A 144,179-nucleotide genomic window follows, 5' to 3' on the forward strand; every position below is an offset into this window, starting at 1 on the left:
CATGAGGGTGGAAGGAGAAGAAAGCATGGAAGGGGAAGAGGATGGTAGAATGGGAGGGATAAGGAGAACTTGAGGGAATGGGATAGTCGAGATGAAGGAAGAACAGAGATGAGAGCAAGGAAAGAGATATCTTGACTGAGGGAATCATTATAGGGTTAGCAAGAAATGTCTAAGAGACATTCCCAGGAATCCACAAGGATGATCCCAGCTAAGACCCTAAGCAATAGAGGAGAGGAAGCCCGATCTTGACTTGCCCTGTAGTCAGACTGATGAATATCTTAAATATCACCATAGAACCTTCATCCAGCAACTGATGGAAACACAGGCAGAGACCCACATAGGAGGATTGTTCAGAGCTCTCAAAATCAGTTGAAGAGTGGGAGGAGTGAGAATATGAGCACAGGGGTCAAGACCATGATGGGGACACCCAATGAAACAGTTTGCCTGAGCTAATGGGAGCTCACTAACTCCAGCCGGACTAGGAAGGAACAAGCATAGGACCAAACTAGTCCTTCTGAATATGGTTGATAGTTGCATGGCAGTGGCACCAGGATTTATCCATACTGCATGTACTGGCTTTTTGAGAACCTACTTTCTTTTAATGGATACCTTGCTCGCCTAGATATAGTAGGGAGGGCCTTGGACTTTCCCCAAAGCAATGTGCCTTATCCTTTCTGAGGATTGAATGGGGGTGTGGTGGAAGGGTTTGTGGAGAGAATGAGTGGAGGGGAGAGAGTGTGAACTTGGATTAGTATGTATAATGAAAAAAATAAAAAATGTAATGTAAAGTAAGAAATATAGGTTAATGGATAGTCATATATAATAGTCATGTTTATAGTCATGTTAGTTATGTTTTCTAGATATGCAGAGATATATGTTAGTTAGATAGGTATTTAAATCTTTCAGACACCTTCAGAATATGGCATTTAAAATGTTTTAAGAAGTTAGGACTTTTCATGACAGTGAGACATATCTACTCCTGGCAGCAGCAGTCTACTTCAAGAGGAGGATGGACATCTAGAGGCTCCTTATATAGTTTGGTAGCCATTTGGGCAAGAAACACCTCTTGCCTGGGGACTGCTTGATGTTATGCTGTGTGAAATGGGCATTAAGGAATCATAGAAAAATGATTGCTGAAGTTGCCTAAAGAAGATGAAACAGTTTTTTGGGATTTCTGCTTCTTGAAAAAGTCTGTCAGACATTCTGTAGGACACAGAAAAAAGTGACTGCCTATATGGGCTTAACTGTCTTTGGAATTTCTTGCTTCATGAAAAAGGGAGTCAAATACTATGGGCCTGTAGGCTGAAGATGGATGTCCCAATGCTACAGAAGAACTTTGGGTGACTATCCAGGTAGAGAGATGTCTCTGTCAATTATAGAGTTTTGGAAGTTGCTTACAATGAACTTCTTTTTATTAGGTAATATTATATCGTTCTAGAGTCTTTGGTGGAGTTGAAGAATAGATAGTTATAGTTTTCCTTAGTTACGATAAAAGATAAAGTAGATATAAATATTGTAACTAACTCTTGCTTGATAACTGTTTATATGTAATTTTACTATATTAAAGTTAAAATTTTCCTTTTTATTTAAACAGAAAAGGGGAAATGGTGTGGGAAGTCCTTCTTAATATGTGTTGCTTTTATTGCTTAATGAATAAAGAAACTGCATTGACCTGTGATAGGACAGAGTAGAGCTAGGCAGGAAAAACTAAACTGAATGGTGGGAGAAAGAAGGCAGAATAAAAAAGATGCCATGTAGCCACCAGAGGGAAAAGATGTAAGCTGCAAGCTGGAACCTTGCTGGTAGGCCACATGCCTCATGGTAAATTATAAAATAATGGAAATTGGTTAATTCTAGATATAAGAGCTAGCTAGCAATATGCTTAAGCTATTGACCAAACAGCATTGCAAATAATATAGTTTCTGAGTGATTATTTCAAGCTTCTGGGTAGCCAGGAATGAACAAAAAGCTTCCAACAACAGACCTTTGCATTTGAGATGTCTCTGTAGGTCAAATGAAACAGAAGCCACTTTCTTGTCACCTCTTCAGAGTTAGCTATCAGGCTTCATTTCATTCCTCGGACCTAACCTGCTCTCTTCTCTTTCCAAATGTCTTTCATCATTATGACAGAAAATGTTTAACGCAGACCGACTCTTAGCCTTTGGGCCAGTGTTCCATTATTTTCCTGGGTAGATTATTTTTATACATTCTATATAGAGATGTCAATGACAGAGTAAAGAACAATCTCATCTTGAGTCCAGGCTTAGTGAACCAATGCCTTTACTGGGACTGCAAGAGCATGGATGATTCAGGCAGCTGCATCAACAAGTGTCTCACTACAGCATGGGGGATGATTCCTGAGAGTTCCATTACTGTAATCCCTTGCACAACTTGCAAGCACCTGCCCTATGGAGTCTCCTCCCCTTAGCAATTGCTTACAGCTTATATATTATCAGAAAGGGGCTTCCTGAGTCTTTTAAGCTTCATGAACTTTGTGAAACTCATAAATTTCTTAGGAATTTCACGAATCTCTCCCTCTCTCCACTAGGGATGGTTCAACCCAAAGGAAGCAGCTATAGGACAGCAGCCACAGAGATATCAACCACTTTGCAAGGCTTAAACTACCCAAGTCCTGAGGATAGCAGTGGCTGTGCCCACAAATATGAAAAGACCAATCAGCCAGGTTCTTGAAACAACTGCTCAAGACACTTCATTAGTGTGAGACTTTTGCTGACAGATTATATTTAGAATCTACACAGTTGCAGTCTTGACAATACCAAATTGGGATGGTCTCTATCTAAAATATCCATGATACTATTGCATAAACAAATTATTTTTCTAAAATTCAGTATCTTTCTTTCTTAGCCAAAGGGAAAAAATGAAAATGTTTCTTTCAATGTGACAACTCTTGAGCACTTCATCAACCCATGTTTTCATTCCAGCTGTTGCTATAGCAACCAAATCAACAAGCTGTCATCAGCAGTTTTAGTGGTCATTTTGGTCTATTGGCAAGCCCGGAATTTCAAAGAAATTAATATTACTGGAAAGAGATTGATCAGTGGGCAATCAATACTCCCTTCTTTAGACCATGAGACATTTTTTTTTCTAAAAGTATCTTCTGCACAGCTCTTCAAAGGGTCCCCAGCAACCAGTTGAACACCATAGCTTTGGAACAGTTCTCTATTTTTCTTTGGTGTACCATTCTTGCTTCCTGGGGGTCACTTCTAGTGTGAACTGTCTTCATAAAAATCCTTTTTAGAGGGTTGGTGGGGTCAGGGGAGGCAAAGGAAGGTAACCATTTTTTCAAGATACTTTTTTCAGTCCTGGAGCCTCTGTGACCAAGGACACATGCCTCCCTTTGTTTGCTTGTCTTACATCCCAACTGCAGTTTCCCCTCCTTTCTCTCGTCTTTATGTTTAATTGATGCTTAGCATAACAAACTGTTTATCTCTATTTCAGATCATTTTCTGTGTCTTCCTTCTACTTCAGTATATCTCAGCAACTGAAAGAGGATGGAGGCAGAGGTTCGGTGCCATGTTTCTAAACCTTCCTGTATATTCAAATGAGTATTCTCTACCTTTGGCTAGAACTTCACAGACAAGAGCTGGGGAAACGCCCAACCCCTACCACCCTGTGGTGCTAACCTCCTCATGTTCTTAGGCATTTGGCCCTATCTAAATGCCCCCAGTTACTCTAATGTATGCCACCAATTGAGAACCATAACATAAGCATCAATATATGGAAACTATTTAAGCAGCTATTTGTGCTACCTCAAATAAAATACACTTTAAAAAATTGATACTCTCAAAATGAGGAGAAAGGAAAATGAGAGTTGACTCATTTGGCACAGAGACATTTTGGAGAGTCAGTGAGTGTAGCTCAGGATGGCTAAGACAGAATCAAAGTGAAAATTACAGCAATCTATTTCTTTATTGATTTGATACCTTTAATGACTTAAGCATTATAGGGGGTCAAGAGTATGAAAAGAAGACTAGAAAAGAGTTCCTGCTCTCAATAACAAACTGTAATAACACCAGAACTTCGGATGAGGAATAAAACAATAGGGACTCTACTTTTTATTTTTGAATTGTTCATCTAAACCTGTTGATGAGGAAATTCTCTCCTTTTCTCCTTTTTAGAAATTCTGGCAGATCTGGAACTCTATATTTATTTATTTAATTTGGTGTCTTTTATTTACTTAAAATAGTCAAGATAGACATTTTAGAAAATTCCGAAAACAAGAAAATAAAAACTACTCTCAGAATTATTTTGCATTTTGGTGACTTCTTTCTTTTGTACTTCTTTGTGAATATAAGTTTGCAAATACATTTATTTATTCTTCTTTATTAATAATTAATATTTTTTATTAAAAATAATTAATTAATCTTACATCCTACTAAAGCCTTCCCTCTCTCCTTTCTTCCCACTATCTGCCTCCTCCTCCCCTCTATGTACCCCTCCTTCTAATCGTCCAGAAAGGGGCAGGCTGCCCATGGACTTCAGTAAAGTATGGCATATCTAGCTGCCATAAGACTCAGCACTTCCCTCTGTATTCAGGCTGAGTAAGGCAATCCAGCATGAGGAATAAGTTCCCAAGAACCAATCAAAGCATCAGAGATAGCCCGTGTTCCCATTGCCTGGGGTCCCACATATAGACCTAGCTATACAACTGTCACATATATACAGAGGGCCTAGGTCAGTCCTAAGTAGGCTCCCTGGTTGTTGGATCAGACTCTGTGAGACCCCATGAGCCAGGACAGTGATTTCTGTAGGTTTTCCTACAATGTTCCTGATCCCTCCTGTTTCCTAAAATCCCTCCTAGACATAAACTTCTTGTGTACTATATTTTCACTTATGATACAACACACCAGCTTAATTCCTTCAAGGATTTGTCCAAAGTGTGTGGTTTCTTCAGCAATAGGATTTTACCTTCAAGTTCTGTTAAGACGACAAAGGGCAACAGCAATAACCTATATTTTGGGGATAGTCTTTTGTATTCCCAGGACCAACAATTCAAAAGGAGGTTCCTTGTGTCTGGTATTGGGGTTTTGTTAAATAGAATACAGCTCTTGAAGTATCAAATTTATACCTCTGTGATATAAATTTGAAATTATTTACATATGTTGACATACACTTATGTAGATATTCAATGTGATTTTAGTTAGATATTAAAATGTTGCCTTACGGTTTTTTCAAACATCCTAGTGTTATTAATCCCTCACCCCTTCCTCTCTGTCCATAGTCTATATCCACTCTTCTTAGTTAAATCTCCCTTACTTTTCCCATTTCCCCCGGTGTCCTGCTATTCCTCTCTCTAGAGTTCCTTCTCACCACCTGATCCCCCTTTTCTTTCCTGTAGTTACTCCAAGTTATAGATTCCCATCTAAAGATTAAGAGCCAGGACCACAAATAATACAGAATATGTGTTATTCATCTCTTTGCATCTAGGTTATCTCATTCATTATAATATGCTTTAGTTCTATTCATTTCCCTGCAAAATTCATGATTTCATATTTCAATAGTTGAAATATATATACATATATACACATATATGTATATATATATATATATATTTAATTATCCTTTCATCAGTTGAAGGGCTGTTAGGTTGTTTTGATTACTAGCCATTATGAATAGAGCAGCAGTGAACATGGCTGAGCAAGTGTCTGTGGAATATGATGTTGAGTCCTTTGCATGGGCCATACAATAGGCCTACATTTAGATTTCTGAGAATTGTCCATACTGGTTTACAGGACTGCTTCAGCTTGTGTCTGATGCTTCCTAAGTTTGTTAAGCATCTGATGATCACCCTCAACTCCCAATTTTCTTGCCTCCATTTCTCAAGTTCTGGGATTATAGACATGCATTAGCATGCCTAATTGTATGAAATATTGGAGATCTAATTTATAGCTTTGTGTATGCTAATTAAGCATGCTACCAATTGAGGTAAACTCCACTCCTCTATTATTTATAGGCTTTCTCTATATCTAGACAGATCTTGAGTCTGAAATCTTCCCAAGTGCTGGAATCGTACGTGTAAGCCACCAAAGTCAGCTACCCATTCTTCTTAAACAGAAAAATAATCCTATAGTTTAAGTCACAAAGCACAGTACAACTGTAGTAATTTAAATGACTAATAAGTACTGAGGAATAATAAAATCCATGATTTTCACTAATCCTCCAATTTCCGTCCTCCTTGTATTAGTTTTGATTTGTTTCTGCTTAGGATAAAACCTGGGGCTGTGGTATGCTGTTTGAGTGTCCCACCACCAAATAACTATTCTAATCCGAGCAGTACATTTTAAAACAGATTTAGAAACCTCAAAAGAGATATGAATTCTTAACAGGTTCTTTACATTCCTCATTTAGTTTCTAAAGGTCCCATAAATCCATGCATATGAATGTCACTGTAGGAACAGAAATTCTAGTATTATTTATTAATCCCTGGAGTCAAGAAGGGTGAGCTCTTCAAAATGATGATCTCATTTAAAATTAATTTATACAGGACTTAATGAACTGTGACATTATAGTTTGCAATTAATGGGTTTACCTAGTAAAGAACACCACACTGATATGAAGTATGAAAGGTCAGCTGAAGTGTTATAATTATTTGAATAGGTTATGAATCTTATGTTAGTTAGTGTCTATTATTTTGATGGACTTTGGCTGGAGATAAGAGCAAGAAGCTGTGTCTTACTGAACAATTTTAAATCATTTACCATATATGTGAGTTCATGATGAATCACACTACCAAAATGCACATAACATCTAGACTCTTGGTTTGGCTTATCAAAACCTTTAATGTTCACCCAAAAAGAAGAAATAACAAACATATGCTCAAAAAGATTTATTTTTAATTACTTAAGTGTGTCTTAATCTCTTAATGGAATTATAATGAAGATACAAAAGAACGACAAAGGTAAGACTTCCACTCTCAAGAAAAATAAAAATCAGTTGGCAATACTGCACAAAACAGCAAGACTAAAGGCTATCTACTGAGTAGCACTATACCAGTCAATACAAAGTAAATCCACATAGGAACAACCACCAGTGACTGTATGAGGCATAAGGTAGAGGATGATGAGGAAATACAACTTGGGAGGTGGGAAAATCATCAACTTGTATTCCAGGTCCCCAAATTCAGGGCTTACTTGTAGGCCTTGTGTGATTAAGTTTGACCTCTGTTGCATTTGGTTTATTCAACTCTAAGGGAGAAGATGAGCTCTAGATGGTAGTCAATGTCTTCCAGTTATAACAAGACAAGACCGTAAGTACGACTCCAAAGAACTTGAGTAGGTGAGGACATAACACACAGGAGGAAAGAAAAGCACAAGCCACAGGGTTTGGGAAAAAAAAAATCCGTGTGCATGGCCAGCTAAATTGTGAGTAAACAAGAAGCTTGAACAAGGCTGTGTGTCTGTTCTAAAAATTGAGTGGGCAGAAAAGTTGGAAATGGGTGGAACACAGTAGAGGCGCTCACAAGCAGCCAAAATGGAAAACAAGTTACTGTAATTTCTCACTCCATGTTCTCTGCGTGTTTGTGAAATTTTATAACAACCCCTTCCCAAAGCCTTCCTGCTGCACAGAATGAGACTACTGTGGGTGTGGAAGGCCCTTCCTTAGAAACGCACAAGCAGGCCCCTTTTGTGGGCCAGAAAACCAAGAGCTGTTGCTGAAAAGATGGTGGTCAATCCAAGCAGCTTTAGCAGGCCTGGCACAGAAGGCAAGTGTCTCTCCAGGAAGGTGCTGGTAATGGGTCGTGCAGGGACATCCTAGGTTCAGAGAACATTTGTGTGAGTACAATATTGAACATGTCATTCCAGAAATTATGTCTTCCAGATTTATTTTAGAGTAACTCACTCATTCCAACCTCTGGTATAAAACACAAGAGTCCCTTGTGGTTCACCCCCTCTTCTTCACCTGGCCCTTTATGTGACTTTGCTAGTCTTTCTGCAACCCAAGGCTGAGATGGCTCCACCTCTCATATTTTCTCTCAGGGTATCCTCTGGCAGAATCATACTTTGGGGTTATTCTCTGTCTTCCCATCTGAAAGCCCTTGCATTCTCAGACCACAAGGTCCTTGCAAATCTTAAATGTTTCTTGAGAGAGGATGGATGAATTTCCCTTTCAGCCCACCAACCTATTTCTAGCAGAAGTACTCGGACAGTAATTTTAGAGTGTCAAGGCTATCCTCTATGGCTTTAAGCTTAATAGGATAGAGGAATAACCTATGACCTTATGGATACACATTCTCTAAACTCTGTGCATCCTTCCCGCAAGTCAGAAAAAAAATCTATGGTTTTATTACAAAAAAAAATGTAATTGAAGTGAGTTTAAATGTGCTTCATTTTGTTCCACTCCTTCACGACAGGGTAAAGATAATAAACTTTCCCTGCCTCTTCTTTTTCTACCTTATTTTCCTATTTCTTTTTGAGAATCATTAAATGAGACCATTCAATAGACAATGAAGCTCTTATGATTGAGTTCTTATTTTGAGTTTTCTTTGTTTCTTCTTATCCTCTTTCTTTTGTTTCTTGTCTTGTTAGAGATCTAACACAGGATCTTACACATGCTAAGCAACCATTTTGCCATTGCAAAATGCCCTATCCCCACTCAATTTTAAGTATGTCTAGAGTTCTCTAGAAAATATTTCCTTATGATAAAAATCATTTTTTCTTATTAATTTGCAAGATATATAGCACTGTAAATTTATCAAAGTTAATATAAGCCTGTAATTCATGTGATTTACTTAGATAGCCATACATAGAATCATTAACAAAAGGAATCTGCATATATACAATTATGTTCATGGGAACAATCATTCTTAGAGTAAATTTGTGAAATACAGCTTACCACAGACTCTGGTTCTGGCTGCCAGATTTCATCTTCTGGAATCTTCCCAATGGCATGTAGAATCTGAAATGAAAGATTACCTTGACAAATAGCAAAACAGATACTATCTTTCTTTTATTCTTTAAGAAAGAATGAAGTGAATGCCTCTTGGGATATCCATCTAAAATGTCAAGGTAAAGGACAGAGAAATCTACTTGACCTTTAGAAAGATCCCTAAAAATCTTTTATTTATGGCACAAAAGGCCTCAACCATTAGTTTCACCATAAATTTTAGTGTATGTGAACATACCTTAGTGGGAATGAGACTAGAAGACTTGCCAGAAAAAGAATAATGTGAATTTTGATTCCTTGTGGAAATATTTTTTGATTCTATAACATCAGGTCTAGATGATCATTTTTATTTAAAATTTAAAAAAAAAATGTGTCTGTATGTGTACTTATTGAGTGGCTGATAAGGAGGACTGACTGAGAAGCCAAGGACAATGGCATTGGGTTTTGATTCTACTGCATGTACTGGCTTTGTGGGAACCTAGTCTGTTTGGATGCTCACCTTACTAGACCTGGATGGAGGGGGAAGGACCTTGGACTTCCCACAGGGCAGGGAACCCTGATTGCTCTTTAGATTGGAGGGGGAATAAGGGGAGGGGGAGGGAAATAGGAGGAGGTGAAAATTTGTAATAATAATAATAATAAAAGCATCAGGTGCTTGGAGGAAGCTTTAGAGATCAAAGGAGGCCATCAGATCCCCTAGAACTGAATGTGGGTGCTGGGAACCAAGCCTCTGCAAGAGCAATGAGTGCTCTTAACTGTGAGCCCCCTTTCCAAACCCTCTATTTTTAAAGATCTGTTGTATTTGTAGTTATATGCATGTGTGTGTCTGATGTGCAGATGTCCTCTGGCTCTGAAGATGGCATTGTTTCCCCTGCAAATGAAGCTATAGGCAGTTGTGAGACTCCTGATGTGGGCGCTGGAAACCAAACTCAGGTTCTCTCAAAGAGTAGGAAGCTCTCTTAACTGCTGGACCATCAGTTAGCATCTCTTAAGTACAACTGAATTCTGACCTTCAGTTCAATAAAATATTAGATATTTTCATTATTTTGTTTGATTAACCTGTTCTTTTTCCTTAAAACTGCTATTATAATGGTTTCCCAGGTCTATAGCTGGGGACTATAGTTTGTGTGGGGATACTGCCAAGCTCTCAGGTATTTTTGAGCTGTTTATCAAGCTTTTGTGCATCTCAAGCCCATGATCCTGGGCCCTACCTCTCTGGCAGCTCTCTCCCCAGCCTCCACAGCCCCCTCCATGTAGCCGCTCCAGTGTGTGGCCGTCTCAGTGCCTGCAAAGAAAATCCTGCCCACTGGCTGACGTAGAACCCTGGGAACAAAAACAAAGCAGTAAATGTCATTTCATAAATCCAGAAATGAGTTCTCTCATAAGGACCCAGGCCAGTTCATTTCTTAGATTATAAACTTCTAAGAAGACACTGGCAATGTGGAATAATGTTCTGTGGGGACCTCAGATATTCTATTATCTCTGTCATGGACAAAATGAAACAAAAGTTGAAGTTCACACACTCCGGTTCCAAGAGACTACAGGAAAAGGATCTGACATTAATATGGACAAAATAAGTATTTGATTATCTTTATGAAGTGAGGGACTGATTACGCCAAACATGTATGGTTACCTTTATATGAGGAAGGTGTCACATACTTCTGATTTCTTACCTAGTTATTCTACCATTAAACTTGACAGTTTCTTTTAACCAAGCTTTGACCTCTTCTTTTTAATAATTACTTGTTTTGTTTTATTTCTGTACGATACAGGATGTATCCCAAGGCTTCATATATGCAAGGTATGTGTTCCACTACTGAACCTCATCCCCAGACCTTATCTATGTCTTAAAGGGATAGTCTAATGATTTTAAAGATGGTTTACAATAATGAAACTGAAGAAATAAATAAGTCTTATGATTAATGATAATTAACTCATATTTGCTACATTTCAGAATAATTACATCAAACTTTAAGTTAAAAATTGTTGGGCACCAGCTCTTCAAAGTTCATTACTCCCCACCAAACCCCTAGTACACATTATCATACACATTTCCATAGGAGAATGTGGAGGCAGACTGTGGTAGACCCTGTAATGCGCCACCAGGAATGAAGGACTTGTTAGTTGGTGGAAGTCCTTCCAGAAGATGGTATTCTCATGCGGGCACTCATTGAAGGTGGCTATTTCCAGTGGAGAAAACTACATCATGACTCCTTCCAGCACCAGTGACTGACAGAAATAAGCTTTTAAAAATGCAAGCCCCAGACTGAGGTAGGGGCTGTTGGGCCAAGTGCGCGGACTGCCGTCCACACCATCCCCTCCCCTCCAAAGCCATGGCTTCCAAACTCCTGCGCGCGGTTATCCTCGGGCCGCCAGGCTGGGGTAAAGGCACCGTATGCCAGAGGATCGCCCAGAACTTTGGCCTCCAGCATCTCTCCAGCGGCCACTTCTTGCGGGAGAACCTCAAGGCCAGCACGGAAGTTGGCGACACAGCAAAACAGTACCTAGAAAAAGGTCTTTTGGTTCCAGATCATGTGATCACACGCCTCATGGTGTCAGAATTGGAGACCCGGAGCACCGAACACTGGCTGTTAGACGGGTTCCCGAGGACATTAGTACAGGCAGAAGCCTTGGACAGAATCTGTGATGTGGACCTAGTGATTAGTCTGAATATCCCTTTTGAGACACTTAAAGATCGTCTGAGCCGAAGATGGATTCACCCTTCTAGCGGGAGAGTCTATAACTTGGACTTCAACCCTCCACAAGTGCTGGGGGTTGATGATATCACTGGTGAGCCACTTGTTCAACAAGAAGATGATAAACCCGAAGCAGTTGCTGCCAAACTACGACGGTACAAGGATGCAGCAAAACCCGTCATCGAACTGTACAAGAGCCTCGGCGTGCTCCACCAGTTCTCCGGGACGGAGACGAACAAAATATGGCCCTACGTTTACACACTTTTCTCAAACAAGATTGCACCTATTCAGTCCAAAGAAGCAAACTGAGCCTGCCCTTGGAAGTGGTCGTTCACTCAATAATGCGTGTAGTCCTGGTGCCCTGGCCAAATTAGAAGCTAGCTGAGATAGCTTGCAGCATCTTCTCTAGTTTAAGTGAATGAAGTAATGAGGAAAACTAGTGGGTAGAAAGCATCCATGAAGAAACCCTCCTCCTGCCTTCGAAAAGAACGCAGAGCTCTCCAGGGGCAGAAGCCCAGACTGGATTTCCACCAGTGTGGAGCCCATACTCTAGATGGGTTGCAGTCATGTGCTGCTATCGAAATCTTCTTGCACGTGATGGTGGTGGAATCTCTGATTTCGTGCCACCTTCCACAGGCTACTGAACCACAGCACTGCCAGCCTGAGAACTTGGAGAGCTGTGGTCCTGGCTTGTCCTCCGCCATACCCTCCTTGATGATAATTGAATTGATGCTAATTGCGCGCTCAGCCACTGCTTCTCCACGGTGACTGTTCCACCCTCTGATCTCAGACATCCTAGTTTCTGCTGACGTGTCCTGTCTCATCTGCTCGCTCTCCTCATAAGCTGTTCGGTAACACGATAGTCTCTGCCTTTATCCCTCTAACCTCCTTTCTCTACAGACTGAGAACCAGGGGAACTGAGCCAGGCAGAGAGCTCACTTTGTGAAACGGCTGCTCTGACTGTCTTGAACCCACTCTGTACCTTCTGTTGTTTAAAAACGATTCCCTAAAGTTTTTGGGACTTCTCAAAGAAAAAAAAAACAAGGGAAATGTTCACTTAAGGAAATGTGGGATGATCGTCTCTTCTGCATAGAAGTAGTGATCATGTGGAAATCACTGGACTAATGAGATGGTTTCGGCTTCTTTATTCAAAGCAAGGTGAATATTGAACGTGCTGCTAAATATTAATGCTGACAATGTTTTTTGTGAGTGATCCAAGCAGATGGCAAGAAGTTGGTAAAGGGAGCGAGCCTGTGGGCTTAGAGCATCTTGCACTAGCTGTACATTGCACCTGCTTTACCGCTGTGGGGATGCAGAATCTTTGTTTTCTTCCTATTCCAAAGATGCAGTCTATAGGTGGCCACAAAGTTCAGAAATAAAGATGCTAATATTTTGTCAATCATCATGTCAATAAAACTTTTGTTAAAAGACTTCCCTGGTGTCCAGACTTGTTGGCCACCTTGTATAATTCTTACTCTTCTCTGGGAAGAGAGGTGACATTTCTTCTTGCTGCCTTAAGGTGCCCTGCACCCGTCTGTCCCCCAGGGAGTGTCCTTTCTTATTGTGGGGGCAGGGTGTGGGGTGGGCGTAGCACTTTAGTGGTGTTGACACATTACATTTGGAAGGTGTCTGTGGATCTGCGGTCTGTTCTGTGTGGTGATGAGAGTCTGTCTTCCTTACTGTACTGCCTGGACTCTGTGGCTCCTCTCAGTGTCCTCCCCTGTGCATGTTCTTCAGCTGCCTTAAAGGCAATGCAGAGCAGCATCCCTCCGCATGCTCTCAGTGGAGACGCCTGGCTCAGGCCTGTGACCACGTGGGCACTGTCATGTTGATGCCGACTACTTTGGAAGCTTGCATTTGGATGTCACTTGGTAGGGGTCAGGAGAGACATAAAAGTCCAGGGGAGGCAGGTCAGGCATGGGAAACTGCTGTGTAGAGGAGGATCAACCTGAGATTATTTCCACAAATCAAGGGAAGTAGAAACTTAAAGGAATTTGGGGTAACTCGGGGGGGGGCGCGGAAATAACTTCCAACTTATTTCTTCACCTCTTTTAAAGATTGAGGTGTGACCAGGTCGCTGCCTGCACACTCTGTTTTTCCATCTTTTTCTGTTTGCATTTCAAGCTCAGTAGTCTATGGTAGCTAGGCACAGGGGTCAGGAGTGTCTGTCTGCTGCTGGTGAGACCAGGAAGAGGCAAAAATGTCTTTTCCAAGGTCTTTGCTGATTTTCACGTTCATTGGCTAAAAAAAGGACATCTGGTTTTCCGCACCAGTTCTTTTTTTAAAATGACTTTGTCAAAAGAGCGTTAATGCTGAAAATACCTTGACAGGTAGAATGAAAGAAGCATCTTGTCCTTCCCTTCCATGCCTGCCTGTCCCTCAGATGGAAGCCAAGAGTCTGGGTGGTTTCTGAGATTCCACACTGACCTTAATTCACAGGCTCCATCCAGTTCTTTGTTTAGTTTGCCTCCCACCACCCTTTTGCTTTTTCCGCTAGTATTATGACAAAAAGGTGCCACGAAGGAGGCCTTCTGAGTGGATTGTGTACTCTCAGGACCACCATAAACATCTTGATGACTCTTCCCAGCATCCCATGAGGTAGACACAATCAATCCTTCCTATGAACAAGGAGTCCAGTTTAGGAAGTCTTGCCCAGGCTCTTGATACAAGTGAACAGTACAGCTATGACCCACTCCCAGGTTTTCCTGCTTCAGAAACCACAGGCTTTTATTGGATGTTAGCTGTCTGTCTCGCCCTAAGCAACCCCCCCCCCCGCCCCAGTTCTGCTTGTGGGCTCAGGAAGAGTGGGACATCATTGGAGTGGCTTAGGCAAAGGAACTTGCCAGAAGAGTCCTCTAATTACAAGACTGGGTTTGGACCCAGGCTGACTGGCCTCAATTCAGGTATCAGAAGCCATGCATTCCATATGAAGAAAACCTGCCATCTGTTAAAACCTTACATGCTATTCCTTATTTTTGGTGTGGTAAACTGCACAGTTCTTGGCAGAATAAATGTCATCACCTGTGCCTGGGCACGTCATGGTTTGGCCATTCTGTATGTAGTTGAGTGTGAAGGAGACAGGCTATGCTATTGGCCCAGATAGCATTCATACAGACTGTATCTCTAGTGACAGAAAACAGGAAGCACAAGTGTCTTGCAATAAAAGATCCTTGTTTCGAACTTTTGAAAGGGTCATTCATTACCTCTCTGGGATTGGAGAGAAGGAAGGAAAATTTTGTCTTTGTGGAAACTGCAAGTGATGTTAGGGCTCAAGGCTTTTCTAGTTTTATGAGAATTTGTACTACTGAATTGTTTTTGAGGTGGACAGATCTCTGGGGGAATATGTTGCGCTATGATGGCATTTCACTGTGATCTCCCAAAGTTCAAGGTAATCTTCTAACCCAGTGCCACCTGTCTTCGGTTCAGTGGCCTGTGAAAAATGGCTTGTGTTTTCCAGGAGCCGACAGGCCTGTTTTTCTTTAGTGTGACAGTTGGTGTTCCTGACTCTGGCATATATACTTAATTCAGAATATCTGAACGTGTTCTGTATATGCTATCCTAACTTCATTGTATTAATTGGCTTTTTTGTTGTTGTTATCTCTCTTGAAGATCGATTTGTATTCAATTTGATAGAAATAAACGTTTTTCTGCTTGATGCAATCAGTTCAAAAAAAAAAATGCAAGCCCCAAACTTCAACATGAGACCACTTGGAAGAACCATTCTACTTCCAGAATGCTTCCAGAATGCTTCATGGGGTCAGCTGGCACCTTTGTTGAAATTGCATCATCACCTAGCTTGCCCTTCCAGCTACTCTTGCTTCCTTCCTCTCCCTTTCCCTAGTTTCAGTCCTAAGGACACAGTGGAATATCTATCCTGTTTACTGCTTGCTTCAGGGTCTGCTTCCTAGAATGCAACCAACAACAAAGGTGAAGTGCTTTTCTCTAGTTTACAGACAGCAAATGGCAGAGGTAGTATTCGAAGCCAAGTGATCTAACAACTCTAACACAGTCTTGCTACATGTCATCTCTGTACTTCATTCTATTTTCTTTCTAATCTTTTCAAGAACTCCATAACAGCCTACAGTTAACATCTCACATTGCGTAGAAAACAACAGGCTCAGAGCAATGTGCAGTGACTCAGCAAGAGCCACAGTGCTAGAAAACTGCAGATGCAGCATTTGAAATATGTCGAGCAGCTGCCAACATCTCTATTTTTATCATCTCTGTGTTACCTAATATATTACCATCACAGTTTCCATAGTGCCAGCATTCTAAGCAAAGAGATGGAAAGATCACAAGCACGTAACCCATAAAAATGAAAGTCCATTATCACGCTTACAAACACACCTTACAAGGAGTACCATTTACAGCCATTTTCATTCCATCTCAGGCTTCCATGATCAAAAAAGGTTCTTAACTGTTAAGCCATTTCTAAATCCTTGATTCTTGTCATTCTGTCCTCAGTATCACCTATAGCCCTGTCACACCTAGCTTTGCCCAAGGCCTCGTAAGCACTTGCAGGATTCCAAACAATGATTGCTTCCATACTATTTGGCCTAGACTGCATTCCCCAGGAGGCTTCTTCTGCCCCCTACAGCCTGACACAAAGCCATTGCCCTTCACTAGCTAAGGTGAGACTGCAGAATTCCACAAGTCCCCAGAATATTTTATAGCCCTTAATGAAAACACTGGCACTAGTACTTTAGTACTTCCATTTCTAATGTTCTGTCCTTCCTCTGTTTCCTACCATTGCCTTCAACACTGTCAACTCCTCAGAAAGGAGGTACTGATATTAACATTTTTAGAAACGATCAGGAAATGGTTAGCACTTATCCAGTACACACCGAATGAAACAATTATTTGTACTTAGTTTGTATCCAGCATATCTGAAAAGTAACCTAATGACTCAGAAGTTTATTGGACAGTATCAATATCCTTTAGCCCTCAAATTTTCTCTGGATTCTATTTTTGCCTCTATAGGCAGATAAGGAACATGATCTCCAGAATCATTAATCATCTTCTGCTAAACAAATTTGGATCCTTCTTCCACACTGGTTCTCATGGAGAGCTGGATCAGTTGCCTTTACCCACTAACACTCTGTGCTATACTCTCTCAATGTCCTTTCATTATTTCTCCCGATTTAGTTTTGCGTTGCTAGGAGAACTGGAGTAATGACCCTTAGTTTACACCTTGTTATCATCATCAAATGCATTGAACTCAACACCAGTGACTCATACTTGGATGCACAATGCTCTGACTTCTAAAAACCTGTAAACTACGCCGGGCGGTGGTGGCGCAAGCCTTTAATCCCAGCACTCGGGAGGCAGAGGCAGGCAGATCTCTGTGAGTTCGAGGCTAGCCTGGTCTACAAAGGGAGTTCCAGGACAGGCTCCAAAGCTACAGAGAAACCCTGTCTCGAAAAACCAAAATAAATGAATAAATAAATAAATAATAAAAAAAAGAAAAAAGAAAAAAAAAACCTGTGAACTTTGAATGGGAGAGTCATATCATATGTTATAATCAGGATAAAGTTTCTAAAGAATAACTCAGATAAGAATTACATTATCTTGTGTTTCTCATCCACGTGCTAAGGAAAATCAAATCCAACAACAATAAATGACTAAATAGTTGATTGTTAGGAACAGAGTAGGAACCCAAGCCCTTTCCTCCCTGGTCTAGAATTGATTCTAAGTTTACAGTGCCATGCCCACATTGACACAGAACGGTGCTTGGGGAAGTTTATTGAGTTCCAGTACAGTAGGACACAGTACTGTCAGTCTTAACGAACCCTCTGGCTATTTAAAGTGCTTCTTGTGTGTCAACTTTCTCTGGTTATATTGGTTGAGTTTGCTTCTTTAGCAGAATGAAGAATGGAAACAACAAACATGGTGCAGCACTGTGACTTCCTTTATGAGACACATGAGCATCAAAGGAAGTTGGGAATATTCTTTCTCTCTGGTATTGACAAAAACTAGCAAGAAACATGGTAACACTTATTTGGAGCTTGGTTTCAATTGCAGGGTTTTCAGTCACAGCTCAGTTCATTTTTATTTATTAAACATGGCTTGTTTGAATGTGTGCCAGCCCTGTATGAGTTGGTGCAGTGATGGGGCAGTACCTTCCATACTGGGTCATGATGCCGGGAGGGAAGTAGGTTGTGTAGCAACCTCCGGAGTACTGCTCTTCACACCAGTTCTTCTCTTCATAATGGACTGGCTGTAAGGAAGAGGGACAAAAGCTTGAAAGAGAGGCAGAGGATGGTATCTTGTCTATTGTGTATCCAGTACATGCTTATAGACTTCATTGTACAGAACAAATTGCACCTGTCTCTTAGAATCTGAAAGACACTGCTTCCAAGCCTCTCTGCTCCCTCAAGCCCTTTGTAGAAAGTAGTGCAGTGTTTGCATGTAATACGTGCAACCCTCCTGTATGTTTTAATTCATCTCTAGATTAGTTATAGTACACACTGCAATATAAATGCCATGCAAATACTTATCACACTGAAACTTCAGGGTATGGGCAGTTTTTCAAATGTTTTTCAGAACCTGTACATACAGAAGGCTATCTGCATTTCTGAAATGTGGCCATATTATCCTGATGCTTCTAAAGACAGGTCTTTGGGCAGGTAAATGTTTTGAATAATAAACTTGTGATAACTTCAGATTTTACAAAGTTTTCTCATTTGTCACATACCTGTCTTAATTTAATTATGCTCTGAGACAAAGTTTTCTCATGTGGTATAAGCTTATCTAAGAGTCTTGATTCTCCTCTCCTGCCTCTACCTTCCAAGTATTGGGATTATGGAAATACACCACTATTCCTGAACATGGGTATCTTAAGTTCTTGCTCATAATAATTATCGGTTTCCAGTTTCACTTTCTTTTTAACTATCAGAAAGCTTTAGTGTTCAATGGTTTTGAAAAAGTTTTAAAATGATATAGTTTACAAGGATGGCTGACCAAGAAAAACAACCAGAAGTGTTTATCTATGAAAGACACGATGTTTTGGTAGCAGCAAGCTTTGCTGAAGGTAGAATAATCTTCATAGTATGTGCTCACTATGGCAGGATGGTTGAACCTGTAAAACAACCACTGGTCTGGAAAATGTGTTTTAGCCATTAAGAGGCTGTATTTTAGCCGAGAGTTTTGCAAAATCCAAACTCCTTATAAAAATAGAGCACAGACCTAGCATGCAACACCCTAGGTTCAATTCTACCTGGGGATGGGGGGGGAGCCAACAATGAATAACCTAGACAGAAAGTTTATTATTAAGCATATTTTTGAAAACAGAACATTGATATAACAAAATATTTAAAACTAGACTTTGAAAGCTTTCTTTTTTAAAATGCAATCATTTAGTTGACTTTGCATAGTCATTTAAGGCGCCCTATTTACAAAGTGTGAGGGCCCGCCTAAGTAGCGAAAGGCCCTAAGCCCCTTTCAGTGTTATCACTATCATTATGCTTTCTTTTGACATCTGAGGGCAGCAGTTGCTTTCTGAGCATCTTTCTCTGGCTCCTTGCAGCCAATCAGAAGAAAGGTTGGGCATTTTCTTTCATTTCCCCTTTCTCCAAGGAATTTCTTTCTCTGACACAACAAACATCAAAGTCACACTGAAGCAGGTGATTTTCTTTGTATAAAAACACACACAAGGACAAAAGCGACATCTTTTCAACATTAGAAATTGATCAATATCCTTTTTAGAAGACACTTTATCAAATTAAAATTATCATTTTTAGAAAATATAAAAACAGCTTCTTATCTCATGAAGCAATCATTCAATGATTTCATACAGTGCCGGAGAATTTGATTCACAAACTGCTGTCACTCAAATGTCTGCTCTGGGAACAGCTCTGACTTTAGGGACAAAAGAAGCACTACCTAAGCCCAGAGTATGCCCCAGGTTCCTTGCCTCATTATATGCACAGACAGGACTAGTTCACACTTTATGTACATTAAACCTATATGTACAGACTCTTCTGTGATTCTTGGGAAAAGATGAGCTGTAGGGTTCAACTGACACAAACCTGTCTCTGAAAATGCTTTCGGAGCAAAAAACAAAAACAAAAACAAAAAACAAAAACAAAAACAAACAAACAAAAAAAAAAAACAACCCACAGGCTTCTCCCCATTGGAAAAAGGCTGGGAAACCTTACCTGCAGAGCTTCTTGGGAGTTCAGAACTTTTGCATATAGCTCGCAAAGTTTCTTCAGTCTGTACAAGAGAAAAAAAATAATATTTTAATGATGAAAGTAAAGGTTAAGTTACTGAGACAAAGAAAAAGTCAGAGGCATTCCCTGTATCAAAGTCTCTGAGTGCTAGCTTTTCCACTTTGGCATTTCATGTTAACTAATTACCGTTTTCTTTTGTTTGAGATACTACACTGCTACGTAACCCAGGCTTGCTTGGCATTCTCAGTCTTCCTGCACTGACCTCTTATGAGATATGATTACAGGAAAGTGTGACCATACCCAACTTCATTTTAATTTTTGAAAACGAAGAATTTAGCATATTTCTAATATCTTAAAACCAATAGGGAGACTATTGCTAAATCTTTAAGAAAGAAACTAAAGTGAATCTCTGGGTATATCAACTTGGAAAGGTGAGTCTCAGGTTCCTCCCCTGACTTCTCGACTTGGAAAGGAAAGTAGCAGCAATCTGCATTTTACAAGCCTTCCAAGTGAATCTCAAATTTGAAAACCACCAGTATAAGGTTTCTAGTCCAATAATGGTTTCTAATAAATAAATTCTTAGCAAATTCTAGCTTCTAGGTCTAGTGATAGAGTTGGAAGTAAGCCAGCAATTACAATTAACCAATTAAGATAAATCAACTAGTTTATCAATTAACATAAATCTAGCTAATGATATATTTCTTTAAATAAATATAGCTGTTTCAATACTGTTTTTGCAGACTAGTAATACTATAAAGGGGATCTTAAGCATGACTTAGAGTTTTAAAAGTAGTATTATCATAAACTGGAGAGTGGGTTCAGGAGTTAAGAGAGTTGCTGCTCTTCCAGAGGACTTGAGTTCAATACTCAGCATTCATGTAGTAGCTCACAGCAGGTTGCAACCCCTGTCCCAGGGCATCCAGCACATTCTTCTAGTATCATCAGGCACCAGGCATAGAGCAATATGGTGCACACACATACATGCAGGCAAAACACTCATACACATAAAACTAAATCTCTTTTTAAAATGTAAACTTGTTTTAAATCTAGGAACTCTTTCTACAAGCAGATGACCAAAAACTCTTACTTTCTTCTGCACCTCTCTTTCTCTGAAATAGCTTGGCATGGACAGAGGAATGATGACAGAGTAAAGTATACAGGTGACATTAGAAATGGAATGAAATCTATAAGGAGGCTTTGAATTCAGAAAGGTGGGCATTTTAAACCCTTGGAGAAAAGACTGATAATTCCAAAATATGACTGCCAAGGAAAGAAATGAAATTGAACCTTCACTTCTTTTTAAAAAGTTATATTTTATTTATTATTTGAGAAGTTTTTACATATGCAATATATTTTGATCATTTCTCTCTCCAATCTTCCCCTTAACTCCGTCTATATCTATTCCCTATCCCCTCCTTTTTTAATGACTCACCAAGTCCAATTTGTGCTAGCTATCTATTCATGGATGTGGGCTCAGCCACCAGACCATGGTCAGTTTACTAGAGTCTACATCCTTAAAGAAAACAGGGCTTTTCTCCCCTAGAAGCCATCAATAACTCTTTGGTTATTAATAAGTACTCATTAGTACCTCGACGCTCCATGATACTAACTCTTACTTCAAAATGTACTTCAGAAAAAGAAAAGATTTTCAGATAGAGTCCAGAGATGGGCACAGTGTTGCATGCCTGTGATTTCAGCACTTGAGAAATGGAGGCAGGAAGCCTGGGATTTAAAGGCAAGCCTGGGCCAAGTAGTGAGTCAGAGGGCAATCTGACTAGGCAGCAAGTCACCTAACTCCTCTTTCATTATTAGCCCCAAAGTGGTGGAAAAATGGATAATTAAAAATACATATCTTGGAGGGCTGGAGAAATAAATCAGTGGTTAAGAGTGTGTATTGTTCATTGGAGGATCCATGTTCAGTTCCCAGAATCTACACTGGGCAGTTCATAGTTGCCCAAAACTTCAATTCTAGAGGTATCCAACACCTCTGGCCTTCAAGGGAACCTTCACTCACATGTACACACACACACACATACACACATATACATGCTCGCGTGCCCGCAGCTCATGCCCACACACACATACACATGTTACATAGACATACACACATGCACCTACCTACATGACACACATGTTTAGAAAATAAAATCTAAACAAAAGATAAAGCAAAAACAGTATTTTGGAATAGAATTTTTATGTGTATGACAGATCTTAAACTGTTAAAATGAATAACCTTGACCACATAAAAAGATACAGCTGTTACAGTATATGATGACTCAGTTCTGAACATGATCAAAAAGACAAATTGGGAAAAGACTTTTTCAAGGCATTGAAGATTAAGTAGTGAGTCAATCAGATAACACTTTCTAACTTTCATGTATCTTATATTCCATTGAGAATATTTTAAAATCTATGGCCCAGTCAGACTTCCACAGCTCTGGCCATGCATCAAGGTAGCACTGATTATGGAGAACAAGCTGATGCAGACTGAAAGAATGCACTGTAAAGTCTTTTAGGATTTGGGTCATTAAATATGTTACCAGTTCTAGTGCTGATATATATATATATATATATATATATATATATATATATATATATTCCAGTGGTGAATGAAAAATTTCCCGAAGACATAACCTCCAGAGAAATTAGTCTCTGTACCTGTAATCTGCAATTGCTATACATCACTTATGTAGTGCTGCCTAACCTAGCAATTTGTCTACCTCTCTCCTCCATAAGTAAATGTTCAGCACTTCCATTATGTCCTTTTTTATACTGTTCATTGTTCTTAGCATAAATGTCTTTGTACAATAACTTGATAAGTAGTAATTTGAATATTTGGTTCTTAAGTAATAAGCATTGTGGCTTATACTACCCTTGTCAGTAGCATAGCAGATACATCACATTAGCAATGCACATATTATGGGGTATTTTGTAAGTTAAAAAGTGAATAAACACTGAAAGACAACTAAATTGTCAAAAATGAAAGAAGAAAGGAGGGAGACAAGAAGGCAGAGGAAAGAAAGGCAACTTACTTGAAAAGCCACACTCCCTAATTAGTGTGTGTTCTTGCTCTAAAAAAATTATTTTCTTTCAACTTAAAAAATAAGATGGGCGATGGTGGCGCATGCCTTTAATCCCAGCACTCGGGAGGCAGAGGCAGGCAGATCTCTGTGAGTTCGAGGCCAGCCTGGTCTACAAGAGTTAGTTCCAGGACAGGCTCCAAAACCACAGAGAAACCCTGTCTCGAAAAACCAAAAATAAATAAATAAATAAATTAAGTAAGGAAATAAGGAAGAAGAGCAGAAGGGAGGAAGAGAAGGAAGGAAGGCAGACAGAAGAGATGGAGCAGGGCAAATGAGGGAGGAAAGGAAGGAAGCTGGCAGGGATGAGGGAAGGAAGCAGAGAGAGAAAAGGAAGAAAGGAGGAGGACATGAGGGTGGGGAAGGAAGGAAGAAGAGAGGGAAGAAAGAGGAGAGGTAAGGAAGAAAGAAAGAAGGAAAGAACATTTTGTTACCTTTCTTCTTTGGTAAGGCGTGTCAATTTTCTAGCTTTGTGAGCCAGGATAAATCTGAAAACAAACAAGAAAAAGTAGATGATTTAATACTTTCTTTCATCTTAGCTTCATTTCTATAGCTACACACACTCTGTGCAGCATGTAGAAGAAACCATTTATATACTAACAATGTTCATAGTGTCCCTGTTTTTATATTGCATTCCTGACAGTGAGGAGCACTTTCTGGTTTGGGAGATCAATGTACCAAAAGTAAATGACTGGACATGATTTCTGCCTAGGGAAATATGGTGACTGAGCCACTGCCCTCCAGCAAGCTGGTGACCAAGAGGAGAGGACTTGGACTTCAAATGCTCACTTAAGGCTGTGTCTGAGGTCTCCAGTCCTTTGCCCTCTTGCCCTTTGGTTCTGTCTGTACCACTCAGATTTTTGGATGCTGTCACATTTTCAACTCAACAACTGCTTTCTGCTTAACAACTTGTTTTGCCCTTCCTGTTCTCGCCTTGGCCTTCTGTTGGTCATCTCAATTTTCACTCTAGGTAAATATGTCTTTATATCCACTACTGACCCCCAAACACTCTTCAGCTGTGCCAGTCTTCCCTGGCAAGATGAAGATAGGGCTGGCCTTCACTTCTTTGTAGTGGGACTCAGAAAAAGCTCACTCTCATAAGTAACATTTTCTGTGAGTTAGAGTGGTCATTACCCAAACTCATGTTGAAATTATAATGACATTGAGAGGTGGGAGGGACTTTCAGAATATTACATTGTTAGAAATTCAAAGGACTAATATGCTTTTCATGACAGTGGATTACTTCTTAGGAGAGTGGGCTATTTTAGAAAGCAAGCTTGGCTTCTCTGCTTGCTTCTTTGAATCCACTCTTGCCATGTGATTTTGCAACAAATGTTTATCCCTCCCACTTTTCTGCCATGTATGGAGTAGCATAAGGCCCTCATCAGAAGCCTAGTGCATATTGATTCCATGCGCTTGCACTTCCAAACTGTGAGCTACAGCTTCATCAGTTGGCCAGTCTTAAGAACTCTGCTGCAGCAACAGACAACATAGTAAACAACATGGATGCCCACAAACTATTTAGTAAAACACTCCTCCTAGTAATACACTGAAGTAAGATCAGTCTATCATGTAAAGATGTCCCCCAAGTATATCTACTAATACATTAAATATGAGGTAGAAAATTGATATAAAAAATTTAAATGTTATTGGTATTTGACATCTAGGTATTTATTAATTAAAAAGAAGGAATAAAATACTTCTAACACTGGATTCGGAGATTAGTACTATCAAGTAAAAAATTCTTTTAACAAAGCTTTGTATTCCTTAATCAACAGTATTCTATGCTTTGCCAATAGCAAATACAACTACAATACTATAATTGTGCCTTACCCTATTATAGCAGCATAACTGCCATCTGGTTTGGTATCATCCAATGTGTATGCGATTGGAGCTTCCTCTCCTTCAATAATCATGGTTCCACAGAAATCTTAGAAAACAGTGAAGTGAATGAACATGTTCATTACCATATCATTTCATCCACAACAAATGCAATTAAACATACAGTTTTCAACTTGAGAAATTTGGAGGCCAAACATAACACATTATACTCTAAGTATATGAAAACAAATTAAACTGATGTCAAGGAGATGGCTAGGTAATCAAGGTCTTATGAAAAAAGTGAGTAGGTCCAGACATTGTAGCACAGCTGGTACAGTGCCTGCCCAGCTTGCACAAGACCTTGGATTTGTTCTCTAGCAGTGAACAAACAGGGTGTGGTGGTACATACCTGTGATCCCCACACCTGGAGGTAGAGGCAGGGACCTCAGCTATATAGTGATTTTGATACCAACTATGTAAAACACTGTCTTGAACAAAATCAAAGTGGTAAATGGAAATGGAAATACAAGAGACTACATGTTCCTATTTCATGAGGAGTTGCTCCTCTTCCAACTTTTCTTTTAGGGTGGGGTCTCACTATATTGTTCAAGCCAGTCATGAACTCCCGGTCTCATGTGACCTTCCTACCTCAGCCTCTTGAATAGCTAGGACTACAGACGGTCCTACTGTGTCAGGACACTTAATAACTTAATGCCAGTTGAAGCAGCCTTCAACTTTTAGAACACAGGGTAGAGAGGACATGGGAAACTAAAATGAACCCAGAGTCCCATTTTAAACCTGACCTCTAAAGACTCTTTTCCTTTCAAGAATAGCAATGTGGGTAAGAATTTTAATTTATTCCGAATAAAGTAATCTCATCATCACTGTATGGAACAAAATACAGTTGGACCTCTGTATCTGTGAGTTCTGTAACAGTCAATTCAAACTTACTATCAAAAAAATTTAAGGACAGGCTTGGTGGCACATATCTTTAATCCAAGCATGTTCTAGACAGAGACAGGAGAATTTCTGTGCATTCCAGACTAGTTAGCTGGTCTACATAGTGAATTCTAAGACAGCCAGGGTTACATAAAGTGATCCTGTCTCAAAGAACCAAAAACATTTTTAATTAAATCTATACTAACTGAATATATCAACATTTTCTTGCTATAATTCCCTATGTATAGTGTTTATATTGCACAGTGTTTATACTATTTATACATATACATATATTATATTACATACGCACATATATAGTATAAACATATATATTGTATAATTGCTATTAGATGGCAACATGTATTAAGTTTTTAAATAGAAATTATTTAGAGTATATTGGAGAATATATGATAGGGAGGTGGTGAGGATCTGGAAGGAGGAGTGAAAGAATATGATCAAAATACGGTGTATTTAAAAATAACTAAACACTAACTAATTACATCAAACAAACAAAAAACCTAAACTAGTCTTTATTCCTTGTCCTAAATTCTATCAACTTGCCCATAGCCAGCTACCTAAAATTTATGGCCTGGGTCTCAGAAGGAAGAAACTCAGCTCCATTATGCTGTTGTTATTGAATTCAAAGGGCAAAAGGACAGAGCTCTTTGAGGTAAGTCCTTTGAAAAGGGTAGAATACTTGCTCAGTAGATATTCCAATACCTACTGAGCAATGAACAGGACTAGCTGCTGGGAGGGGAGTTAAGAGACTGAAGCATGGCTGGGTAAGGCTATCAATTGTCTGTCCCTCCTTATCTAGGAGATTTTACTTCAAGAACTGGTGTGGAAAGTTCTTCTGTATATGTGTTGCTTTTATTGGTTAATGAACAAAGCTCTTTTGGTCAATGGCTTAACAGAGTAAAGCCAGGTGAGAAATCCAAACAGAGATGAAGAGAGAGACTAAGAGGAGACAGGGAGAAACCATATAGCTACCATAGGAGACAGGCACCTTCACCAGAGTCTGCCAAAACTTTGCCGGTAGACTACGACCTCATGGTGATGTATAGATTATGGGATGGTTTAGTTTAGGTTATAAGTGCTAGCTAGAAATATGCTTAAGCTATTGGCCAAACAGTATTGCAAATAATATAGTTTCTGTGTGATTATTTCGAGTCTGAGCAGCCGGGAACGAATGAATAGCCTCCAACTACAAAGAACCCCCAGGAGAACCAAAATCCTTGAGTGTACAAGTCTCTTACATAAGGTGGGAACCTAAACACATTCTCTTATACACTGAAAGTAATTTTGAGATTGCTAAAAATACCTAATAGGATATAAATGCCACATAAATTTTTATACTAAATGACTGAGAAACTAACAAGAACAAAAGGCCTACACATATTCAAGACAGGTATAATTCTCTTCTGAATTTTGTTCATCTGAAGCTGGCTAGATGTGGTGAGCAGAACCCATGGATACAGAGGGCTGACTGTGCACAGGAAATGCTATCCAGACACCAAATTGTGACACTATTCTCAATTGTTTCGAACACAGTCTGATGTCTACAGTCTTCTTCCCATTCTAGTCCACCCTAGCCTTATTTTATCCTCAGCAGCAGGGGTTGCTCTTCTTTCCTAGTCTTCACTCGGTAGATAAGTAGGCATGATCAGAGAACAAAAAGAAATGATTGTATATGTTGTTCAAAGCAGCAGATACTAGCTGCATGTGGTGATTCACTTAAAGCAATAAAATGCCAAAAAATTGTTTTTAGTGTCACTAACCACATTTCAGGTGGTTGGTACCCACATGTATCTAGTGGTGTGAGTGTTAGACGTGATACACCAGGAGTGTTTCAAACAATGCACAATGCAGTCCTTTTGTGAGCATTCCCATTCACTGTCCTACCTGGTGTAGTAGCATAAATATACATGGATGAAGAAATGGATTTTATTTCCTTTAGTAGGAGCTTGACACTAAGAAAACATGGCCTAAAAAATTTCACAATTGCCACTTTTTGGGTGTGTGAAGTTAGGGATAAAACAAAGAGTCTTGCATGTGCTGTGCAATCATTCAATTATTGAGCTACATCTCCATTTATGAATCCATGTTTTATAAATTCATGCTTTTGGTATCTTAGAAAATAAAGTCACATGTTTTCACGGAGATTTGGAGAGGATTAAATAAACTTGAAAGCAAATTATTGAAAGAATTGGTCAGATTCCAAGGAAAAATAATTTCTGAGTTTGTGTCAATATATTTTATTTGCAAGAATTGTTCATAGAAACTGCAGTAGCCAGAGATAGTGGCACACACCTATAATACCAGCACTCAGAAGGTTGAGACCGCAGGATCAAGAATTTTCTGTCCAGAATTCTAATAAAAATAGTTATATCCAAATATGTATCTTGATACAAAGTTTCTTGGGCCTTCTCTGCTATGTCTTTATGTCCAGAATGTACTTACCCTTTTGCCTCCAGAAAGGCTCTTTATAATAAACTATGCACTTAATGACTGAACCCAAAGGCACACGAGTGATCAGCTGATTTCTTAGCATCGGCAGGGGAGGACTATAGTGAATCTTCATGCCAAGAATAGGTGGAATGGCACTAATCACATATTTAGCCTGAAAGAAAAGTAAACATGGTTAAACACCATTGGCCTGCTACAGAAGTTTTTTTTTTAATCCTCTCTCTCTCTTTATGTTTCTACCCTTGCTCCCTTTTCATCCCTTAACAGTGAAGCCAGAAAGACCTTGTTAAAAACTAAAGCAGCCTTTAATACTCCCTAGATCTAAACCTTCCATGCCTCCCTGGTTGCCTCTCCATTCCACTTCTTCTTAGTCCCTGCCTTCATTTTGCTTGCATTTTGATCACCTTGCATTACTTGGTCAGTCCAGACATGCTTCGAATTTAGGCCCTGGTCCTGACTGTTGTTCCATCCATCTGTAGTTCTTTTCCCACAGAGTCATCTCCTTCAGCTCTGAGTTTACCTATGTTGCCTTTGCTAACAACCTTATTTAAAGTAACATCATCCCAGTCATCCTTACGGGATGCCTTCTTCTTTTCCCATTTGATTTGTCTGCTACACTGTAAAGATTTACCACTTGTATTAGTTTAATAAAATGCTGTTTTGTCAGTAGCCAGGCAGGAAGTATAGGTTGGCTGACCAGACAAGGAGAATTCTGGGAGAGGAAAGGCACAGTCTGCAACCACCAGCCAGATGTAGAGAAAGCAAGATGAGAATGCCTTACTGAGAAAAGGTATCAAGCCATGTGACTCAACATAGACAAGAATTGTGGATTAATTTAAGATGTATGAGCTATTTAATAAGAAACCTGAGTTAATAGGCCAAGCAGTTTATAATTAATATAAGCCTCTGTGTGTTTCTTTGGAACTGAACAGCCGTGAGACTGAGCAAGACAGAAACTTTCATCTACATTTTTCCACACTACTTATCACTATTTGATACACTTTAGATTTCAATATATTTGGCTATATCTTTAGTCTTTTGCTAAAGTGTAAAACCTCATGAAGTGAGAAAATTCCAAACTCTTAGAATAATGCCAGGCCCATAAGCCATCCTTGATACTTATCAAATATTTCCTTTGATTTTTTAATTACGCAAGGGTCAATTAAAGTGAATACATTTTTAATCTTCTCTCCTCTCAAATAGTTTCATTCCTTTTGTTTTCTTTCAGGCAGATGTAGCTCTGGCCAATCAACTCTAAGAAGTCTGGGCTATCCTTGACCTCATATATGCTTCAGTTACCCATGGGATTCTGATCGCTTTCCCTTACTTTGAGAGTCTTACTTACCTCATATATTTCATGGTTTAAGGTTTTCACAACAACATTTTCCCCATTCTGATCAATGTGAACCACAGGCCTCTCAAGCTTCACTCGGTTCCCAAGGAGCTCCATTATCCGCTCACTCACTTGACCGGACCCACCAACAAATTTTCTTTCCTGGAAAGAAGAAACCTGGACTAAGGGTGGATGGTCAACATAAGAGCTGACATAAACAGCTAAGTGGCTGTTTCCCCTGGCTATTCCTTCTCTAATGTATATGAAATTTCATAGTATTATTGGGAATAATTTCCTATACATTGTTGTCAGATTTACTTTTACTTACATTTTGTTGTTATTTGGATTTTTAACTAGAGGCTACTGTCATTTGACAAAATTATAGGCTTGGCTTATTAATTCACCCTAAAGCTATATTACTGTGGATTCCAGTGCTCCAAACTGAGCTGAACATTCTCAGAATAAACCTGGTTTCCCTTTTGCCTGGTTAACACATTGCTCTGGGACCCTTCTATATTCTTTGGCTGGTCTATTTGGTCTAGTGAAACTCTACCTACATATTGACCATCATTTTCCTGAGTATTACTAGTACTTGTCCTGTGACTCAGAATCAGACACACCCCATTTCTGCCGTTCCTACACTACACCTCCAGCACTAAGTCATTTTCCTTCTATTTTGGGTGGGCCCACCTTATCTAGGGTCATATGTCTGCTGCTCCATTGGCCACCAATGTCATTTCATCTTGCTGAATCTACCTGTCTGTAGACCCATATTTCATGCAAGGTATTTGCAGTCAGGCTCTCTGGCCATGCTTAATTTCCAAGGCAGCTGCAATCCTGCCAAACAAGCTTGCCACCTAACAAAGGCTCCTTCTCTTTTGTTAAAATGTAGATCGCCTGGGGAGAGGTGTTGAATCCAAGCTGCTGACTTAAATTGCAGGTGATTCAGTAGTCCCATGTCCCCCAGAAAGAGATTATTAATGAGTTTCCACCTTGGTTTAGCCGGGGAATAAAAGGTGTTTGAATAAAAAACGCCGGTAGATCTTCAGGAATGGATGAAGCCTGAGATGCCCTTCCCATATTGCTGTGTGAACTGTGTCTCATTATTTGTATGGGTTGAGTTAGGGAAAAATAGTTTCTATGTTGGGGCCATGGACCTGGACACCTGTCTTCAGCCCTGTTTCCAAACATTCATGAGTTTCTGAATACTATACCTGGCTATGCACACAGTTTACCTGACTGCCTCCTCATCCTCAAGTTTTAGAGCAGCTAATTCAAAAAGCATTATACTATTATTAGTAGTAATTGTGTGTGTGTGTGTATGTGTGTGTGCATGATGTGTATATATGAGTGCAAGTGTGATGGTCAGAGAGCAATTTTATGGAGCCAGTTTTATCCTTTCTACCTACTCTTACTTGAGTTCTTGGGGTTGAACTTAGCTGTTAAACTTTTATAGCAAGCTCTTTTACTTGCTGAAGAGCTTCATTATTCATTGATTAACTTTTAAAAGACTTTTTCAAATAGGTCTACAAAGAAGGTGAAAAGAGGAGGAGGATAAAGAGAGGACAGGAGGTAAAGAAGACAGGAAGGAAAGGAGTAAGACAACCAAGCAGATTAAAAACTTAAATCCATTTTATACTCTGCCTAACAGGGGACCTTTCACAATGCTCAGAAAACAGGCACTGAATAAATGAAGAATGAATCCTCACATGTGGCGTCACTTTTCAAGACATTCACCTCTTCCTTCCTTCATTTTTTTTCTCTTTATTTCTTTTTCTTTCTTAGTACTGAGGAAGGATCCAGAGCCTGTTGCATTCCAGGGAAGTGTTCTATTAAGAACTACAGCCCACACCTTGGCATGTTCTTTAAATTTAAGTGCATTTCTGTGTTTTCCTGTTTGAAATTTCTGAGGAGCCTCTTAAAATGGCCACGTGGATACCTGACAAAAGATGGTTCCTTCTGAAAGCTACTTGAAGCTACCATGGTAAATAAAGCATGACAAATTACAAGCCTGTCTCATTCATCAGCATCTAGTGACTGCAGAATGACACCCATTTCTGTAGTAGTGAGTTTGTGTGGGTACAGTACCTGCCCTCCATTGGTTGTTGAGATGATTCTGGTTGTGCCTCCACACTGCTTTACGTACCACAGGAACCACAAAGCAGAGACCTCATGGGTCTCTGCAGTGACACACAGGTTCACAAAGAGAGTAGCAAGTTGCTTTGCCGATCTGTTCAGAAAGAAACAAGAGTATGGTTCGCAAATGCAGAACAGAGCCTTCTGAAAGGTTTAGAATAGCCAAGCTTCTTGTTTCCTTGGCTATGTTTACCACAATTTAACAAACTTCTGGAATTCAATATCATAAAACATGAAAACATGGACTTGGAAATGTGGAATTTACGCCCCCTAAAACAAAACACCTTTTTCAGAATTGACTTTGGCGTCATAGCCTGTGGCATCAGTCGCCCCTACACACTCACTAGTCTTCCTGAAATTCTTTTGGTAAAAGGCACTCCCTTTCACTAAGTGGTTAAAGCCAAGACTCTCAAAATAAACTTGAATCTCTGTCTCTATCTCTCTCCTCCCATAAATCCAAAGTGTATTTATGTGCACCACATATGTCCAGTTGCCCCACAGGCCAGAAAAGGGTCTTGGGTCTCTTGAAGGTAGAGTTTCAGGTGGCTGTGAGCCACTTGATGCAGGTGCTAGGAAGTGAACCCAAGTCATCTATAAGAGCTATCTCTATAACTGTTTATCTATTGTTTCTTACTTAAAAACCTATGATAAAATTTAATTTATAGGGATATGGCTTGCCCATTTTGTGTGAAGATTTGGGTTCTCTCTCCCATGAAGACAAATATTCTTTCTGGGCAAAGACTAATGATGGTTAATTGAAGCTTTAGGTGGAGGAGAAAAACTGCATTTCCCGGTGTCAAGCAAATCCATTCTTAATCTTTTGTTTGATTTACTCTGGAAGTTTCAGCAAGAAAAAAAAATGAACTTTACAGCATTTAAGGGATGAAAGTCAAGAAGTCTAGAGTAATAATGTTTTGTAATTTTGCCTTCTTTACTTTAAAAAAGATAAACATTTTATTAATTTCATTACATAAAATATACACACATTAGATGAGCTTTGATTCATAATTCATAAGATAAAAATATGAGGCAATGAGTACTTTCCATATTTCTGCCATCCAAAAGAAATTACAAGTCTAATTTTGATGTGTTCTTTTTCTACATATAGTTTTTTCTAAAACATAATTGCATACCTAAGATCCCAATGAAAATACACTTTGTTCTTCTGAACAACATTTTATAAATTATGACTAAGGAAATGACCAGCACTAGTCTTTGAATGTATGTTTGTCATTTTTTATTGTTTTTATTGAGCTATACATTTTTCTCTGCTCCCCTCCATTCCTTTCCCCTCCCCTTCAACCTTATAGTCTCCATGCTCCCAATTTACTTAGGAGATCCTCTCTTTTTCTACTTCCTATTTAGATTAGATCCATGTTATGTTTCTCTTAGGGTACTTATTGTTGTCTAGGTTCTCTGGGATTATGAATTGTAGGCTGATTTTCTTTGTTTTATGTCTAAAAGCCACTTATGGGTGAGTAGATATGATATTTGTCTTTCTGGGTCTGGGTTACCTCACTCATAATGATGTTCTCTACTTTGAATAAGAATAGGATAATTGTTTTAGGCGCTGTTACCTTTAAAGTCAGCAAATGATGTCATGTACATCTTGTTTAGTAATAATTAGAAAATGCCTCAATTCTTCTTTAAATAAATATCTCAACATTCTTTCTGTGAGTTGGTCACCAAAGGTATTCACTAACTGGAGGCTGAGGTCAAGGCTGTTGTAAGAATCTCAGGTCTCTATGAACTTAGAGAAACATAACTGATTCCATTGTGAAGGTGCCTGAAAGTTCTTTGAGGACAAAAGATCAACTAGAATTTATTAAAAACATTCCATAACAGAAGTTCCAGAACAGATATAGATTATCTTATTGGAAATCTACAAACTTTATAAATAAGCATAATTCTACTACAGCAAAAATATGTTCTATTATAAATTATGTTCTCATATGAAGTTTTAAATGCCATAGAAAAGTGTTCTTAAATGATACAATAACCATAAATTTTGTAGCACAAATGATCATTTCAGAATGGATTGCTTTACAAAATATGTGCCTAATAATAATAATAATAATAATAATAATAATAATAATAATGAAAGCTTTGAGGCAGTCAAAATATCCAACCAAACAGTAATAGGTAAATGCATTGTACCATTCACTATTCACTAAATATATTGCAGTGAATGTCCTTTGTTTTTTATAATGCATATTATAATTTTATTTTCAGAGTTGGGATTGTATATCTCACCATTAATAATCTATGAAAGCACACTTTTCTTTTTCATTTTTAAAATTACTACACTACTTGGCCAATAGCTTAGGCTTCTTATTAACTAACTCTTACATGTTAAATTAACCCATTCCTATTATTTTGTATTTAATCACAAGGCTTGTGGTTTACAGGTAAAGTTCCCAGAAAGCCCACTCTTCTATGTGTTTAATATTATTTTTTAAACAACTAAGTACTCTTCTACAACATGATTTTAAAACTTTCCAGTTTATCCCATCTTTTGGATACCCTTTATTTCATCTAATCAGTCTTCGATTATTAGAGCTTAAGATCCTCCCTAAGGAGTGGATGGACAGTAGGGTGGGGGGAGCAGAAGAAGGGGAGGGAGAGGGATTGGTATGTAAAATTTTGTATTGTATTGTATTATAAAAGGTGTTTCAAATGCTTGTGCTCTCTACACTAGACCACCAGTGAGGAATACAAAACTATCCCTATGTCAACAACCTCGGGAGACTGTTAAATCACCGGACTTTAAAATGGTCTAAGAAAAAAAAATGGCTGATTCTGGTTTGTTCTGAGGACTTCATAGGGGAAATAGCAGCTTGGTGGTACAAAGCTACATTGAAGAAGTAAAATATACCTATATTTAGAGGAAGACTTTGTTTCAGGATCTTTCAACTATTTACTTACTCAGTGGTATTGTTTTCGACATAAAGCAGACACTTGATTGCCTCCTGCCTGTTAAATGGCATACCTAAATAAACTCCAAGGATTTTCACAATAAATGCTTTTGCCCAATGGGAAATCTTACTTAGTCCAGCAGATCTTATCTAGCAACTCTTTCATTGACATGTAGTCCCACTCTTCTGCAAGGGGTGCCTTCCAAGGAGCATCACTGGGAATCTACATTGAGATGCATTAAAAAAGAAAGAAAGTCAATTTTCCATTCAACTAACTATTTGTACAACATTAAAGGATCTAACTCAAAGAAGAAAAAATTGAAAATTTAATTTTCCAAGTGCCTTTATAGTTTCTCAAATAGCATAAATCTCTCTGTCTGTGTAACTCTTCTGTCACAAATCTATAGCACTCAATTTACAGTAACTTTCCTTTAGAATTAAGATATTTATCTTATAAAATATATCTACAATAAAATTTATTACACCATGCACAGCAATATATTAGCAACAACAAAACAATGTTTATAACAATGTATTGTAATAAACTATGTGAATGTTGTGTCTCTGAAGTTTTCTATTTAATATTTTCCAACTGCAGTTGGCCATAGATAATTACAGTCATGGAAACTGAAGCTACAGGTAAGGGGAATTAAGTTAATAGCTTACAAATATCATTCACAAATTCAACTCTTTAACTTGGATGAAAGAATTGCAGCTAACCATCTGGAAATCAGAATTTTCAGTTAAAGCTTCCATGTGTTTATTTGGGAGCTGCAAGTTTGGGTGTGATGGATAATCAAAGAACTGTCTATGTCCTGGGGGATTTTCTAAATCCCAGAAAGTCTTCAGGCTTCATACTTCTCAACTTGCCCAATAAGTGTATACAAATAGCAGTATTTTTGATAGCTCATTCTTTTAAACATTAGAAACAAATTAGTTCATTTATTTTACTGATGTGTATTGATTGTTAGTATGTGCTGGGCACTATGTTATGCATGAGGGATGACCAATACTTTGTACCTTCTTTCTTCTGAAGAATAATGAAAAATACATATGCAGCTTTAGGAAGTGTTACCTCATCACCCATCTCGTCCATTGTCCTCCAGAGGTTGTTATGATCTAGGTAGGCAATTGGATTCCATACTGCTGGGAATGGGCCTCTGAAGGGGTATGATTTTCCCTGTGAGATACAAAAATTTAGAAGAAAACATTTAAAACAGTGTAAATCTTGTTAAATTTGCTAAGTTGGCATTTTTGAAAATTATTTATTTTTATTTTATGGGCATTGATGTTTTGTTATGGGTGTCAGGTTCCCTGGAATGGAATTACAGACAGCTGTGAGTTGCCAAGTGGCTGGGAATTGAACATGGGTCCTCTGGAAGAGCAGTCAGTGCTCTTAACCACTGACTCATCTCTCCAGCCCTAAGTTGGCAATATTTAAGAGCAAATAATGTTGCCAATGCTCATATCTTTTGGCACCTGTATCCATAGAATTCTGTTCAGCTTTTTGGCAGAGACATCTCCAGAAAAATCTTCTTTCAAACTAATAAGTTTGGTGGTGTGTTAAGCTGAGTGAAGAGGATTGCCTCTGAATTGGGACCCTTGCCTATAAAATCTAAATGCCAGTAGAGAACAGCTACCAAAAGGCATCTGTGTTGTCAATAATATTTGTAAATATCTTAGAATCAGGGGCCAGTGTGTACACAGAGAACCAGAGAATTACAATTATAAACACAATGCAAGTTAGAAGGGGTGAGAAACCACAGGTGTACAGTTATGAGAAGGAAGAACCACAAAACAGAACCCGGCTCGCTCTTCCAGGGAGTCTGAAGTCTAGATGCATAGGAGTTTTCAGAGATCAAGGAAATTGAAGCAGAGAAATAAAACAACCCCAAGACTTCCATGAAAGCACTTTGACTCTAGCTAGCTCTCCCCACTAGGAAAACACTTTGACATAGAGATATAAGAGCAGAGCCCCATAAAATACTGACAATAAGACAACATACAGATCATGCCTCGGAGGCCTAACCTGCCGGTGGCAGCTAAAGGATACACACAAACCCACTTTCTGTCTATTTAAAAACCTAGGTCAAAAGACAGGTTGTGCAACACTACAGCATCTTACAACTGAATCAGAATAAGCTTCCCAGTAACTCTCAATCATTCAGCAATGGTGCATCTTGTATTGTTTTTCTAACCAGAGCAACTGAGAAGCAAAATGGGACGAGGTTTCATGCTAATTCTTGTATTAATTCTGTGATCATCTTGGTCTCTTTTTCCTCCATAGACCATAAGAGTCAGAAAGAGGAAAGAGTTCTCAACAAGAAGCAGACAGAGAAAGAAAGGGTAGCTCACATGAGAAGGACACAGACATGGCCAAAACCGTCAGAATCGGCCAGTCACTTTGAAAAGAGACATGATTCAAATTCAAAGGCAGTGCATTAGTAGAATTCCCTCTTCTCCAAAGTCTAGTTCTTTATTCTTAAGTTCCAGGGAGCACAAGATAATTATTTCAGAAAGGGAGACCCCCAGTCTTACTTTTGAGTTTGGCCTGGAAAAGAGGGAAGGACAAGTTCTACACCAAAGCAGAGTCAACTGACAAAGCATGACCTTCAGTTAGGACTTCACCCCACAAATGCAGTCTGCTCCTCCTACACTCATCTTCCAGCCTGGACACCTTGTGAGATAGGTACTTCTCTGCAGCCCTTTTCTCCTTTCTCCAAGGATAACACCTTTGCATAAATTGTTGCTGATGGAAGTGAAACATAGTGGTGCTGGTAGGTCTCTTACAAGATTCTGTTTGACACAATGTAGCTCAGAGGTTCCGGTAAAATATAAGCCAAGATAAGGTATGTGGCTTCCCTAACCACAAGATATTAATCAGCAAGGTGATAATGGTGGAGGCCAAGTGCCAAAGTGATTCTAGTCAAGGACCTTCTTATGAGTGAGTAGTAACAATCTGGATGAACAAATTGGCAAACAAGCAACATACCAAGAACACCATGCTGAAGAATACACATGCATTTCTTATGCATGAATTTGCTCAGTCCTCAGGGCCTTACATCTAAGCATATAATGATTTAGTTCAGCTGTATTCATAAAAGCAAGTATGCTTTTAGAAGATGAGGGAAAGTTTCTTATAAACACAGGAAAGAGCTATTGTTGGATGACTCATTAAAAAAATCTCAAAGTTTTAAGCTTCAAGGAATAATCAAGAGAGGAAGGAAATGGAAGTTTATAAGACCACACAACCAAAGGCACTGCAAGAGATTTGGAGCTCAGGTTTGGCTATGGTACAAACAATCCTGCAATTGTAACTGTTTTGAGCATTGTCCAAGACAGCCTGTCCTTCTGAAGAAATCATGAAAAGACATCAGAGTAACCCCAGCTCACAAAGCGCCAAGTTCCAAAGTCTAATTCTGGATAGCATTTTTGTTTTGTCCTCAAAATAGCCCTGTGATGTAGCATGGTCATTTTTTTTTAAAGTATCGTGGGTTAAAAAGATAGAGAACAAATAATGACTGCTTTGAAATATTACAAATCTCAGGTGAAAGCTACTGGACTTTCCATTTACTCTACAGTAGCTGCGTAGGTCAAAACTGTGTACATGTGTGTACTCATGTGTACCAATGTGCATGTGCATATGTGGAAAGAGAATGGGGACTATCTGGCAATTGTCAGGAAATAATCATTAGCCTATATATAGACTGTTGACTAATACCAAAATCTCTATGATCAAAAAAAGTTAAATGAGTTTTCCAAAATAAGCACTATAACGCATGGGTTCCATCAGAGGGATTAAGGTATTTGGGAGCAAGGTACATTTTCCTCTGGGCTCCCCAAACAGAACAGTGAAGTAGACTTATAGACAAATAGATGGTAGAAGTCCACAACAGCCCCAAGCTCTTTGAAAGATACTTCAGGGAATGTGGAAAACTGTGAGGAGGTAAGGAAGGTTGGATAGCAAATATTATTAACTATGCTTGGTTTAAGTGTCACACACAGTTAAGCACATATGCATACACACACACTATTGTAAAAATTCTAGATGACAAGGAAGTTATGACACTTAGATATTTATGGTGCACAGTATTACTCTGCAGTAGAATACTTGCCTATTATATACTGGGTTTGATCCCTAAAATTACAAGATGCAAAATTAAAACAAAATAATCATTTATGGCTTTCATCAAGCAAAAATTTATCATGATTATAAATACTTCAACATGTTTATTTCACCCATTTATTCATTTATACATTTGATGGTTGAAGTATAGGTATCTAAGCAATTACTTTCTTGCTAGTTTTTAGCCTATTTTATATCCTAAACATGTTGTACCATTTCTTAAACCTTGTCAACCATATTTTTCTTGATAAATAGATTATATTTCATTATGTATGGAGACTAACCATAGTCAAACTGAGCTTAAAGGATCCTGCAGGGTTTCTGAAATGAACAGGGTAGAATTAGCTCTCCATTTTCCAACCATACATCCATATGATGGAATTTGTTTTATATATTCCATCCCGAACAACATGTTTCAATGAATTAAATGTTAATGAAGGTACAATAACCCAGCTATTTTCCATGGAGCTGGATGCAAACAAGTTATGTAAAAATGTAAATACATGCTATCCACTCATATTTTTCATTTTAAAAAATTCTTAACTTTTTCTCATACAATATAATTTGTGCCTATTATATTTCTTCCTCCAATTTTCTAGATCCTCTCAACCTCCCTAACTGCCCAACTTTATTCTCTCTTTCCCTCTCTATCAATAAAATTCCCCAAGCCAAAAACTGAAAAATGAACAACAACAAAAAGCTCACAAAAAGGGGGAAAATTACGTAACCAAACCCACTCAGAAATTTGAGGGCCTGCCCTGGAGTGTGGTTGATATTCCCACACAGATTTTCTTCCTTTGCAAGCAGATGTTAATTGGATACAGCTTCTTGGTTAGGGGTGAGACCCTGTGTTCACTCTCTTCTCCTAGTACTAGAATCCCATTTGCTTGAACCTGTGCAGGTCTTGTGTGTGTTGTCACCGTGTCCTTGTATGCACATGTGTCAGTCCTGTTATATCTGGAAGACCCCGCTTCCTTTGTGTCACCCATGACCTCCAGATCTTACATCTTTCTTCATACTCACCTTGAGGTGACAGGTTTGGTTAAAAACATCCCATTTAGGTCTGAGTGCTACAAAGTCTCTCACCCTCTACACACTGTTGAGTTCTAGGCCTCTGTGCTACTTACAACCTTCTGCAAAAAACTTCTCTTAAGAAGGCTGAGTGAGGCTTTGATGTATGCATATAGCAATATGTCATTAGGAGTCATTTTCTTGTTATTTTTCTTTCGCAGAATAATAGTAGTAGGCTTTCCCCTAAGGCACATGACCTATATAGTATCAGGTTCTTGGCCACTTTAGCAGGGTCATGTATGGGCTGCATCTCATGGAGTAGGCCTGAGTATAATTTTAGAAAGTACCTTGTTACTTCCCTATTTCTGTTACTATTATACCAGTATATCTTACATGCTGGTCATTGTTATAGGTCTCAGGGTTTGTAGCTGGGTGATACTAATGACAATTTTCTTACCCTGGTAGTGTGCACAGTACACAACAGCACCATAAGTCCTATTCAATAGTGGTGAAGCTTCTGGCTGGGTGCCAGATCAATATCTCCACATTGGATGACAAAAATCAGCGATATCTTCAGCACCAGAGTTTGGAAAGTAGCCAGTTGCTTTGTCAATAGTCTGTGATGTTTTGGGGATCCATGAAACCCCTTTGGCCAATGACTGATCAAGATGTAACCTATTCCTATCATTATGTAACCCATATAAATATGTATGTATTTTATATATACATAAAACGTACATAAATATATGTATAAACAAACAGTTTGTAATAGAGTTATTGTGGTGACTTTAAGTGGATTAACAAATAGAGAATTCTGTTTCGATTTCTAATATAGCAGCTATAGAGCCAGAAAAGCAAAAGCCAGTTGAGACTCTCGATAGTTTTAAAAAATACAAAAGTATGATATAATTTGGAATAGAACCTCATGACAAGAGATAAAAGATGGCTTTTAAGAAGATAACAGAGCAGATTCAAAGTGGCTCTGAAATGTGATAGTCCTATGATTAAAGTGAGTTCTATGATTAAAGGAAAATGGGTAAAGATTTGCAAACTTCAATTCTCTCTCTTTTTTAAAGATTTATTTATTTTTTTATGTCTATTTATATGCATAGCCATAGAAGCGGACTTACAGATAATTATAAACCACCATGAGGGTATCCTCTGCAAGAATAGCAAATGCTCTTAACTGCTGAGGTATCTCTCCAGGCTCAGTTAATTTTATTGTATTGTGTATGCATATACATGTATGTATGTATGTATGCAGTGGGACTGGAAGTGGAACTGCAAACCACAGGCACACTAGGCAGGTGTTGTACATGGAGCTATTGCAAACTCTTGTTCTCTTAACTTGAGGATCAGAATTACAATCTGTCTCTCACCTGTGTGTGGCAGGAAGCACTGAAGGTTATACACAGCACAAAGGATATGTACATACTAAATGACAGTGGCTGAGAGTTGTGTAGCATGATAAACTGTCATCTAAGTTATCTTATAAAACCATTACAGGTTTTTTTTAGGCTTGTTTATTTTATGCATATGAATGCTCTATTTGCATGTATGACTTTATGTCAGAAGAGGGCATCAGATTCCACTAGAGGTGGTTGTGAGCGGCCATGTGGTTGCTAGGAATGGAACTCAGGACCTTTGGAAGAGTAGCACATGCTTCTAACTGTTGAGTCATCTCTCCAGCCTACCATTCCATGTTTTAAAAGTAATCTTCTTTGGGTTAATTCTGAGAGTCTGAATTCTGGGCATGAAGGATCAGATCAAATTTTATGGCAAACTTTGTGAAAGGAAGAAAAGAATTTGATATTCATATGGCTTTATTTTGGAGCCTGTAAAGATTTGCCAGGCACTGAAAAACCATCTGAACTCTGCCTTCTGGAGCCTCTCCTTTAGAGAAGCAGATTTGTTTGGTGACACTAGAGTCAGTATCAAGGACCTAAGGGTCCTTCCCCATTTCCCTATCTTTGTTCTAGAGGGCCAGGCCTCATATTTCTATCAACTTTCCATTGCCTTCTTGTTGTCAATTCTAATGTCAGTCACTACCAGCAGGAGTAAGTGTCTTCATTCTTCTTAGATCAGTCTCCTAAAGGATGGACAAAATGTCACCTCAAATGTTCATGGAAACCTTGCCTTCTTGGCCATGGAAGCCTAGGTTAGTTATTTGTCTTTCTATGGTATGGCCACGTTTATACATATCAATTAGGCTATTCTTAGGACATACCCATTTAAAGGATCAAGCTTTCTTTCCTTTTGATCTATAGTTTCAGTGTGAGAGAAGAGAAACATAATCTTTCCCATGGGGTAAGACCTGCAAACTGTACTTGAAAAAATATTTTTCTTCCTCTGTTGACATGCTGGCTTTGCTGACTGAATTCATATTTATTAACACCCAACCAGACATTGAGATTCTCTTTTGATAGCATCAACACATAGAGTAGATGTGGTTTTTAAAATCTGCCATCAGCATCCCAGCATATAAAAAGACTGACATTGCTTAAGTAGGGAAAGGTGGGAAAGACAGAGCTGCAAAAAGCAGGTCAAGTACTATAGAAATAATAGTGATAACCATGACAACAGCTAACACGGGACTTCACCCAAGTTTTGTGCACTTCACAATGACTCTAGGAGACAGGCACAATATTGACCATTAGATATAGCAAAACAGAGCCAGAGAGATATGAAACAATTATTTGGTGAAGTTCTCATGACTAAGTAGCAGCAAGATTTTAATTAATGTATTCAAAGGCCAATGCCTTTGATCATGAACTTCTCCACATTTTAACTATTTAGTACAACTTGACAGGTATGAGTTAATAGTTTTGACTAAATTTTTTAGTTTAATTTTTTTTTTTTCTGCGCCACAGCAACGTTTATTGAGAACGGGGAGGGGATCAGTCCTTCTTGGCCGCCACCTTCCTCATGGCGGCCAGCACGTTGCTCAGCTCCTCCCGCTTCCTCTTGGCGCGTATGTGCGTGCCCACCCGCTTCTTGATGAACTTGAGCGCGCTTGTCCTTGGACACCTTGAGCAACTCCATGGCGCGCTGCTCGTAGGGCGCGAAGCCGCACACCTCCCGGATCATGTCCCGCACGAACTTGGTGTGCTTTGTGAGGCGCCCGCGCCGCTGGCCGGCTGTGCCTCGGCTGGCTTATGTTCTTCGTCACCTTGTGGCCGTTGTTGAGGCCCACGGCCATGGGGTAGCGCAGGGCCATGGCTGCTCCTCTCCGATGGCGGCCGCGACAGGAAGGTTTAGTTTAATTTTTATATCAACTCAGCAAATAACAGTATATAAATAGGGTGTTCCATTTTGGAAATCAGTTCCAAGGATGGGCTTAGTAATTCGTCCAAGGTTGTATAGTTTATATGTGGTAGGATCAGAATGTAACCTGTGATTTATGCGTTCTTTCTCTATGTCAGTGCTGAGGATAGAACCCAGGTCCTGGAGCATGCCAAGTAAACCTCTACTATTGAGCTACATCTCCAGTCCTCAAACTCATTTTGAAAGTTTTCATGGTGCATGACTTACATATTGATAAATTGCTTATAAGAGTAATAGAGTGTAGGAGTCTGATCGTGAGCAACATCTCAGGTGATTTATAGATCTCTGAAGGAATTTAATCCAGGAATCACTTCATATTCTTACAATCCAGGCAGGAGTTAATGATCAGCTCAATGACTGGCCAGATCATTTCTATGGCTGTTTTTCCTCTTTCAGCAAAATTCCAGTCCAGCTCATGCTCAAATGGTTGCCACACCAACTTCATTTGCCCAACAAGAACGCCCAATGTTCCTGGCAGTGTTGTAGGTGCTGGATAATCAGCAGACAAAAATCCCTTCTCTTTCACAAGTTTCTATTCTAGTAGGTGTTCAGGAAATAAATGAACCAAAAGAACAATAAGAAAACCATTCCCACCAGCAATGGATGAGAGTGCCCCTTTCTCCACAACCTCTCCAGCAGAGGCTATCATTGGTGTTTTTGATTTTAGCCATTCTGACCGGTGTAAGATGGTATCTTAATGTTGTCTTGATTTGCATTTCCCTGATTGCTAAGGAAGTTGAGCATGATCTTAAGTGACTTTTGGCCATTTGAACTTCTTCTGTTGAAAAGTCTCTGTTCAGCTCAGTGCCCCATTTTATAATTGGATTGATTAACCTTTTACGGTCTAATTTCTTGAGTTCTTTGTATATTTTGGATATCAGACCTTTGTCAGTTGCGGGGTTGGTGAAGATCTTCTCCCAGTCAGTGGGTTGCCTTTCTGTCTTAGTGACAGTGTCCTTTGCTTTACAGAAGCTTCTCAGTCTCAGGAGGTCCCATTTATTCAATGATGTCCTTAGTGTTTGTGCTGCTGGGGTTATACGTAGGAAGTGTTCTCCTGTGCCCATGTGTTGTAGAGTACTTCCCACTTTCTCTTCTATCAGGTTCAGTGTGTTTGGACTGATATTGAGGTCTTTAATCCATTTGGACTTGAGTTTTGTGCATGGTGATATATATGGATCTATTTTCATTCTTCTACAGATTGACTTCCAGTTTTGCCAGCACAATTTGTTGAAGATGCTCTCTTTTTTCCATTGTATACTTTTAGCTCCTTTATCGAAAATCAGGTGTTCATAATCCTGAATTTTGATGTTTTTGCTTTGTTGAGGGGTACAGTTCTATGTTAGTTATTATTAACAGAAGAGATCCATCCCTCCAGGTATATGTGCTAAAGAAAATGTACAGTTGAATACCTTCTAGGTGTTTGTTTCTATTAGCGTAAGAGTGACACAATATATATTAGTGGAATGAGATAAACAACACTCATATGGAATACAGATTGGTGTGGAATTAATCTCACTATCAGGATCAATACAAGAGCAGTGACGAGGAGCAATGATGTAATTTGTGTGAGTCAGGTAATATGCCTTAATTTAGACCAGAGTTGCACATCATTTATGGATTAGTGCTTGCGCCAAATACAAGCTAAGTTATCGGTGGTCAGGTCCTATTGTAATTCAGCTCCTCTAACTAGACACGTGGAAAATGAATATCTAAACAGGGTGTTAAGCAGGCACTTGCTGTTCAGTGATTGCTAATAAACTTGACAGATTCTGAAAAAAAAAAAAAAAAAGAAAACCATGTAGTGGATTAGAAAGGAAAACACTACGAAGTCAACAAGAGTAAGGAGGACAAACAGGAAGTGCTGGCAGCTTGGGGTTGGGTGCAATTTTCAATAAGGTGGTGAGAGAAGATGTCCCTGAGGAATGTTGAGATGGGAGAATTATGTGACTGCAGTGAGGCAGAGTGCTCCAGTCAGCACAGATTCTGAGACGAAAGGACGGATGGAGTAAAGTACAGGGCACAGAAAGAAGCTAGCCCAGCTCTTCTTTTTTCCTCCAACAGAAATGTTCCCGTGCTGTAACAAATCCAAGTTTGTTGAAAAACTGATTTTCAAGGTGGCCAGAAGATGGTGAATGTCAAAAAAAAAAAAAAAAAAAAAAGTGGCTGCCTTTGCACTTGGACAGGCACCTTCCCTGATCTTAGTGGCACATTTTGACGGCATCTTTCAGCCAATATTCTTTACCTTCTCATATCCAGTGGGAGATGCAAACAACATGCCAGGCCTAGATCTTAAGATTCAGTTTCATGAAGAGGTCTCCAAAATTTATCTTGCCAAAACCAGTGTTTGCCCAGAATATTCATTTGGGTCCCTACCATACTTGTTCATGCCATTTTGATATTGTTGTCTGGATGCTGACTCTCTTCTGTCTCCAGACACTTAAGGAAAGAAATGCTCCCAAAAGAGTTCAATATATTCAGCTGAACATTGATAAACATTGAAGACAGGGATGGAAGGATCAGGTAGGTAGAAGATGAGTGTAATTCTTCAGAAGAGGAATCTTTCAGCATCTAAGTCAGCAGAATGACTTTTGTAAACAAAATCACAATTTCTCAGGGAGTATGACTCAGTGGAAAAACTCTTGCCTACCCTGTGAGAGTTCTTGAATATGACCTTCACCATCATTCCCCAAATTTACTTTTTTTTCTGAAAAAAATTTTAAAGCAGAAGGCTGAAAATTGTAACTACTTCTCAAAGGAACTTCTCATGTGCCATTTTTGCCTTCGGTATCTGTTTTGAATACACCTGCTGAGGAAGGCAAGGCAAGTCGGAGTTCCACAGGAAGAAGTCTTAAATTAGACTGCAGACTTCAGAGAATAAGATTGTGTTCCCAAGGGATACCCTGAATCCTTTGATGCTTGAATCAGACACTTCCAGTCCTATCACGTAGCAAACTACCAAGACAGACTGCCAATACTGAGAGGCTGTTTCAAAGCAGAATAATGGTCACAGATACAAACCACTTTCCTGTGCCACTTTTTCACTCTTTTTCATTTGTAAAGACTTAAATGTTTACTTGATCAAATGGCATAGGCATAAAATATTTTAATAAATATCATCTCTTTGTTTAGATCATGTAGTTTTTTAGAATCCCCAATATATAAAGCAACACACACCATTTTAACAACTTTGCGGAGTAATCTAGCCCTGGACAATGTGCTTTTCAACAATAGAGACAGCAAATTAACAGTGTTAAACTGTTCAGGTGAAAAGAGTGGCTAAAAACCAAAACAAAACAAAACCGACTACACAATCAAAATATCAAAGACAGTAAGAAATTTGAAACCTTAGAGAAATGACCCTTACCCTTTTCAGGGACAAGGCCATGGAATCTCTTTAGGACACTGAACACACACACACACACACACACACACACACACACACACACACGAGAGTGAGAGAGGAAGAGATATTATTCTGCATCTAATACTAAGGGAAAGGTGCTTGAAGCTCATTTGTGGTCTACTAAGCCCCACTTTTGACCCCTTTTAATTGAGATCATATTCATAACTGTGAGCTAGAGGTATAAATGTCAGAGAGTGGTTGTGAAGAACACATGAAATCCCAGGATCTAGCCTCAGAACTTCTGCAAATAAGAAAAGTCATAAAGAACCAGAAATCACTAGGTAGTAGTGGTGCATGCCATTAATACCAGCACTCGTGGGGGGGCAGAGTCAGGCAAACCTCTGTGAATTGGAGGCCAGCCTGGTCTACAGAGTGAGTTTCAGGACAGCCGGGGTAACAAAAAGAAAGCTAGTCTCTAAAATCAAAACAAAGCATAAATGAAATGAGACAAACAAACAAGTAGAACCCAGGCAAAATCAATCAATGGTGACTGAGGTCAGCACAGTGGCTATGCTAGGACCAAGATGAAGAGTCTGAAGAAGTATGAAGAGGTTTCTGGGGAATGCCAACACTCTGTTTCCAGTTCTGCATGCTATATTCTTGGGGTTTGAACATTAATGTACTATTTCTTCTTGTGTAAAGTTAAAAGAGTATTAATGACAAACTGTTAAACAAGCATGACACAACATTCTGTAGATATAGAGATGAAATAGGACATAGCACCAAGCTCAAGGAGCTTTGAAGTCTAGGGAGAAGGGCAGTTTATATAAACAGAATTGTGATGCTGTATTTGGTCTGGTTTCATAGCTTCATCTTCACTTCTAACTCCAAAACCAGGTAACAGAGAAAGCAAAGTTCTTACTAAATGAAGTTTGGCCTGGAAATATTGGAGTTTACTTCTCAAGAGTTCAGTCATGGCTACTTTAATGAACACTTCCAGGGCGTCCCTCATTCCTGAAACTTCCAGGAGTGCTTCTGGTAGGAAATCCTGCTCCTTAGCTCCCTGCAGAGATTTTCCCCAGCTGCAGAAAACCATTTTGCAAGCAATGTTGCATCCTCTGGGCAGCTCACTTCCAGTGGCTGGGGAATGTGAAGGTACAAAGGCATTGCGCTTTGGGATAACTCAGGAAAGTTCTGCAGCCTCATCCCATCCTCAGACTTCCTTGCGTGGTCAGCTGAGATCTGCATTGTAGTCACATAAGAAGTCTGACTTCTTCTTTCACTCATTCTGCTACTTCTGCTTCTTCCTCCTCTTCATAGCTGTTGCTCCCCAGAGCCCTCCCTAACAAGACTCCTATACTTGAACTTGATTCTTCTTCTCTTCACCTGCCATTTATCGGTATTGGGACAGCAGGAAGTAACAATGCCTTCAGAATCTCCATCCCATGGGTCTGGGATAGCTCAGACCACATTAGACACTTTGGGAACCAGGCCTATTGGAACTTCATTTTAATTGTCTAGGAGACTTTCTGCAGAGGTACAAACCAAGATGATGATTCACTTTTATGAGTTAGAGGATTCCTTCTAGGAAGTTTGATGCCTGAAAATAAGATCTATATGTCAAAGTATGCACTGATCACAGAAAAAAAAGTGTCTGGGTGGCACCCACAGGAGCTTTGCTGCTATGAACATTTATTATTAGTATGGAAATTGTGTTGATTTAAGGGATATTAAGAAATAAGAAAATTTGGGACAATAAGAAAAGCCCAGGACAGGTCCTGATTAAAAGATCATGCTGAAGATTCGCAGAGAAATTATGCTGGATAAACCTGGAAATGCTATTGTGCCTGAGATGAAAAGGATATCTCAGACCTATCTGCCTATGTGAAAGAATTATTTTCAGGAGGATGTCTAAAAAGTTCACTATTTGCGACTGATGTTCATGCTTTAAAAATATCACTGTTTCAAAAGAGCAGTCAAAGCAAGAAAAAAGTGGAATGAGAAGCAAAGTTTGTGCTATCATACTATAAAAAACGCTCATGGCAATCAAGCTATAAATAGAAAAGATTTCTTCTTCTCAGAGTTGGGGAGATTTTAGTGCAGGGTCAATCAAACCTGTGTTGAGACAGCAGTTATGGCAGAAATGTGTGGTTGAATAGAATCAAACACATCATGGCTATAGGGGGAGCAAAATAAATGAAGAGGAACTGGGATCCAGCTATAACCTTCAAATGCCCACTCAAATGTCGGAAAGACCTCTTGCTACACGCCATCTATTAAGGCCTCTCCTACTGTGCAGTTTCAATACAAAATTTATATATTAAAGGCTTCATTTCCTTAGAAGCACTGTTTAGGGATTGTGTTTTTGAAAGTTATTGGATCATGAAAGCTCTCATTTCATCAATGAGTCAATTCACTGATAAATTTGCACTTTGATGACCTTGCTTGGGTTGAAGAGAAACTTAGAAAGTGGGGCTGGATAGAAGAAGTAGTTCACTGGGACAGGAGATAGATGAGTAAATATTGTGTCTAGCTTTGTTCTCTTGAAGTATTTCTGCTTTCAGGCCACCATGTTTAAAACACTTTACTGTGGCACATGCTCTCTGTGATGATATTCTACCTTATCTTGTATGGTAATACCTACAGACCTTTATTATTATTTTCAACTGTCTCACAATTTTCTTCTTTAAGCTTCTATGAATTTTGCTCAGAAAGTCTGTCATTATACTCTAATATTTATTTGATCAGTATCTTTTGGAACCGGTAAAATTTATGTTTAAATTTAGACAACATTCCAAATGCAATTCTTATGTGCTATTCCAACTTAGAAATTATTTAGTGATATTACCTCATATAATGACCTTGAATTCCAAGGTAGGTCACAGGGTGTAAATAACTTCTGCAGACTTTCACGATCTTTCAGCAGTAGCCATCATATGATATAAAAAAGCAGGCTAGTCTAAGAATAATTTCAAAGTGATCATCTTCAAAATTATTGAATGACTTCTGTCCACATCCTTTCTTTGCAGGCATGTGCTGGTTAGTTTTATGTCAACTAGACACAAGTTAGAGTCATCTGAAAGGAAGGAACCTCAATAGAGAAAATGCCTCCATAAAATCCGACTGTGAGGCATTTTCTTAATTAGTGATTCATGCAGGAGGGCTCAGCCCATTGTGGGTGGTGTCACCATGGGCTAGAGGTCCCAAGTTCTATAAAAAAAAAAAAGCAGGCTTAGCAAGCCATGATGCATGCACAAGTCAGTAAAGAACACCCCTCCATGGCCTCTGCACCAGCTCCTGCCTCCAGGTTCTTGCCCTGTTCATATTCCTGTCCTGACTTCTTCAGTGATGGAGTGGAAGTAGAAGTGTAAGCCAAATAAACCCTTGCCTCCCCAACTTGCTTTGTCCATGGTGTTTCATCACAGCAATTAGTCAATAATTCCCACTAACACAGGTACAGACATCAATTTGTACAGCTTCAGAGAAGGAGAACAGAGAGGGATCCCCAGACTCCTTCCATTACCAGTGAATGAGAGGAAATAAGAAAACCAATTGTAATGATGCAAACTTTTTAACCATGCTGAATTTCACATGTATAAGAAACTCAAAGGTTCAATCCCCATTGAAATATAAGGCATTCATATTTCAGTGGCTTATTGTTTAAATGCCTTCATGAAGAAAGAGGAAAAGCTCTTTGAAGGAAAGATTATATATTCCTATTCTATATATGTCCAAAGGAAAGAACAGAATGGTGGCTGGTAGGACTCATCACCCATGAAAAAGATATATGTAAACATGTACATGTACTCAACAGATACAGAAGCATAGAGAATTTACTGGCACCTATAGGAACTGCCATAAAATTTTGCTTTGGAAACAAAAGTCAGCCAGGTGTAGTGGCACACGCCTGTAATTCCAGCACTTATGAGGAAGAGGCAGACAGAGTTCTGTGAGTTCAAGGCCAGCTTGATCTACATAGAGAATTTCAATATAACCAGAACTACATACACACAGAAACCCTATCTCAGAAAGAAGAAAGAAAATGAGAATCAGATTGCATTACTTCTATCCTTCAAACCTTTGAGAGGCTTCCTACACCACGCACCATACAGGCCAAATTTTTAAGTAGTGTAGTCAACTCTCTATGTATACAAGTTCCAGATCTGTATGGAGGGTGTCAATCAATCACAGATGTGAGCATTTTTAAATCACATCTGTACTGAATTATGAATAAGGTTTTCTTTCTTGTCATAATTCAGTATAAGTATTTGTATACTATTTCCACTGATAAAGTATTCTATATCATCTAGAGATTGTTTAAAGCATATAAGAGGATGTGGGTACATTATATACAATCCGTTTTAGGGACTTGGGCATCAGTGGATTATGATATTCATATAGGAAGATCATTCTATAATTGATTCCCTGCATATGTCAAAGGTCAACAATATACTTTCATTATGTGACTTTAGTGGTTAACACAATGTAAATATCCTATAAGTAGTTTAATTGTACTATTGTATTGAGTATTATAAGTATTCTAGTATCAACCGCCATGGGTCATCATGATAAGTGTAATTACCTACTCACTGGGTCCTCCATCATCCAGGTGTGACAACTCTCAGACCTCACATCAAAGTGCTAGAACCTGTGCATACCGTGCCTAACAACTCTGTTCTGGCAAAGATTCGAAGCTTGACATTGTCAATGAAATATTTATACCATGCAAATCCTACAGATGACAGCAAGATTTTTTTGTTTTGTTTTGTTTTGCTTTGCTTGAGAATGGTTTAAAAGCAAGCAATTGTTTCTTTTTCTCAACTCTTTCTTAACTTCTCTTCTCTGAGTACACAGGCTTCTTACCCTCCCCAAACATTTGTCACATGCCAGCTTCCAGGCTTTGAATTTGTCATTCATCCCCTCTGGCTGGAATATTTTAGTCCAGGCAACCACATTTTCTTCTTTTGCCTCTTTGAGGTTTGTTTGAAATGTTAACAACTTGGTGATGTTCTCTCTGCATTCCCTACTGAGCATCACATTCCCCTCCCCCATTCTCTTCAGTCTCTGCTGCCTTCTAACTCATATAGAATGACTGGGTGTGCATGAGTGCACACATATATATGCTAAACTTTTACACATTTTATCACTATATGTTACTCTTGATATTGTATTATCTTATGCATGTTTATAGGCATTTATAACATCTGGTTGAAAATGCAGATCTTTATTAGAAATCATTAATTGTTGTTGCCACGGGAAAATAATGAAATTAAAGCCAAAGTCTTTTGCATAATTCAGCAACTTCATGCATAACTGAATTTTAACTCCAAAATACACTTGAAAAATCAACTCAAAGGCTCATTAGAGTTAAGAGTTATCAAATTAAGTGGCAACTTTTAAAAAACTCTTTAGACAAATGTGAGTTTTGGTATATCTACATTAAATTATGAATGTTCATATTTTATACCATTTTTCATTCTACATTTAAGCTTTTTCTTTCTAAAGTGCTAAGATTAGAATTCAGAGTCTTGAATATGCTAGGCACATCACCACTACATGCATATTTTAATGCCTTCTAATAATTTTTATGTATTTTATTGATTATTTGCATGCCTTTACTTGTTAACAGAAAAATTCCATGAGGATAGAGGTTTGACACATTTTGTTCATCTGTGTATTTGCAATTTATTTATAACTTAAATGTCCAGGAAGAAGATAGCATTCATTTGTGAGATTTGGAGGGGAACTGTAGCCTAAATGTTAAACTAAACAACCTATATAGTTCCTTGACATCTTGTAGATTTTTTGTGACTTGAATATTGCAGCTGTCTCCAAAGAGCAATGCCAAATCAAGATCTGCCTAAACATGCTCTGAAAGGAACAAGATTACAGAAAGATAGAGACACATTCTTTCTACTATTTGTGCAAGAATCAATTATTTATACCCTACTAAGTATCATGTTCCGGTGAAAATTCTGGAGGTATAGCAATGGATGAAATAATAATGATAATATTTGCATGAAATATATAATAAAATATACATAAGGACAAATATATAAAAAACCTTAACAACACGTTTGCCTAAATACAACCTGCATAGTGATAACATCAGTTGACACGTCAAAATGTATGGAGGAAATCTCAGAATGTCTCATTCCTAGATGAAGAGCTACAGACAATCAATGGTTGCTAAAAGAGGGAGGAACATTCTTTCCAGGAACAAGATCTGATAACTTATCCAATTCCAAGTGGTCATCTCTAAAGATAAGTACATAGGAAGACCATTAAAGGTGTTCAGAATGTTCTATTTCTGTATTCACATGTGTACACACACAACAACAACAATTAAAGAAAAGAGCCTGAAGGAGTGGGAGGCATGGGAAGAGTTTGAGGGAGAGAATGTGATGGAAGTTATACAAATACAGTAGTCTTGTGTAAAACTCTTAAAAACTAATAATGAAATAAATGTTTAAACATGTAAAGGGTGGTTAAGTTTATTGGGTAAAGGCACTTGCTTACTAGGCCTGGTGACCTAAGTTTGATTCCTGGGGCCAATGATGGATAGAAAGAACTGACTTCAACAACAACCTCTTATCTCCACATACATACTGTGGCATATATATATATATATATATATATATATATATATATATCCCCCTCTAGACAAATATAAATTAATATTTTCCTTTTAAAAAAGAGAGAAATATTTATGTGGAAACACACATATATTTAAAATTTGGTTCTTGCCTACTGGAACTTGTACAAAGAGAGAGAAGATGAGAGACAAGTATGTGTATTTATGTAGGTGTGTATATATATGTGTGTGTGTACACACATATATTTATATGTATATACACACGTGTATACATTTATATGTATGTATATACACACATATATTTATCTTCAGATTTTTTCTGTTTTTAGTCTTATCTCCTTTCTAATTTATATGCATGTTCCATGTGCTTGCAGTGCCCATAGAAACCAGAAGAAGGAGAGAGATCTTTTGAAACTAGAAATACAGGTAGTTATGACCCAGAACCTAACCAAGTCCTCTGCAAGTGTTGAGAACACTATTAATAATGGAGCCATCTTTCCTGGTCCCTATTTCAAGTTTTTAAAAATACCACTTAATGACAAAACAATAAAGCAGAAAGGACATGTTAGTCAGCTTTTTGTCACTGTGGCAAACACCAGAAACTGTTTGGAGGTGGAAAGATGGTTTTGGCTCACAGTTTAAGAGGTTTTAGTCCATGGCTGACTCCATTGCTTCTTGGCCTGTGGTGAGGCAGAGCATCATTATAAAAGAAAACTGTTCATCCTCTGTTGTCCAAGAAGTGGGGGTGGTATTGCAAAGTTTATCTTTCTATAGTACACCCCTAGAGAATTGCTTCCTTCCCCTAGACTCCACCTCCTAAGTTTTCCACTACCTGCCAAAATAGTATCAATTTGGTGTCAAGCCTTCAACACCTGAACCTGTAGTGGAACTTTATATATAATATATATTCTCAAGGGATAACTTGAAGATAGAAAATACAAGCTAAGCTAGAAGAGGATCCTCCTTAGGATCACCAGGAAAGTATTTCCAAGTAGAGGAAGTAACAAGTGCATTGGGGTAATCCATTTCTGCTTAGAGAAATAACTCCACAATTAACTGGCTTTACAACCTCAATTTAATTATTTCTCCCAGTTTCTATGTGGGTTAACTGGGCACAACTGTCTGGTTGTTGCTCATGAAGCTGTGTCAGATAGTGGTGTGGCTAGAGTCTTTTGAAGGCTGGCTCAACTTGGGCATACAGGATAATGTCATTTCTGACTCTAGTACCATGATAGGGAAAACTCAAAGGCTGTATTCAACTGGAACAGATAATTAGGATGCCTACCTGAAGCCTCCCTAGCTTGGCACCTTCAGACTATTTGGATTTTTCTCATGATCTACATAACTCCAAGCTCTAAGAGTGAATATTCTGGAGAGAAGTGGAATCTTCCACTTTCCTAAGGCTTGTGCCCAAATTGAAACAGTATGACTTTTGTCAGGACCTTCTAGCAGTAACAGAGTCCTCCCAGATTCAAAGTGAAGGAGACATAGGACTGTCATATCCTCATCCATAGGACCAAGTCTGGACAGCTTCCTTTACTCAGCTTCAGAGTTCAAAATCCAGGAGATGGGAATATACCGGCACACAAGGAGGCAGAGTGAAGCTGGGCGTGGTGTTGCACACCTTAATCTCAACACATGTAGGATGAGTCAAGAGATGATAAATCTGGGACCACTATGGGCTACATATCCAATGAAATGCCATCCTGGGTTATTTAGTAAAACTCTGTGTTTAAAATGAACAAAAAAAAATGGCCAAAGAATTGGATCAGCATTTAAGAGCACGTGCTGATCTCACAAAGGACCAAAGTTTGGTTTTCAGCATCAACATTGTATGACTCACAACTGTCTAGAACTCCAGCTCTGGTGGATCCAACACTCTTTTCTGGTTTTCATGAGCATGTGCATGCACATATACACATGTACACACCTGCACACACATAATTAAAGATAAATATTAATCTTGTGCTGGGTGTGGTGGTGTATGTCCTTAACCCATCGTTGACAAAAATCTATGAGTTTGAGGCCAGCCTGGTTTAGATAGTGAATTCCAGGAAATTCTGTCTCAAAAATCCAAAATGAATATACAAATAAACATTAATCTTTCAAAACTGAGTGAATAATAGAATAAAATATAAGGCCACAACTTAACTACAATGACAGGCTAGAAGCAGTAGTCCATGCCTGCAATCCCAGATTAAAGCAAGAGGATTATGAATTTGGAGGTCAGACTGCACAACCCTACAAAATCCTGTTTAAAGCTAATAGCAAGAGTGGCTACAATGGAGCATAGACAACAAGTTGATAGGAACACACACAACGTTTAGGCACTTTAAAGTTATGATAAATATTGAATTTAATCATTTTATTCTTTTTTAACTTGTTTTTCCTCCAGAGCTCCATAAAAAAACTTTAGTCCAGCCTGGATACATAGATAAGATGTCCACAGGACTCTAGATAAAAGGCCTGAAACTAAGCAGGGAAAAATACATGGTCCCCAAAATAGAAGCAGCATAGCTACCCTGACCTTAGATGGACCTACATCCTACCTATTCCAAAGGCTCAATGCCATTCAGTATCACAGTGGCACTCTTCAACAGCCCAAAACATTGACTTCACATAGGTCTCTCTTAAATATATGCTTTTATCAAGTCCCTTCTGATGAAGAACAATATATGTAAAACGATCCTTCCTCTAACCTCTAGCTGTGTGTTTATACTATGCAATAGAAACACAAATGTATACCTATCGACTCCTAGGTTTATCTCATCTGACACAGAGTACCAGCAGTCTCAATGGAATGAGCAGCTTTCATATTAAGTTCCTGGATTAGGAATGGAGTGTGGTGGCTCAATATTGTGTTAGTGTGGTTTGTTGTCACTATAATAAAATACCTGAGGGTATTTTACGAATAAAAAGAATTTGGTTTATCATATGGTTTTGAATAGTCAGGAATATTGTGCTAACATTTTCTCATTTCTGCTGAGCCACCTGCCACCACCCCTGAAATGACAATGTCATATGACAGATGGAGTCATGGCAAGAGTGCATGGAAGAAGGTAAAACCACAGGGAGAGAAAGGAAGGCAAAGAGAGTAGGAAAGGAGCCAGTTTTGGTCCAATATTATAACTATCAGTGTGTGTGTGTGTGTGTATGCACGTGCACGCACCCACCCACACACAAGACCACAATGGCAGGTCTGTGGAGGTCAATTTGCAGGAGCAGATTTACTCCTACCTTGTTTGTTGTGGAGAGGGAACTCACACGGTTAGGCTTGGCATTACTTGCTGAGCAAACTCTCTGGCCCCAGTGTTGCTCTTTTAGAGCAACCAGTATTCAAAGAGAACTAAGCAGGTTCCCATGAGAACTACTGTAATTGCTTCAAAAAGAAGCTTTCCCATAGCTTAATGATAAGTTTCGTACTAGGCATAATCCCTTAAAGGTTCCACCATCTCTTGACATCACACAACTGGAGACTAAGTCTCTAATACATGAAGCCTTAGGGGACAAAGGCCCTGAGCTCAGTAATATCCTGGTTGAATCCCCATTCTAACACTTACCTAAGCTTGGATATCTGAACTAGATCACATAAATGTTTTGTGCCTCAACACCCTCATTGGAAAGGATGGTTGATAATAACCATCAGACCTTTAAATATTAGTGATGTAAGGCATATGTAATGCTTACAATGTGCATTACAAATAGTAAAACCTCAAAATACATCAGTTATCGTGTGTATTAAATTCAATTTTGAACTGAATCTTTACCAACTGTTAAGTACACATTTCTTTTTACCCAGTTGCCTATATTACAGGTGGCTAGGAATTGTGCTTTTTTCTAGTTTGCACACGGCAAGGTGTCCTGAACATCTTCCCTTAACATTTGGCAACTTCAAAAAGGAGGAAGCAGTGAATGTCAGCAGTACACACATCTATATCTCTGTGCAGCAGTTTCACCCAGGACTGTGCAAGCAACATGCATGCTGTGGGAGAAAGTGACAAGAGCCCCACCTTCTCTAAAACTCGCTGCTTATTGGCCTTCTCCCAAGCCATATTTAAGACAATCAGCATGGATAGCACTTTGGGCCTGTTATGTTTTCTCCTGAGTTGGTCACAGTCAGGAACAAACTATCACACACATTAAGAAATTGGCCCTATGTGAAAGCTATTTATGCTCACAATAAAGGTTTTCTCTTCAATTTCTTGAGTCCTTCAAGGTTTGGGGAACCAGTCAATACCTTCATTTACAGCTGTCTTTCTGGTTACTTCACTTTCATTAAGTTTCAACTTACTTACATGCACCAAAGTCATAGGGACATGCCATAATCTATACATACAGGTGCGTATTCTCAAAGCGAATGGATGCTAATCTGCCCTTAGGAAGCAACAGGAATACAAGGAATTTCATTTTGATTTACTTCCGAGATCATTGTGATGCCAGATGTTTGCAGCTGCAGCATAAGTAAAGTTAATTTGTGATGTAATATAAGACCTATGTTGTAAAAACTAAGATTTATAGTGATGCTTTAATTTTTAAAGACGGATTAAGAATGCTTTCAAAAAATACATGGGCCGGGCAGTCGCAGTGCAGGCCTTTAGTCCCATCACTTGGGAGGCAGAGGCAGGCGGATCTCTGTGAGTTCGAGGCCAGCCTGGTCTACAAGAGCTAGTTCCGGGACAGGCCCCAAAGCTACAGAGAAACCATGTCTTGAAAAAAATAAAAAAAAGTGGATTACACTAAACCCTTAAGGCATCAGTTTTTCTAAGTCGGTAGCCACTAGACACATGATGAGCATGTGCTGTGTGATTAATTCAAATAGTACATATTATAAACTGACTAAACACTGGTTTTACAAAGGTTGTTACAAAATAGAAGGCAAAATGTAGCATTAATAATGATTTATAGTGATTACATTAAAAGGTTGAGATTATAAATAGATATATTTTAGATATATTGGATGCAATATGATGTATTATTATGTTAATACCTAGTGTAATAACAATCAGTGAAAAAGAGACCATGAGTTTGATGGAGAGTAGGGATGACTTATGGGAGGGTTTGAAGGAAGTAAAGGGAAGGGAGAAATGTTGTAACTGTATATCAAAAATTAAAAAAAAAAACATAAAAATTGTATGTGTACTGGTGTTTTGCCTTAATTTATTTCTTTCTACCACACTCTTGCCTGGTGTTGACAGACAATAGAAGAATGATTCAGATCCCATGGAAAGAGAGTTACAGATAGCTGTGAGCCACCATGTAGGGGCTGAAAATCGAACCTGGGTCCTCTGGAAGAGCAACCAGTGCTCTTAACCACTAAACCACTTCTCCAGCCCCATGTAAGATGTATTATTAAAATCTATTTGATATTGTTATATTTGATCTGTTATTGTGACTTCTAAGAAACTTATTTAGATTGGACAAGACAGTTTTGAGCTATTTGAAAGAAGATTTCAAATTATATATATATATATATATATATATATATATATATATATATATATGACATAAAGAAAGTGAAATGAATGTGTTTCAGTACCCTGAACTCAGTTCCATAAGAATAAGAATATTGACAACGACTGGCCCTGGTAACCTCAGGAAAGGTTTGCAACTTAGCTAATCATAACCAAATTCTATTCTAATCTAAAGAAATTAGAGCAAAATGGAAAGAAATTTAGAAGTTAAGCACAACCAGAAAGGGGCATTTTGTTTATTTTCTATGATTACTTTAGCCTGGGCATGTGAGTTTGCCTGCAGCCAAATGCTGATCTAGCTCTTAGCTCAAGAAACAGAGGAAGGAAGACTAAATTTAAAGCGTCAGCTCCCAGTTCAGCGTCCAAGAAGCTTACAAAAATATTTTTAAGGCCTGTTTTACTTCCAAAAGGAATTTGAAAATCTTGGTTCTACCTGGTGTCTTATACTTGATGTCAAGAATGAGTAAAGTGTGTTTTCCAGGCTGGATAGATGACTCAGAAGTTAAGATAACACACTGCTCTCGCAGAGCAGTTTAGTTTTCAACACCTTAAATAGGCAGCTGACAACCACTGGTAACTCTGGAGGTTTTGATGCCCTCTTCTGGAGTCTATGGACATCTGCATTCACACGCATGTGCACACACATGCACACACATTTAGAAAATAAATATTTTAAAAGTGAATTTTCCAAAAAAAAAAAAAAAAACCCAAGTTGTCCTACATTTTAAAATGTTCATAAAATCTTCAGGGTATCACAGTAGCTTTGGTTGTGACAGTATTACTTAGTGTTTTCTCTCAAAATGCATTCTCTTTAAAACCTAGTAGTATTACATCTTTTCAGATGGAAAAATAATGGCACAAAAGTGCAAATAGCATATCAAGGTGACACAGAAGTTCATTTGTGGTAATTAATGATGGTGACAATGTCAAGGGGAGCAAACACATGAGAGAGAGAGAGAGAGAGAGAGAGAGAGAGAGAGAGAGAGAGAGAGAGAGAGAGAGAGAGAGAATCTGTAGTATAAGAGCCTTTGGGATTCTGTTTTTAAGCAGATGCTTTGGAATCTAGACTATAAGCACTAAGTCTGGTTAGAAGTAGGTTGGTTATTGTTAATGTCTATGTAACCCAGGAGGCTACTGCTTAGACAGTAGAGAGGCACAAAGCTCTGCTGGGAACAGCAGACCAATTTCTTTTCACAAGTCTTGAGCTCACTAATGCCTGTGTGTCTAATATATTTTTAAAAATAAACATGACAGGAGGTTTTGTTAAAAATGAGAGATACAAAAAGAAAGGAACATATCCTCTCATAAAACAAAATTTATGTTTGAAAAACACTGTACAATTCAGAGTATGGCACTGTAGGCCTCTTTACAAGTCTCCACAAAATAGAAATATGGGTAAGGGAATAGATAGATGATTGCTGTATCAAGATAGACAAATGGGTGATTGAGGGAGAGAAATGAAACATAAAATGAAGAAAGGAAGAAGGCAGGAAAGAAAGGACATAATTAACTTGAGAATTAAATTCTATTTAAAGTTACATTTAAGGTTACAACCTTAAATGACATACAAGCCTTTGAACTTAAAGGAAGAGACAAAAACTGAACTAAACCAAAGGAAGGGATGAGTCTAAATACATATTTTGTAATTGCCACAGAAGGATTAAGTAAAAAGATCATGAAATTCATGGAGAGACTTCAGTGTTTGTTTTTATGAAGTACAAGTTCAGCATTGGTGTACATGGGTATCCTCCCATGAAAGATTAAAGGCATTTTTCTCCTCACCTTCCTGCTTTTCTGACTGTTAACCACACAATTTTTAAACAATATTAAGGTTTTTAATGCCAGTTATGTTCTGGGTTACAATAGTCAATTATTGTCTTTCTTCATATTTAAGTTTATTGGATGTATTAACACCAATCTCACCACAGTTCAGCTTTTCCTGGAGCCAATTCTGAATTATAAATTGGTAATATTTTGTTTTTTCCCTTATTTTATTTTTTTTAAAAAGCAAGCAAGCAATGTTTTTTTCATTAAGCACACCAATTCCAGTTTTCATTCTCTCCTCTCTTCCCATTCCATTCACTTATCACCTCACCCCCAACCAATCCTCAGAGAGGGTAAGGCGTATCGCTTTGGGGAAGGTTCAAGGCCCTCCCTACTATATCTAGGCTGAGCAAGGGATCCATCCAAAGAGGATGGGTTCCCAAAAAGCCAGTACATACAGTAGGGACAAATCCTGGTCCCACTGCCAGTGGCCCCTCAGTCTGCCCCAGTTATACAACTGTCACCCACATTTAGAGGGTCTAATTTGGTTCTATGCTTGTTCCTTCCCTGTCTGGCTGCAGTTGATGAGCTCCCATTAGCTCAGATAAACTGTTTCTGTGGTTGAACCCATCATGGTCTTGACCTCTTTGCTTATATTCTCCCTCTTCTCACTCTTGAACTGGATTTTGGGAGCTCAGCCCAGTGCTCCACTGCAGGTCTCTGCCTCTGTTTCCATCAGTTGCAGGATGAAGGTTCTATGGTGACATTTAATACATTCATCAATCTGACTACAGGGCAAGACCAGTTCAGGTGCCCTCTCCTCCATTGCTTAGGGTCTTAATTGGTGTCATTCTTGTGGATTCCTGGGAATTTCTCTAGTGCCAGGTTTCTTGGTAGCTCCATAATGGCTCCCTCAATCAAAATATCTCTTTCCTTCCTCCATCTCGATTATCCTGTTCCTTCAAGTTCTCTGGCCCCTTTCCCTTCTCCCCTCCTCTTTCCCTTTCGTCCTTCCTTCTTTGCCCATCACAATTGGTGATATTTTGAAATAGAGCACTGCCAATCGGTACTGTCACTTTTCAGACCTCCTTTAGACAACCATAAGGTTGAGATTTCATGGCTACAGCTTCTCTGTATCTCAAGGCAGACATCCTAGTCGCCCGAATCTTATCTTTCCACCCCTCTTCCATGATGTTTCTTGAGCTGTACGTAGAAGAACTGTGCTGTAGATATGTCAACTGGGCCCAGGCTCCCCCCAGCTAGCTAATCTCTGCATTTTGACCAGTTTGAGGTTTCTGCAGTGGTCTTCACCTGTTGCAAAAAGTAACTTCTTTGATGAGCTAAACGCATTTGTGGGCATAAGAATTAGTGCTTAGAATGCACTTAGAAATTATAGTGGTTTAGAAACATGGCGGTAGTAGGACCTCTGCTAAGTCCATGGGGTCAGCAGCCAAGAATAATGACTACGTTTACAGTATTAGTCATTCTTTCCCTATAGACAAGGCCTTAAATTCAATTAGACAGCTGTTGCTTACCTTCAGAATGTAAGTGTCAATATTGTACTTTTTGGGCTATTTTGCCATTCTGGTCATTGTTGTGGTTCATAGACATTGCAGCTAGATAGGACTATTAATTGCTTTTCTCCTTTGGCATCTTGCATAACAGCGTAATTTTCATTTGTTAGATGCAATTATCATTTGGATACTTTATTTCTCAGTATTTTCTACTCCAATACCAAGAGACAATTGAGGGAGTTCACTGAAATGGAATTATTGCAGAGGGAGACCTTGCTGTTTTTATGTGATTTTCATGGACCAGGTTTTCTTTCCTTTTTCTTTTTTAAAAAGTTTCTCGAGATAGGGTTTCTGTGTGTAGCCCTGGCTGTCATGAAACTCACTCTGTAGACCAGGCTGGCCTCAAACTCACCGGTATCCACCTGCTTCTGCCTCCCGAGTGCTGGGATTAAAGGCAGGAGTACCACCACCTGGTGCACCGGTTAGTGGATTTCAGAGTTGTCAACAAGACTAAGGAGTGGTGCCAAGTGTTCCCTCTTCCCAGTTTGTTTAGGCAACAGCAGTTCTAACAGTAACAAATAGATAATCCAATACTGAGATGTCTCTTCAGTCACATGCTTCTACAGAACTGAGACTGACCATAACAACACAAAAAGGACTTAGACAATAAACTTCGCTTCTGGCCACAGGCAAGCAGGTCAAGACCGAAATGCCTTTTTTGCCGAGTTTCTTTCTATAATGGAAGGCTAGAAATAAGTATCACTATGAAGCTTTCAGTGTTAAGTCACATTACACCTTTGCATTAACCAATCACTTGTTAGATGAGCCTTAAGTCCTAAGGTGGTTCCATGTGTACTTAAATTTAGTTTCAATTCTCATATATATATATATATATATATATATATATATATATATATATATATAAGCTTCTCAAACAGAAATTTCCTTTACTGATAGCTTCAGAATTGTCTCCAAAATCTTCAAAGTAGGAATTCAGAAGAACAATAACCAAAGAACAAAACAATCACCTATTTATGCACTTGAAAACACATACACAATGATAGAGGAGGGGGCAAAAACCCAAAATACAGCAGTTTTTATAAAAAGTGTTCTATTATATTTTTTCTTTTAAAAGGGAAATGATCATATCCAAGCCATCTAGATAGCTATCTTCTAAATGATACCATAAGAAAGTAACACCAGAATATAATTGGATTCCTAAAAATAATTGCTAAAAACTAATGGCTGCATCACTAACTTTATTAATTTTTGTTAGCATATATTAATTGTACAAATAATGGGTTTCATTATGGCATACTGTATGTAAAAACATGTTGTAAATTATATAAATTTGAGCCAAAGTGATCAATTTTCTCACTGATAATTAGATATCTTAACTTTGGTATTTTTTCTTTCATCACAAAGCTTTCTTTGGCAAATCACATTTTGACAACATAAAACTGATCTATGGTAACACTAAAAGAATGCCGATCCTTAGCTACACACAGTTTAGAGGGAATGGATCTAGATGTTATATATATAGGCTTGTTCATTACACCAGGGGTTATGGGTCCCTGTTATGGAGGCAGCAAGAACATAAACAATCTGACATTAAGACTCATGCAAGAAATTAAAAACAAACAAAGAAAACATTTCTGTGACAAGATAACTAGGAGGATCTGATGACACAGCAAACAACATACTACTGTATCCACCTTAGGGTTCCAGTTAAGAAATGCATTAAAGTCCACAGAAAAAAATCAGGGAAAAATATTATATATTTCCATAAACTTCAGTTTGTGCTCAGAGGCAATAATTATTAAAGTAGGAAACAGAGGCCAATACTCAAACTGCCAAAGTTGCCTTTCCTAAGAGAAGAGATGGGGTTCTGAACCACTGGTTGGCATGTAGGAGGAGATCAAGTGCTGGTAAGAATCTCAGAAATAGACAAGCCAATCAAAAATTTTTATGGGTTAAAAATATGAAAAGTGTCACCTGGCCAAGGACAAGAATGATGCAAAATAGGGAAGAAGTTTTAGTTTGGGACCAATGACTTCGTTATTTTCTTAGCATGAAGTCCTTCACTGGACATAGCCACTGAGAGCCCAGTGTGCCACATCATCCACATTGCAGACTTCCAGTGTCATTGTTGGCTTACAAGTTTTGCTTACACTAGTGAGAATTAATTAGAGATAAAGTTGTTATACCAAGCATATATTTATGCATATGCATGTGACTTTATAAAATTCACAGATATTTCCCATTTCCTCCAGCAGAGGTCAGACAGTAGCAGTCCTGGACTGAAAATCGAGGAAGCCATGGAATATTTGAGAGAGATTTTATTTTCAAGAAAAGATAATGGAGGATTTATTTGTAAAATGTTTTGCTCTACTCATGTTGTCCAACTATTTCCTACAGCAGGCATGCCTTACTTGTGCAATAACAAAAAACAGCAACAATCACTTTAAATTTTATAAAGAGTACATTGGCATATATATTCACCCTGTATTAAGTCACGGACACTGCTTCATTATTTATATTTTCTTAACTGAACACAGGTTAAAAAAAAAAACACAGGTTAATAGAATTGTTTAAGAAGGAAGCACATTTGGCATCCACTGTAAAATAAAATGATTTAAGGGCTACATCATGTCCATTGTTGATAACTGGAAGCACTCTTTCTTAACAAGAAAGAATCTTACATCTGTTAAGATTGCCAGAATGAAACAAAGCCTCCTAGACACAGCTCTGAGGCAGGAGCACCTGGAAAGTGCAAAGAGAACAGCCAGTGTGCGCTGTGATCGTCTCCTTTGTCTGCAGAAAACTAGCAGATCTTGGTGCTGCAGTGACTCAGTTTCTGCAAGTCATGTAGACAGAATAAGGAAGACATTTTTTTAAATGGTCAATTTGACAACACATTTAAAAATCAAAGAAGCTAACACAGGACGTTTACTGAGGACAGCCTTGGTAAGCAAGTCACACTATCACCATGCCACCTTTCCGTGACTCATATTGAAAAAAAGAAAAGGCTTAGAAAACAAGGTCTTTTGAAGGGTAATCATTTTATACTCCATTATGCCAAATCAAATAGCTGCTTCATATCTATATTACTAAATGATTTATAATGTCTGGTCTGCTACTTATGCTTCTTAATCATATCACACAAATGTAAGGCCATTAAATTGTTATACAAATCAAAACTGTTAGTAGTTTCTTTATTTTGTTGTTTTGATTTAACTTTGGATGGTCATGGGGACGAAAGCTAGGGCCTTCTCATACAAGCTTAGCTAGTGCTCTTGCACCTAGGGCTTCATAAATGCTTAGCATGTTCCCACAAACCTAGACTCTCATACACGTTAAGCATATGCTTACAAACATACTATCATACATGCTTAGCATATGCTCTACTTCAAGCTACTCTCTTAGCTCCTCTTTCTTCCATTTTTTTTTCTGAGGGAGTGATCTTTTCCTGTGGCAATAAGTTTCTATGACTTCCTTCCACCTCTGGGAGCAACTGAAGAAAAGAGAAATGAAATTTAAAAAAACTCTACCAGAGCAGTTGGAGTGGATCACAGTTTTAATCTCAACACTCTAGAGGTAGAAATAGACAGGCTTTGAGACCAGGTCAAGGCTTGGCTACATAATTAAACCATCTTAAATAAAAAGACTATAAATAAAACCTTCTAGTTGTTCTTCGGTGGTGGGACTCCACAGCGATGCCTAGAATAGATGGCTCTTTTTGCTTAGCCTAAATTATCAATGGCTTTGGGAATAAACTGAGGATTATGGGAAAATGGGGGAATAGGAAGGTGTGAGACAGAAAGAGTCCTGAAGGGAGAACCGGAATCCACAAAAAGGTGTGGTCAGTGAGAAATCCTCAGAGACTCTTTTGTCTGCTAGAGTTTCTGTTTTTCAAAAGTGGTCCATTCCTCAAACCCTCAGCAATGTGTGCTACACAGATTCTCTGATGAACTCAAGGAAATTAATAGATGAGGTAAATGTTGACCCTGACTGGCACAGAAAATAAGAAGAAGAGACCTGTAGGCCATGAGAGGTGAATAAGTATAGTTTTGGAGGAGGAGACAACGAGTTACAAACAATCCTAGGAAAGAAAGAGAAACACCACAACATATTCAGGTAAATCTTGGGAGGGGAGTCAATGGAGAGTCCATGACATAGGTAGACTTTGATTAACAAGCCACTTTTACATCAATTTCCAGAGAAGAATAACTTTAACTGACATGTAGGATACAATGGCAAACATATCAAAATATTTGAGGAGTCATATTACAAACAATATTTGTAATAGAAAGTCTAGGGAAACATTTGAAAATTATAAACAGATTTTTACATAACATGCTAGTGCCACAGGTATTTAAATAGAGATACTTAATAAGCAAATCATAAATATTTTTCTATTGAATTTGTAATATAGTTTACTAAATGGAAGTATGCTTTTGTCAACAGCTTTCCTAACTAGATTTAGAATTGCCACCCAATTTATCTTTGATCATAATGAATGTATTCTGAGGAGGGGCTGAAAACCTTCCATGTCTGTCTTAGACTTACCTTTACATGGTGGATCAGACGCTCAACTTCATTCACTTTATAGGTCTCCAATCCGAGCTCCTTGGCCAATCGTAGGATACGATTCTGGGTTGGTCCAACATAAGATCCTCCAAGGTCCACATATTTAACATATTTATTCTATTGTTTCATGAGAAAAAAAACCAAAGATGACTGTTTGAAATAACATTTCTAAAATAAACATTTCTGAAACAAGCAATTAACATGGAACAAGTTATAGATCCGTTTGAGCTGCATCTGTGGAAAACTGAGTTGTGTTCTCAACTCTTCTTTGCCTTATTCACATGACTTAATTATTAAATCAATCTTTAATTTAAAAGAAAATTGACCACTGAAAAGGCAAGGCATGTCAGAACCCATCAATCACAATACAGCCCAATATCTCCCATTACACCTCAGTCAAACTGGAAACTTATGAGTCAGTGACATCAGTAGTGGCATGACTTGTCTGTGTTAATTTAATCGTTTGCTGTCTAGTCCCTGCTCCCCCAAAGGAGTCATTTGTCACCATAAAAAGAATATTATTCTCTATGGACAAATAAAACATACTATAGATACACACAATGGAACACTATCCACATTTTACAAAGAGAAAAATTCTGTCATTTAGCACAACATACATGCATCTGCTGAACATTATCCTAAGTGAAATAAATCAGAGAAAGGGAAGTATCATATAATCTTACTTATATGTGGAATCTAAAAAGAGTTCAACTCATAAAAGTAAAGAATACTATGGTGTGTACTAGAGGTTTCATGGGTGTGAATGTTAGGGACAGAGGGAATGAGGAGTGACTGGCCAAAGCATACAAGCTTCAGCTAGATAGGAGGAGTAAGTTTTGAGCTGTAATGCATAGTAAGGTGGCCCTTATTGATAATAATGCATTGTATATTTCAAAAAACCTAAGAGTAGATTTTGAGTATGTTGCCACAAAAATGTCAAGTGTGTGAGATAATGGTTAATGAGCTTGATTTAATCACCCACATTGTGTGTGTGTATATATATATCACGTTGTACTCCATAAATGTAGCATAAATATGATTTGATGTTTAAAAACAAAATAAATTAAAATAGATAAATGAATAAGGACTCCCCATGCATCCCTGAATTTAGTTTGTATAAACAGAGAGAAGGAAGAAAGAGTTGAAAGAGAGATAAATTCAGAGAAGTTTGGGCAACTCATGTGCTTAGCATGTGCAAGTTCTTGGATGGAACATTCTTAGCACTCATGATGATGATGATGGTAAAGAAAAAGAGAGGCATAAGGAAAATTCTGGAGTCATGTTACCCCCTCTTAGAAAGTCAGTAACAAAGACTTTCAGGGAATACAAAAGTCTAAAATCACAATTCAGTGGTGGGCAGTGGTGGTACAAGCCTTTAATTCCAGCACTTGGGAGACAAGGGCAGGCAGATCTCAGTGAATTAGAGGCCAGCCTAGTCTACAAAGCGAGTTTCAGGACAGCCTGGACTATTACACAGAGAAACCCTGTCTCAAAAACCAAAAAGAAGGAAAGGAAAAGAAAAACCACAACTCATGCTTCAGACCATGTTTCTCATTCCGATCCTTAGTGTCTTACCCTAATTGTGTAAGTCCTGCCTCCCACACGATCCCGTGCTTCCAGAACCACCACACTGAGGCCAGAGTCATGCAGAAGTTTGGCTGCTGCCATACCTGGGGAAATGTATAAGAAAACATTATGAAGAAATCTGCTACAAGAATGCAGACACATGCCACATACTACTGGCCAACAAGACCAGTCACAATCACACAAGCTTACTACACAACTTAAGGCATAGATGGAATTCTCTGTAGTGGCCTCCAGTCTCCATCTATGAAACTACATGATACTTTTAGAAAGAATAAAATACACTTGGTTAGCAGTGACTATCTGAATAAACATTCCATGACACTATGCCAATAATATCCCTATTTTAACAACTAAATTATAAGTCAGACAACCTAATGCAGGAGCACAATCAAGAACATTCATATGCTGGAACCAAAAAGGTCCAATGCTAGCCACATACTTCATTTTCAGTTTGAGTCTGAGAAGCAACAATGTGGGAGAGAACAAGCCTTCAGCAGTCATGAGTGGGCCTAGGCTTTACTGGGAAATGGACTTTTGAAAGTTCACAAAATATTTCAAAGCTAAGGTCATAAAAACTGACCCTATATACATCTTAATTTCAGATATGCCTGATCACTGCTTAGATATACCTGCTCAGATATGCTTGATCATGTCTGATCAAGGATGAAATAGCTCCATCCTGGTACTTTAATTGTTCATTTAGTCAAAATTATTTATTGAGTGCCTGTGTATAGTCCTTTGTCTAATGCATCCCAGACATAGCTTGGAAATCCCTGCACTCATTTTTGTGTACGAGGTGACTTTTGAAAGGAACGTTTTTCTCTCTTATTGAAAACAGATTTTTTTTCTCACATAATATATGCGAATACGTTTTCACCTCACTCTACTCCTCCCAGCTCCTCTCCAGTCACCCTCCTGCCTGAATCCACTCCTATTCTGTCTCTCAGTAGAAAACAAACAAGGTCCCATGTCTTTAAAACCACTCAGGCTAGAGCTGTGATTCAAAAGTCGTTTCTCTCCATAGCACTGCCAAATATAAAAATATGAAATAAAAGCACTCCCAGAATACAGCAAGAGCTGACCCCAAGAACAGATGCTCTTACAGTACATTGAATTTACTTCTTGCTTCACAGGACCAAACAAAATCAAAGAAATGCCAAAATGCTACTATACCTCATAGATACATGAAACAGTTCCTCTTTCATAAACAATGACTACATGATGTTAGGCCCCACTACCACAGCACACCTAATGCTCGCTACCAGTAAACTATGGTCATGTTTCCTTGTATCAATTCATGCTGGGAGTGTGGTTTAGTATTGACGTACTTTCCTAGCTCATGTGAAACGCTAGGTTCCATCTCCAGTTGCATTAAAAAGAAAAAAAGAAAGACTTATAGTACATTGTTTTAATAAATGCATTCCAACAAGCTAGTGGGCTAAAGTTCTTTGATAGTCTTTTTGTTGTTGTTGTTGTATTTTTTTTTCGAGACAGGGTTTCTCTGTGTAACAGTCCTTGCTGTCCTGGAACTAGCTCTTGTAGACCAGGCTGGCCTTGAACTCACTGAGATCTGCCTGCCTCTGCCTCCCGAATGCTGGGACTAAAGGTGTACACCACCACCCGGCTTGCTAGCCTCTTTTTCTGCCTGGGCCTACATTGAAAGTAAGTGAAAAAGCAGTTCCTTTCCAGCATCTGTTTCTGACTCAAGGTCAGTCTTATCTCTGGTGACATCTCTCAATGTGCACTGCAGTCTCATCTCTGGTGACGTCTCTCAATGTGTACTACAGTGAGAATCCCCACTTCTAAGAATCTTTTTCACTTTATCAAGACCAACGTGTTTTGAAGACACACTTGACTGTTGTGGGCTGGTAAGAATCCATTGGACATAATCTGAGTCTGAGTGCAAAAGCATAATGAGCCAAAGGGTGATTTTCACAGAGAAAACCCATTTTCCAGAGAGATTGGATCAACATTTCATTGTTTGACGTAATGTCTCTTTCCATCCCTTTCCCCAGAGGCAGGCTCAATACTTCCGGTTGGTGGCAGAGCAAGCTCCCAGAGTCCACATTGCAAGCAGTCACACTTGTAGCACAGAAGCATCTCAGGACTCAGTTTTAAGAATGCAGGGCTTGAAGTTTTAATTCCAGTTTCTCAATTTTATCCCCATAACAGGAAACAACTATAACCATTTTTTTTACTAAAATTCAAAATTGCAGACACTCCGAGGACCTTTTTCTTATCAATCATCACTCCAAGATATCAAACACGCAGCCATAGTAACAGCAGTTACCAGCAAGTTCATGTAGAGCTCAGCAGCATGCTGAGGCTTAAACAAAAGAACCAGGAAGGAAATACAGCCTGACTCCCAGACACTCGCATATGCGATTCCACAAAGGGTACTCCTGTCTTTTAATGAATACAGCTGCTCAATAATATCTGACGAGAAGCATAGACAGTTATTAAAACAAACCATGAAATCAAGCTCTCTCTACCTTTTTTACATTATAATTATGCACAAAAACGACAAAAACATTATTAAGCAATATGTAAGTATGTTTTTTTGAAATCCCTTTTTAAAAATTTATGTTCAGGATGCTTGAGGGAACATTTGAAACATCTGTTAGGCATCAGCTGACAAAAAGGGAAAATTAAAAATGCAAAAATTGATTTAACTGGAACAAATTAGGATGGCTTAGGGCATCATTGAATTTAGCAGTCAGAGTCCAGTCAGGATGTGATTAAGATGGTGAAAAAGGGGTACCTGTCAAGGGATGCCACAGTGATGACAGATAAAGAGACAGGGAATTGACTACTTAAACAATAGGCAAATGCTAACTCTCCAGAGCTTCCTGGCTCAAAATGTATTATTCTCCTGGGTTTCATTCTGTTTTGGGTTTGGAAGCTTTAAAACATTTGTCACTGAAGCAAAATATGAGAAATCATACATTCTTTGAGGAGGCCGGAAATGTCTATGTTCAATAATTCCTGTTTTAAAACCTTCGTAAATTATGAGCAATTTTGACCCCCAAAACACTGACAAGATAGCTGTCCCTGACAAAACATGAAGGAGTTTCTGAATATAATATAATAATATTTTTAAGGGATTCATACTATCAGCTACCACCTAAAATACGGAGCACTTACTTTTGTGTTCAATGCTTTCTACAAAGCCTACTTTGTCTTCAACACAAGGGGGAGAACTATTTTTATCCTCAATTTCAACAACCAGATAGGTTACATAATTAGTAAATTTTAGAACCAGAGTTGAACTCAAACCTCACCTCTTAGCCACCACTCTTGGTCCAAAAAAAGGAAGATTAAAAATATAATAACATGATATAGCAATCCTTAGAAATTATCTGAAAGCATTCTGCTCTCTGTCTAAATATTAGGAATCAGCACACAATCAGTTTTCCTTTTGAACAGATGTTTGGCTTCTGAAACGGATTCCAAAGCAAGCTTATCATCACTGTGCACTCCTACAGGGTTCATGAAATTTGACTTTAATGTGCAGGGTCAATTAATATTTCACAAAATAGTTATTTGGTTCTTTCAGAAATAGTTCATATAGGCCCCTAAGACACAAATAATAGAAATACACATATAATGCTATGAAATTGCAGAAAGACTGCATTTTGCCAGGCCTGGTGGCAAGCCTGCAATCTTCAGTGATCTGAATACTGAGGCAGACAGTTCACAAGTTCAAGTCCAGCCTCACAGTGAGACCATGTCTGAAATTATTTTAAAGACCTACAAATCAGTGCCATGCCGCATCATTAGCATTTGTGTTTCCAGTTTGGAACTGTAGAAAATGGCTTGAGTTAGACTCTGGGGGAGACTGCAAAAGTGTGGGACTCGTGAAATCAGAGTCCACATCTACCTCGCTCTCTGTTTTGCCAATGTGTTTCATGTCCTTCAAATTAATCTGTGCTAGTTAACAAGCTTTTACACTTTAAAATAGGAAACTAATTGTCTTGGAAGGAATATAAAACATCTGCACTTTATTACTACATAAAGGCTTTTGTAGTCTAAAGTTACACACACACACACACACACAGAGAGAGAGAGAGAGAGAGAGAGAGAGAGAGAGAGAGAGAGAGAGAAACAATCTTGCTAACAAAATTGACAATAAAATTCACAGTACCTCTAAGTTCCTCTAACCTTGTAACCCTGACAAATGATACAGGCATTCTTTTAGGACTTATAAAAACAATAATATGTAAATAGCCCTCATCACCTCTGTCACTTCTGACAAAGCAGTGTGGTTTGTCTGGGGCAGTTCAAAGCAGTGTTTTTCTGTGTAGCCTTGGCTGTCCTAGAATTGACTCTGAAGACCAGGCTGGCCTCGAACTCTACCTCCTGAGAGTTGGGATTAAAGGCATGTGCCACCACCCCCTGGGCAAAGCAATGATTTTATGAGGAAATTCTAGAAACAACCAAGCAAATTTCTGATCAAAGAACTCCAGTTCTTTGATCTCTTCAAAGAATATGTTTCTTTAGTTATTTAACACAAATATACCCCAAAAAGGCCTGGAGTAAGAAGAAAAACATCCTGTGTTAGAAGTCCAGTTTCTTCGGGGAAAGAGGCATGAGTAGGAAGAAGGGAGATGATCAAAAGCCACTATGGTGCTCGCTTCGGCAGCACATATACTGAAATTGGAGCGATACAGAGAAGATTAGCATGGCCCCTGCGCGAGGGTGACACGCAAATTCGTGAAGTCTTCCATATTTTTTTTTTTTAAAAAATAAAAAGCCACTATGTAGGTGAGGCCACGGCTAAAACAGCTAACAGGTGCAGCAGTGCTGAGAGCCAACTTTGCTACTCCAGGGAGGTAGGCAAATGGAAAGCACACAGAGACCCAGGAGTGCTCAGTTAGCAAGTGGCACAGACAGTGTTCCAATCTCAGCATGCTGACTCTAAATGTGGATCCCATATGACATAGTGAAACATGAAGGGACTATTTAATAGTGAAGCACAGTGAACCGCGCCTTGGATATCTCCCATCATCTGAGCGCCGCTTATTCTTTGCCTTTGTGCAAATAACTAGAAAGTAAAGTATATGTTCCTGGCAGGTAAAGTTCTAAAAGGTCTTCTTTTATGAAGCGAATGACTTCCACAAAGGCGCAAATGGCTTGATTGACAGAGTGGAGACTGGATGGCATTCCCTTTTCCTGTGTCGCCAGGATACCGTACATGGAGCTCAGAAAGCTCATTTCCGGAATGATAAGATGGTAATTATCCATGTTTTCTCTTTTACTGTGCCAGGATACAGTTGGTGTTTAAATGTGTTTGTTGAATGGTTGTATTTAATATCCTTAAAAAAAGATGACTCCTAATAGAAATGATTTTTGATACAGAAATAAATGGGTATAGTAATATCTAAGCCTTTTCATGTTGTCTAAGAAACTAAAATATTTAGGTATGTTAAAACTGATTTCTTTTTGTCACATCAAGTATGGTAAGACACCCCTGGATTTTGCAAAAGAACAAGAAATGGCCAAATGATAATACCCAGCTCATATTTATATGGTACTGTAGTTTCCAACATGCCCACACAGTCAACCTTCAATAAGGTCATCATTGTTGTGTCCATTTCTCAGATTAGGAAATAGAGACTTGCCCAGAGTTTCACACCTAGTGAAGGCAGAACTAGGCCTAAACTATTTCTCTGTTTCTCGGTCCTATGTGTTCGCCATTAACCATAGTCCTTCCCATAACAAAAGCTTTTTACTGCTGAATTCTTGAAGCAGGCAGAATTTGAATTAAAATCAGAATGTTTCCTTTATTGACTTTCTTGGAAAGAATATCTTGATAACAATCATCCAGAGTCTGCCAGTATCCAAAGCTCTGGGACATGCTCATTGGGGAGAGATCCAAATATATTTGGAGCAAGAAGTACACATTGAGAAGAGCTGTGAGGAAATAATTCCTTGTATTTTATTCAGAATGACTCTTGCCTGGCAAGATACCCATAACAATTTGGGGCAAAATTAAAACAACATAGACCACGCATACACACACATGCTTGCCACTGAGAAACACTCTAGAATGATGTTATTTACATGTTCTCTACCCCCAACACAGATAAAAAGACAGATTCCAAATATTCTTTGAAGTATAGTAACCTTTGCCCCTTTTTCTCCAAGACATTCAAAATAGATAACACAAAAACAAAGAGCAATGGCTTGTATGATACAGGAGACCTTCACTGATGCCTCAGGCCAAGGAGTGATTTATGTTCTTGAAAGGGCTACAAAACATCAAGCTTCCATAAGTTGCCATAGAAACCTTTTTCAGATGCAGCTGCTTTGAGACACTCAAATGAGATTGTCTGCAAAGGCCTTTCAGAATATACCTAAAACCATAAAAATTGTTTCTTCATCACATTTTATATGCAAATGATGGCACTTTTAGGAAATGTTAGCCATCATAATGAGTCTTCTTTCATAAAGAAGCCTTTTTCTTTCCCCTTTGTTGTTGGAAAGCAGCTGAGTATCTTTTGTGCCTCACAAATGCACCAGACAAAATGTATTGCTGGTTTACCTCCTCACTATCGTCCAGGAATAAAGGAAGCACATCCAGAATTACAGATTCCTTTTCTCAAGTATATGTGAATTATTTATCTTTAAAACCAGTCAATAGCTTTTAATTAACCTGCTTCAAATCTTCCTCAGAAGCAGGTTAATATGTGTAGAAATAGATACATTCTTCTGGAAAACAACTATGAGCTCTTTTGTTTGTTTGTTTGGTTTGGTTTTTACTATGAGTGTGGTAGCACACCCAATCCTAACACTCAAGATACTGAGGCAAGAGGATCTTGAGTTTGAGCACTATAAGACCCAATATCACACACACACACAGACACACACACACACACACACAAGAATCACTGGGTCTTTTGTTTAATGTATTATTGTGGTGATTGGGGTGGTGGTGTTGAGGATGGTACCTAAAGCCTCATGCATCTGACTTCATCCCTAGCCTTCAAACTGTCTTAAGCATAAAAGAGGTTTCCTTGATGATGGCTTGAGGAGAAAAGTTTTGTGGCTCCAGTACTGGATTACCAATACAAGTTTTAGAATTGCAAGCACCTTTAATGCAGACTATAATACTGGGGAGCTGTAAGACTCTTTGATACTCACTTTCAGACTCAGGGCATTTCTCAAATAAGTGTTTGTCACAAATGGTACAAAGGGGGTGACGGATCTACTTTCCCCCTTCATCAGACATGAGATAACAGATTAAGGATTCTAGGAAACAATAAAAAACAAGCATGGCCAGGGAAAAGAAATCTGAGTGTGGCATCAGGACTGAATGGAGGAAATTAGGCTACTCTTGGCTTATATGCCCCCCTCTACTTCTGGGGCCCAGAACTGTTTCCTTTGCCTGTGAATTAAGCCTAAGAGGACTGACTGGAAATGAAGGCAAACCTTACTGCTCTTCTGCGCTACAAGAATAATGTGATTAGATGGGGCTCCTTCCAGTCAGTGACTAAATGAAATGGGACAGCATGGGAATCATACAAGACAGCGCATTACACAAATGCTATCTCCATGACCCCAAAGCATGTACTCTGCAAAATCTGAAATGGAGGTGACATTTGCAGATGTGAATATAACATATATAGTATATGCGGTGTTCTGGAGGAAGGGAATGGGCAATTTAAACAGTTTTGTTTAGGGAGACTTGTATCAAAATAATTAAGGGCAAAATGTCATTTCTGTGGTTTATTTTGAAATGCTTCTACAGGGAAAAGGGGTTGATAGATGGACAGATGAATGGAAAAACAAAATGGATACAATACATAATGCAAATGCAGCAAAAAATCATTACAGAATATAGTTCATTAGGCAAGAACATTTGCTATATAATTCTCTAAAATTTTTCATAGTAAGGAAATTCTGGGGAAAGTTAAATCAGTTTTTATTCAGCGGCACTTGTCAGAGACTTAATGTATCATACAATTCCACTAGGATACATATTGGCTATTTATATGTTTTTAATATAATATCTCTTTATAACATGGGGAAACAGAATATAAGTACTTTTGTAAGAGCAGAAAATTCTTATTACATATCCTGGAAAACATACTAAAGTAATTGGTCCATTTGGATCATGTGGTTAAAATTGGCCATGCATTTGCTAAAAAGCTTCCTGTCAAGACAAGTATCTCCTTCCTTGATTGGTGGTGTATTTCAGTGAGACATCACTTGCCTGGGACTTGGGGGATGCTGGGTTCCATCACTAGCATCGCAGTGACAATGTAAACACTCTTCACACCATTGTCCTTCATCTAGATGCTGAGGAGGAGTTCATATCTAAACCATGTCTTGCCTCTCGAAAATGACAAATCTCAACAGGAGAAGCACAAGCACAGAGAAAAGGGTGACTACAAGGTACAGCCGTATGGGAAATGATATTGCTTCATTCAGCGATCAACCACATAATGTGATGGTGGGTCCCTAAGACCGGATTACCTAGTAATTCTTTCACTACCTGAGATCGTGTTGAGGAGAAGTTTGTGTCACAATGCCAAAAATACTAAACAAAAATAACTTAGGCAGGAAAAATATTTACTTTGGCTCATGATTTCAGAGGGGCCTATTAATGGGCCCCGTGTTATTGAGTACAACATCATAAAAATGAAAGTATGTGGCAGAAAAGAGATGTTCACTTCATGGCTGACTAGAGTACAGAAAGGAGACTGGCCATGCTGTTAGCTTCTGTTGTTTTTACCTTTTATTTAGTCTTTGGCACCCATGGGATAGTGCTATGCACTCTGAGAGTGGGTCTTTCTCCTCTCAGTGAACCTTCTCTGGAAATAGGCTTATAGACACACCCAATTTAGGTAATTCTAAATGCAGTCCAGTTAACAACAAAGATTATACATCACAAGTACACTATAATGTTATCACTGTTGTCATAAGTGACTCCATCTTTATTCCTTTTCCTTTTCTCCTCCTCAGACAATGTTCTTCACATTGTATTCCTGTGATCTTGCTTATTTTCATAATCTGTTTCCAAGACCATGAAACTGATTTAAAATGGACTCATTTCAACCTCAAGATAAAAGAATGATGTCATGAAGGGTTCACCGCCTCAAGTCTAGGGCAGATGGTCCAGCACAGGATCCTGGGAAAATGCTGATCTTTGTTCATAGCCATTAACCTGATCTCCATACAAGTATTCATCAAGTCCTCAAAGAAATGGAAGATGGCAACTAAGATATTAATCTTTCTCTTTCCAGATTGAAAAAAAACCTACTTTCTTTCTCTCCAGTACTCATCTTTTGGGCACTGGAGATGAGAGAGAGATTCTGAGCCTGAGTTTAAGAACACAGTAATGAAACTGCCAAAGTATACACATCTTAGAGTCTGTTCCAATATTTATCTAATGTATGTTTATATTTGAAACTAGAAGCACACTTGGTACAATTGGGTTACAGAAAAAAATGAGAAATGAGAACATAACAATGAAAAATAGTGTGTCCTCTGAAGAAAGGGACAAGAATTCCTCTTCTTATTTCCCATCCTTATGATGCAACCAAAGCCGGCCAGAGATAGCAGAGAGTCCAGGACTCTGAAAGACTTGAGGTCAAGTCCTTTGCTGGAATCTTCAGAAAAGGAAAATTTGCTCTCACCTGAGGAGCCATGAGCTAGCTGAAGGAAAACCATGATGTTGATGAGTAAATTGTGGTAGCACACAATCATACATTGAATAGTGTGTCTATTTCCTCCACTTCTCCATCCAAATTCATGCCTTGAAACTCAGTTCTCTTAGAACTACAAAATGTAATTTTGTATGAAAGAAGTCTTTACAGAAATTATCAAATTAAATTGAAGTCATTAGGATAAATCTTAACCCTAACTAAAATGGGAAATTTAGACATAAAGACCTGAATATAAGAATGCCACATAAATATGAAAGCAAGGATCAGATTGATGCCCCTAAAAGCCAAGAAGTGCCAAAGGCTTCTTAAAAGTCATCCGAAGTTAAGGGAGAAACAGGAATCACAGTTCTCTTATAGGTGTCAGGGGAAACCAACCTTGCCAACGTGTTGATCTGAGTCTGCTCTTTTAAGCCATCTCCTCTGAGTTTCTTTGGTATAGCAGTGCTAGGGAACTGATGAGTACATGCAGCCTTATCGTTACGGTAAGTTAACTTTATTGATAACTGTACTTATTTGGGAATGTCACAAAGATGCAAATCCTAATTAGGCAGGCTAGGCTGGCAGTTCTTATGTTTTCAGGAATATTGAGGTGTTAAGGGATGGTGAGCAGAGGCCATTTCTAGCATATTTCTATTGCAGAAAGTTCAGATGGCTTGGAGAATGGAGCATTGTCCTAAACAGTGCTGATGTCAGATAAGAAAGCAGCTGAGACTCATAGTAACAAAGCTTAAGAACAGCACTGCATTCCTGATAAATAGCACAAGAAAACGAGAGGGCTTGACCCTTCAACACAGAACAGGCCAGCAAATAGTAATGAGGGGAAGAGAACCATCTGGAACCTAGAAAAGGACTAGAACTTTCTTAAAATAAACATTTTCAAATATGTTATGGCCAAGGTTAAATACATTCTATGCTTGCTACAAATTCTGTAGCATTTGTAGAATGTCTTGTGTCTGCATCACGCATTAAACTCTATTGAAGCTAAATAATTCTCAAAAATATTTATATAAGTGTTTAACTTACCCCAAAGCACTCTTATGTCAGAACCTCATCTCCCCACAGTGCCTTAACAAAGCTACTACAAGCTCAGAACCAAGAAGCTCCATCTGACCAGCTCCAATACTTTGGCTCTCCGGGGAATGAAAGCCTGTCCATAATTTGAACTTGACTGGAAATAGACCATTAAGAAACATGCATGGGAAAGTCTAACATTTGAGGCTTTAACAATCACTTTCAGACAGAAATCAAAAAAGAATCTATTCTAGCATTAAAACACTGGGTTCCAGTAACCACAGATCAAGCAGTTTCTTCTTTTCAAAATTACATTTTTCATTCATCCATTTATGCAGACTAGTTGTGGGTGTGAGATTCCCACAAAACATGTGGGGATGTCAGAGAACAATATGCAAAAGGTGGTTCTATACTTCTCAACCATGGTGGCAAGTGCCTCTGCCCACTGAGCCATGTTATTAACTCAGGTTCTTCTTTGTTTGGTTAAAAAGACTATACATACACACACACATACGTGTGTGTGTGATATATATATATATATATATATATATATGACATAGAGATAGAGATATAGTGTGTGTGTAACTTCTAGGAATCTGTCCTCACCTTCCATTATGTTCTTTTCTAAGGATCGAAATCTTGTCTTTTTGGTTTTGGCTGGAAGTACCTTTACTTGCTCAATCATTTCACTGGACTTTTCATTTTTAAAATTTAAATTGTCTCATATTAACACAGTATCATCAAAATAGGTAACTGCAATACTAGTACTTGGGAGGCAGAGGCAGGCAGATCATGAATTGTGGCCTGGGCTTCGTAATGAATTGCAGGCCAGTCTCAGCTATAGAGAGAGATCCTATCTCAGAAAAACACAAAAGGAAAATGCAATAGTGCATAGACCTTGTACTATGTAAAATGCACAGACTCATGCTCCATGTCTAGCATGATAGTGTAGTCATGCATGCACACATGTATGCACAAAGCATATGTACATTCTACAACTATGAGCAACATACATGCTCAAGAGCTAGTGTCTTTAAATGCAATTAGATCAGTGGATATAGGGCCTTCACTGTCACCAGCATCCACTGTCAGCACTTAGTAGAAAGCCCAGCCTATACTTCAATGTTCCCCATTTTGAGCTATCTTGACATAAAATCAGAATTGAGCAAGGCAGCAGCATAAAAATGCTTCCCAGAAGTGATTCCCTGACTCAAGGTGGCCTCAGCCTTCTTGAGAAAGGAACGATACCTGTTGTGTTTTCTTCCCCATCCCTTAGTAATCTGCAAGTGACTTTGACATCAATGTTCTCATCTCCTAAGAAACCAATTGTCTGGCCTTGCCTCAAAGTTATAGAATTGGAAGTCCTAGCAAGATCTGCTCCTTTGGGTTGCATTTCAAGGCAGGGCTGGAAAAGCACAAAGGTCCCAGGAGTGGTTGCCCAGCGCAGGTAAAGTGTCAAAGATGTAGCAGTTAACCATGAAGATGAGCTGTGGCAAGATGAGGAAGGTGAGCCCTCAACAAGAGCGCTCGGATGAAATAGCCAGGCACTGGAGAGACAGCCCCAACACGGGAGAGACTTGGCCTCCTGAGTGCTGCTTTGGAATTCCTCCATGTTATCATCTGGGACTCATCTTATTATTGGAAATGTGGCTTTACCAGAGGAAATGATTTCCCTGGGTCCTTGTTAATCCCAATCAGCTCTCTCCATGACTTCAAAGATGACAGTTCTTCCCATCTTGTCACAGTGCTCCTTGTCAAGTCATTAAAAAATGTCTAGTTTAGGGAATATTTATAAGTTAAGGACCATTAGCTACACTGAAACCAGTAAACAATCAAATAGCATCCATTATTCTCTGATTTTCTTCATTTCTTACATAGACTCAGTCATCTACCCAGGAGTTCAAATCTAAAAGTCAGGCTTTGTCATTGAGTTGGTTCCTGGTGACCCTTATCCCATTGCATCCAAAAAGAATGACCCAGCCCCTGTCAGTTTCTCTCCTCTCTTGTCTCTTCTGCAGTGTTTGAGTGAAAATCAGGCTTTCACACTTCGTAGGCAAGTGTCTTCTCTGTCACTGTGCTGTGCTCCCTGCCCTTTCTCCTACTCTCTACTCCACAGTCTGGTGACACTAAACCATGCAGTTCTTCTCACAGCACACACTGGAGTTCCTGCCTCACCTCCCAAACACAGCTCGTCTGTCACCTCCTCTAGTCCTAGGTTTTTTTTCTCAGCAGCTAGTAAGGTGTCTCTGGATCCTCATGTTTCTACAGTAGTGACTGCTTCCCCCAGAAGAAGAAAGAGACCAGGACCAAAAGAAGGCGTTCTGAACAGTATGTAACTAAATGCAGAGGAATCTTTCAGGGAGATCAAAAATTTTAAACTTTTCCCTAAAATTATTTTTGGAAAAGGGCGTTTCTGTTATTTCCCATCACCACACTGGAGATAGGTTGAAATCTTTCCAGCTGGTGGTTTGATAAAAGATTTAACAGAAAGAAAGCCAAAATAAGCTGGCAATGTTTGTGAAGACAAGGCCTCAAATGGAACACAGATGACTTTACCTGTGCTTTTATTAGGTTTGACTCTTTGTTAAGAGAGCAGTATGCTTTATAAGGTAATATAAAGAGAATTCTCACTCTCAGGTGCAGGACCAGTGTCAGAAGGGGACAAAAATGAATACTTCTACAAAGATCGAAGGGAAACCATCTATGACTGTCTGGGTAAATTACTGCCGGGGTGTCTGGAGCTGAGATCTAGCTTCCCATTCATGTTAGAACATCTGTTTAGCTTAAATTCAAATGACCTTAAGTGTATTCGGAAAATCTAGATGTCATTCTGAGTGGTGGTCCCAAACTCTTGCCAATTCAATGGTCTTAATTATGTTTAGGTGATTTTGCATTGCTTCCAAAAGGAAATTTTAGTATATTTTTAAAAATTAGACAAATCTCATATTTTGGGTCTTCAACTGGTTTCAAATCATTCTCTATTCTTTTATTATTTTTATTGATTGAGAATCTCATATCATGCCCCTGATCGCAATTAGTATGGCTTCAGGTGGCAGGCTTCAAGTATCATGGGCACAGACATCAACACAGCCCTTGGTCACATCAGGACCACTGATCCACTTATGGCCCTTAGTGGCTGCTCAGACCATGAGCCTTGATGTGGCCTCCATGGTTACACATGCCACTCACATCAGCATGGCTCCCTGAGACAGCAAAGCCCAAGGGCATCATCAAAGCATTAGGCAGCAGCACAGACCTTATATGTCCACAATGATCTCAGGCTTCATCTTGACCTGGGGTAGCAGCATGGACCACCAACACCAACATGGCTTCTTGTGGCATCGCAGACCACAGTGGTCCTTCGAGGAGGTCTACTCCAGAAGGTGAACCTTTTCACATCTTGGGCCTCTGTTGTTGCCCAGAGCTAGGGAGAATTCTACAGCCAGGGGCAGGTTCAGAGACTGAGTCTGTGCCTGCTTAAATTCCAGGCTGTTGCAAACCATTTATCCAGCCCTTTTGGACAATGAGAACATGTAGATCTCAGCCCTCTGAGATGTCACTACCATCACTTCTCCAGTTCCGCCTTTCTCCCTAGCACATGCATGGGTCAAGCTTTTCTACCGTTCCCACCTCTCCATCACATGTTTGTTCATTGTAGTGACATCTCTCCACCCAGGGCCTTGAGTTCAGGGCAGCACTTTAGATGTCAATTTGCAGACCTATTTAAAGAGTGAAAATATTTGCCCCTAACTCATCAAGTAGTTGTGATAAAAGACACATTATACAACATAGTGTCATTGCATGACAAATACCCAAGAAATACTTATGAATGAATGAGGAGTCTAATACCTTAGAAAATACTTGACTTGGTTTCAAATTAATCCTCTATCTTAGGTCCTATGAAATCTTTAACAAATAATTTATTTACTTCTACTGATTCGAATTTATAAAACAAGGACAGTAGCGAGTATTTTATCTTACAACTTATATGCCATCATGGAGAGAAGTCATGGCAGGAGCTCAAGGCAGAGAGAGTTGGAGACAGGAATTGAAGCTTGCATCATGGCCTGCTCACACTACTTTCTTATACACCCCACGGCCACCAGTCTAGGTTCGACATTGCCAACAATGGGGTAGACCCTTCCACAGTAATAATTAATCAAAAAAATTCCAACACAGACTTTCCCACAGGTCTCCGTGATAATGCCATTTTCTTGATTAAGGTTGCCTCTTCCCAGATGGTCTTAGCTTGTATCAAGTTGAAAAAAACTAACCCGAATAGTGTCAAACATTTGTAATGCCAATAGTTAAGAGACTGAGACAGCAAGATCTAGAGGTCCAGGACAACCTGAACTGCACAGAAGATTTAAGACTAGCCTGACAACCTACCTAGTAAAATCCTTTCTAGAGAAACTAAGGGCTGAAGATGCAAGTTGGTGGTAAAATGCTTGCATATCATCTGTGAATCACTAGGTATATTTTACAGCAATGCAATACATAAAAATGGGCTATCTATCTCCCAGGCCAGGCTGATAGAGGTTACTTGCACAAAATTATTTTCTTTTATGAGGCCCTGTTATTGTGATGAACAGACTGAGCTTGGAAACTTGTGGTTCTTCTATTTCTTCTTAATTTTCCTGTCCCTAAAATGTTTATTGACAATATAACAGATTTTTACACAACTATCCCATGCTTTGGCTTAATGCAGATGATTTATAGATCAAGTCTTGCCAAGGTTATTGGCATAACCTCCTAGGTTGTAGTATTTCATTAAACTGCATCATACACACAATAACTATGTCTCAAACTGCTGTCCTCAATCTGTAGAGAAACCAGTAGATAACACATGCCATGTATTGGACAGCCAGTTAGCTGAGTTGGGGAAGATGCATAATGGTTCATTTTTCAAAGAACTTACTCTGATTAGTCCCATCAGAACACACTTCTTCTCTAAATCTTGCATATTACAAAACTTATTGTAATGTTATTATGACATTAAATGCAACATCACGATGTCTTGAAAATTTTTCAGTTCCCAAATTTTCTTCTTCAACTGTCTTTTTTTGTGTTGTTAAAATCATTTGCATGCATATGATAGCATATGTATATGGGGTGTGTGTGTGTGTTTGTGTGCATGGTGTGTGTGTTCAGGTGTGCAAATGCCAAGGCATACTGTTGAGGTCAGAAGACAACCTTGGCTATTGGTCCTTGCCTTCCATCTTGCTTGAAATAGTATATCCTTGCTGTTTACTGTGCATAATATGGGCTATTTGGCCTAAAGACTCTGGGATATCTCCTGTCTCTTCATCCCATGTTGCAGAAGGAGCTCCGGGGTTACAGATGCTCTGCTTTACATGATCTCAGGCCATTCAAACTCGAGTTCTCAAGTTTGTGCAGCAAGTACCTTAATAACTGAGTCATTGCCTGAGATAAGAATGTGTTTTTAAAGCTTGTTTTTAATTTTAAATAGAGGACAGGTGATGGTGACACATGCCATTAAGCCCAGCATTTAGGAGGCAGAATGACACAGATCTCGGTAAGTTAGAGACCAGCCTGGTCTACATAGTAAGTTCCAGACCAGCCAGTGCTATTATGCACAGATCCTGTCTCAAAAAAATTAAAGGACCTGACTTTCCAGGCAGGGTACTGTGTTAGGGAGGTGGTGGTGGTGGTTCTGAGAGGAGTTGGGGGACAAATGGGAATGAATATAATTACAATTCATTATATGAAACTCTCAAAAAAACTAATAAAATATTGTTTTCAAAAGACTTACTTTTAAAAAAAATTATTTGTATGTATGTGTGTCTGTGAGTGTATGCCATGTGAATTTAGTGCCCACAGAGGTCAGAAGAGGTATCAAAGTCCCTGAAACTGGAATTACTTGTACCCACTATTCATAGATGCCTGCACAAAAGCACACATAAAAGAACATTTTCAAAAATGACACCCAAAATAAGTAAACAGGCAAAAAGAAAACCAATAAAGTGGGGGAGTAACTAAGGAAGACATTGGGCATCAACCTCTAACTTCCAAACACATGCACACATGAGTGTGTGCACACCCACACACATGCACAACCCACATATATGTATATGTTTATATGTATAAACACCACATATACACTAATAACCAATAAGCCACCTAAACAAATGCCTGTCTGATGTGGGAGGGTCATCTGTCTATGTGTTACTTTCATTGGTTAATAAAGAAGCTGCTTTGGCTTTTTGATAAGGCAGAATTTACATAGGTGGAGTAGAACAAACAGAATGCTGGGAGAAAGAAAGCAGAGTCAGGCAGACGCCATGCTTCTCCTACCCAAGACAGACGGTGGTTAGACTCATGCTGGTAAGCCACAGTCAAGTGGCAATACAGATAGTAGAAATGGGTTAGATCAATATGTGATAGTTAGCCAATAAGGGACTGGAGATAATGGGCCAGATAATGTTTAAATGAATACTATTTCTGTGTTGTTATTTCGGGTGTTAAGCTAGCCGTGTGGGAGCCAGGCAGGACAAAAAGCAGGCCTGCTCGCCTCATCACTACACCTGTCTATGAAGTACTGTTAGAGATAAGTAATTAGTGAAGGATAAACCAGGATGGGGTAATGGAACAGAGTTGAAGAGCCTCTTTCTTAAGGAAAGTTGTGTTGTTAATGTCCAACACATGATATCAAGGTTAAGTGTGTTATAACAGGTTGGAACAATTATTGTAAAGGTTTTAGGATGAGAAAAGCCTTTGCATGTTTAAGGAACAGAAACAAATATCTACACACATTTGTGTTTTCAAGTATTTCAAACAAACTCTTTGCACTCCAAAGTTTTTGGACACAGTCCTAAACTATCGTATCAGTTAGCAGTTTGTAAGTTGAAATGTAAAACCATGTGCAATGGGAGGCTGGCTCCATTCCACCTTGCTGAAGGGAAATGCAATTCTCAGGAGCCTTTCATTCTTGAAAAATCCTTCCTAGATGAAGAAACAAGTCTTTTGTCAACTGAAAATGGTGGTGTCAACACTCACACCCAAAATTATAAAATGAATTACAACATTTAAAAGATTTTAATGCAAAAACTTTAAATTCAGACAAGATGCTGTGATGTTATTTATTTTTTTCCTTTTCTTCTTGTCTCTCTGGATTTCTGCTTATCTTCAGGAGACTTTATTTCTGGATACTCTTTGAATCTTTGTGGGTTCATTCTTATGTATATCCTTGGCTCTGTGTCTCAATGTATCCAATTTTATCCCATTATTCCTCAGTTCCATTGCCTTTGACCAAGTACAAAACCAGTAGTTACTTATCAATTTCCACATTTGTCTGCTTGGCAAAAAATACACAGAGATTTGGAAGTCAACTTAGTGAGGTCAGGTTTTGTTTTGTTCTTTCTCTTTCTGCAGCATTAGGGATGGGATACAAGGCTTCATATTTGCTAGGCAAGAACTCAACTGTTTCCAAACAGACTAAGCTCCCACAAAGCCAGTACATGCAGTAGGATCAAAACCCAGTGCCATTGTCCTTGGCTTCTCAGTCAGCACTCATTGTCTGCCGTGTTCAGAGAGTCCGGTTTCATCCCATGCTTTTTCAATCCCAGTCCAGCAGTCCTTGGTGAGCTCCCATTAGATCAGCCCCACCGTCTCAGTGGGTGGGCACACCCCTCACAGTCCTGACTTCCTTGCTCATGTTCTCCCTCCTTCTGCTTCCTAGACCTGGATAGAGGGGGGAGGACCTTGGACTTCCCACAGGACAGGGAACCCTGACTGCTCTTTGGACTGGAGAGGGAGGGGGAGGGGAAGGAGGGAAGGGGAGGGAAATGGAAGGTAGGGAGGAGGCGGAAATTTTTAATAAAAATAAATAAATAAATAAAAAGAACTGAAGAACAATGGCAATGGGTTCTTGATCCTATTGCACGTAATGGCTTTGTGGGAGCCCAGGTAGTTTGGATGTTCACCTTAATAGACCTGGATGGAGGTGGGTGGTCCTTGGACCTCCCACAGGGCAGAGAAACCTGCTTGCTCTTTGGGCAGAGGAGGGAGGAAGACTTGATTGGGGGAGGGGGAGGGAATGGGAGGTGGTGGCGGGGAAGAGGCAGAAATCTTTAATAATTAAATAAATTAATTAATAAAAAATAAAAAAATAAAATAAATAAATAAATAAAAAGAACTCAACTGCTGATCCACAAAACTAGTACTATAGGTGACCTTTGAAACCACTGAGTTTCTTCACAATTATATAAAAATGATAGAATCATAGTATATATTATACATACAATAGTACAGAAAAACCATTCAAGGAAACCTACTTATCAGATTAGGGCATTTTAATTCCAGTATTTGGCTATTGTCCATACACCTGGGCATGAAAGCAATACACCAGTCATGGTCAGAAGACTCAAAGAAACACGTGTATGCAGCTTAAGGGAGTAGAGGCTCTGGCAAGTTGAGAGAGAAACTCAAAGGCTTGACTAAGGCCGTTTGGATATTAGCTATCTGTCAGTACAGAAAGGTAAATAAGAGCTGGTTTATTCAAAATGGAGGATGAATTCTGCCCCATGCTACAATTGCAAGCAAGTCAAAAAAAAGGAATGAATAAAAGTTATTCTCCCAAGAAATATAATTGAATTATTTATAGACCCAAGAAAAATGTTTGTGTTTTCTAGTAATTATAAATGAAAAATAACCATTTCATCTCTCAATTTGTGAATACCACTTTCATTCTCAATTTGAGAAAGATATAAAAAAGACACTAAATGGTCCCAAGAGTGAAACAAAACAAGCCAGAAGTATAATTGGGGAAGTTCTTAGAAAAGCAATTTGCTAGGATGTGTCAAAAGTCTTAAACTACCAATGTTGTAAAACCAGACATAATTACTTTGTGATTCAATGTTTAAGGAAAAACTGGCAAATTTGAAAAAGGTAATTATTCCTGAATATCTTTAGTACAGTATCATTTATAATAGAAACACACAGAAATAATGCATAATTATCTATAGCTTAGTATTGGGCAATTAAACTATGATAAGCTTCATTTGATGTTCTTTATATTATGTTTTTGAAGGTTATCATATCAAATATGTTTAATTTTTAGTATCTAGAAAAACAGAAAGCTGTGTCTAAAATAAATATAAACATGGTACACACACATAGAGCCAAAGCAAACAGCAATATGAAGAAAATACACCCCAATGTGTATATTTAGTTGTTTTTGAATGGTGGAAATTTAATGTGCACACATAAAAATAATTCATCCAGAAGCTGGGGCTGGGGATCAGTAGTAGAGTATCAGCATGGGATAAGTCAAGTCCTGGGTTACATCATAAGCACCACACACACACACACACATACACACCCCAGTCCACCAATCTCTAAGTAGTCATAATACCATGTGAACAATTTCATTTACTGGACTTTTAGCAGGATTCTTTACATGAATAACTTTTATAAGTTTATACATTTTAGAGACCTAAATCAATCATTGAGAGTCACATAATTATAAAACTTCTCTATAAATTATAGCCCACCTTTCTTTATATTAGCCTTCCATACTTTCAAGAAAAAGAAAGCAAGTACACTGAAAACAATTTTTCTCAAAGGTCAACTATATATCAATTTAAATGAAAATACATTCAGCTGTTTGCTATTTTATGAAATTTCCTTCAGTGAGGGAGTGGAGAAAGAGATGCATATTAGTTTTCCAAGGACAGGAAATTATTTCCCTTCATTGTTTTTTGTTTAATGCCATCAATGTGTCTTTATTAGATTACACTGCAAACTTTGGAATCTAATAGTGTTGTTTACATTATGCTCTCTAAACTGATGAATTTAATGTATTGTTCAACAGTTAAAGGACAGAACTGGGTCAGGGACTAACAGAAATATCTCAATATTCATATGAAAGCTGTGACTAAGAAAAATATTTAGCCGGGCGGTGGTGGTGCACGCCTTTAATCCCAGCACTTGGGAGGCAGAGGCAGACGGATCTCTGTGAGTTCGAGACCAGCCTGGTCTACAAGAACTAGTTCCAGGACAGGCTCCAAAACCACAGAGAAACCCTGTCTCAAAAAACAAAAAAAAATTTAGTGTGTATTAAATATAACATTTAATATGGCAGCTAGAGATATTACTTGGCTTGCAGAGAGCCTGGGTTTGGTTCCCATCTTCCACATGACAACTTACAACCATGTCTCTAATTCCAGTTCTGGGAGATCTGTTGTCCCCTTCTGGTCTCAGAAGATACCAAGATCATTTGTGGTGTACATATTTACATGCAGATAAAACACTCATGCAGTGTATAAAATAAAAAATTTAAAACAGAAATGCAAATATTTATTCATGCAAATATATGTATTCTGTGTATTTCTAGACATACACTTAAATGTACATACAATTGTAAACATTTTTAACTCTGGTCTTCATGTGAGTGTTGAGCTATTCTATTTATTTTGTAAATATGAATACATATAAACTCATATATATATATATATATATATATATATATATATGCTATCGGTAAAACTAGACATAAAATATATTCACCATAAATCTGTTGCTGCGAATAACCATTTTTAGTGATTATTATGTTTTACATTCTATAGTGTTATATTGTTTGTATTTTAATAAATAAATCTTGACTGAAGAACAGAGGCAAATCTAAAGCCACTAGAGGTCCGGTAATGGTGACACACACTTTTAATCCCAAGATTTGGATGACAGAGGCAGAAGGATCTCTGTGAGTTCAAGGCCACCTTGGGTTACTCAAGATCAGTGTAGAAACAAATCCAGGTGGTGGTGGCCCAAACGTTTAATTCCAGTTCTAGGGAGTCATGCCTTTAATCCCAGCACTAGGGGGAATATAAAATGAGAGGAGAGAAAGGTTTAAGCTTCTTAGTTTGCAGTCACTCAGTCTTGGTAGAGGTAAGACTTCTCTAGCGGCTTGGCTTTTCTGGTTTTCCGGTTGGATTTATTTATTAAAATACAAATAATAGCCCCTATAACCTTCATTAGTGTCCATGGGTGTCAATTATGAATGGAAAACTAAAGTGTGTCCAATTGTCTGTTTAGTTTGCGTTTCATTCCTGTAAATTTACCTTGTTTCACATTATTTCCCAGATCACGATCCAGCAAATACGCACCTCAAACAATAGATGGATAAACAGTGCTTTGATGAATGGCTTTACCTTTGCCAATGTGTGAGCTTATTTGGACTTTGGGCTTAACTACACAAAGGAGGTTTAAATTTGACTAATAAGTCAAGACTCAAGATGTCCCAGAGTCAGATTTAAAAGGATGGGAGTGGTGTGGTTTGGCATGGTTCATGGGTTCTACTTAGCTTTTAGAAAGCTAAATAAGGTCAGAAAAGGGTCAACTCCAAGGCAGTATCCTGCCTGAGGAAGCTAAGCTGCCTAAGGGTCTTGCCCAGTGAACTTCCCTCAGTCACAACCATCTAAGAAAAACATATAGAAGAAGCAAATGACCCAGTAATCCAGGCATCTCCACCCACTTTTTGGAAGGTAGCTGATACAAATTACTTTCTAAATGTACCTGCAACTGTAAGATATCTGGTCAACCATTGCAGACCACAGTTTTCAACTTATGACAATGACCTTCAAAAGTGAAAAGATAAAGTTTTCCAATGACTTTGAAATTCATCCTAGACACATACCTAATATAAATGAAAACGTGTCCACCCATTGTGTAGAAATATTTATGGCAACCTTATAATAGCCAGAAAGTGAAAAGATCTCAGGTGTCTATCAACTAACGAATAAATAAATTATGGCTTAGTCATGCCACAGAATATTGTTCATCCTTAAAGAGAACTAAAGTGCTGATACACATGGAAACATGGATGAACCTTGAAAACATTTCACTAAGGTGAAAGAAGCCAGGCATGAAAGATCATGTAGTGAATGTTTCCATCCATACGAAATGCCCAGAATAGGCAAATCTATTGAGAGAGAAAAGTTAGCTGTCAGAGATGGGGGTAGCAGTGATGAGTAAGAGGGAAGAGGTTGGAGAAATGACTTCTAATATTTTTGTTTCTTCTTGGAAAGGCAAAGATATTTAAAAAATTCACATTGGTTGCAACCATCACACAGTCCTGTGAAGCATGTTCAGAAAACCCAAATAATGTGATGTTTTAGATGAGTAAATTATATGGCATACGAATGGCGTTTCAGCAAAACCGCTATTGAAAAATACTTCGATGTAATTTTGGAACTTAATATAGCTGATTATTATTGTTATCATTGATTTTACAGGTTACCCAAGAGTTGATTTTTGGTTTGGCATTGGTTATTATTTTATTTGTTAAAATGATTGCAGGTTTCAGACTGGCCCAGGCCTTACAGTATAGTTCAAGTTAGTGTCAAACTCTCTGTTCTTGCTCCACTCCCTCAGTGCTGGGGTTATAAAGGGGTTATAGAGCATCTCTGATATCCAACCATTTGAGGAGTTTAATTGAAGATGTGATGACAGGTTTTGGTGCCCATTCTTATTACCTCAATATACACTTGTAAAGGCAACCACTGCTTCCTGGAGCCTCTGTAACTCACTCTTTGAAGGCTTTCTGGGTGGTTATACATACTGCTGGACTCCCTGAATCTGAAATCTCCTTAGTTCCTCAATGGGGATAGCTGAAGAGTCTTCCCAGCTCCCCAAAAGGACTGAGCTCCAGGCTTAAAAACACATTGTTGTACCATTATTCAGTGCCTCATTTCTTATTGGTACAGTTGGGTTCACTTCAATAATAAATAAGGCTTTCAGATCCTTCTCAGGCTCTGCTTCTAGGAGAACCCAAACAAAGATTTGGGTTCTTCCTTTTTCTCTTCTCAAATAATATTCATAACTTCCCTTACATAGCTCTGTTGGGTTTATACCAAACCAGAGAGAGACAAAGACAAAGACACAGAGAGTTTGAAGTTAGTCTTTCTTGGTTTGGGTTAACAACACCAAGCCTCCCTAAATCATAGAACTCTAATAAAACTTTATTAAATGAATAACTCTACTAAATTGCCTGTATGAGAAATGTGGTGGCTTTGGTACCAGGATCTCTGGAACCACTGTATGTCCTTGAGGGTCCTTACCAGAAAATTCTGGGACCTCAGCGCTAGCAGTACCCAGTGTAGTGTATTGAGTGAGCAACTACAACACCCCACCAAAACACCACGAATGGCTTCAAGGGAGCAGAGTAGGGAGTGGAGCTGATAGAGGCAGCCAAATATTAGTTCACACAGAACCATCTATACCCTCTAGGGTTTAGTATTGCAATTTCTAATGTATGTCATCTTCTTAGTACATAACATAAATTACTTTCCTGATCTATAATCCTTGAGCTAAATGCATTTTACAACTGAATTTCAAATTTGAGAGACAGCATAGTACACAGATGCCTATTATAAAAGTCTTATCAAGAGTTGAGACAGCCATCAAGTAATAACCTGCACTTTTATATCTTCTATAAACAAGACACATCAATTCTGATCAGGTTTTAAATGCGTAGAGCTCTGTCGGTTTGAGAAAGAAACACGGACATGGTGTTGTATCTTGTATTATGGTAGATTCAAGCCATAATCTGTCATCAACCACTGAGGATTTCAATGTTTTTAAAAAATGAAACGAAAATACTGAAGGAAAATGTGGATAGTTTTTGAAATAGCTTCCTTAGTCTCTTGGTGGTAGCAATACAATTGTAATCTAAAAGATACCCTTTAATTTTTATTAACTCTATTAAAGTAACTCAGAAAAGAAAGACATCACAGGAAAAAGTTCAAATGTAATAAAGCTCTAAATTGTACCTCTAAAAAAATTCAAAAGGTCTCATGATGGATAGCTTAGCAATATAGCGTTTGTCTAACCTGCAAAGACCCTGGGTTACATGTCCATCACTTCAAGAAATAAAAGACTTAATGAGCCAAATGATACTTACTTGGAACCTGTTTTGCACCAGATACTGTACTACCCTTCTCGCTGAAAATGACATTAGAGAAGACAAAATATTATGGAACAAGGTGTCGTGAAGAAGCAGGACTTTGGGAATACAATATAATTTGCACAGGACTGTCAGATAAAGAAACTCCCAAAATGGACTTCAGAAGGATGACCAAAAGATATCTGAGTTTGTGAAATAGTAGAGCTAAAAAAAGAATAATATATGGGAGAATATACATATTATTCAAGAATTTAAAGTGAATGGCATAACTGCAGAGTCAAAGAATAAGAAAAGTGTGGACGGCTACAAGCTATACTGTTAATGTGGACTGTTTAGGTACATTGGGAAGTGGTAAGGGCCAAGAGGTGAAGTAATTATCTTTATCTTTGAATAATTTTGTTTGCTTCTCATTTGAATAAAAGTGGGTTCTAGAAGTCAAATGAGTTTTTTTGCTCCTTTTACTATTAAAAACAGATTGTTCTTATTGAATGTGTGAATGGATTAGATGGAAGAACTTTGAAGACACTGAACTAGGTGAAAAAAGACAGATGCTGTATAATTCCACTCATAATGAAGACCTAGTGTACCCAGATTCATAAAGATCAAAAGTAGAATAATGGTTGTAAGGGGTTGTTTGGGTTAGGGGAAATAATAGGAAGTTTGTGTTTAATAGGTAGACTTTCTGTTTGAGAAGATGTAAGAGTTCTGGAAATGGATGGTGGTGCTTTATACCAATGTGAAGTTACTGTATTGTATACTTTGATGGTCCACCATGGAGAATACTCTGAGGAGCACAGCAATATGTAGAAGAAGCCCTACATATAAAAACCCTGAGAGAGAGGAGAGAGAGAGAGAGAGAGAGAGAGAGAGAGAGAGAGAGAGAGAGAGAGAGAATTTGACAGCTTTAAAATATACTATAAAACTAAAAGTCCTAACTCTTTAGAACTAATAGGAGGGAACAAGAATACGGCAGAATAATTGTCTGAGTTAGTACCCAAACAGACCCTGAAACAAAGGATTGGCAAGAGCTGACGAATCGGAAAGGTGGCTTCCAGGAGCTCTAATAAGAATCTGGGGAGAAGAAATAAAGGTAGCCAATAAAAGTGGTAGTATTGGACTCATTGCTACTCAGTCAGAAGGTAGTGTTAAATAAGTCTTAGTTATTCTGTGTAAGAGATGAGGACAATAGGTTTAGATGTTTTGATGCTGAAGATGGAACTTAAGGCCTCACGTGTGTTAAGCAACTACTCTCTATCGCTATGCTATATCTGTATTCTGGCGCACTGTGTTCCTTATGTATCCAATCATGACAGTTATAAGCTGACAGCTACCCCTGGAGACATCAAGCCCATCTGCTGGCTTACTTTGAGTATGGCTACAAGAGGTTCCAGCAGGCACAGAAATCCATTAGGCAAATACCACACCCGCAGAGCCAGAATCTCTGCTTCTGTGTATGCAAATGAGAGATCAGCTCTCCCCAGAGCTGTGGCAGCCCTATGATATTAGATAAGAAGCAATGCTCTTGGTTTGGAAACTGGCCTACAGGTGATTTATGATGCCTAAACAGTAAATTCTTGCAGCAAAGCAAGTAGGAATAAGCAAGACAAGAATGCTAGCATGCAAAGCAGATGGAAGAGGTATCTAGGGATTACTGACAGAAGCGGAAAATTCTTATCATGGAAGTGACAAGAAGTGATTTTTCCCCAGTGCCCAGTAAATACAGAGAATAAGAAGCTGGAATTTTTTTCTGAGACTGTGGGAGCTAGTTTAGAAAACAATATTAGTTAAATAACAGTTTATGTGGTCTACACACACCTATATTGCATTGGCCACTGGCCCTAGACACAAAAGATAGAGAAACAATATTCAGTTTGACAATTGTATGAACTAAATAGATGTTCCCAATCTGTGTTTTTACCCTTTATGTCTTTCTGGTTTTCCATAATTCATTCATGAATTATATTTACAAAAACATATACCACTATCTACCAAAAAATGTATTTGTTCAAGGAGATAAATTAGTATTGCTTTTCTTATGTACACAAAGACTATATGTGTTTAAGGGCCTTTAGAACTACCATGCAGACACTATTGTTACAACATTCTGCACATGCATTTTGTTTATCCTTTACATGAAGCTGTGATTATTTTTAGAAGCAAGCGTAATAAACTCTCACCTTAAACATTATCTGCAAATATTTTCAATGCCATTAAGGTCTTTATCCACATTATCTTTAAAACATTGACAAAAGCACTATAATTTTGCATATTGAAGAACACTAATGTGGAGACTGGTTGAAAGTCTGAGTAAATACTTTTTCAGAGCCTAAGAAAAGATATTTAAACCTCTTAAAGCACACATCTATTCACTGGAAATTTAAAAATCACGAGTGCTTTTCATCTTACAGACTAGTGTTAAATTTCCTCTCAGTCTTAAGCTTACAAGCCCCTTTCAAAGGAATTCATGTTTAGAGAAGGAAGCCAGATTTAAGAGATATCTGTGGCTGAAATATATCCTCCAAAGAGCACAATAGGAATAAAAACTAAGGGCTTTAGCAGTTTTAGCCGCCTTTCATTATTTTCTCCCCAGTAACTAAGACTAAGAACTAAAGAAAGCACAAGGTCCAAGTGAATTTTCTGTCTGCACACCAAATGTGTTTGCCTGACTTACCTACCTGCGATCACAGCAGCTTTGTGCTTCCCTTATTTCTCAGACATGCCCAATGGAAGTTCAATATCCGGGCTAGCAGGCTGATCTATCTCCACAAAGCTCACTTTTCCCTTGAACACATTCTCCATGAAATCAGAGGAGAATAAGGGGAGGAAAACAGAATACAGGCAATGCGTCAATTAAGAAGACCACATGATCTCTGTCAGTTTCTGACTGTTCCTGTATGCAGCCACTTTCTAGTAACACAAAAGCCACTTCTGTGATAATTTGCTTATCTCCATCTGAGGCTGGAAATATCACCCCATGGTGAATAAAAAAAAATTAAAAGCTAGAGGAGGACAAAGAACTTGGATTTTCAGCTTCCTGTCTTTGTTCAGATGTAAAATCCTTCATGGAACCAAGAAAAATCTTCTATTTGAAAAGATTGTTTTGGCACATGCAAAAATGACAATAGGCACAAGAAATACAATTTCTCCTGATTGTGTGTGTGTGTATGTATGCGTGTTATGCTGGATCTGTTTCTTGGTTGTTCATTCATAGCATTTATCATGAAGATGGCATATAGCTGATGTTTTCTAATTAAAGAATGATGACAGATAAACATAGAATAACAAACATATTGCTACTCAAGGGTTGGATGTAGAATAAATTCAAGAGTCTGAACTATAGGATTAAAAAGTGCTCTTCAATTTCCTTTTATAGACACCTCAATAAACATTGTAAACAATGTCTGGGTTTTTTCAATCTGAGACCAGAATCTCAGAATCTTCAAAGTGCTAGACAGTATAATGCTAATAGTCTGGCCCAAGGATGTTGCATTTGCTGGAGCATGGAAAAGATTGATATTCTCTCTCTCTCTCTCTCTCTCTCTCTCTCTCTCTCTCTCTCTCTCTCTCTCCCTCTCTCCCCCTCTGTCTCTCTCTGTCTCTCCCTGTCTCTCTGTCTGTCTCTCTGTCTCTGTATGTCTCTCTGTCTCTGTATGTCTCTCTGTCTCTCTGTCTGTCTCTCTGTCTTTCTCTGTCCCTCTCTCTGTCTGTCTCTCTGTCTTTGTCTGTCTGTCTCTCTTTCTCTTTCTGTGTGTGTGTGTGTTTGTCTGATTCTGTCTGTCGGAAGTACACAGGCCTGCACACACAGTTTGTTGAACAAAGTGCTCTTTCCAATGGACTTTAATAATGGTGAATTCTGATCATGTTTTTTTTCCTAATCATCTTCAATCTTGAGGGTAAAGTCCTATCTCACTGCTGATCCATACTTCAGAGTCCTGAATACTTTGCTTTGAGTCTTTTCTTCATCTTCTGGTTCATCACTTATGCAGTGTCACCATCAGAGGAGTTAGCCTTCTCAATAACTGTGGGCAACTGAAACACACACTATTATTTAGAACAAAACCAAAGAGGATGTCTGCTGTGTTTCTGAATCTAACAGAGAGGTTTATCAGTCATCCCTAAACATAGAAGTGGGTAGTTCTGTCCTCTGTCAAACTGTAAAAACAATAGCTAAATTCATTTTTAAAGATGCTGTTCTTCTGGCTCTTAAATTATTTATTGAATTAAAAGAAGATGTATTTCTTAGTCTCAGTGCATGCTGACTCAAATTTTACAATACAGGACTGAGAGCATAGCTCAGTGGTAGAATATATATGAGGTCTTGGGTTCAATTCCAAGTATCACCCAGCCCTCTGCCTGCCAATGTTACAGTCATTTACAAAGAATAAAATCAAAAGTTTATCTGTGGAAATCTTAAAACACAGATAGAACACTAGAAGTACTTTCCATCCTTCTAGTTCTCTTGCTCAAATCCCTCAAATATAAACATCCTTTAACCAAAGACCTATAATCTGTTAGTCTTGACACTTAAACCTACCAATCAGCTACCTCTCTCAAAACCTCATTTTCCTCCTTCTCATTCTATCATCCATTTTGTAGTCACTATCTTTAGTTCCTGTGGGAATTCTTATAGGATGCTTCATGAAAATGGTGGAAGGATAAAGGAAGTAAATAGATATGCACCAAAAGTGTTATTTGTCAGAAACCAAGATCACAGGTACAATATCATGGTTCAGAATACACAGACAGACCTTGACCTTATGTATCCAGGTTTTAGGAATGATTGTGTTTCATTATTTGTTCCTTAACTTCACTACTATAGAGTTCTCTAATAAATGAAGAAACCCATATTTGTATAATTTCCATGTCAAAGGGTCTGAATCTCTACTTTAAATAGTTCACAGAATGCTGAAAGAAATAGAATCTCTGAAACTTCTTTGAGCTGGTATAGAGACCAGCAAGCACAGTTCATCTTGCTTTGGGAATTTTAAGGGATCAAAGAGCGGGCACCCAGAAAGAAAGAGGCTATGTACTATCCCTGGGACTTCTCAGCTTCGTTCACTCATAATAGTAAAGGTTTTTTTTATCCTTTAATGGCCTCTACCTTCAAACTTGTTAAATCTGCTCCGTGATAAGAATATCTCATAACATATTGATCAAGAATTGCTGCTCAACCATAATCTGTCTAGATTATGGTTCCAGGCAAACAGCTTCAGAGAGAAGTTTGTATATATATATAGGAGCCTTATCAATACTTGACATACACAAAGATGGAAGGCATTTTGCTAAGAGAGGGACTCAACTGAGACATAATCACAATAGGGACATCAGAGAGCAGCTCTGAACGTGAGATGGCCTTCCAGAGTCCCCTCAATTGAGACAAGGAATCCAGTCCTTTGTGCCAACACACTGGTTGTACAGTGCCTTCAGGCAAAGGCAACACTCATGCACGAGTCCATTTCCTCCGACCAAGGGGGTTCCCAGAGAAATTTTCAAATGTAGTCCAGTATCAGCTGACATTATCAGCCCATTCTGTATGGATCTTACAGCATACCACAGCACCCATTACACTGTCATTTTCCAGTCAAATAACAAAGAAAACTTCCAATGCTCTAAGTATATTAACTATAAATCTACACTTTAGCCACTTAAGGTATATTTGAGAGAGTAATATTTGAATAGGCCGTTGATCTCTTCAATAAATATTGACAAGATTTTCTCCAGTGTCTCTGAGGCCGGTAAAGTGACCATTCTTCCCCACCAATCTCTCTCCTAAACCACATAACATGTCTCTCTCACCACACTATCCTTTAGGGACTTCACCTGTGTCTTTGCTTCTCTCTGTTTAGTGTACATCTCAAAGATATTGTCCATCCACGTGTCCTTATTCTAGCTCAATGCTTGGCAAACAGTGCACTCAACAGAGGTTTGTTGAGTAAACAAAGTAACCAAAGAGCAAGCAAATGAGAAAAACAGTTTTGTCCGCCATAGAAACCACAACATAGGGAAACACATTTGATGAAATGAGAACAACTCATTTTAATGCACACCTGTATGTGAGTTTATCATTGGTGCTTAACAAGACTAGTTTGATTGTTACTGACTAGCATAGCATAAAAGGACCATTCTCAGTCGGCTGTATCTCACATCTCTCCTGTGTATACTAAAATCTATCATAGCATATGAATGTAAACTGGAGAAGAGATTAAAATGTAACCATAAAACAGCTGTTTAATCAGCTGTTACAATAGGCTGTGGATGAAGCTGTGTTTCCATCTTATCTAGATGGATAAAAATAATTAGTCACAGAAAATGGTTGGTCATAAGGCTATTTTCATTTCTATAACAAAACCTATCAGCTAATTAATGATGGCAGATGTCTAGAAGAACAGGATAAATTGTATCCAATATTTTACAAAGATAAAAATATGTTTATAGTAGACGTTGTAGACAAAAGGTGTTGACTGCACATTCATAGATGAAAATTTCACTAAAATTTGAAAAAAACTGAATCTGTTTATGACTGCTACTATCAACAACTTCAATGCATTACAGTTCTGAATTGATGAAGAATCATGGGTTTCTTTGTGCTGTATCGTAGATGGGGAGAATACTTGTTTTCTTTTGAATTGACTAAGAAGTTCAGTATTAAAATGAATTGGTGAAATTTGTCTGGGGTGACAGTTTTGAAATACTAAAAGAACTGGAGGGATTTCCAAAATTTATTTCTAATAATTTCATAAAGAAATAGTATTATGAACAATAATTTATATATATTATAACTTTGTCTAAAAGAAGAAATTTGGAAAAAACACCAGTGTTGAAGAGATGGTGCATTAAATAATAATATGAAGTATTCTTATAAATTTATCAATCATATGGAATCCCAGAGTTCAGAGGTAGGAGGGCAGGAAATTATCAAATTTGAGACCATCTTGAACTACACACTGAGCTCAAGTCCATCCTAGGCTAAGAGAGTTTCAGGTAACCCGGGACTGTATAGTAAGGTCCTGCATCAATGAAACCAAACAAATATAAGAAAGCTATCCTATGAGGCAAGATCAAGTAAGATGTATACAAGTCAGTGTAAATGATCTCTAGCCTCTTCTTGTGAGGTATTTAGAAACTGAGAAGAAAGCAAGTCTGCTGAAGCGCTGAGGCTGTGTAGAAGGAAGATTTCAAGTCAGACTGGGTCCCAGAGCTGAAAGAGGAAATGGTCAGTGGCTCCCATCTCTAATGCAGAAGATAAGCTATCGCTCCTTGACAACTTCATTTAGAAAAAAAAATTCAAAGGAAAAATTAGTTTTCTCCAACAGACTCTCACTGTGTATGTTAACCCTATGCCCAGCAGTAGATGACAACAGAAAATAAAATAAATGCTATTTTTTGAAGATAACATTTTTGGTCACACTCATTTGTTTAGGCACTTTTTAAATCTTTCTGGTCTTTTGTTTGTATATTATGGTTTCCAGGTTGGTATCTTTATAGGTTTTGCTTACGTGTGTATGCGTGTGTATATGTGTGTGTGCTGTTTTGGGTTTGTTTTGTTTTGCTTCTGTTGTGGTAGTTTGTTTGCTTTTTTATTTGCCTGTTTTCTCTAAAGAGAGAGAAAGAAGGTATGGAGCTTGATGGATGAAAAGGTAGAGAATATCTGGGGAAAAAAGGAGAAAGGGAAATTATAATCAATGTATTTTTACTGTACGAGTTTTCAATAAACATAATTAATGAAAGATATTTGTAAGCATTCATAAAATGTTATTACTTTTAAAATGGAATAGTGATGAGTATATAATAAATAGTTTCTATGAAGAAAATATAGACTAAAATAGTAAGAGTAGGTAGTTTTATGAGGTTTAATTATACCTGAGTTTCATTTCCTTCTTGACATTTTTTGTAAATTTATAGATTTCTCTTCTCAAATATGTATTATCTTTATAGTTTCTATTATTAAAAATATTTCCAGCTCTCTAAAATGTGTGTTAAAGTATAAATCCCACAGATGGGATGACTGAAACTTCCATTTATCTAAGTGGAATTCTTTCTTCAAACTTCTAAGGGTATTCTGGCTATTAATTAATTTGGCTGTTCCTATTTCATTTCATCCTTCTGTTAGATGACAATCTCAACAATTTGCTGCTACAATGCAACAAACTAGAAATAACCCATAGAAGTGTGATAAAATTAAAACAAAATGCAATTTAAGATAGAAACACAACTGAGAGCCTAAGAGGGAAAAAAAACAGCCTCATCTCCAAATGATGAAGCCATGACTCCATATTTAATATGAAAAAATTGGTGGAAATATTGGACAGATTAATAAAAAGCAGTGAGGGTGTTTGGACTAGAAGCAAATAAAGCTGAGACCTGTCAGGACACCTTCGTCATTGTCAAATTCTGGAAAATACTGCTGCTGAGCAAGCCAGAATGAAATAACAATGGGAGAAAAAATTGACACAAAACCAAAGGCTTATTAAACACTAAACACTTCAGATGTCTTTTAACACTGTGTATGGCAAGATGACTAATATTTTATAGGTTACATCCATGTAAAAGTTGAAGGAAAGAACCACTCCAAAACACTGTTCTGTGACCCCCTCCCCCACATGCCATGTCACTAATACCCACCCAAACATTACATAGACATACTACTAATAAATAAATAAAAGTAAAAAAATATAAAAATGAATAAAATATTTTATAAAAATAAAAAAGCATTTAGAGAAATAAATAAAATTCGGTGTTCTTGAGCTGGGGATGTAGCTCAGCAGTGAAATATTTTCTTAGTAAGCATAAGGACTTAGATCTCATTCCTAACACAACTCAAAATGAACAAGTGAGGAAGGAGGTGGTTTTATCTAATAAGTAAAAATCTTAAGAAGCTTTCATATCAGAAATCACTTAAAACATTATCTCAAAAGAAATTCATCACTTGAATATTCAAAATTAAGGAAGAATTTTAACCTTTTAACAATCCTTTTGTAGCATAAATCAGTTTTATGTAGATTCCTTAGAAATAAAGCCTAGTGAGCTCTTGAGAGAATGTAAAGTCAGGGCTGAAGAGGTAAGTCATCAGTTAAGAGCATTTGCTGCTCTTTCAGAGATCTGAGATTCAATTCCCAGCTCACAACATTTGTAACTTCAGTTAACGGAAGTCCAACACCTTCCTCTGGTATCTGGGGGCATCAGACACATACACAGTGCACGTGTATACATGTAAGTAAACACTCATGCACATAAAATAAAATTAAATGAATCCTTAAAAAAGGAAAAAAATGGACTGCCACATATATAACCAGAACAAATTTCCAAAGCATTCTGGTGCAGAGCAAAATCACCAGTTCTTTAGGTCCATGGTACACCTAAATAGAGACTCTCATTTTGACATACATTTTAAACCTAGCAGGCTATTTTCTCTTTCAAGTTTTTAGAGTCCCTTCTGTAAGGTGACTTGTAAAAAAAAATACCCAGTGACTTATAAAAATAAGGTCAGTATTTCCTGATGGAGCAGCTCCCACTCATGGAGAAAGATCCTGAAACTGAGCAAGCGCTGGCTTATCCAAGCTGCACATTTAGAAAAACAGCTGGGATTTGAAGTGAAGTCTTCAGATCCTCTAAGCCATGTGCTTCACATCTAGGTTAGCCCTCTTCCTTTAGGAGGTATATGGTTTAGCTCCATTCTTCAACAAGTTCTCAACTATGGAGCCAGAGCCTAGGAAGACCCATAATCCTCACCCAGGAATTCTATTGGTTTAACCCAGTTTCTGAGGGCTATGAAAGTCTAGAGCTAGAGAGATAAATCATAGCATGTCCCTGATTTTGACAAGTTTGTGATCAGATAAAAATTCACAAATCTTTAATCAGATCATTTGTCCTATGAGACATTGTCTCATATCATTTCAGGCTGACTTGAAATTCACTGTGCAGCTGAGCGTGATTTTGAACTTCCAATCCTTATGTTTTCATGTCCTGAGGACTGAGAATACAAGGCATGAATCATCATGTTTGGTTTATGCAGTACTATGCATGGAACTAGGGGCTTTGTGCATGATAGGTAAGCACTCTACTGACTGAGCTTCAGATGCATCCCTTAACAGATAATTTAAATAAAGCATAGTAGATGAGAAGCAGTAATAAAATCAGACATGGGGCATTGCCAAGATCATAAGTATCATGTCCACCAAACCTAAAACTGAAAGTTAAGTTATGAGTAGTTCATGCCAGGGTCATATACAACTGTATACATTCCATTCATCCCGGGTCCTAGCACACACCTACCATTACACTCTTATCTTTTCACCTGTAGTGACTTAATACCACTGATTGGACATACTCTTTAAGCTGCAGACATTCTAATTTAAGGCATATCAATTACTGTATGTGTGAATTTGAAAATTGTTAGGAATAAATGTGAGAATTTACTAAATTTGGGTGGTAAAACACCATCTGTCATTATTAATATCTGGAAACAGTACTATCAACAATGAAATGTCATTATATAGACTTTACTGTGTCAGTGCTCCTGGAGGCCAACACCTTGGAGAAATAATCTACAAACTAAAGTATCTCTTCAAGTTCACAAGTTCAAAGCCAGAGACCTCTTGTATGTTTTATTTTGTCAAAAATGTAGAAACTATTAGAACAATTGAGTTCTTCAGTTATATGCTGCGGTATTTAAACCAAGCATTAACCGTGTACAGATCAGTTAAGGTAATTACCCTATTAAAATCTTCTGGGAATGTGTGTTCTTGCAGCTGTGTGAATGAATGAATGATACCAGAGCAGAATTAATCATCATTCCGTAGATGGACATGGTGACACACACCTGTAATCCCAGTGTCTAGGAAGGTGAGACCAGAGCATCTAAAGATTAAGAACATCTTGAGCATCAGAGTAAGACTCTGTGTTCAAAAAAATTATTGTTATAGAGAAATTGCTGTAGTGGACAAAGGTGAAAAGACTGAAACTTGCTTCCCTGGATGTGTTATTCTTGCAAGGAGAGTAGAACTGCAACAGGGAATGGGGGCAATCCTAACGTTATTGTCTGCAGGCATCAAGTCGATTGTAAAGCTTTGTAGAGCAATATGTTTGGGATTTCTGGTATTTGACATATTTATGTTTTAGATGTATATTTCAAAGCGAGTTTAAGTTTTTTCTTTAAATTCAGTCACTGGCTTCATATATCATCTGTATATATGAACAGAATAAGCAGTGCTTGCAAACAGAATTCCTTGTTGTAATAGGCCTTGTTTCCCCATCTCCCTCCTCCTCCCTCTCCCTCCCTCCCCCCCCTCTCTCCCTGTGTGTGTGTGTGTGCAGACACAAACTAATTCTACAAGTCAATTTCTCAATCTATTACTGGATAAGTGGTCACTTTGTGAGCCTGATTAACAAGAATAGTCAACATTTACTGTATACTTTGCAGATGCTGAGCCCTTTTCCAAACACCTAACATACATTTTTCTCTTTATTCTTCTCAATCACTTTATATAATAGATAATATAGATGTTATTAGTAACCCCATTTGCCAGATAAGAAAATGAAGGCAGGGAAAGTTAACTATTTTACCAAAGGTAGCAAAGCTTGTAAGATAGGACACAACCTTTGAAAGTTGTTGTCACTGCTGCTGCTCCTATAAGGTACAGAGCCCCAACCTCATTGCCCAGCTAGTGGGAGGATGGTATTGAAGTACTTAGAAGGCTCATTTGTGCCTTGTAGAAGGAGCTGCGGGCTGTGTTCCTGCCACCCGGCTCCCGGCCACCTGGCTAGCTTATGCCCCGAAATAACAACACACAAACTGTATTCATTTAAACACTGCCTGGCCTATTATATCTAGCCTCTTCTTGGCTAACTCTCATACCTTGCTTAACCCATATTTAGTAATCTGTGTAGCACCACGAGGTGGTGTCTTACCGGGAAAGATTCAGCATGTCTGACCTGGCAGCTTGTTCCATCGCATCTGACCAGAGAGGAGAGGCATGGCGTCTGCCTAACTTCCCTTCTTCCCAGCATTCTGTTCTGTCTACTCTACCCACCTAAGGGCTGGCCTATCGAATGGGCCAAGGCAGTTTCTTTATTAACCAATGAAAGTAACTCCTCCATCAGTGCCTTAAACCCACTCTGCTGACTTCTGAAAATGTGCAAGAAATTGTTCTTTAGTGATATGTGGTTTCACCCACGCAGCCCACTTACAGGCTCCTCCTACCAATACACCCTAGGTGTAAGGAGGCATTGTCATTAGAATCCTAATGAAGCTGCCATGAAAAGTCAAGCATGTAGACAATGCTCAATATGCTACCGCTCTTTACTGTTGTTAAGTAACAGTGTTGAGTGGATAATTCCGTTTGTTGTTTACCTTTTATTATAATGAAGACAGGTGTCAAGAGGCCACGATAAGAACTACATCAGAATTAGAACAGCAGCCTGGCTGGGGTGATGCTGAAGCACAGATCTAGGAATTCACAGATTTCTCCAGATGAGGAACCAATGAGCTCCTCCAGTCCTTTGATGGGGGTCTGTGGCAGGACACAGTTAGAAGTGGGCAGGCTGTTACCAATGCTTAAATTTATGCACACATTTTGTTGCTATCACCTATGTGAGTCACATCCAGAAAAATTATTGGCTCCTGAAAAGGAAGTAGTTATTACATTTAAAAGTGCCTGTTTCTTCTCTCAGGGACTGGAGATTGCATCAAGAGAAATAAGCAAGGCACAGAAAGGTAAGCAGTGGATGACCTCACTCATATTTGGAAGCCAAAACTGCTGATCTCACAAAAGAGAGTAAAATGCACTAGAGACTGGAAAGGACTAGAGTCAGGTCATACTGTGAGACAGCAGGTAGCAAAACACAGTCATATACATTGTAAGTTGTAGTGTTCTATAGCATTGTCACTGGACTATAGAATACAATAGTTTTTAAAACTGTTTTATTCTGAAGTTCTAGGATTGCACCCAAGGCCTTATGCATGCTGGAAAATCACTGTACTACCAAGCTCCAATCCACAGCCACAATTTATTATGTATTTTGCAAAGTGCTAAAAGAGGCAACCAAAGGTTCCAATACAAAGTAATACATATTTTGAAGAAAAAGAAATGCTAGTTACACTGATTTGATTATACAGTGTGTGTGTGTGTGTGTGTGTGTGTGTGTGTGTGTGACGTTATCAGGCAATACAAGATTATTCTGGTTGATATAAGATACATTAGGTACAGAGGTCTCACTAATAGAATTTATTTTATAATACATTTACCTTTGTGGGAAGAGAGAGTCTAGAAGTCTCCAAACAAAAAACAATGATCAGGTAGTGAGGACAAAATTATCCGAATTTGATTAGAACATATTATCTGTATCTACTGACATTTATGACTGTGCTTCATAAATGTGTTCAATTATCACATATAAGTGAAAAATTTTGAATAAGGTGAGAAAAATATTAACTACCCTGATTTGATCATTACAGAGACTGTATAAATGTAAAAAATTATCATGTAACTCACCATATATTTATAAGATTAAAATTACAATCAAAATTAGAAATACATATGTAAAAAAGTTGTTTTTAAACATTACTATTTGCATTGCATATAATGGTAATGATTTTTACAGTACAAAGATGAAGGCCCCATTTTGTAATAATTACATGTTGAAAGTGCTTTTAAAAAATGTTTTAACTGAAATAGAATGACGTCACTTCCCCCTCCATTCCTCCCTCCAGTTCCTTCTAGCTGTCTTCCCTCAGATGAGTTCAGTGGTTTTTAGAAAAGGGAAAAAGGGAAAAGGCTCTTTGTTCAGAAAATAAAGGCATATCACAAGCCTTCTTTCTGAACCTCTGAAATAGGCAAAAAAAAAAAAAAATCCATTGTGACTTCATGATAGCAATTGGAAAGTCAATGTGTTTCATTGTGACATCTGCATACAGCATAAAGCATACCTGATCCCACCCTTTCTCTCACCTTTCTCTCTCCTCCCCCTCCTTCCTTCCTTTCCCCTAATTGCCCCCTTTCTACTTTCAGTTGCTTTTAAAACTAGTCTTTCTCCTGCTTTATTTTCCATGGAAGCAGTTTTTTCCTTCCCTGTTCACTGAGAATTATTTTCCTAGTACATGTTTTGAATCATTTCTAATTTTAATTTTCAATTTTTTATCAGTTAGTAAGCCGTCTTTTCCAGTGAAAAAAGAAGCGAGGAAGCAAGTGATGAAAAAAGCCATGCGAAGTATCTTAGGTGAGTGGAGGAAATAGGGCTCACGTGCGGTTTTCATGGTTTGAATCTATGCTTACTGAATACTGCCCTGGCCTTTCTGGTTTTTTTTTCTTAGCTGGGATATACAAATTTTCAAGCACATTATCAAATTATAGATGTTTTTGAACATTTCGCTTAAGGGGAATTTCTCCATTTTTTTTCCTTTCATGACAGAGAAAGAGAAGGCTTGACTGTCAATCCCAAAGACACCTCTACCCCCAGTGTCCCTGAACTCATGATATCTTATGACTGTGAATGGGACTTCCTATCCAAGCTAGTCCCACCAGCAGTCAGCCAGCTCACTTTCCTAACCACATACATCACTCACCCACCATATGTTGGATTTAGAAGGTAGATTCATGCTCCTCCAAGGATCTCAAGCAAGTGTCTCCTGCCTCTCCTTTCCCAAATCTAGCAAAATCTTTCTCTTTTCTGCGTTGAGTTGCTCTTTCTTAGCTTTTATTTTGGTGGTTGAGTAGGATCTACTCCAGACTTGCAAGATAGTTTCCATGACTGCGGCAACCCAAACATTAAAAAATTAAACTGCAGCGCTGCCTGCCAGGTCCAAGTAGGAGATTCAGTTTGCTTTGCCAGTTTTCGGGAAATGGACGACCTTCTTCTTCCACTAGTAGGGAATCACTTCTAATCAGACATTTCTAAAGAGATACCCCAATTACACTGAAAGCTTTTAAGCATTAAAGAAAGTTATATATTAACTAGCTATACCCTGAGTGTGCCTCTCTGTTTATCCTAAAGGGAGGAATTCAAATTTGCTGACAGCTTTAAAACTTATCAGGGGATTATCAGATTGCCCCATGTTTAATCATTAACAAGGTTTAAAAAACAGAGTGGAATTTGGAAACATAAACCATTGTGTCAATCACTTCCTGACTCTAAAATTGTATACTCTCAACTTGACTTGGGCCATTTCTTCCATGGCAGTGACTTTAACTCTCTGTCACGCACATCTATGGCACCAAATTCCTCCTTCAGTTTCTGGCTACTAGGTTTCTGTTCCTAAGTGTATTCCCATCACTTCCTTTCCAGCTGTCTCAACTTTTCCCAACCTGTCCTCTGTTCTTTCCAGTTCCTTTCACACCAGCACTCTCTCCGTATTCCCAATCATCTCACGTTTATCTTTTAGGAATTAAAAAGTATCACATTCACTTACAACAAAAGATGATAAAAACATAAAAGGCTCTCCACGATTTATCTCTAGTGACCTTTAAAAAAACTTGGAAAAATTTTAAATCAATTCTGCTGTGTACTCAGACTTAAAGCTGGAGTTCCAGGCTTGTGCCACCAGGGTCACCATCCCAACTGACCTTTCAGTTTTGTTTCTGTCAGACCTCTCCCTCATTCTTCACAATGAAATTCTTTCCTTAAGAGGTATTAATTTTTTATTTTTGAAATTAAAATATAATTACATCAATTCCCCATTTTCTATTCTCCCTCTAAACCTCCCATACCTCTTCTTGATACCTTTCAGATCCATGCCTCCTTTTTATATTGTTTTATACATACATATATAATATGCACTCACATATATGTATATACACATAAACTCAAATGAATAGATACAACCTGCTCAGTCTGTTTATTCGGGCCTGACTGTCTAGAAGTGGGTAAGTTATTTGGAGACTCTTTCCTGGGGAAGACTATTTTTTTCCCCTTGAGCATTCCTTAGTTGCTAATAGTTATTCTTAAGGGGTGGGGTCTCTTGAAATGTTTTCTTTCTGTGTTATCATGTCTATTGGTGTTGTACTTGTTCAGGTTTTGATTAGGCAGCCATATTGTTGAGGAATCATGGCTGAAGCTTCCCTGTCACTTCCAGGAGACACAGCCTTTCAACAGATTTCCTGCTGCTTCAGCTCTTGTAGTCTTTCTGTCCTCTGCAATTCTAAGTGCTTCCTGAACATGTGGCTAGGTCTTTCCCATGCATGCTTCCAGCATCTACATCGCATATCCATTTCATGCTTTCTCTAAAGCCCAGGTCCCTCCTCTTGTGTGTGAAGTTTGCCCATATTTTCCCAGATTCAGATATGTTCTACAATCACCTTCTCTAGAGTTTTGCATGTGTGCTACCAAAGCACGTGTCACGGGCCATTTTTATTAATTGTTCGTGACTGACTGTCACATTCACTTGTGAGGGCTCCAGGATCCACAGCCTATGTTCAAATTTAATTCCCTTTGTGTGAGATAGGAGTAAGTGCTCATTAAATGAAAGAATAGACTCCTGTTTTCACACACACCAGTTCCCTCATGTGTGTTTGTATGTGTGGTATGCATACATCTCTGTGTGTGGTTGTACAAGTACTCACGTGTGTGTGTGTGTGTGTGTGTGTGTGTGTGTGTGTGTAAGCCAGAGGTCAACATCCAGGCACTATTTTTTTTTTTTAAAGATAGGGTTTCTAGCTGTTCTGGGCTTACAACTATGTGTCTTCTTCATACTCAGTTCTTTTGTTCATATATATAGATATAGATATAGATATATAGATATAGATATCTTTATTGTATGGGTACTTGCCTGAACTTATAGTCTTGTTGTGATCTGCTATATGGGTATTGGGACCAGAACCCAGGTTGTCTGCAAAGGCCAGCTCTCCAGTTCTCTCCAGCCCCATCTCTTTTTTTAAACGGATAAATTTTGTCATTTGACAACTTCATATACATATATATGCATATGTACATATATATAAATAGATATGTATAGATATGCAATTATATGACCTCCCACCAACATCTTCTCTTATCTCCCTTTTATTCCTATCAATCATCACCTCACTGATTCATTGATACTAGTTCGTTTCATGACTTTGTTTTTATTTTGTAATGCATTTATTTTAATCTGGGCCATATATATGACCAGTGGATTTGAACTACCTATTGTAGTCTGGTTAGGTCATCAGCGAGCACTTAGCTGAAGGTCTTACCTTTCTCTGAATATATCAATACCAAATAGTCCATCAGTGGCAAGTAGGGCCCCATGAACCTCTCCTCCACCCATACCTGACTGTTGATGAACCCATTCTTTTGCAGTGCTGTGAGTTCCCAATTGCAGTTGCTGTGTCTTCTGCAATAGATAGCATTCCCCAGAGCTACTCTCTGTCTTCAAACTCTCACATTATTTTCAGCTGTATTTTACATGGGTTCTGGGGAGGAGAGTTAACTCCATCCTCGTGTTTCTGCAGCAAATACTATACTGACTGAGCTGTCTTCCTAGTTTCTGTCTTTTATAATTTATTTACAGAACTAGAGATGTAACTCACTGGTAGAGGTAACTAAAATGTTTGAGGTCTGAGTTCCATTCACAGCACAGCAAAGGTACATATTTCCAGGATGTTTTGATACAGTTATGCACAGCGTAAGACTCAAATGAGAATAATTATTTCTATCTACTCAAACATTTATTATTTTGTGATGAAAATATTAATAATTATTTTTTTTGATTTTTGTTTTAATATATGGTGCATTTTTGGTCTCTACAGTTAGCCTACTGCAACACAGGCCATAAGAAATCATTTCTCCTTAGATTGTCCTCTAGAAATCTCAACTCCCTTCTTAGAGTGATAGAACTTTTGTTAAGAAAAGATTGTGTTACAGGAGGCTGGCATTGAACTTTTGGTCCTCCTATCCTCTTGCTTCATCCTTCCCATCACAGGGAATCTGAAAGTGTGCTACCATGTGCATCTGTCTTCCATTTTGACACCTTCAGTGCCCTGGGTGCCATATTTCAGACATTTCCAAACCAGAACTCGCATTTTTCACTTACCCTTCACAATAGTCTTATAATCTGACTATGATTCACTGGTGTTATCTGCAAGGAGCAGATATAGCAAGTCTGGGCCTTGGATCTCTTGCTTTCATTAGCAGGATATCCATTCCACACAAAATTGTGGGCAAAGGGAAGTCTCTTATCATGCACTTGTGTTGACCAGAGTTAATGCAGAGGTTCATCAAGGTTTATGAAAGCAGTTAAACCTTTATACACCTCTCCTGTGCAAGTCTAACATGAATAATTTCTGTGAGTTTGATGGTTTGGAGCATAGAAACTGGGGATGTAGCTCAGTGGCAGAGGCCTTGCATGGTATGGTGAAGCTGTGGCTCTGCTCTCTGCACTAAAAATACAAACATACTGTTCTTTTGCTTTGGTTATTGTTTGGTTTGTTCTCTTGGTTTTTCAAGACAAGGTTTCTCTGTGTATTTAGTTCTGGCCATCGAGGAACTTGCTCTGCAGACCAGGCCTCAAACCCAGAGATTTCCTTGCCTCTGCCTCCCTAGTTCTGGTATTAAAGGTAGGTACCACTAAGACCCAAGCATTCTGTTGAAAGTTTAAGGCATAAATCAGAAAGACCAAAAAAAAAAAAAAATGGGGCAAAGTAGAAAACCCCTCAGGGCACTTTGGGAAAGCAAAGGACTTTAGTTAGTGGCCTGAAAAGAAAAGGTTTAGTTTCTCACAAGACAACATAGTGTCTGGAGCAGTAATATCGTCTATGGCACCTGGGTGGGAAATGCTTTGACGTCCAGTTTCTCTTAGAGAGAAGGCAGGAAAAGCATTGCCATGAAAGCTGAGTATGTGTCCACTCTTACCACCTCAGCACACTGTGCTCACGCATCAATGCATCTTCAGTGCCAGGCTGCTTGCCTCCCATGGGTAAGTTCAACATGGCAGACTACACAGAGGTATTTAATCCAAGCTCTGACCCAGAGGTGAGGAGGGCTGCCATGAAAACAGAACCAAGATTAGTAGGCAACGTTCAATGCTGGTGGACTCTCTCTGGTTCCCAGAGAGTCAGGTCACTTGTCCAGTGCTCATGACAGGAAGAAAGGTGATCTCCTCATAAATATGGTCCTTTAAGATCAATGGACGGTAAATCTTTAAACAATTTCTCTACAGATTTTGAAAGCACCTTCTAGGAATCTAGGTACCAGTTAAACTGCCTATGATGAGAGCATTGCTTATTCTCACTGGCCCTGTGACTTGGAGCCCGCCTGACCTCTCTAGAGAGTTTCATTCCTTATAATCCCCTCCCAGGTCTGACTTCTGCGCTTCTTACCTTTGTTGTGTCCATAGTCTCCCTACAGATGGGCAGTCTTTGTCCCCATTCTTACCAAATATGGAGTGGACTTGGGCCTAGTAGCAGTTTGGTCATCCTACGATACTCAGGGAGAGACTGCCAGGGTAGGTGGGGCTAAAAGCAGCATTCGCCAGGAAGGCACGGTTAGCTCTGTTGAACTCATAGCAATCAGGGGGCCACAGAGAATTCGGGAAGTCTGAGCGATACTTGGCAACAGGATCTATCTCCTTTTCCTTTTCAAGACCACTCGATCAATGACAAGATAAAAACCTGTTGCTTGCCTTTTCTAAGTTAGTAACGTGTTTAGATCAATCTGGAACCAATATCTGACCTTTGAGGGTCTCCCAACTCCAAGTGTCTCCAGCTTTCCAGTTCCCTTTCCCCTCAACTGGAAAATTCTAGCAGCATTCTTGAAGGAAAGGATCAAAGTCTAACACCAAACCCTCAGCAAGCTTCCAGTCTCCCATTTGTGGCCAGGGACTCACTGAATCCACTCCCCAGGAAGGACACAGACAGACAATAGCTCAATTCCACCCACAAGGATAGCCTCAGGTACAGCAAGAGTCGGGATTCTGGGGTCCGCCTCCGCTCCTTTGCCTTGCTGGCCTCCCTTGAGCTGGCCATTTGAGAACATAGCAGGAGCTCACAGCGGCGACTGACCTGATATGCCGCCCCCCACCACGATCACATCGCATTTGTTGCTCATGGTGCTCGTTAGGTTCCAGGCCGCTCACGTCGCCCGCTACTGTGTCAGGACCTTTGCCTGTAGCCGCGCTGCGCGCTGTCCCTTCACGCTAGTGCCTGGGCAGACCGGCTATAAGCTGGCGGGCGCCTGGACTCTGAGCCCCGCCCTCCTGCCACTGCGCAAGTCCTCGCCTCCGCCCCTTGCCCGAAGGTCCAGGATTAAGGAGGGCGGACACCCCAGCTGAGACGGTGACCTAGAACAACAAAGTTCTTCCTCTGAGTAAACAACCCCTTGCTTTCTGCTATGTATTTTCTAATCAGTCTCGCAATCGTTCAATGCAACTGAGAGGATAGAAAGTCTTTTAATAGGGGTGAAGAATCAAAGATTGAGAGCTTTGCAAGTGCCAGGCATTGTGTTAAACTCATTGTGCAAGATTCTCGTTCAACTTCACAATGACCCATTTTACACAAGAAGAAAGCAGACAAAATACTAAGCAAAAAGCTAGAAAGTAAAATTATGTTAAAATGTCACCTCGTGGGGCTCAAGAGATGGTTCTAACAGAGGACCCCTGTTCAATAGGACAGAGGACACAGCCATCTGTAAATCCCAGTCCCAGAGGATCCCACACTCTCTTCTGTCCTCCAGTGGGCACCAGGCACGCATGTTGCATTCATACATGCAGGCAAAACACCCACATACATACAACAATTAAAATCACATCGTACCCCAGAGATGTTTGATTAATATCTGCCCACTTCCAGTAATAACAATAAAAGGAAGAGTTCAAGGCTCACCTTATCGACCTAACAGAATTATCATTCCCAGCCCTGTTCACCTCCATTTCAATTATCTCCTCTGCCCCGGACACACACACACACACACACACACACACACACACACACACACACACACATTGTGACACTGTTTAGTTAACTGCAAAAGACTGCCCTAACTTGTGCTGAAGCACATAACCTAAAGACACTCAATTTTCCACACTTCTACAAAGCAAAGAAAAAAGTAATCTGTAGGAGACCAGAGGACGGGAAGCTCAGTGGTAGAGCCCTTGCCTACTACCAGACAAACCCTAAAATACCCAGTGCCACAAGGGAAATAATGCAACCAATTGCCCATTAAACAACCAATGCATCTATAGTATAAACCATGGAGGATGGTCCCCAGAAAGTTGGTGATGGCAGGGGAGAGGCCTTGGGTAGGCAAGTGGAATTCGGGAGTTTCCAATAGAGCACGGTGAGTTATTTTTCTCCAATGTTGGGTTGGCTACCTGGGGACTATGGCCTTTGCAGATACAGAAGTCATTCGACAGGGCTATCAATGCCTAAGCTTAAGAGATCAGGCAAAACAGGGATGTATTTTTTTCTAAGGACTAGAAAGGCCACTTTTGATAACTAAAAGCTAGAAGTGGGTAACTTTTGCAGTGATGTGCTTCTGTTCAAGGTAGTGGAACTGCCACTCGCAGAGGAATTAGCTCCAGTGAGCTGCCTAGTTGAAAAGAACCAAAGGCAAACGTGTACTTCATCTTACTTCACTCCCTAAATCCACTTGTCACTAAGGGACTTGGTGCTCCAGCTGTTCACAGACTAAGAAGAGTGAGGAGAGCCCATCTGTTGCTGAGAATCACCAGAGGCAGAAGGGTCTTGTTCTTAACATGTTCATTTTTTTTTTTTTGGTTTTTTTTTTTTTTTTTCGAGACAGGGTTTCTCTGTGGCTTTGGAGCCCGTCCTGGAACTGGCTCTGTAGACCAGGCTGGTCTCGAACTCACAGAGATCGCCAACATGTTCATTTTCATTGTCAACTTGGCAGGCTTTGGAATCATATAGAAATCACATTTCCAGGTGTGTCTGTGAGAGTGTTTTTGTTGTGCCCAGATTACGACCCCCAGAGAGAGACCACCAAAGAGGCCCAGACTCCATCCCCATTACAACAAGGTATAGAGGAGTTGTATCTCCTCTGTGGGGTAAGCTTTTTTTTTTTTTTTTTTTTTTTTTTTTTTTTTTTTTTTTTTTTTTTTGTGGGGTAAGCTTTTAAAGGTATAACTACAAAGAGAATCTTTGAAGATGCTTTGCCACGGGTACAAGGACTTCTGTTAAGTCAGCTTTCTCCTTGTTCTTAGAGCAAGGCCACTGTTCTTGAGTTAGGCCATCTTTATCAGCCTGTACCAGGTGGCTGGTTGGGCTGAGCTAAGTGACCTTGTGCTCGGAATGTACCGGGTGGGAGAGGGGAAGGCCACTATCTTCCTGGGAAAACATTCTGTTAGGAAATTTCTTCTTGCCCCTTTGAGAATAAGGGGTGAGAGTCCCACAGTTTCCTGAGATGTTGAATTGGAAAACCCATTCTAAACATGGGTGGCACTGTCTTATGGGGCTGGGTACCCATGGTGAAAAAGGGAAATAAGAGAAAGCAGATGAGATTCATCTCTCTGCTTTCTGACTAGATGAGATGCACATTGTGAACAGTTCCTGCCACCATGCCTTCTCCACCATAATGGACTGCATCTATGCCTTTTCCACCATAACGGACTGCATCCACTCAGTGAGTCAAAATAAACCCTTGCTCTCCTGCATTGTTTCTTGTCAGGTATTTTGTCAACAAGGAGAAAACTTAACGATATACTTAGATTCTAAAATTTCCAGACACTTGAACCCTGCACTCCACCTACAACTCTACTACAGAGAGTGATGAGCCATCTTATCCTGCAAGCAGCCCACACTGACCTCTTCCTTACCACTCCCTTCTGCATTCACCTTCATGCACAGCTCCCTGAGGCTGGGGACCTCTACAACCTGTACCCCCTTTTAACTTGCAATTGAATCACATCAGGTGGAGATGATCTTAATAGGATCTGCCTGAAACCACTTTTGCTTTTTTCCAACAGTGTTTCAACCAGTTTTGAATATCTAAGGTTTTGAGCTGAAGACAGACTGGTACTTCCCTGTGTCCACCTGACAATGTGACCAAAAGAAAGCTCGAAGAGTTCCATGGTGTCTGGAGAAAACACACTTCTTCCTTTGAACAAAACTAGCTCTTTACCTTTTACTTTATAAGATATAAATGGGTTGAATCAGAACTCAGACCTTGGTAACAGGGAACCAGAGCCCTTAAAGAGTTTCTGAGGCTATTTCTGTCCCTATATTGAAGTCATCCAGGCCTATATTGAGTCCTCAGTCCCCTAGGTGAGACAGAGCCTCTAGTCTGTTGTTTCTCTCTGCTTTACTGACAAAACAAAAATAGTGCTTCTGAACTTGAGCATGCATACACAACAATCTGGACTGCACAGAAAGCCAGAAGAACTGCCTGCCTTCCTTCCTTCTTTCCTTCTTTCCTTCTTTCCTTCTTTCCTTCTTTCCTTCTTTCCTTCTTTCCTTCTTTCCTTCTTTCCTTCTTTCCTTCTTTCCTTCCTTCCTTCCTTCCTTCCTTCCTTCCTTCCTTCCTTCCTTCCTTCCTTCCTTTATGTTCTTCCTTCCTTCCTTTATGTTCTTTCTTTCTTTCTTTCTTTCTTTCTTTTTCTTTTTTCTTTTCGTTTGTTTTAGTTTTTTGAGACAGGGTTTCTCTGTAGCTTTGGAGCCTGTTCTGGAACTAGCTTTTGTAGACCAGGCTATCCTCAAACTCAGAGTTCTGCCTGCTTCTACCTCCCGAGTGCTGGGATTAAAGGTGTGTGCCACCACCTCCTGGCTCAAAAGAAGTGCATTTCTAACAAGTTCTAGAGGATAGATATGCTCCTGGCCCATCATATATACAGGTTTCTGCATTGCTATGAATTCTAGACCAACCTCGGCTCTAATGCCCCTTACCAACTTCAAGGAGTTCCTTTAATATTCATATGGGAGGTATCTGATACGGTTTTTAACATGATTTCTTTCCACTAGAGCACACGTTGAGGCTTAATTCTTCAAAGAGATGGTACTGAGAAATGGTTTGACATTTAAACCTCTGACTATAGGTTCTCCTCCTTATCAATAAATTAATATAGTTTTGAAGATCAAGTTATTATAAAAAAATTTGTTATAAAGAAAGCCTGAATTCCTGCCCCTTGTTTGGGCACCACAATAGAGCCATTCCTGTTGGCAGAGGTGTGGTGAGCCAGCTCCAAAGCTGTGAGCATAGGAGAACTGTCCCCATTACTCATCGGTCATGTGGCAGCAAGGGCAGGGGAGAGATACCCTCCCACCACCCATCACCACCCACTAAGGCAGGTGGGAGAGCTGGTCATAAGATAATAAGAGTAGGAGAGCTGTCCCTGCCTCTCATCAGCTGCAGCACAACTGTACCACACCTGGGCAACACAGTAGAGCTGGCACAGAAGGTGTAGTGTGGGAGAGCAACCCTGAGGACATGAAAGTGGGAGAACTGGCCCTGCCCCTTGCTCATGGTGGCAAGGACTGAACCAGCCAGGGCAATGCTGGAGAGCTCACCTTGATGGTGAGGAGGACAAGGGAGAGCTGGTGGGCTGACCAAAGCAGCAACTACTCAGGCCCAGAACCAGAGTTATGAGGTGGCCCACCCCAATATCCACCCCATCTATGATCTTCTGGAGCATGTATAGGGACTGGTCCCACAGAGCCAAAGCTGCAGAATCTCCACAATGCAAGACAACAACAGAATAGCCAAGAGGAGTGCCAGAGAGGACCCAGCATCCATAGTGTAGCAGAAACCAGAGGCCTCTAATGAGACCTTTGCAATGAACACTTCTTGTGATTCACTATGTCTGTCACACTACAGCTTCCATGATAAAATTGATTTTTCTATTTTTTTTTGTGGGTTTTTCCCTAGATTTTATTTTATTTTATTTGGGGATATGTTGCAAGGGCAGAGCACAGATAGGAAGACACAGGACAATAAATGGCATAGAGATGCTTTATTTGAAAGACACAAAGAATAAATAAATAGAAAGTTAAGAAAGAAATAAAGAGAGCCTGCACATCCTCTCATTCTATCGCACGCCTTTCTTCATCATGCGTTTTCATCTGCTTTTTTGCTATGCATAGGGCCCTCACCAGAAACCAGCTCTATACTAACTCTGTTCTTGACCTACCAGACTGTAAGACAAAATCAATATTTTTACTTTCTGAATATCTCATTCTCAATTATTTTGCTATAGCAACAGAAACCAGACTAATACAGTGTCTACTTATTATGTTAGCCTTTATTGAATACCTGCTCTTCTGAGCCCTACTAAAGAGAACAAGATAGAAGGCTTCCCTTCACAGGGCTCACATTTTATCAGGAAAGACAGGGATCGTCGTCACAAGCAATTCCTAACCTCACTCTAGGACATATATTAGAGAAAAATAACCTAGCCAGACAATTATGGAGGCCCTCCAGTAGGAAATGTCATTTCTTCTGGGATGATTAAAAGTTATTCAGCTAGTGAGGATAACAAGCATGCCCAGCAGAGTGAACAATAATTCTAAGTTGGAAGGCAAGCCTTAAGTTGAAGCACGGAAAGAAATGGGAAGAGGTTGATGCAGAACCCATTCTCACCACCTTTAAGACTATTCACAAAAAGCATAAAGTTAATAACGTAGCAGTGAGTGATTTAACAGTGAATAAATGATAGGAAGCATTATTTGTTTCTGTTTGTATTCCTGTCTTCTGCCCCTAGTTAGGTAATAAATCACCGCAGAAGAGGAGGTGTTATCTTTTATTCATCCACTCGAGAATAATTTATTGAAAGCCAACTTGATATCAGACATTGTGTCCATCATTAAGAATATGGCATCATAAATTAAAAATGATGCTAATCCTAGGAAGACTAAACATAAAACTAGATAATTACCAGAGAGCTAATTCATGTTCAATCCGAGCAATGCTTGACACCTTTCACAAAGACATGCAGGGGTGCTGTGTGCTCCTAGAAGGATTTATTTGCCTTTTCAACTTTATGAAATCCATGTTTCTTTCATCAATTAAAATGAACATGCTTTGCTTTCATTTCTTTTTTATTAGAAGACTGCCAAAAAGATAAAATGTCGTTATTACTTCTTTCTTGCTGGCTAGCTTTTCATTATGCGATATTTCAGTGAGTCTCTTATGCCACAGGAGGTTTCAATAAAGAGGCAGACTGTGTAGAACACAGTGCACCAGATACTATCTAAGTAGTACATTTTGCCTTTTTTTTTTCGATGCTGGAAACTTGACAAGGGATAGAAAATTCATTTTAAAATTAGATCCCTTAGAGCTTACCAGCTTCTTTTCCCAGACAACTACATTAATCTTTTTGCCAAACATGTATTGAAAGGTAAAATGATGAAAGGACCCAGCCCTAGCAGCCAGGGCAGCTCTTGCTTTAATAATATTCAGTTGAAAGAGCTGCGAGACCTTGGGGCATTCAATAGATTATCCGTCTTCATTTTAGATGCTAATCTGAGTGTTATTCGGGTCAAAAGTGCTGTTTATGGGGTAGGATGATGCAGCCATGCAACTCATAAATTGGAAGAGCTCAAGAACTTAACACCTTACTCAAAAGTTCATAGACTGCTTTAAGACAAGAAAGGAGTATGGACATGTTGCCTAGGCCTGTAATCCCAGCATTTTGGAGGGAGAGGCAAAGGTTAAATGAGTTCAAGGATAATCTGAGTCACAGGAGACCTTGTCTCAAAATGCAAACAAACAAAAAAGCCAAAGAAAAAACTTCTAACAGAGTCAGAAGATTTGTCAAGAACTAAGTGAAAGGGGTATCATCAGGGAACAAGCCAGATGGCTTAATGTAACTGCCCAAAGCTTTGTGGATGCATTGAACAGGCTTACTGAGACATGTTCAAAATGGAAAAAATGACTTTTTCTATCTGTAGAGCACAAACATAGCTCTTTTCCCTAAACCTTATTGCCATAGCACAGGCTATGTATACTCAAGGGACACTTCACAGAAGGGTCACTCTCAGAATATACACAATTGGGTAGAGACACCAAGCTTCAGGTCTTCAGAAAAACAGAGGGCAGCTCTGACATATTATAGAGAATAAGAAAATCAAGATCTCATGAACATTGCACCTGCCAGCTGATCATTATCCCAAGTGTTTGCTTTTTTAAATGACTCATGTTCACAATAAGAGCATTTCTATAGACCAGAAATGGGTCCTAAACAATGAGAAATATCAGAATCAATGACATGGCAAAGAAAATCCATAGGGCATATTATTAAAAATCATAGCTAGGAGTTCAGTGAGTGCACATGGTTTTTCATTTATTTATTTATTATTTGAGAATTTCATATATGAATATATTTCATTTTGATCAGATTCATCCCCTACTCCCTTTTTTAACTCTATCCAGAGTTCCCTAAATCATCCTTCTCCCAATTTAATGTCCTCATATTTTTATAGACTTGTGAGTTCAAATGGTGCATAATGTTACCTTTCGTGCGTGACTGTGGGGCAATTCACACCTAATTCACACCTAATGAAAAAGACCCTTTGTCCCTCAGCAGCCATCAGCATCAGTAACTTCCCAGCTAGGGGTAGGGCCTCATGAGGTCCTCATCCATCTGTGCTGGAATATTGACTACCTTAATCTTGTGCGGGCAACTCTAGCTGCTGTGAGTTCATGAGTGCCATCAGCCACACCATGTTCAGAAGACAGCATTGGCTGAGCACTTCTGAAGCAGGCAACCAAAGGTCTGTCTACCAAACACTCCACTTGGCCTGTTCTATGCACACAGCCCTCCTTTAATGACGCACTTGGCAGCTTAGGTCCCTCACCTGCACACACACACACACACACACCCCTCCAACCAATGGACCTAGCAACCTGTAGTATACACATCTGCATCAGGCTGTATCACACTCCTGTCTGAAACAGTGAAGTAAATTTCTCCTCCTGTTAATGAACATCAAATTTAGATTCTATTCAAGCATATTCTCTTATGACTTCAGTAAGAGACCAGAAACACGAAACTGGCCTCAACTAATTTTGGGTGAATTTGCTATAAATCAAACTGTGTACTTAAAGTGAACTTTGGAGGAGAATACCCTATTTGACATATTATACTATGAATAATTTGGCATACATATGATTAAAATCAGATGTATTAGGAAAGAAACATGCACGTTAGAAAAATGATCACATCACTAATCTATCAATCAAAATATAGTAACACACAAACTACATCCCTTAATAACTAGCCTTCTCCTTCCTTTGAATTATGTAATCAAAAGCACTAGGCCCTTGAATATCTTATGTGGCCTCCTGTCAGTCTTGATAGAATATTCCTTTGAAATCTGTACTATTGCTTTACTTTGAATAAATGACTCTTGCTATTTTGCACATTGTATGTATGTGCACATCTTGATTCTTGAATAGGATGTCAAGAACCCAAAACACCCTGCCCAGACCTTCACCACTAGAATCACTTTCATACATGCATGAGGCTCTGGATTCCATTTTTAGAACTGCCAAAAGAAGAAGGAAGAACAGAAAATGTAACTCATGAGGAAGATAAAAATCAAAACACCAGGTTGAAGGTTTTCAACCAATTCTTTTCATAAGGATGAAAATTAAAATTAATATTAGAGACTCAGAATATATGTAATTATTGACTTTTAATCATTATCTTCAAAGAATGTTGATGCTTTATATAATTTTATTTTCACAATGTGAATTTTTCTGATGTATAACAAATGTTTTGATTGGTTTTATGTAGACTTGAGTTAAATAATATCTCCGTGTTTTATTATAAAAAGGTATTTTTATTACATATATACCAGATGATTGATGATTGTAATCCAACCTGGAGACTGTGATAATCAGATAATAAAAGTGGCTTTTCCTCTTAGATATATTCCTGGTAAAGAGGACTGGTCACCAGCGAGACCTTCCAATCTTGAACTCCAGCTCCATGTTGAAACCTCCAGGGAAAGGACAACTGAAGACTGAATTAATCAGGGTTGGTAAATGATTTGATCAATGCAGCCCACATAAATAAATCTCCCAAATCCCAGAAATAGCAGGATTCAGAGAGTTTTTAAGTTGCCAATAACATCTGTTCATCTAGAGTGTAGAGCACTGAAATTTAGTGCTCAGGTCCACCCTAGACCTTACACTGTGCAGCTCTTTACTGTCTGTTCAGCCCTATCCTTTAGGACAAACAAGAAATGTATGTAAACTGACTTTCCTGAGTTCCACAAACCATTTCCTCAAATTAATGAGCCTGAAGAGAAGACTATAGGAACACCCTGTTTTCAACATTTTACCTGAAGTACCTGTGGCCCAGGGCTTGTCATTGGTCCCTGAAGTCAGGGCAGCCTTATTGTGGGGATGAGCCTCATAGATATGTTGAGCTACAACTTGGTTTTAACTGTGAATGAGGCCATTTACTTCACTATATCTGTGAGTATAAAACTCTCTCTAAAAAGGACATTTTATTTTCCTTGTATTAAAGTGTATTCATTAAAACCTCTTATTACTTGTAATTTTTCACTTTTTTGTGTGGGGTTTTCACAGAAGTTCTGAAAATAGGAAAAGTTTTACCTTAAAATATTGAAAATGACCCTGAAAAAGGAAGAGCAACAGAGGAGGCAGGTGAAAAATCAGCCTTTAGACATATATATGCACATGCATGCACATGTGTGTACATGTATGTATGTGCTTGAGTATGTGTGTGTGTTTGTGTGTGTGTGTGTGTGCCTCTTAAGGATACTCAGGATCAACAACAATATAGTATTATTCATAATATTCATCATACTGTGCCTTAGATACCTATAAGTTACACATCTGTTTTCCTTAAAACTATTCATATTATAATTGTGTACCATTTGCCAACCATCTGGCTGCATCTCCACCGCTCATTCTTGGCAATTTCCATTTCATTCTCTGCTTCAACAAATTCAACATCTGTATAATCCTCAACCAGATCTTGGGGAATATGACAGAGAAAGAGATGTAAAGAAAGTAAGGAGCCAGAGGAAGACAGTAGAAGAGGTGTGGAACACTGACCTCCAGGTGTGACATGGTTATTACATGCCTGAACACACAATAGCTGTGATTACCTCCACAATATTTGCACACAAGCTCGACCTCTTCCCATGAGGATGTGTGTGCCAATAATGGTTGGTAGAGGAAAGGCTCCTAGAACTTCAGGTCATCATGTTCACTGCTTAAATAGGATAATATTCAGTATAGCACAGAGTTAGAGGATAAGAAGTTAAATTTTTATGATTACTTGTGCAAATAATTGAAGCTAGAATAAGTTGTTGCCCTATATCTCCACTATACAAAATTAAGACCCCATATAAAACTCGGATTTGGAATGTAAGGGACTGAAAGACAAATTTTCACCTACACTATCTGTCTGGGAACAACAATTAAAAAAAAAAACATTGGATCTGCATTCTCTTATCTCCTGATGAGATACTATGAAGCCATGTTAGAAATTCTATCTCCCCAAAGCCTGTTCCTTCGACTTAGAGTTGATTTAACTATAATGTGAGCATGAAATAGAACCAATTACTCACTGTCCCTGTCTTCAGAGGGAGATTATTTGCACTTTCCAATTATCTTAAAGGAATAACACAACTGATGCCTGTTTAGATAGTGACTGCACATCCTAGCCAATCTTGTGTCACATGTCCTTGCAGATATAGGGGAAAATATTGAAGTGTTTGTCCTGGATATGGTTATGAAATTTATCAAATAAAAATGCAAGATATCAATTTAAATTTGAATTGCAAATTAAAAATGACAATCTCAGTATAAATGTGTCCCATGCTACACTAAAACACATTATCTCTGATTGCAAATGCAAATTTAACCTCATGTTCTGTGTTTGATCTGGTCACTCTAGCCTAAAAAGATACCTTGTTATGGTTTAAAGGAAGAAATCCACATGTAGAAATGAAACTGTCAGTAATAAATAACAGAATATGGTCAGGTACAATATCATAAGATACAGAAAAAGAAGTGTTTGCTAAAGTCAGAATTCCTTCAATAGAGTTGGTGAAATATTTCAATACGCAAAAGTTTCTGCAACCCAATTTGATGACATGAGTTCAATTGCCAGGACCCACATGTTGGAATGAGAAGACCTGTAAGCTGTCCCTTGACCTCTATGTTCATTCACCCCTTCCATACAATAAACACATAAATGTAAAATATTTTAAAAATTAAAAGAAAGCTTTCTGTAGTTAGTGAGCTCCGCAAAGAACTCTGGCTTTGGGGAGACTTGCTAAGTCCCCAGGCCTTAATGTAGCAGTAGTACTGTTTCACCATTTCCATGTGCGCTGAAAAATTGTGAAAATAAACGAATAACACCAATCTGTGTGGTAGAAATTGAGATGAGTCTTAGGCATAGTTTATTTTACCATTGCTGTGATAGAATACCCCAATGACAGCAACTTAAAGGAAAGGGGGTATATTTGGGCTCATAGTCCAGTGGATAATTCATTATGGCAGAGAAGTCCTGGTGGCAGGGTCTTGAATAAACTGTTCACATTGTAAGTCATGAATATAGGGTGATAGAAGCCTCTGCCTAGCGGCCATTCCCCTTTGTAAGCAGTCTAGAACTCAAACCCAGGCCATGGTGCTGATTAGTTTTAGTGTGTGTCTTTCTACTTGAAGTCAGTTAATCAACACAATCCCTCTCAGGCACCTCCAGAGGCTAAATAACCTACACAAGATACTGATGAATGCTTATTTCTTGGTGATTCCAGATCCTTCCAAGCTGCTGATGAACATGAACCTTCACATATGGAAAGAAGATGAAGATCTCTAGGGAGGGAGCAGAAGATAGAGGGACAGGTGTACTCATCTGGGCAGAGAACTGGACTGGATTCAATGCAAAGGACCTGAGACTGACAAGGGCAGGGCAGAGTCAAAGATTCTACAACAGCTGATTCCATGTCTTGCACTTCAAAAGGAAAAAGAAGTGTGGATGCAAAGGACATCCCTTGCTTCAAAGTGAATAAGGGATACTTTATTCTGAGCCAAGTGTGAGTGACTGAACTAAATGATTTGCCGTGAAAGTAGTATCATGTCATTCTATAGTCGTGGGACAAAAAATAATTATAATTCAATATGCTTACAAATTTCATTGGTAGAGACATTCGGGAGGCAGATAATGACAGAGTCACAGAATCTCTACTATATATTTTAGAAGCTATCTGATGCCATTCTTACCTCTTAAGTTGATGGGAATGAGTGGTGTGTTAAGTTAACATATCACCTGATTGCTAAAAAGATGTTAGGTCAGATAAAGAGGTGGGGGGGACTATTAAGGAAACTGAAGATGACCCAAGATAAATTTGGTCCTTGATCTGCGACATTACAAGTCTCCACAAATCATGAAGTTCTAAATGATCAACAGTATACATACTCGTCCATGCAGATGCAGTTGCTTCAAGGAACAAATGGGATTTAATTAAATAATTAAGTAATTGTGATGTTCCAGAAAAATTGATGTGAAGTTTTATATTTTCAGGCCCATTTATATCTCTTCAGGGGAGTCTTTGTAGCTACCAGTGATCTTAATGCAGGATATTGGGGGGGGGTAAAGAAACATGAAAGGAAAAAATAGCCTTTAACTCCTGAATCTGGTTGAATTCTCTTGCAATTGAGAGTCAGAAATTTTAACACAATTAACACTATTTTCCAGGAAGACTGCGCTGACACAGAGATAAGGTTCCATTCATAGAGATTTCCAACAAGAAGGTTCAAATATTAGTGCATACTCAAAGCCTAAGCATGCGACCTTTGAGAGTGGCCTTATTCTTTTTCCAGGTGTTAATGTGCAGTTTTCCGGGAATTTCACAAGCAAGACTCTAAACTTTGTCTACAGCAAAAACAAACCTTAACTCCCTTGTGAAATTTGTGTGCACAGAGATTTTAACCTTATCAGTTATAATCCTGTCCAATGCATCTAGAAATGATCCTATGATTCATTTAACTTCCTCAAATATCATTTGAGATGTAGCTTCAGAAGCCAAGATCACCTGTATCATTCTTGTAAAGACACTTAAATTCAAGTCTTAGGGAGTCCACACTTGGGTGTCTGCTATCCTCTTTTTCAAGAAATCTGCTATCATCTTTCTTACTCTCTGTGCTGAAATCCATGTCCGAATCTCTTCACAAATGTCAATGCAGCTTCATACTGACTTATCCTGAAAGTTTTTTCTATAATGAAATCAATAATTCCAACTTTACCTGGCTAGAGATTTCTGAAAAAATTCCATCAGAGAACCTAAAAATTGTGTTTTGAGAAATATTCAACTAGTATACAGATGCTAAATCTAATGATGTTAAAAAAGAAAACAATTCAAAGCTTAGGTCCTCAATATTTTGAAATGAAAATAGGAATATCAAGAGCCAAACTCTAACTTGAGAAAACTTTAAAGGAATGTTTAAATCTTTCAATGCCATCTGGAATTAAGAAAAAAACTGAACCTTAAACTCTAAAATTGCTACAGAGTAGGTCAGGATTTCATAACCTAGACACAACTGACATTTGAACATGGTAATTCTTTGTTATGGGGGGGTCTACCCTCTGCATTATAGGATATTTATCACAATCCTGGGCATCTACCCTTTGATGTGGCATCCCTCAAATTCATACTGCTTTGTTTTCTCCAGTGGAATGGTATTAAGAGTTGGGACTTTTAGAATAAGATTGAGTCATCAGATCTTTCTGCACATGAATGAAATTAAGGCTTTATAGAAAGAAATTTTCCAGACTCAGTCATTTTTTTGTGGTGCCTTCCACCAAGTGAAGGCATATCTTTCACCATTCTTGCCACATGATAACGCAGCAAAACGGTCCTTCCCATATATTGAACCTGCCAGTACTTCACTTGCTTTCTGACTTTCCACCCTCTAGAATGTGAGAAACTGACTCTTGACTATTATGCATTACCCATCTGCTAGGACTGGGAGTAAAATTCAGTAGCAGAACATTTATTTGTATGCATTAGCTACCAAAACTGACTATCAACATAAATAATAAAGAAATAAAAGTAAACAACCCATTTGTGTCATTTTGATATAGTGAAACAATTAAAATACCACTAGGTGCCAGCAGAAACTCCTTCCTCTTTTTTCAATGAACAGACAAAAAATTCTCCCAGCTTTGGAAGCAAAATCTTCCCATGCTTGGAATCTCTGACCTAGACAAAAGCATTCTGTAAAGGTTCAGTTCCGTGTCTGAGTCTCTTCTTCAATTTATTTCCTACTCAGCTGAGGCAATAAGGGATAATTTGAGCATATAAAGACTCTGCATTTGAAAGAAAAAGTCATCTCATAGATGAATGAAAGTGTTGCCAAAGGTAAATACTAGATGATGAAAGAGCAAGCCATGCTCTGTTTCCATTAAGATCACATACATGTACTTCAAAAGTCCAGACTTCAGTGGTCCAGGATTGAGCTTATTAAAATAAAGTGCACTTAGTCATTAAAGGCAAACAGTTACTAGATAACTGAAGAGATAATTACTTTTAAAAGATACTCTTACATCTACAATACTGAACCCGAGAAAAACATCTTCCTGATAAAGGAAAGAGAGAAAGACCTTTGGAAATCTGAGTACCCTTTCCAAAGGCAATTCTCTTCAACAGGTGAATACTCTACCCTAGGACAGTGGTTCTCAACCTGTAGGTTGCAACCCTTTTGGGGTGGAGCAACTCTTTCACAGGGATCACATATCAGATATACTACTTATCAGATATTTGCCCTATGATTCATAATGGTAGCAAAATTACAGTTACGAGCTAGCAATGAAATCATTTTATGGTTGGAGGTCACCACAAAATGAGACATTGTTTTAAAGGGTCACAGCATTAGGAATGTTAACAAACACTGTTTTATGAGTTAGAATGCGTATGGAATTTTGCACATTTGGCATCATTCTTCCCAAAGGTTGTATGCCTGTTTGGTCTCTACTTAAAGACATCACCTCATCATTCTGAAGAACACTTGTCACTTTTTGCCAATACACATGTGCTAAGAAGAAATTATAGCCATGGTAAAGAGGAATAATGTAGCTTTCCATGCAATAATCATTCTGTGTATTTCCTGATTCAAGCAACTGATTTTTTTTTCCTGTGGTAAAGTTAGTCTTATTTTTAATAAAATTTGTCTCTTATGACAGTTTATTAAGTGAAATCAGCTATAGAGTTAAAATAGAAATAAGATCAATTTTCATGCAGATATAGAAACAGATGACTGACAGATGATGGAGAGGTAGATAGGCGATAGGCAGGCAGACAGATGTTCTGCAGTATTAGAGACTGAACTCAGGCTCTCAAGTATTCTAAGCAAGGATTCTACCACTGAGCTACACTCCCAGCCTAGATGTTCTGAATGTTCTCTGTTTTATGGAAATCATTGAAAAAGAAATTAGATGAAATTGTGCAATCTTTGCATTAAAAACTTAAAGCACCAAATGAAAGTTGAAATTTTCAGAAGTCTAATTGATAAGTGTCAGTCAAAAGAGATTTTCAATAAAGTATTGAATTTCTCTACTCAGTGGAGTGCTAACTGATCATCAGATATTCATTTTTATTTGCAGGGGCTTGGAATACTACATGAATAAATCTTGAAACCTCTCCCAATGCAATATTGCCCTCTCACTCAAAATCAAGAAAAATATAAGAACCATCACTTTGCATTATGTGAAAATAACTAGACACTTTGCATTATGTGAAAATAACCAGACACCAAAAAGATATAAAAGCATATGGCTTCTGTAATAATTATAATATTCAAAATGGGGGAATCCATGAAAACAGAAGGAGGGTAGGGTTTTCCAGAAGCTCAGAGATTGGAAGAAATGGAATATTCATCTTTTACTGGATATGGGTTTCCTTTTAGGGTGATGGAAATGTCTTAGAAGTAAATAAAGTGGGAATGCAATGAACAAAATGCTACCAAACTGTATATTCCCGAAGGTTTATCTTATATGAATTTTTACTAATCTATATCTTTGATTATGTATGCATAATAGTTTACATAATCTTTGGTTATGTTTGTATAGTCATGTATGGCACAGGCCTGTATTCCAACTGCTTGGGCAGCTGAAGAAAAAGGACAGTGAGTTCCAGGCCATCCTGAGATATACAGTAAATTCAAGACCAACCTGAGCAATTTAGCAAGACTTTGGTCTCAAAACAGAAAAATGAAAAAAGGTCTCAGGGGAGGAAAATGCTCAGTGTATACAGGCCAAAAACTTAGAGTTATGAACAAAAAGACCATCTCTTGTTCAGGGATTTGGATTTGAAAAGAAAGCAAGCCAAATAGTGCTACGTGTTTAACAGCAGATCACAATGAATGACAGGAATGAAGAACAGTGGTAGTGGCTCAAGATTTCCAGGGAAAGAGAATAAATGCTTCTCATATTGTATTTCTTATTAAATATAATCAAACCAATGGTAAAACAGAAGGAACCAAGGTCTTCTAGAAGTGGGATCTTGAAGTAATAAGAAAAATACTAAAATCTTTAGTTATGATTTTAAATGCTGAAGTTTATATTGTGATTAAACAAAAGGCAGAAGTTTAAGAAAAATTGATAAATAATATGTGGTACATTTACACAATGGAGTACTACTCAGCAGTAAAAGACAATGACATCTTGAAATTTGTATGAAAATAAATGGGACTAGAAAACACCATCCTGAGGGAGGTAACTCAGACCCAGATAGACAAATATGGTATATACTCACTCATAAGTAGATATTAGACATAAAGCAAACGGTAACCAGCCTATAGTACACGATCCCAGAGAAGCTAGGTAACAAGGGGAACCCTAAGAGAGACATACATGGATCCCTCTGGAAAGGGGAAACAGATAAGATCTCTTGAGAAAACTGGGAGTGTGTGTAGGGTGGGAGTGTGTGAGGGAAGGGATGATGGAAGGGGAAGGGGAGGGAGAAGGGGAGGGAGAAGAATACGAAGGAACAGGATGCTTAAGAAGGGGGAAGGACAGAAAGAGAGAAAAAGGAAAGAGATATTTTGACTGAGGGAGTCATTAAAGTGCCAGGGAGAAACATGGCACTAGGGAACTTCCCAGGAATCCACAAGGATGACCACAACTAAGACTCTAAGAACAGTGGAGAGGACGCCTAACCTGGCCTTCCCCTGTAATCAGATTGGTGGCTACCTTTATTGTCATCATAGAACCTTCAACTAACAACTATGAAAATAGATACAGATAACTATAGCAAAACCCTGGGCGGAGCTACCAGAGAGCAATTCAAGAGAGGGAGGAGCAATAATATGAGCAAAAGGGTCAATACCATGATGATGATATCCGCAGAAACAGCTGACCTGAGCTAGTGAGAGTTCACTGACTCTGGACTGATAGCGGGGGAACTTGCATGGGACCAAACTAGGCCCACTGAATGTGGGGGTACAGTTGTGAGGCTTCGGCAGTCTGTGAGGCCCTTGACAATGGGACCACGATTTATACCTAGTGCTTGAACTGGCGTCTAGGAGCACATTCTCTTTGGAGGGATACCTTGCTCAGCCTAGATACAGGGGGTAAGGCCTTGGCCAGGTGTCGAGGTGAAGTGTAAGACATTGTTGACTCCCTATGGGACACTTTACCCTTTCTGAGGAGTGGATGGGAGGTGGGGTGAGGGAAGGGTGGGTTGGGAGGAGAGGAGAAAGTGGGAACAGGGATAGCTATGCAAAATGAGAAAAGATTGTATGTAATTTTTTAATAAAAGAGGAAAAATAAATAAAATTAAATGAATAAAATAGAATATAAGTCCCTAATTCATAGAATAAATAAGTTAAACTGAGTGTTTTAAAAACATACATAACTAAAAAAAATAAAAATAAAATAAAAATAAAAACATACATAACTAACACAGAATTCATCAGCTACAAATAATTTTCTGATAGATAAATTCATGCCTAAGAGAAATAAATAAAAATAACACACAACTAATTAAGAGCAGAGGGAGAATTTCTAACTCTCAGCGACAAAGCATGGCCACACCTATTAGGGCCTAGAGGACAGTCCAAATTCCAGAGGGGAAGAATTCTGCCCTTTGTCTATTTAACAGATTATCTGAGGGTCAGATTCCTCTCCCCACTTCTCCCAGTGCAAACACACAGGTGGAGACACTGAAATTCAGTGCTGGAAGTTGCTCTGGTTCCACGTGACTGATAAACGGCAGAGCTATTGCTTCACCCCTGTTCTTCTGGAGCCAAGAGCAGAATTCCCATCATTGCTTTGCCTGTGCATCACTAACAAAACAGTTGAGAAAGGCCATTTATTTTCTCAGCTTTGTAATAGCAGAGATTTTGTGTCTTGTTGGAAAAAAAAAAACAATGGGACAGACAGACACAAACCCCTTTACTGGAACTAAAGGGAAGAGTGCTAGCTGACAATCCTCACAGAAAAGGCCCCTTGCTCTGTCTGTGCTATCAACCCTCTGGGTGTTGGGATGAGTGCAATTACATGCCAGTGAAGATTCAGGACACTGAGATTATCCTAGTTTGGACTGATCTTATTCTCTCTCTCTCTCTCTCTCTCTCTCTCTCTCTCTCTCTCTCTCTCTCTCTCTCGGTGATGATGGGGAGCAGGGGAAGGGCTGAATTTGTCATTTATTTTATAAATCAGTGGCAAAAGGAGATGTATGTGTGAAGAGTAATATTTGACAACTTAAAATTAGTCAATTAATCACTGTTGCTATTTCTAGTGAAATCCCCTCAGCTTACAAAACAAAAAAGTCTGAAGAGTCTGCAGTTATGACACAAATGCAGCAAACCCTAATGGGAGAGTGTTGGTCCCCCATGTGTGTTTATGCATGAGCACATGTGTGTGTTGTGTGTCCATGTTTATGTGTGTGTGTAAAATTGTGCATAAGAGAAAAACACAGAAACATACAAGAAAAATAAACAGGAAAGTCAGTGCAGAACTTGAGAGGGTTAAAGCAGCAATATAGGAATACAGAAGGAAATGGGGAGAAGGTTCACAGAATGGAAGAGATGAGATTGGAAACCATCAAGGCAAGGTGTTACTTCAATTCTGCATATTTATGGCTTGTGCTTAGCTTAGGTTGTTCTGAAAACCCAAAGCCTTGGATGGGGTGTCCATGGAAATAATTTCTTTTAGGAAGTACTTCAAGAGAAAAGTAGTGGATACAGGGAACAGGAAACCACATAAGGAGATGGCAATATCACTGGAGGCTTCTGGGGAGCTGTCTGCCAATGGCACAAAAGAGAGGACCAGTCACCCACTGGCTCACAGCTCCAGCTGCCACATGGGTGTGCACTCCCTGACATTTCCAGATGACACATTTATGTTTACCAAGAAAACTCTCTTTGGTGTTGGGGAACTCTGGGGAAGAGAGTGGATAGTTCAGATGCAAAGAATCATCAGGTTACCGGTTGTCACTTCAGTGGAGAAAAGAGGGCAAGAAGGATGTGAAACAGTGCATTTGTAGTATCTGCAGCAATGTTTTTGTCAGGTAGAAAGATCGATCAGTAGGCAGTCACTAGGTGACCTCTGCCTACTCCTCTAAATTTATTGTGAGAATTAAGTGAGAAATGCCAGTGAAAATGTTCTGAAACTTTAATAAGGCTGGAAAAATTTGGCACTTCAGACTTGTCGCAGACTGGAGCTGAGCCAGTTCGGATCATGGGGAACTGAAGAAGTAACATTACAGTACTGCCTGAGACCAAATTATTAAGTGATTGTGCAGCGCAAGTCACTGCGGCCACTAAGTAAATGTGAAAGGACATTGGTCACCTTAAGGAGTGAGAAATCCTGTGTTCAGCTATAGTGTCAGTGGAGTTTAGGCTCATCACACATTAGAAGATTGCCTACCTATCCAAACTGTCACTGGCATAAGGTCAGAATTTATACCAGGTATGTCCAACCTTTTGATAGTCTAACATGCTATTGTCTACAAAGTTCATAGTCAAGAACTATGTTAAGAATAATACAAAATCTCACTGTTTAATGTCTGATTTTTTTCCCTTTGGGCCACATACATACCTGAACATTGCATTTGCCTGCAGTACTGTGAGATAGAGAAGCACAGTTTACATTCTGCTGAGGTTTCTCTCTTGGTAGCTGCTGCTGAATCTTTCTACCTGACAAAACCATTGCTGCAGACACTACAAATTCACTGCTTCACAGTCTCCTGGCCCTCCTTTCTCCACTGAAGTGGCAGCCAGTGACCTGATGATTTCTTTGCATCTGAACTATCCATAAGCCAATTGGATCTCTGAGCATGCTCTCTCTTCATGAACATTTTGCTTCTTGTTCCTAACAATCTGAAAACATGTCTGAGGCCAAAATGACTCTCCTACAAATGAAGTTAGGTCATCCATTGTGAATAGCTTCTGCCACCAGTGGAACACGTGATATTCAGGTCATCCCTTCTGTCTGTTGCAATATCACACAGCAAAGATGTAAGTTGTCAGATGGAGTCAACAAAAGGATTTAGTCTTTTAAGCTAGTAAGCAAACTAAAACCAAAGCTAAAGCCCGAAGTTATCTGTAAGCCATTTTAAATCAATAAAGACATGTTTTGCTCAAGCTGAATGTCTGTCTTGGAATAGGAGAGGACTCTGATCTAGGGAGGCATACAGGGCTCTAGACTGATAAAGAAACTACTGTCTCTAACATTTCCAGAGGAAAAAGAAAGCTCTAGAAGGTCTCTTACAGCCAATTTGATTTTATGTATGCAGTAGATGCCTTACTTCCAGCCTGACTTATTAACCATAACTGCTCATGTGACCCTATACAACTATAGTGATTGCCAGAACATGAATAAAATTATATAGCACTGAAGACTCTACCATAGCCAAACAAGGCATGTAGAACTCATATCTGTAATCCTAGCACTTGGGAGGCTGAAGCAGTAGAACTGTCACAAATTTGAGGTTAGCATGAGTTCCGGGATAAAACTCTGTCTAAAAACAGGATTATTGCAATCATGCAGAAGGAAAGTACTCTTAGGCTGTCACCTCGGAACACTGCTAGGCACCACTTGCAGTGCCAAAATGATGCTTAAATTGACCTTGTAACTCACTCAAATTCATGAATTTGAACTCAAACATGTTCATTGATTGAGCTTGGGTCACATGAATGTGCCCAAGAAATCAGGTCTTACTGTGCCATCCTATGGCAGCCCCACCCAGTGAAGATGAGGATTTATATCCTGGACAGTCAAATACAAAAAGCATCCACCATGTGATACATTTAATTTACAGAAAAAAATTCAGAAACATATAAATAGTCCTGTTCCAAGAACTATTTCTATGTGTTCCATGTGCAGTATGGAAGCTAATGACACATGGTTATTCAACTCAGATCTTCATTTACATGTATGATTACGCAGCAAATGTGCACTGAGATCTGATTTGCTTTCAAGCATTCTGAAGATCTTACCATGAGGAAAAAGGCATGACTCTTGTATTCTAACAGAGAAGATAAACATTAAATAATTACAGTGCAGTAAGGCATGGAGAGACTAATGCTAAGGAGTGTGCTCACAGAAAACTAGTAAGGAATTTTAATGGCTGTAGATCACATCATTTAGGGATGGACAGTATAGGAAGATACTATGGTATGGGAAAACTGCCTAGTTACTGCCCTAGGCAAAGTTGAGCAGTGAAGTAACATCAAGGGCAGAAAAGCTGAAAGATTTGAGACTGGGTCTAGAAGTAGAGGCTGAATAAAAGAGGGCTTCCAGAGCATGATGGTCATAAACTTTGCCCTATAGGATTGGGAGCACTGACACTGGAAATGGATTTCCTGTGTGAAGACAGACACTAAAAAGTAATCCACACTAGCTCACAATTGAGTATAATAAAGGGTTATTTTTTAGAGGTAGACTCACATCTCACAGTCCTCTGCGCAAATGGGGAACAGCAACCAAATCCCACAGCCGAAAGAGAGAGGGAACACACACTTTACATTGGCGTTTATAATATGAGAGGCCACGCCCAAGTGGGTGGGTAACATAAAGGCTACTGGCTGAAGGATTTCCTATAGCCCCTCCCTCTTTTATTTAAAGAAGAGCATTCTAAGCCTAATACAAAATCATATGCAATAAGAACAGATATCAGGTATAAAAATTAGAATTACAACCAGAGTAAAAATATCAAGCAAGAAACATGTGATAAATGTTTCAATAATTATCCTATCCTAAGGAGTTTAAGTCTTGTATCATAAATAACTTGGTGAAGTCATGAGAGGAATGTAACTTCAACTATCTAGTCTTCAACCCCATCGAAGACTCAAGAAGGAAAATATTACTTGAGTAAGCAGGGATTAACCTTTAAGTTACTCTCCCCCTTGGGCATGGTTTCATATCTATAAATGCTGATGTAAAGTGCATGTTCCCTCTCTACTCCAGCTGTGGGATTCGGTTGCTGTTCCCTGTTTGAGCACAGAACTGTGATCTATGAGTCTACCCCTAAATAAATAATCCTTTATTATACTCAATTCTGAGCTAGTGTGGGATTTCTTTTGAGCGTCCATCTTCATCTGGTGCCCAATGTGGAGTGCCAATTTGTTGTAAAAAGGATGCTTGTTCATTTCCTGGCCACCCAGACTCCCAAAATAATCACAAAGAAACTATATTATTTAAATCATTGCTTGGCCCATTAGCTCTAGCTTCTTATTTGCTAATTCTTACATCTTAATTTAACCCATCTCCATTAATCTATGCATCACCACAAGGTCATGGCCTACCAGCAAAGTTTCAGCGCGTCTGTCTCCAGAAGCAGCTCCATGGCTTCTCCTGATTCCACCTTCTTTCTCCCAACATTCAGTTTAGTTTTTCCCATCTAGCTCTGTTCTACCCTATCAGACCAAGTCAGTTTTTTTATTAACCAATGGTATTCACAGCATACAGAATCACAGCATACAGAGGGGAATCCCACATCATCTGTGTGTGCATGTGCACCTGTGTGCATATGCTTGTGGAAGTCAGAGATCACTGGCAAATATCATTTTCAATCACTCCCCATTTAAGTCTTTCTTTTGAGACAGAGTATCTCACTGAGCTCAGAGCTCACTAATTCAGCTAGCCTGGTTAGCCAATAAGTCACAGAGGTCCTCCTGCCTCCCAGTACTGGAATTGCAGGTGTAGTCTACCCTGCCTGGCATTTCATATGAATGCTAGGAATCCAAAGGCAGTTTCATGTTTGTGAAACAAACAAGTTACCCACTGAGCAATCTCTTCAGCCCTGATGGAAATCCTCCCAGACAAAGAGAAACGTGAAGAGGTACAAGTAGATTTTCGTATCTCTCAAAAGGGGCAAATATTTCTAAAGGACAGCCATATAGGACAAAAAGCAAAATCAGATGGGTATTGCTCAGGGCCACTGAGGCCCAGAAATAGTCACTCTAGCTAGAGAAAGGGTTACATATTTTAGTTTTAGCGAGAGAGTTCAGGCCTTTGGAGCATGGGATAGAGTTAGACCAGTATTCATGACTAGAGGTCAGTCTCTCTTCTTCTCTTCTGCCACTGTCATTTTTTTTCTGGAGAATGAATGCATACTTGGCAAACACTCTATCACAAACTTATTCCTCCCAGACCAATATTTATGGCTTAAAGGACCAGGTACAGCAGAATTTATAAAACAGGAGTGAATTATCTGATTATTTTGCTCAGGTCTTGGAGGAAAGAGCAAAGGTTTTGGGCATGTAGCCAGTCTGAACCAGGGTAATGTTTGTAGGGTGGGACTTGAACTGTACTCTATACAACACTCAGCAGGAGGTTAACTGAGTTTTCAACCACATTTGCTACAAGAATATTGCTTCTTAAATGTAGTGTTGTGGTGTTTCCACAAGAAGATGGAAGAAGGAATCTGGAGGCAAGGAGTCAGACATTACTTCATTAGAGGCCATTGACATGTAAGCATTCAGAAAATACAGGCTCTTGCTATCAATGTTCATGCATTATGATCTGCAAAGTAAATAAGTTTTCCTCCATGTTCTAGTCTTATAAGTTTGCTGGAAAGAAGAATTAAGTATACAGTCCTTAGAAAACCATACTTATTAACTGTTCTCTCCCTACTGATTTCTAATCCACTCTTTTATTTCATGTCTGGCTTGCTTGTGATGCCACACACCTGGCCTTCCTCATTTATGTGCCTGTAATGAATGCAGGCCCTTTATCTAGAATCAGAATTTTCCATAGAGCTAGAGAATTGTTCAGTGGGTAGAGTGCTTGTTTCACAAGAAGATTGGAGTTAAGATTCCCAGTACCCACTTAAAAAACCAGGCATGTGAGCTTGAACCTCTAATTTCACTGTGCAATTACAGACAGGAGGATCACTAGGGCTTTCTAGCCAGCCAGTCTAGTTGAAACAGTGAGCTCCAGGTTCAATAAGATATCCTGTCTCAGTGAAAACACAGTGGGAGTGATCAAGGAAGACACTGGACATTGGCCTGTACCTTCTACATTTGCACAGGTGTACCAGCACACACACACACACACACACACACATACACACACACACACAAATAGAATTAGGATTTTCATATTTGACAGGCAAAAATATAGAATTTCAAATTATATTTTAACTTCAGATAAACAAGTAAATTTGTGTATGTAATTATGTTTCATATAACACCTGGAGTATGTCTACACAAATATTTTCATTGTTTGCATGAAATTCAAACGTGTCTATGCCATGTTTAGCACCTACCCACTTGTTATAGTTTCCATGTATTCACCAAATAGCATATACTGCAAACATGATACCAAAATTCATTTGTTGATGGAATTAGGTAATCTCTTTAGGGTGAGACTCCTATAATGGGACTGGTGGCTTTATAAGAAGAGAAAGAAACCCAACCTAACATGTTGTCTCATCATTTGATACTCTGATCATGTTAGAATGCAGCAATAGACTATGACGCTCACTAGATGCTGAACAGATATTGGAACTTGGCTCTGGAGCCAGCTGGCCTCTGGACTGAGTCAACTACCTACCTATTCTTCTAATTCTATAAACTATCCTGTCCTGGATATTTCATATAGCAATATAAAATAGCCCAAGACATCCTCTTTACCAGAGTACTTCCTTTTCCAGAAAACCTCCTAGGAAGCCCTAGTTTGTCCTAGATGTCCTCTTCTTATTACCCCTGTCTTCATGAATGATATGGATCTGTGAAGTTATCTTTGGAGGCACTATTGAGCAGCATTAGTCTCTAAGTTTCTCCACAGCCTCATGAACATGACCTTTGTATTTCCATCATGAAGGCTGCTCAGTAAATACTGGCTGATCTGATTTAATGTCTATAGGATTATACTGTCATTCACACCTCTGTCTATACCTAAGTTACATATCCGTGGACACAAATACCTGTGAAACAAAAATATTTGAGAAAACGTTGTGTCAGAACCTAGTACATACAGACTTTTTCTTGTCATTATTCCTCAATTAATGTCAATTTAAGTTAGTTGCATAGTTTTTGCCTTGTAGTAGGTATTATAACAATCTAGACAAGATATGAAGTATAGTGCGGGGTGTGTCTTAGTATGGTATTTTACAGAGGAACTAGAGCATGAGGATTTTGACATCCCAGGGGATCTTCAAAGTAATTTCCCATGATCACTGAAGAACAATTTTATATGTAGCCAAATAAGTGCCACAACTACCAGCTGCAAAGAAACAAATTAGTCAGCCCTCTTTCTTTTCCTCGGGTGATAAGAAAAAGACTTTCTAAGAACTGAGTTTCCATGATATGCTGGCACTCTGGAAGTATACAGGCCTGTTGTAAAGAGCCTTAAGAAATCAGATTGCCCTCTCCACAGAACACCAAAGTTCAAATGGAGAAGTTTGACCTTTGAATGTAAAGATAGGCTTGTTATGTGACTTTAGGAGAAAAATACATTACACATTGCTCAATCCTGTGGCACTGTTGAAACAATGATAAAATGTGAAATATTTAGTGTTTTGAGAAGAATCACTATTGCTACCCATAAAACATTGTAGCAAGGCCTGAACTCACTTTCTTGACATTAATCTTACTGAACAAGTATCCAGCCAAGAAACAAGAGTGTCCTTTATTTCTTCAAAGCTGGTTCTTTACAAAGAAATTCAGATCCAGAGAGCTTGAGTTTCCCAAAGTCATTGAGCTGATGAGTAACCAAGGACTAAAGGTCTCTTGCTCCTCACCCCAGAGTCCTTGCAGTTGTTTACAGAAAGCTCCCAGGAAAAACGCCAGAGTCATTGGAAAATACATTCAAGTGTTTAGCAGAGAAGTTCTTAGTATCTAAAATAGAAATCTTCCCTTTCTTTCATCCTAACTTAGGTTCTCATTCTGTTAACGTGTTCCTCCGATGAAAAGGATTAAAATAGCCCTTAGTCTCAACAACCCACACCTTTTGTGGAGAATATTACTAAGTTGGAGCCTGAATCTTCTCATTTGCAGATGAAAAGTAAAATAAAAAATTTCATGCAGTTTCTTTTCCTGAATAAGTGCATCCTTTAAATTATTTTATTTCAAATAATTAAATAAACAAACAATTCCTTTGGTTTTTAGTTTCTCTATTAAGGAGATAAGAATAAATATGTCATTTTGACATGGACCTGCCCAGTTTGGGAACAAAGAGAGGTCTACTTTACCTATTCACTTTTAGTCAGCTCCATAGACCTTATGACTACATGTCTTTAACATAATAAGGTGAACAAAACAGCTCTTTGTTACCTAGTCATAATCATACCATTCGTCTCAAATTATGGCAGCTTTATTACTGCCAATAGCAATAGTTCAACGAGATCTCAAGACCTATGTCCTGGAGCCAGACATTGGTGTTCTTTGAGTTCTAACCCTCAAAAAGCACCCTTCCCTATCAGTTGGATTTAAATGCATTCTCTTTGCTGTACTTATATTCTTCCCTGATTGTATTTTTCTAAGATCTCAAAAACCTCAAGCACGCAGGCCATAACTCTTACCCAGGTTAGAGTGTATCATATATCAAGGGTTTTAGGTCTAGAGTTCTTTCCTGACCAATTCTCACATGGTTTCTAATATCCATTTTACTTAATCTTCTTCTCAGCTATTTAGCATGTGTTATCCTTATTTATAATCTACAAAGGCTTTGATTACCCTATAATAACAAGGCTTATCATCTTTTCTTATGAATTTATTTCACTATTTTAAAGGTATACAATGCCTTTTTTGTTTTGTTTTGTTTTGTTTTTAGAGACAAGGTCTCACTCTGTAATTTGGACTGGCCCAGAATTCACTATGTAGACCAGACTGGCCTTGAATTCATAGAGTTTCACTTCAATGACCATATTTTAATTTAGAAAGAAAATGAAAAAGCATTTTGACATTATTTGTACTTTGTAAAATTGTGATCTGATATGAAAATTTTGATTATAATCTTATGTGAACATTTTCTAATGAGCCAAATGCAACATGTATGCATAAAATGTCATAATTAAACATATTTTATATTCTAACTAATATTTTCATTAAAAGTAAACTAAACTTTAGATCGTAATAAGAAAGAGCAAAGAACATTTTTATTGATTTGACTGTTTTGTCCACTGAGATATAATGAAAAGCTTTGCAAAACATTTTGCTCATGAGTCATTCACACTATCAGGAAAGGAAACAAAGCTTGTATTTTTGTTGTTGTTATTGTTGTTGTTGTAATTGTTGAACTAATTCTGTCTTCCAGTGGCTATGGCATATTTAGCCACATCTCAGACCATGCCTGTTTTATCTACATTAGATTTTGGTTGAATATTTTCATCAAGCCCTTTCTTCTCTGACTCAGAAATCATATTTCTTCCATTTAAGAAAGTGAGAACATTTTTCCAAATCCAAACTAGGTTAATTCAGCTTTATATTTCCTACACAGAGTGTTCCACAGAAATTCCTTGCTCAATTGACTTTTGTAGTTTGCTTAATTTGATGTGGAATTCTTCCAGTGTCTTTGGACTTGATTGGAATATATCCAGAGTTTTAGTACACAAATGATCCATTTGCCTAATAATTTAATAACTATCCTATATTGCAAGCCAATGGATGTATTAGGTCTTTTACAAGCATCATTTCCTTTAAGTTATATAAGATTACATTGCGTTGTTTAATGTTCTTATCTCATTTGCTCCTGGATAAATAGGGATGTAGAATTACATGTATTTTGTGCTCCATGGTGACTAAAATAAACAGGAAGAATAATGGCAAAGAGGAAGTAAGGGAGTTAGAGAATTAGAAACAAAAAGCTATGAGGAGTCATAGAAGATTTAGTGGGTTTTTTAGTTCCTACTTTTAGTCCCTTTCTGTACACAGATGTTTTCAAACTTCCCACTTAATCTAGATTTAAATGATATCTGCTATTTCAAAATTAATTCCTGAATCGGAGCACAGTGGCATACATCTCTCATTTTTGTTTTGTTTTTTTCAAGACAAGGTTTTTCTGTGTAGCTTTGGAGCCTGTCCTGGCAATTGCTCTGTAGACAAGGCTGGCCTCGAACTCACAGAGACAGACCTGCCTCTGCCTTCCAAGTACTGGGATTCAAGGTATGTGCTAGTATCTCCTAACCACATCTGTCATTTTATGTCATATCAGCTACTCAAGAGGCTAAAGTAGAAACCCCAAAGTTCAAGATCAGTCTAGGCAACTGTACTGTCTGGTTTTGTGTGTCAAATTGACACAAGCTAGAATTAGCAGATAGAAAGGAGCCTCAGTTGAGGAAATGCCTTCATGAGATCCATCTGTAAGGCATTTTCTCACTTAGTGACCAATGAGGGAGGGCCCAGCTCATGGTAGGTGGTGCTGTCCCTGGGTTGGCAGTCCTAGGTTCTATAAGAAAGCAGACTGATAAAGCCATGGGAAGCAAGCCAGTAAACAGCTCCCCTCCACCACCTCTGCATCAGCTCCTGCCTCCAGGATCTTGCCCTATTTGAGTTCTTGTTCTGACTTCTTTCAATAATGAACAGCAATGTGGACATATAAGTCAAATAAACCCTTTTCTCCTCAACTTGTGTTTTGGTCATAGTGTTTTGTCTCAACAATAGAAACCCTAACAAAGATGGCAACTTAACAACACTGTATGTTTGTTTTGTTTTGTTTTGTTTTTGGAGGGGAGAAAGTTGTAGCTCTTGCTTGCCTCGAACTCACTAAGCCTTCTTTTTTTATCTTATGTTATTTATTTATTTATTTTCATTGAAAAAATTCTGCCTCCTTCCCGCCTCCCATTTCCCTCCCCCCAATCCTTTCCCCCTTCCTCTCCAGTCTGAAGAGCAGTCAGGGTTCCCTGCCCTGTGGGAAGTCCAAGGTCCTCCCCCCTCCATCCAGGTCCAGAAAGGTGAACATCCAAACAGGCTAGGCTTCCACAAAGCCAGTTCACGCAGTAGGATCAAAACCCAGTGCCATTGTCCTTGGCTTCTCATCAGCACTCATTGTCCGCCATGTTCAGAGAGTCCGGTTTTATCCCATGCTTTTTCAGTCCCAGTCCAGCTGGCCTTGGTGAGCTCCCAATAGATCAGCCCCACTGTCACAGTGGGTGGGTGCACCCCTCGTGGTCCTGACTTTCTTGCTCATGTTCTCCTTCCTTCTGTTCCTCATTTGGACCTTGGAAGCTCAGTCCGGTCCTCCAATGTGGGTCTCTGTCTCTATCTCCATCCATCGCCAGATGAAGGTTCTATGGTAATATGCAAGATATTCATCAGTATGGCTATAGGATAGGGCCGTTTCAGGTTCCCTCTCCTCAGTTGCCCAAGGAACTAACTGGGGACATCTCCTTGGACACCTGTGAGCCCCTCTAGAGTCAAGTCTCTTGCCAACCCTAAGATGGTTCCCTTAATTAGGATATATACTTCCCTGCTCCCATATCCACCCTTCCTTTATCCCAACCATCCCATTTCCCCAAGCTCCCTCCATCCTCCCCTACTCACTTTTTTCTCCCCACTTTTCCTTACCCCCATCCCACCCCACCCCCAAGTTCCTAATTTTTGCCCGGCAATCTTGTCTACTTCCAATATCCAGGAGGATGAATATATGTTTTTCTTTGGGTTCACCTTCTTATTTAGCTTCTCTAAGATCACAAATTATAGGCTCAATGTGCTTTATTTATGGCTAGAAACCAAATATGAGTGAGTACATCTCATGTTCATCTTTTTGGGTCTGGGTTACCTCACTCAGGATAGTGTTTTCTATTTCCATCCATTTGCATGCAAAATTCAAGATGTCATTGTTTTTTTTACCACTGAATAGTACTCTAATATGTATATATTCCACACTTTCTTCGTCCATTCTTCATTGAAGGTCATATAGGTTGTTTCCAGGTTCTGGCTATTAGAAATAATGCTGCTATGAACACAGTTGAACAAATGCTTTTGTCATATGATAGGGTATCTCTTGGGTATATTCCCAAGAGTGGTATTGCTGGGTTCTGGGGTAGGTTGATCCCGAATTTCCTGAGAAACCGCCACACTGATTTCCAAAGTGGTTGCACAAGTTTGCATTCCCACCAGCAATGGATGAGTGTACCTCTTACTCCACAACCTCTCCAGCAAAGGCTATCATTGGTGTTTTTGATTTTAGCCATTCTGACAGGTGTAAGATGATATCTCAAAGTTGTTTTGATTTGCATTTCCCTGATCACTAAGGAGGTTGAGCATGACGTTAAGTGTCTTTTGTCCATTTGAACTTCTGTTGAGAATTCTCTGTTCAGTTCAATGCCCCATTTTTTTAATTGGGTTAATTAGCATTTTAAAGTCTAGTTTCTTGAGTTCTTTATATATTTTGGAGATCAGACCTTTGTCTGTTGTGGGGTTGATGAAGATTTTCTCCAGGTCAGTGGGTTGCCTTTTTGTCTTAGTGACAGTGTCCTTTGCTTTACAGAAGCTTCTCAGTTTCAGGAGGTCCCATTTATTCAATGTTGCCCTTAATGTCTGTGCTGCTGGGGTTATATGTAGGAAGTGGTCTCCTGTGCCCATATGTTGTAGAGTACTTCTCACTTTCTCTTCTATCAGGTTCAGTGTATTCAGAGAAATTTGTAGCTCTTGTTTGCCTCGAACTCACTAAGCCTTCTTGATCTCCTGATCTTACCTTCAAGTCTCAAGTTCTGAGCCTATAAGAACGTAATGTCATGACCAGAAAAACAGTACCTTAAAAAGAAAATAAAGAGCTGAGACATAATTGACTGTGTAGACTGCTTGCCTAGCATTAGCAAAGCTCTGGGTTCAATCCCCTGCACTGCCACTAACCAAATTTACGTCATAATTAGGAAGATGTTCCAGTTAAAACTTCATTTTAAAGAAATAGGAGTTTTCTGCATGAAGAAGAACATTGACGGAAGATGCAGCATCCTGTGAGAAGTTCAACATCCAGGGTGTTTCAGTGGCTCCAATAGGAAAGAAGCCTGAGGAATATGATGGGTCGCAATGTAGAGGAAAGACAATTGTGATAAACCGAGGACACTGAGGGGGAAGTATTTAAAACATATCCTGAACATCAAAGAAATCATTCTAATATTAGTATAAATACATAGTGATCCTGACAGTTAGTTGTTTCTGGAGGTGGAGATGTTATTTTCTTCAGTCGTGTAGAAATTAGTAAATGGCCCACATTTCAGTAAATAACTCAACATTCATGGTTGTGGAAGCAACCCTAGCGAGACTCAATAGTTTACCAAAAACAAACACACAAAAACACATGAAAGGAAGAGGGAACAAATAGGGAAGAGAGCGTTCAGAGAGAGGGCAGCGGGGGAGGAGGTAGAGGAGAGTAATGTGGAGTAGGTGTGATCGAAGTATATTGTATCCATTTGTCAAAGAAAAATATAGAAGAGTCTTAAATAAATAGAGTAATAAATATAAAATTGGGACTAATTTAAATAATCAATAATAATTAAATGAA

At 38.8% G+C, this 144,179-nt stretch overlaps 2 protein-coding genes, 1 non-coding gene and 1 pseudogene across 3 annotated transcripts; 2 read left to right on the top strand and 2 right to left on the bottom strand.

Annotated features, from left to right (window-relative positions):
* Positions 1-6,780: 6,780 nt before the first annotated feature.
* Maob (monoamine oxidase B) lies at positions 6,781-112,519 on the bottom strand. The gene is made up of 15 exons (XM_057759700.1): positions 112,360-112,519; positions 67,775-67,869; positions 66,179-66,316; positions 35,537-35,641; positions 34,593-34,684; positions 31,499-31,640; positions 29,423-29,572; positions 28,072-28,231; positions 24,685-24,781; positions 23,286-23,339; positions 19,757-19,814; positions 17,720-17,817; positions 10,116-10,227; positions 8,854-8,916; positions 6,781-7,772 (listed from the first exon to the last, which is right to left on the bottom strand). Exons 1-15 carry the CDS (start codon positions 112,403-112,405, stop codon positions 7,620-7,622), a joined length of 1,563 nt encoding a protein of 520 aa, XP_057615683.1. The 5' UTR covers positions 112,406-112,519; the 3' UTR covers positions 6,781-7,619.
* Positions 11,190-11,909, top strand: LOC130867629 (adenylate kinase 4, mitochondrial-like). The gene has a single exon (XM_057759701.1). The coding sequence runs from the start codon at positions 11,238-11,240 to the stop codon at positions 11,907-11,909; it is 672 nt and encodes a 223-aa protein (XP_057615684.1). The 5' UTR covers positions 11,190-11,237.
* Positions 42,465-42,815, bottom strand: LOC130867630 (60S ribosomal protein L36-like; annotated as a pseudogene).
* Positions 72,413-72,519, top strand: LOC130868776 (U6 spliceosomal RNA). Its single transcript, XR_009056578.1, has one exon. It is a non-coding gene; the product is annotated as a U6 spliceosomal RNA (small nuclear RNA).
* Positions 112,520-144,179: the final 31,660 nt, after the last annotated feature.

Source organism: Chionomys nivalis, chromosome X (assembly GCF_950005125.1).
Source record: "Chionomys nivalis chromosome X, mChiNiv1.1, whole genome shotgun sequence".
Classification (NCBI taxonomy): domain Eukaryota; kingdom Metazoa; phylum Chordata; class Mammalia; order Rodentia; family Cricetidae; genus Chionomys; species Chionomys nivalis.

Excerpts from the sequence above, each read along its gene's own strand:
- LOC130867629 (XM_057759701.1), top strand. The coding sequence starts at position 11,238 with ATGGCTTCCAAACTCCTGCGCGCGGTTATCCTCGGGCCGCCAGGCTGG.
- Maob (XM_057759700.1), bottom strand. The coding sequence starts at position 112,405 with ATGAGCAACAAATGCGATGTGATCGTGGTGGGGGGCGGCATATCAG. Across the intron at positions 19,815-23,285 it reads CGCCTTACCAAAGAAGAAAG|ACTGAAGAAACTTTGCGAGC; the intron begins GTAACAAAATGT and ends TCTCTTGTACAG. Across the intron at positions 10,228-17,719 it reads ATCATGACCCAGTATGGAAG|GGTTCTACGTCAGCCAGTGG; the intron begins GTACTGCCCCAT and ends TTTTGTTCCCAG.